Here is a 144,179-nt window from a genome sequence, read left to right on the forward strand (position 1 = left end):
TTATTTTTGTTTCATGTTTCATTTCGCGTTGTTAACATCAATGCGTATAAGAGAGGAGTGCTACTGGTGAGACGTTCCTTAAAGATATTTTATATTTTTCTTACTTATAATGCCTAATTTTATTTCTCCTGAGTATCGAAAATCAGCTTTTGTTGAGATCATATTGTTTACCGAAACATATCCAGATCTCTTTCCCTCCCTACTAACACATCTCCTATCCCGTGACGCACGTGGAGATATAACGGTACCCGCGGTCTCTAGAAACAATGAGTATCGGACTAACATTGCTTCCTTTTCCTCAGTAGCACAGCCTTAGATCGTAGCCGGGCAACTGCGGCCGATCCACTTCAGCTCAGCTCAGCTCACAATGCTAAATCTTTGTATTACATTTCTTTTGTGAAATTCTACCAATCCGTTTCAACAGATGCAGCCGATTCTTAAAGTACCATTGCATGGCTAGTGCTACGATCCTATTGACACTAAGTATCCTTCCTGGTCGAAGCTCTAACATAAACCACCAGCTCAAGGAGAATATAATAGACAATATGAGTATTACCAAAAACATCATATTAACAAGATATCCAGATTTCACATTTTCCGAACAAATCATTGGCAACATCCTTTTTTGCGAGCATGGCGCCCTCAGGCGAGTCCGCATCGAATCTCGTACATAGAAGTAGGGGACATGATATGTTAAATGTGATGCCGTGCGATGGCGTTGCTGAACTGAAGATTGATTTCGCTCCAGGCAGACAGGGTCTGTTATTAGTGTAGAAATTTTTGAAAGCCTGAGAACCGTGGGTCGCGTATAGATTTTGAATAAACCGCGTTGCTTTCTCAATTTCCTCTGTGTCTGTGTGTTTAGGAACATTGTTGAATCAATTTTATTTCTCTCCTCTTCTCCTCTTCCTCCGAACGCTATCAGGAAATTAAAGCGGATAAAATGGCGGAAGCATTGAAGCTGAATGTGGTTGACAGAAATATTCAAGACATAATTTTTATCGCGACAACATATATGTTTCCATGTCCTAATCATATCTAAACTAAATTATCTAGACTTCGTCCCGGTATATTCATGATATGAACCTCAACAGTCGAGATATTCGATAATCAAGCAGAGGTATACTATTCCAAGCAATTTTCAGTAGTTCTCCAGTCGAAAAAAAAAAAACAACTCGAGCGCAAAACTCATTAAATCATTCTGAAAATTTCGCCTTCCACACATCACACAGTTTATGTTAAACGATTTCGAAGAATTTGTTGCAACGTCTGGGATTCCACAAGGATGTCGTATTGGCCCTTTGATTTTCTTACTGTACTTCAATGATGTAAATCTTTGTCTGGATGGACCACGAGTTTCTTTCGCTGATTTAAGTTCATTTGAGATCTACCCTACCATTCGCAGCTCAGAAAATGCGGAATTCCTTCAACGGCAATTGGAATTCGTTCAAATTGGGACGCAAAACAATTCAAGCTAAATTTTTACTTAGTATTAGAAATTATTATTAGGACTACAATGTGTCTGTTGATTTTACAATAATAAATAAATAAATATGCCACTAAGCTTTTCAACATAAACCGCTAGGCAGATAAACACCCCGATTCAGTATTTCGTTCCAATCAGAATTTTTCGATCGAATACGGAATTTTGCATTCTGTATCAGGATCAAGTTCGAGTTTTCTATACAAAAGCATTACTCGATCGAATTGCAGAATGCCAATATTTATATTCGATCGAAATATACCGATTTGATCGGAGTACAGAATAGGGGTGATAATGTTCAGTGCACTCTATCGCCCCGATTCTGTATTTCGATCGAATCGGATTATTCCGATAGAATCTGAAAATTTGCATTCTGTATTTCGATCGAGTGATTCATTTTATGGAAAACTCGAATTCAATCGAGATACAGAATGCAAAATTTCGCGTTCGATCGAAAAAAAAATCCGATTCGAACGAACTTTAGAATCAGGGCGAAAAAGTTTCTGACTTATAGTTGGTACAATGTTTTAATTGACTAAACTAATTCGCATTTCAAAAGAAATCAAATTGAACAATATTCATAAAAAGAATGAAAATTCGATTATACATTTTATACCTAAATTGTACATAATTGAAATTTTTTGGGATTCACTGAAAAACATGAACAAAGCTGACACAAATAGTTTGCCTATTAGATTCACCTTTAATTATCATTGAACTTACTGTAACAAAAATATAATTAGTTGCTTTCTTCAAGTATACGAAAATTCAGATGAACGCAGGAACAACTCAGAAGAACTTTAGTAGTACCGGCAAATTTTGTTTTTTTTTTCTGTAGAGCGAACTACACTTTATCTAAGTTCAAACATTATTTACGAGTTCAAAAAATGGTGCGGATTTAAGTAGAGATTATTACTGATTAGATCAGTTTATTTGTAGTGTAGAGTTTAGAGTGATATCATCTACTAGCGAACTGTTTGCCCATATCTGGTATTCTCAAATGAAAAATAACTTTCAAAACTTTTCAATCATTGGAAAATGATGTTTCATAGATGAAAATACTTTTTTATGAAACATCTTTAATTTTGGATTCGAAATATCTCTCTTTCACTTGTGTATACTCGTGTCATACTCGACAGCGATGCAACATAATGCTGCCTGTTATTCAGGCGCATTCTACGATGAAGTGATTCAATGAGAAACAAGAATACTGAGAAAAACACGCGAAATATCGATAGAATGACATAAGCCGTTTGTTTACATGCACTACGTTGATGTTAACTCCGTTGACTAGTGTTTTGTCAAATATCGCAGGATAAAGCTGCATTTTGTCGCTTAGAGTTCGCTTTAAGTACTACGTTTTTTTTAGTTCAGCATCCACAAACATTTTTTTTTTGTTTCATTATCGTGCCATAAACTATGAGCAATGTCATCGAGTCACAATCAAGTAACGAAAATGGTGAGCATTTGTTATCCACAACGATGCTGGACATCCTTGATGACGATTCTCTGTTGGAAGTATTTGCGTACCTAAATTTCGACGAATTGCTACTGGCTTCACGAGTATGCTTCAAGTTCCTGCAGCTCACAAGACAACGTTTGCGCAAAATACGTCATTTTCAACTGGACTACCGTGCCCTCATTACGAGAAACAATGATCAATTAATTCGTCTAAGGGACATATTCACTAACATAGGAACAAATTTAATTGCTTTTAAATTTTCAGGAGGGTTCATCATGAACGAAACTCTTAAATGTAGTATTATTGAAAACATTACTTTGAGCTGCTCCAATTTACAGCATTTAACGCTAAACTACATAGAACTGAGTTCTAAAAACTTGACCGCCTTGAAACCATTGCTAGTTCAATTGAAAGGTCTAGATTTAGGGCGGTGTACGCTGCGAGACGAATCCTTCGGGCAATTTATTTGTGCTGCTTCTGAACTACGATCGCTTGCCATACCGGGGAATGCAGAACTGGACGGAAGATTCTTCGATATGTGGCACAGTTGTTCGTTGCTAGAATTGCTGGACATTAGCTATTGCTACTCGTTGAATGTTGGCTCTATTGAGCCGTTTTTAAGGCGTGCTGTGAAACTGCGAGGTATTGACGTAACAGCCTGTCAGTGGTTGCAAAAGGACAAGCAAATTTTCAATTCATGTAATCGAAATATAGAACTGTGCGTTGAGTTACCGGAATTAAGTTACTACAACAATGCCTAAATTTGTATGCCAAAATCAATTTGTGTATTTAAGCCTTTATTTGGTGTTAGAATATTGTGAATATTTATTTTATATTAAATTTACAGACAAATACAATTTTGATATGCTTAATGTCTACTTAGTATTTTTTTAAGTATTCTAAATAATCCAATATTTAATTTAGACCATACGAAGCCGCAGAGAAGTGTTATATTTGTAAATTTTACTTTAATCCAATATTCCATAATTTTGCAACAATAAAACAATTTCAACCATGAAGTTCTGTTTTTTTTTGTTGTGCCATCATTGCTTTATTGATCCTTCCACACAATGACCTTGATTTTTTTTTCATTCGGTTTAAAGGATTGTGAGATCGTTTTGCATGATTTTTCAACATACCTAGCGTAGCTGAATGGCATAGCAGTTGCATGGATTGTAGAATGTCTGTAATTTGACGTTATGTGCTGGAAGACCTTAAATAGCACCACGGAATGTCTTTTTATTCTACCATACAACGGAAAGACGTAGAGGCGCATTTTAAAACGAAGAAAAATGCCTCCAGGACGAAGAAAAAGAATACCCTGCGCAGCCATGACGCTCCAAAACAAACAACTCTCTCAATAAAAACAACAAGCTACAACTATAGAAAAATTTCAAAAATCGTGAACAAAAGCAGCAAAATCGTTTGCAAATGAGTCTACAGAGAGACCCTAATGGATGGAGTAAACTCAAAAGTTCGTAGTTACTTTATGCAGCCTAATTCAGTAACTATAATTAGTTTTAAGATGATTTATAATGCACCAAAAATTATTTTTGAATTGAACTAACAGCAAATTTATTTTATTTCAAATTTAATCTGTCCAGATTTTGTCGCGTTGTTGAGTTTTGTCTCAGAGATAATGGGATTACTTGGAACCGGTGTAAATGATTTCTTGTACAATTTTTCGCAAGGCATACCGTAGTGAACAGATTTTTGACAATATTGACAAGCAGCCAATTGTTTGTTGTAGGTATCCGGCGATTCAACTGTCCGTTTATAGAAAATCACTTTGTTCAAACGCATGTTTAACTGGCTACGGTCAGGATACCGGGAAAAATTCTTCCGTTTCCAACATTTCTGTACTAAAACATATCTTTTAATAAATTCTTCAAGAGTGGCTGAGGGAAGATCATGCACAACCTCTTCTATAACATTATATTCTACAGTTTCCTAGTCAAGTTGTACTTGACGTTCTTATGATTCACGCAGTGCACATTGTTGTTGTTAGCGAATGCAATTGCTGTGCTCTCCACCAGAGCTTGCCAATTGAAGCAACGAATATTAACCAAATTGTTTCATACTCTGTGCTATTCACACACAATCGTATGCTGAGTAAAAATTCACAGCGCAACCCAAGCAAGGAGAGCTGCTTCGTTTGTACATTAGTTTTTGAATATGTGCGCCAGCTGATCACTATGCTTCATGAGTTTAGCATTTGATGAATTCTGCATTATTCGTTTAGTTTAATTGAACAGAATAACATCCTTTATTTCGATATGCATGCAACAAGAAATTGGACTCCAGCTAGGACTAGTTGACCAAACTTGACTGCTACTCCGTTACGAGAGCCACTGAAAGGGCACATAACATCTTCAGTTGTTTAAAACTGGCAGTGTTGGGTTGGCAAACTGTGCTAGTAGTAGGGAACGTTTCGATTTGACTAATGAAAAAAATTACTTTGTTCCTTCTTAACAAAGCAAACTAAAATTTGAGTTTCCAGAGCTGTACAGCAAAGTAAGGCGATTCGGATTTCGGATGTATAGTAATCGATCATCGTTCTTCTTAACTCTTTTATTGCACAATAAAACTCATAGATCCAGGCTAGGAAACGTTTAAACGGCCCTAGTGATGAAGGACGATATTCCTGTGCTATTCCTAAACATTCCATAGCTCTCCTTATCCATTGTTGCTTTATGCTGCAATTATGTTTCGCATCGGTATGATCTTAGTGATGCCATTTTCTCAACAATCATAACTACTAATGTTTGAAAAAAAAACATCATGCCGTTCTACTGCTATATCCGCTTAACTGTGAATGGTTAGTAAGTTACAAAAATGAAATGGGAGATTCGGCATCATACATCGTTAAGAAAATGCCTTTGGAGAATTAAGAAGATTTCAATTTTCTGAAAAAAATGTTTGTGTACCCACAGTTTCTCCAAGTAAAAGAGAATAAGCAAAATTGTAAAAATATTCTCCCTCCTAAAAGACAACACAGCTTCACCCGAGATTCCAGTTGAAAACGCACGCACCAAAATTTCAGTCATGCTAGGCAGACGTCATACGCGATGGTTTCGTTTTACAGCTGATCTCTCGCAACAGTAAACTACAGAAGACAGCATTTATACGGCATCCATGGGTAAATCGTTATTTCGAATGCTATTGGGAACGTTATATGAAAAAAAAACTACACATTTCACTAGACCATAGATTTCAGCAATGCTACCTTTGCAACGTACATTCGACCGGGTTTCAAACAGCTTATCTACTAGACATTTTCTGATAAAAACTAGTAATAGATTCTTAATCGGAAAGTACTACACGCACTATATTTCAGAATGAAGAATCGAGAAAAAAACAAAATCTTACCAACTAATTGAATCTCTTACTGATCTAGTTGTTTGACAATGGAACAAGTTAATATGATATTAATAAAATTGAAAGGTACTTAAGTATCTCTAACTCCCTTTCTGAATAAAAAGCAATTAGATCAGACCTTTGACCTTGAAAACCTCCCGCATCAAACTTTTAAGATAGCGTATTTCGCGACCAATGTCAGCAGATTTGCCCTTCAATTCTTCATTCTTGTCTCTTAGTTTGCGTTCCTCGATAAGAACCTCTTCGATTTCGGCTTTTTTCTTCTGGCGATAGCGCGTGGCAGCATTCTTGTTCTGTTCCTTTTTGCGCGATTTTTTGTCTTCAACTCCGCGACCGTACGGTCGGGTGCGCTTCTTGGTGACACCACCACCGGAAACTTTCAAGCTTTTTTTGCCACTAGATGGACTCCATTCGTCATCTTGATCCCGTGAGTAAGCGGAACCACAGTAGGACGAACTCGAGTCACTCATCGGGCACGAGCTGGATACAGATCCGTCCTCGGAGAACGAACAAGAGTCATCGTCATCGTTACAATCAGGAAGATCTTTAGAACGGGATCGAACAATCTCGTCCACTAGTTCCAAATTGCGTGCGATGTTCTCTACCTCATCTACCGGTTGAAAGCCGAAACTGTCAGCTATCTGATACTCTTCGGTTCCCTGCTGCTGTTGTGGTTGATTGATAGTTTGGGCCGAATTAACCAGCAAACCATTCATCGGAGCCCCATATCCGTAGTACTCGTTGGTCTCATGCTGCTGTTGCGATTGTATTTGTTCTACTGATACCGGCAAAAGCAGTTCCCGTTGCGACTCGGACTGACCAACGAAATGGGCCTCCTGAGGTGGTGTTTGTGGCGGTGTTAGATGGGTCAACTCGACGTTTTCATACACGTAATCGAATTCCATGAGAAGTTCCTCGGTATTTTGCACTTTCTCCGGTTTTTGCTGATGGGAGAACGGCCCGATGACCGGTGCCGAAGAATCATAGCTGTTAGCAACCAAAAGCGGCAGTTTTAACTTCTCATCGAGCCATTGATCTGAAATAAGATAGAAGGATAATTAAAACTAGCTTTTACTTTTTTATAATTTCGATTATAGAGGTTCTAACATGGTGGTCGTTCGCCTCTCGGACCAGAGAACAATGATTGGATTCGAATCCCGGTATGCTGCGTGAAAGGCGATTGTCTTACCAATCACGCTACACCCGTCCACTGAGCTATTACTTTGATCATGTTATGAATTGACTTCAAGTTCCAAATGTTCTACCAACTGAGCAAATAAACAGCATGCCCTAACAAACCATCCCGAATGATCAATTTGAGATGTGTTTCATCACATCCAGACTAGATCAATTGACAGAAAGTATCCATTAATTAAAAAATGTTTTTAAGATCGAGATCTATCTCCAATTAATGTGCATTCAATTCGAAATAGTCGTTCTCAAAAAACCATCCAGAACCTCATGTGAAACAGTCCAGGTAAATCAATTGTAGCTAGGAATGCACATGCGCGAAGCTTACCACCGAGATATCAGTTGCATAGAATCAATTTGGTCGAATGAATCAACATAAAAAAATCCTGGGAGCAGGATTAAACTCGCTTAATGTCGCTGTTCTATAGATACGACACAAATAAACATGTTGAATCAAATTCAAAATATAAGGCTTCTGATTTTGAAATATCTAGGGTAAGGGCTCCCTACTTCATCTCATTTGTAAGGACGTTACCTTAAAAACCTGATTTAGCCACTAAAATCATCACGATTTTTTCATATTTCTGTTTCATTCGCCTTGCTCTACATTGGGAATTGATTCACATTCCTTGGAAATTAAAGTAATATTCAAAAAATCAGCTAGAAACACTTCTGATATGTTCACTACTCTGCTCCTAATTTCATCTCAAAGGATTTGTATTCATCCTATCGTTGGTCCTTTATTCATCCCATATATCATCCCATAAATTAGCAATGGCGACAGCAATCAAAACCAAAATATTGCACTCTCAGGTTCAACATTTCAGAATTTTTCTTAAAAAGGCCTTATGCCAACTATGAGACAACACACGATATTTTAAGAAACAGTTTGAAATCATTTCGACGCTTAAAATTTTGTGAATAGTTTTCGCCACCTTTCGTTTTAAATTTAAAATTTTACTGTGCAGTTAACTTTGAAAAAATAAAAAAAAAAAAAAATTGTTACTATTTATGCATTAGCCCTTCTAAAACCAAAATGCAGAACCAGAGATGCCATTTATACAAATTTATTTGTATTGTATAGATTTTTGCGTTCGCATACTGATTTGAATTAGAGTACAGATTTCAACAGATTTTCTAAATTTAATACAGATTTGTAAAGGCTCATGAAAAGTTAGACTTTTCTCTCTTAGTATCTATTAGTATTTGATTGCAGTACTTTTTTAAAAGTTAATTAATCAACGGACAAATCACATGTTAAAATGAAAATCTTTTGTGCAAATATTTGATGATGAACATTAATAAACATTTATATTAAAATTTTAAACCAATTTGAACTGATTTATTTCATTAGTGAAAACAGATAAAGCAAATACATATTTTCTATGAAAATATCTGACATCTCTGTGCACCGCCGATGAAACGCATAAACTTAACTGCTACTGTATTTGCCACAATGATAACCATTGTGGCAAATACAGTAGCAGTTAAGTTTATGCGTTTCATCATTAGTATTTAACACTCTCTTTCTGGTATTATTCGAAGCCGAAACAGTTTTTTTGAAATATAAATATTAATAATATAATTAAACTAATGTCACGGATACCAAAAAAACACTTGTTGATGATAATTTGAAGAAGAGAGAAAACATTTTTTTTGTTACATTATTAGAAAACTTGGCAACTTTGCGTAACCAAATGAGATGAAAACAAAGCGCAATCAAGTAAACTAAGCAAACAAATTTCATCTCATATTTTTGAAGACTTTTATTGCTTGTCGGGTAATTTGAGATATTTTTAATCGTTAATTAAACAACTGGAAAGTGAACATTATAAATCGTGAAATAATCCAACATTCAATAGTAGTGTAATTGCGAGAAATAGTGATCATGTTTTGAGACGAATCGATTAGTAGTTATTCAGAAACATGACAAACTGTAAATCTTGAGACGAAAATGTGTCCTAAATTGAAAAGTGAGTTTGTTTGAATGAAAAAAAAAATGATCACCGAATGATTTAAAACCATTTTCTTCCAATGAGAAAGTGTGACAATAGCTTGAATAATCATTTCAAAACATTCCACAGTTTGGTTCAGCTACGTTGTAAGATATTATTCATGTTCAAAGTAATGAGATGAAGGGATGAGATGGAAATAGAAGCTCAGATGAAACAGGGAGCCGTTACCCTACGCGCAATATATTTCTTTACCAAGTCTAAGTTCGATGCTCTGCTGTATTTTCTAAAGCAAGTGCAAGGAAGTTCCTGATCGCGCAAGCGATTTGCGAATGTGGTGAGGGTTTCTTTCATCGCTTCCGGAGCAAACAACAGTGCGACTTACAAGTACAAGTGTCTTAAAAAGCGTATCTTGTCATTATTAATAAGAAAAAACAAAGAATCGACTTTACTTTGGCCTGGCACTACACTCGAAACGTGCTAAACGTGAACTCATCAAATTTATCGGAACCTCGTTCAGTGAAATTCTGGACCAAAATGAAACCGGAACTTCGCAAACATTCCAAAACAATTGAAACAGAGCTGTAGTTAAAAGAAATTTGGGTAAAACAACAAAACATCGGTTACACAAAATTGGATGGGCTGAGTGAAAGGAAAGGTGCAAACTTTCGGAATGGAGGACTAAATTAAATAAAACAAATTTTGTAAATCCTTATTAGTTTTCCATTCCCTGGAAATTACAAGAAAATGCGATAATCGGTTCAATTTTTATGAGTGAATATGTGAGTGTCATTTTCATCAAATACAACTTTTAAATTGGGACTTGCAAAATTTCGTGTTTCGTATTTTCAATCCCAGGCATCGAAATAACATACGACAAACATCTAGGTACAATTCACGTGATGACGGCCAACAACTTACAGTATTAATAATGACCAAAGGCTCTTTCATTACTGTAGTAAGTGAAAGACTAGGAAAGTTTCCCTTACGTCTCATAAGATCTGTCTATAGATACAAAGTAACAAGCAATACAATTTATTAATTTAGCATCATCGACATCAACTCATAACAAACTTGTAGGTAGTAAATTTATCATTCGAAAATTATAATTAACGAAAATGTTTTTGTTTTTAGAACAGTTAATCCAAGACATAACGTTAAAAACATACATCTCTTGATGCTGAAAATATGTATAGAGCTTGGAAAATGTGCCCCAGAAAGAATGAACGCAGTCGAAATCTGCAGCCATTTCACAATAATTGAGAATTTGTCATTTCTTTGCTCTCATCACTTGTGTAGCCGTTTATTTGTATCCATCAGTTGGTTTTAAAAATGCGTAGACTTTCAACAGAACATCATCAAAATATTGTGCTCAAATGGTGCACAGACACCGGACTGTCAGTGAGAAAGATAACGAATAGGAATAAATAAAAAAGCCGTGCGAAGATCGATCAAAAAGTTCGGTGAAGATAACAGCTTTAACCTATAACCCTCGTTTGTAAAAACGTTCGAGTAGAAGAAGGAGGATTCAGTGCGAGATGTGGCCAAACAAGTTGGTGCTTCGAAGTCAAATGTTCTTCTTGCTAAAGAGCGATTTTATCTTCGTATCTGAAAGAAGCAGTCCCTCTGCCGAAGCGCAGTCCAAACCAAAAAGCTTCGATCAGAAACAGAGTTCGAAAGGTGTACGATGCAATGCTTGCTGGAAATTCAAACAGTATGATCATGTACGATAGAACAAACGTGAAATTCGATTACCGAAGCCACAATTTTATACGGTACGGTATTTAAATCGAAAATTCTGGTAAGAAAACTAGGATCTGGCAAGCTATTTGTGACTGCAGTGAACTATCGCAACCCTTCATCACAACTATTCCGATGAGTTCACAAAAACGACTTTTACCCATGATTCAAAGCCACAATGATTCTACTGTCTACCGGCTAGATCTTGCGTCACGCCATTATGCTAAATCAACGGTAGAATTCCAAAATACATGAACCCACCAAATTGCCCGCAAATTTGACCAATGGAAGAATTTTGGGCTGAGGAAACATGCCTCGGCGGTCGAAACCATCCAACAATTCAAAAAATAAAGGAAAAAAGTTCTGCAACTTGTCACCAAGAAGTCTGTGCTTAATCTAATGAAGAACATTCGCAAGAAAGTGCGCCAACTAGCCTACAATCGCTAGATATCAAATGTTGAGAATATTAGTCTGTTATGCTAATCTAATATTAACAGTATATCCAAAAAAATTGTGTTGTTTCTATTATAGAGGTTTTAACCTTTTAGGTCATTCACCTCTTCGAGCCAGAAAAAAAACCCTCTGTTCCTATTCGCGGGGTTGGTAATCGAACCTAGGTGGGCTGCGTGAAAAACATCGACTTTATATCCAACACTTTTGTATTAATCAGTGTATCGATAAGTAGATAGAAACATTCAAACAGTTATTACTCTGAAATGGCTTAATTTTTTGAAGCGAGTTTTTTGGTGACATGTTAGTTTACATGTCAATAACAGCTGCGCAATCGATTGGTTTCGGTACGGTTTATCGTTTCAATGATGAGTCGAATTGATCCGGAAACGCGAAAGAAAATTTTGCTCACTTGGTGCTCAGAAAGTGGTGTCACGTACAACGAAATTGCAAAACGGGTGAAAGTGCACCACACCAGTGTCAAAAATATTATCGAGAAGTTCGGTAAGACCCTTTCCATGAAGGATTTGGCCCGATCCGGTAGGACTTAAAAGTGGTTGAGTACATCAGGAAAAAACCATCGGCGTCGACGCGGGATTTGGCCAAGCAGTTCAACACCAGCATCGGGATGATTCAACGGATCAAAGTTCGGAACTCCCTGAAAACGTACAAGAAACAAAAGATGCCGAAATAGTCCCTGGTACAGCAAGTTCAGGCCAAAACAAGAGTGCGAAAACTGTATAACCGGATTCTACAGAATAAAGACGAATGCATCCTGATCGACGACGAAATCTACGCCAAGGAAGACTCTCGAGTGCTGCCCGGACCGCAATATTATACAAAATCGGTGTACCAGGACCTGGACGACGCTGACACCACGGTGGCGATGGAAAAGTTTGGGCAGAAGATATTGGTCTGACAAGCAATTTGTACCTGTGGTTTGCGGTCGTCGATTTTCTTCACGAAGGGCACAATTAACGCCAAGGTGTACGAGGAAGAATGTTTGAAGAAGAGAATGCTACCACTGTACAGAAAGCATAAGGCTCCTCCTCTGTTCTGGCCGGATTTGGCTTCAGCCCTCTACGCCAACTCCATTCTACAGTGGTTGTCAAAAAATAATGTACAATTCGTGAAAAAGGACATCAGTCCACCGAACTGCCCGGATCTTCGGCCAATTGAAAGCTATTGGGCAATTGTCAAGCGGCACTTTCGGAAGGAAGGTACAGTGTCTCAAAACATGCAGGAGTTAGAAAAAACTGGACAGCTGCCACCAGGAAAGTCACATAAGTAACTGTGCAGAATTTAATGAAGAATGTCAAATCCAAAGTGCGAGCGTTTCACAGAAACTAGGATTTTCTTCAATATAATCAGTGAAATGCATAAAAATGTAATTTTTCTACAATAACTGATGTCAAAATATGTTTTTTTATTCGCTTTTTTATTCAATAATCAATGTTGCTAACTACTTTTCGATACACTCCTTATTTCCACTAAAATTAGGTATGTCCATACGTTCTTGGAGACTCTCCAATTTTCAGACATAACGAAACTCGAGGTAATTTTGGACGGATAAAGAAAAGGCGGTCGTTTCCATCGTTTTTTTTATGTAATTGGATGCGGTACTCATGGAAAACTGTTTGATATTCAGTTTAGAACTTAAAAGCCAACTCTTTTAAATTGCATCCTAGCCTGTTTTTTAATATTAAATCAAATTGAAAGGTAATCTCTGAATTTCAAAAACCGGGCGGCAAGATTCTCTTTCCATGGTTCGATTTGGCTAAAATTTTGCATTGAAACTTCGTTTGTGGCAGCTTTTGGGTTAGTGAAATTCGATGGTCATCAATTTTTCATTTCCAACTTGAAAAAAAAACCAAGAAAAAACTTTGTTTTATACTTTGAAATGGAAAATGGAGTCCTAGAATTAATGTTTTCAATATTTCACATTTCGAGATGACACAAAATCTTAACGTTTTATGCATTTTTAAAACATCTGGCATTTAAAAATTTGGTCGATTTCTGAAATTTCATGTATCTTAGCTGATTTTTTTATATTGGAAAATTTTGACCGCCGTGTAATTCTTCCTATAATCCGGTTTGGCTTAAATTTAGCATAGGCATTTTTTGAGGTACTGCAGCTCTGTGGCACTACCGATTAATTCGATGGTCATCTTGACCAAAAAAACTACAAAAAAACGGACAAGATTATAACAACCTCTGACGTCATAATCGATTATCATATCGACCAACCCAAAGCAGCATCATTTATATATTCTTAAGAGGGACAGGTTCCACCGATTTAAAATGGGTGAACAGATATCAAGCCATTGTGTAATCAACATATTTAAATTGAAACGATAACAAAAAAAATACAACTCATTTGGTTATCGAAACTTTCACTGCAGTTTCCTGTATAACAGCATCTGTGTTGAAAATTTATTCAACCCTCCATTCGAATGGTCGTCGTTTGTGTTTACCTAAATCGATAAACTCGGGATTACACATTTCCGCTCTTTACGTGTAGGGTTAAACTTTTCCGCCGTTGACGCGATTGGGCTCGTGAGTAGTTTCGGCCCTCCTGCAAAGCACCTGCTCTTCTGCTGATTAGCAAACCGTCGGTTCGTATCTTCATTGACACCAATCTTATGGCTATCGGAAGGTTATCCGTATCGAAAATTCAGACACGATGATGATGGAAGACTTCCTCTGAGTGGTGATAGTTTTCACGTAACTACACTAGAACTTTCCTCACAACGGCCGGTTCATGACTAAATCCCACTGTGCTGGACAATGATCTTGGGTTATTATCACTGAGAGCATTTTATTGCACAGTGATAAGCCATGTATGATCTTGAACCTTTTTCAAACATGACCAGACCAAAAAACCTTCAAGTTTGCCAAGAATGCCTCGGTTCGGCGCAGTGTGCTCTTTCCATGCATATCGCCTTATCAAAGTGATTTGCGCAGATAATGCTGCGGTTCATTTTTCATTAAGTTATTGGAATCAGTCTTGAAGCCTCTGTAATATGCAATGATCTTTGCTCTGACCCTTGGAACAAAAAAACAGTCAACAGTTGATAGTACCGGAGTTGACCGCCTTCTGTCTTCGCGCAGAGGAGCAGCAACTTTCGCTGTATAAACAAGCTTGCAAGTGACTATTGATCGGTTTACCTTGAGCTGGCATCGTGTGTATCTGTCCTGTCGTGGACGCTACACGATGTTTCCTTGTATGTGCTGATAGGCGTTGGTAATTTTAGGTTCATTATACAAGGTAAACGATGCTTCGCATATAGGAAGAGTTTTGATCGAATCCGTCGAAAGCGAATGTAGTTTTTTTCTTCTGTTTTGCTATAACAGCCAAACGATCAACGTTCATTTCCATTAATTCGTTTCATTTACGTCTTACAGCACTAATGTTGGCCTTCTGAAACCAGTTTCCGAAAAAGATAGGTTCCGTCGAACACGAGACCAGTTCATGCTTAACTAGGTTGTTGAAGCCATTCAACTTCGAAAATTAGTTCATGATTTAGACTTCGACAACTCGCTTAGTATTATCAATGAATTGTTTTAGTTCATGTATAACCGAGCATAAACTCTACCGCGGTATAATTGGAACAAATTAATATCAGAAATGTAATCAAATAAAATCGACACAAATTCTTACTTCCTTATGCGGGAGTGTATTCAAATTTATAATAGTCAAATCCATACATTTGACAGCAATTGGGGTCAAAAATGGGTTGAGTTTTGCTTTGAAGCGAAAACGCCATAAGATAATTAAGCTATCGAATCTATCTACTCTCCATATCACGTCAAAGCGTTTACCTGTTGATTGAATGTAAGGGTTTAACATGTAAATTGGCACACTGAATGTCAAGTTTTGTAGAACGGCCAGCAAAATGATCTTGAGCTTTAAAAATTCAATTAGGCGACGGTGTTTCGCAAGTTTTCATTTTCAATCGCACTCGTTCATAGATAAATTTCAAGTTTTATTTGATGTTTACTTTCCTACCCAAAACGACGTTCACAGATGAATACGTTCGATTGGCGTTATGTGATTATATCTAGTGATTTGGAGTTTACCGAATGTCAAGCGAATTCGTATAACACAAATGATGACAAATATTTTAAAACGATTCAGCCGACAATGGACATATTTTCCTTTTTGATTATAACGGTACTATTGGCAATCTTTTCCTCTAATTCTTTGCCTAATAATAACACAAGGGCTGAAAAGTCCCAGGCCTAACACATAGATGGCGCTAGTTTCATTGCAGTCACCTTTTTCAGTTAATACTAACCTTTAAAAGACAGCTGTTAAAATTTTATGATATTCTATTCATTAGTTTGTGAGTTATTGTGCTAAGAGTGACGCTACTTTTGTTAACGATTTCATGTTTTAATTTTACACAGCTTATTGATGGGAAAAATACCGTAAAAGCGAAGTAATGGCTTGAAAAGTGTCATGGTGACTCCGCTCCATCAGAAACAACAATAAAACGTTGATTTGCTGACTTCAAACGTAGTCGTAGAGACACCGACATCCAAACGAGGAAACATTAAAAATATTAAAATATTCAGTATTTATGTATTGACCATTGTCTCGTAGTATCTTAAAGCATGTTCTAAAATTGACCAGACAACGTAGCGTCAGACATCGACATACTTTGAATATAAACGATAGACATTAGTAAGTTTTTACATTGTATTATTTGTTCAACGCTCTATGTTTTTTTGTCAATGTAACACAATAAAATTTCCAGTTTTCCTTGAAAAAGGCCTACATCACAGGCCGAAACGTCGGACAGTAAACAACATTCGTTTTATTATAAGACTGAGACAGCCCTTTTTACAGTTTTCCACGATTATCACCCCAGTCGAAATCGAGTATAACATTTAAAATATCCACCAAATCGTTTTAAAAGATCGTGAAGTTGCGTGAGTTAGCTTGCTAGGCTTATATTGGATGAGCATTTGACTATGAGAAAGCTCTGTTCAATGTGGGTGCTGCGTTTGCTTACTGTTGACCAAAAACGAGAACGTGTTGATGATTCTGAGCAGTGTTTGGCCATGTTTTAATGTAACACGATTTATTAACGGATTTTTTGCGTCGATATGTGACAATAGATGAAACATGGTTTCATCACTCCACTCCGGAGTCAAAACGATTGTCATCTGAGTGAATAGCAACTGGTGAACCTCGTTCAAAGCTCCCAAAAGCACAACAATCGGCTGGAAAGGTTATGGCCTCTGTATTCCGGGATGTACAAAGCAAAGTCTTGGCATTACATTCCTTCTGTGGAATTTGGCCTTTCTGTTTCAACAGACTTCGCAGCCGATTCATAGCGTACAGAATTATTGCATGGCTGGTAGTACGATCCTACTGACACTAAGAATCCTTCCAGGTCGGGGCTCGAACATACGACAACTGTCTTGTACCAGCGCCCTATACATTTAACCTGCAACCTGGGATAAGTATTTTGGGATGTGCGTGATGTAAAATTTATCGACTATCTTGAGAATGGAAATGCCATTAACAGTGAATATTATATAGTGTTTGAAGGGTGGAATTGCAAAGAAACGACAGCATATGGCAAAGAAACAAATTTTGTTTCCTCAAGACGACGCACCGTGCCACAAGTCAATCAAAACCATGGCAAAACTACACGAGTTGAATTTAGAATTGCTCCCACATCCACCCTATTTGCCAGATTTGGCTCTCAGTGACTACTGGCTGTTCGCAGACCTGAAAAAAAATGCTCGCCGGTAAGAAATCTCGCACGTATGAAGAGGTTATCGCTGAAACTAAGGCCTATGTAGAGGCAAAAGATTATTATATCGTTTAAGGCAAAATATAAATCGTAATTTGGTATTGGTATTGAAATTGAAATGGCGCTGGAATGATTGCGTTTTTCTTGATGGAGATTACGTTGATGAATAAAGTTAATTTTGCACCAAAAAAAATCGTGTTCTCTTTGTTAGGCCATGTGTTATGACCATCATTTTTCGATTAATGCCGAAAACCATTATAGAAAAATATAGGATTATCTCGAATGAGGAACCAAACTCGCGCCTGTTAGAAGACTAGAAGTTTCATTTAGGGAAAACTATCTTGAATATCTATCAATTGAAAAGAGATACTTATTTAACTCTCCAGCAAATCAAATCATCCTGTGATGGTGATGTAATACTTAATAATTACATATTTAACTACTGATTATATCATACTTATCACACTGTATTAGAAATATATGTGAACAATTACCGATGCGTGGAAAATGCGCATTGTGCTGCCTGAGTAGGCTGACTCTGTTCTGAACAAGTTTGCAGCTGATGGGTAATCTGTTAGTTATTGAAGGCTTGTGAATATCGGATTGTGTGTGATCCTACTAAAAGAATTCAAGCATTATTGGAAAAAAATCAATCTATTTGAGAAGGAAGGAACAACCAAAAATGTGAAGGTATGTTGTTGTTCAAAAACAAAACAAAAATTCAATATACCTTCAAAAATTAGACTGTCTTGGTGAAAAATAAATTAGAAATTGTTGGAATTATATTGAAAAAGATTTCTTGTTTTAAAGCCTTTTAGCGTAAAACTTCAAATCTTCACAAAATGCTTGAACTTTATTGCAAACACTCTTAAAATTATCGTCTCTTTTTTGAAACGAAGTAGCAAAATATAAATTTGGCTCCTTATCCGCCTCTCTTAAAATGTAGTATCCAATCACCCCTATGGTGGTGATGGTGTTTATTACAAAAGAATGTTGTATAGGGTGATTTTTTAAGAGCTTGAGAACTTTTTTAAACAATAAAACGCATAAAATTTGCAAAATCTCATCGGTTCTTTATTTTAAACGTTAGATTGGTACATGACATTTACTTTTTGAAGATAATTTCATTTAAATGTTGACCGCGGCTGCGTCTTAGGTGGTCCATTCGGAAAGTCCAATTTTGGGCAACTTTTTCGAGCATTTCGGCCGGAATAGCCCGAATTTCTTCGGAAATGTTGTCTTCCAAAGCTGGAATAGTTACTGGCTTAGTTCTGTAGACTGTAGACTTGACGTAGCCCCACAAAAAATGGTCTAAAGGCGTCAAATCGCATGATCTTGGTGGCCAACTTACCGGTCCATTTCTTGAGATGAATTGTTCTCCGAAGTTTTCCCTCAAAATGGCCATAGAATCGCGAGCTGTGTGGCATGTAGCGCCATCTTGTTGAAACCACATGTCAACCAAGTTCAGTTCTTCCATTTTTGGCAACAAAAAGTTTGTTAGCATCGAACGATAGCGATCGCCATTCACTGTAACGTTGCGTCCAACAGCATCTTTGAAAAAATACGGTCCAATGATTCCACCAGCGTACAAACCACACCAAACAGTGCATTTTTCGGGATGCATGGGCAGTTCTTGAACGGCTTCTGGTTGCTCTTCACTCCAAATGCGGCAATTTTGCTTATTTACGTAGCCATTCAACCAGAAATGAGCCTCATCGCTGAACAAAATTTGTCGATAAAAAAGCGGATTTTCCGAATGGACCACCTAAGACGCAGCCGCGGTCAACATTTAAATGAAATTATCTTCAAAAAGTAAATGTCATGTACCAATCTAACGTTTAAAATAAAGAACCGATGAGATTTTGCAAATTTTATGCGTTTTATTGTTTAAAAAAGTTCTCAAGCTCTTAAAAAATCACCCTGTATATACGTATTTAGTAAAACCGAACACAAGACAATCCAAACAAGCACTCAATCACAATCAAAATATTTCCAAACCCTTAGGTACGTATCTTCAACAGCAACGAACAATGAAGCTGATTTTCTGCCACTTATTGTCCCTATATTCAGTTCTCCCTTTTTTATATTCGGCAGAAGTTCAAAAGCTCATCTACGGAAGCTTACAAGAGCAGATCACAACCGAAAGCTCCAGTGTAACAGCACACTATATTGGCTACATAACATGAAACCAATGGGTACTTGCTTGCGATTTAAGTACACACGGGTGAAATTCAACTGCATGGAACTACATTGATCATGCAAAGTTAAAATTGAGTAACCTTCCGACAGGTACTGAATCTCATCTGAAGATAGTGTGTTTTCAAAGGTACATTTAGAAAATTGCTGCCAATAGATGCATTTACAGAACGAATTATCCGGACTATCCGGAATACATTTCACGAATCTTCAGGTCACGATCATGAGTTTGCCAGATTTACTGATTAAAAACTAAAATGGAAAATGAAAAAAATGTATTGTTTTTTATTCTCTTTAAATAAGAATTGTCAAAATTCTGAAAATAACACACTACGTGGCATAATGCTAAATCTAACGAAACCCAACCGTATTAGTTTGACTAATTATAGCCGTACCTCGTTGGCCGCGAAATGTTGGTTAAAATTGTTGACAGGACTTCTAAATCGATTACCATTACCTCTGGTTTGCCACAAGGTAGTCTCTTTGGACCACTTCTGTTTTTAGTTTACATCAATTACGTTGATCTTCCTGTAAGTCTTTAGAGCTCTCGCACGCAGACGATATCAAACTGTTCTTCAAAATTTGAAGCCAAAACGATGCAGGGTTTTATTAGCAGCGACTTGATATAAACTAGTGCCTGGTCAGTATGTATCACATAACGTTTAAAAACATCCATTGCTTGAAAGCATTATGTATTACCATTGTTTGTTTTTTACTCGAGTTCTCGGCAGTTCGAAGCTCACCTAACAATCCAAAGGAGATGAACACATTGAAGCTGTCGTCCACCCTAAAGCAACGCAATATTCTGTGCAGTGTCTTAAAAGCAATGTGTGTTTTCTATTCAATTTTTAGAAATATCAATTGCTCTAGTCCTTTCGGAGAACTTGATAATCACACGCAGAAGTCTCCGAAGTAAGGGCGCAACCAGAGAGAGCGTGCTTCGCGTTTAATGAAATGTGACAAGATTTTTTGTCATTTTTTTTCAATTGATCAAAGGAAGAAATAGGGGACGGGTATAGCGTGATGGGTAAGTCGATGCCTTTCACGCCGCCCGCCTGGGTTCGATTCCCAACCCCGCACATAGGGTCAGAAAGTTTTTCTGTCCCGAAGAGGCGAATGACATTAATGTTAAAGCCTCTATAATTGCAAAAAAAAAAAAAAAAAGGAAGAAATTATTTCTAGTCTGTGTGACTTCGCTTCTTCAGTTTGTAAGTGTTAGGTATATCATGCTAGCTTGAGAGCGGTAAATTTATATTCAATTATGACTTTTTATATGTAAATTGGATGCCAATAATCTCTCAGTGGAAGGAGGTTTTATGCCTACTGGAGAGACAGAGCTCCAGCTGGCTTTTCCGTGTGCGAAATAAATTATCAAAAATAAACTTATTACACAAAAAAAGTTTCTAGTTAAGAAGAATGTTATTGTATTGAATTCACGATGTTGTTTGTATTACTGTCTAACAGAACTTGAAAATGTTCAACTTAATACCAATGCAGAACTATTAGAATACGTCGAACTAAAATAAAAACTTCATTTAAAGTTGAAACTATACATGAACGCTCCTGTTGTTTAGAGCATAAAAAGGCGCATAGATGCAATAAAGAAATTAAAGTGGAAAATCAATCGATATTTCGATTTCGATCAATTACTAACTTATTTTAAATCCAATTACTTCACATTCCACTTGCTAGGACAATTCTTCACATCAATCAAAAATATAGAGTAACTACTTCGATTCGAACGCATCATTACGCATGAGAGGTTGTGCATTATCAGCAGACGAGGGACATCACTTGAAATATAGGGCGACCCTTGCCCATGCGATTAGCCTTGTATGAAAGTTGTGTACTGTGCCAGTTCCGCTCCTCCTAAACATATCGCTTAGTTTGCATCCGTGTAACAGTTTCGAACTAATCTCAGCACGTCCTTTCACGGAATAATCATTGGCCCAGATTTCGATGGCGATCGGTAATGTCAGTCTGATGCAACAAAACTTAATTGAAGATTATTTACTAATAAATTAGTATTCGAAAAATTTCAAAAAATTTATACTAAAATTGAGGAGTGAACACAAAGTTTGCTTTTTGATGTTCAGTAATTATGTTCTCGGGTTTAACTCGCAAAGCATTATTTTCACTGAACGGTCTGTAAAATTTATCCAATTCACAGTCAACTGTCAAAAATTTTCCCGATTCCGAAAAATTCAAAAATATGTTACTTTCTTTTTACTGACATTGTCAGTAAACTTTAAAATGCCATTACCATTTCTCAATTCAGTAAAAACTAAGCCAAGCCAATTTTCCGTGAATCGATTCTTAATAATGAAGAACTTCAGTAAACATTACTGACTACAACTAGTAGGAATTATGTCTGTCAAATCGATTTAATTTTCCGACGTGAAAATTGAAAGTTTTGTCTTTCTGCGAGGAAACTGTTCGTAAACGGTTCAAATCGTTTCAATTCCTGTAATTTCCAGATGGCAAGTATATGTTTTAGTATTTGTATTTTTAATGCAACATCGAGTTTATACCTCTGCTCCTAAATAAAATGGCTTACCGAAAAATGGAAACACTTTACAGTTCACGACGTTCACATATTTACCGCCTATTTATAAATTTTACCGAACGTCAATAATGAATGAAGAACATGTCAGTATAATTATGACATGAAGATTTCATAGCAGTCTACCGATCGTTCAACAAACGAAGCGTTTACTGCACTAAGTAGTGAATGTTCGCCTGTTTGAAAGTCAGTAAAAAAATGTTTTTTAATTTCAGTAAAATTGTACCAACATCCATAAAAATGATTTGGTAGTTTCGTTATCGTTCGCAACTTAATTTTGTTCGTGAAATCTAGAATTATAATCTTAATTTCATTATATATCAAAATATACATCTTAAATCGATACAATTTTCAATTAACTCGTCCATGCGACCCGACCGCAGAAGTATATACTAACGAATCGATTTCTATATTGGAGTTCTATCAAAAAGCAATTTGTGCAGCAGAAAAAGTTTATGTAAGAAAACTAGAAAACTAATTTGAATTCTACATTTGACTACAAAAATTGGACTGATTCTGTTACTAGTTACCACACAACCCTTTTTTGTAAGATTTCGATTAGATCCACAAAGTTTTTTGTGACAAACTCTACAAGTTCAGAAAGTTTAGTTTAGTTTCTAATTCGATAAATTTCCTGCATGAACAATCAAACAAACTGCTTCCCATATAAATATAACCAAGGATGTGATCAATTCAGCTGGTTTTTTTCTATTTTCATAATATACTCAAAACATCACAAAACCGGTACCAACTGACTGTTGGAGCTATAATGTAGAACACCCATTGGAACAGATAACGATGGTCATGCAACTCACAGCGATCTGCTCCGCAATCGCCCTCTCTTATCTTCATTTTTGTGTGGAACTGTGGTCGTGTATGAGTTTACCAACAAAGACGAATAGAGGTAATGAATCAGGTAAAGTCAATATTTTTCTGGTTCCTTCGGTTTCTAGTTTCTCCACGAATTATTGAATATGTAAAAACAAAAAGCTAAACCGATTCTTGATTTTTCCGTTGTCATATTTTCGGTTGATGAATCAAAATTAGGTGTTTAAGTGAACATGTATATAATACTACACACAGGTGAACACATTTTTCATTGGAAAAAGATTAAAAGGAATTGTCAGATAAGAGATTAGAGATTGGCAATGAATGGGTTTCAACGCTTATTCTTCTATTTGATTCGATTGATTGGACGCTTAAAAATCGAAAAATCTAATTAAACCCAAGCAGATGCAACATCACTAATTAATATGATTATATAAGAACAACAGACTTAAAACTGTTGATAGAAATGTTTATAACACGACTATTTGTCTAAGCTAAACAGATTGAATAATACTTCATTCCGATTCCATGTCATTGATAAGATTATATTGTTGATCTAAGAGCACTGATTCAAAATACGGCATTAATATAATAACGGTTCGATAGATAAATTCATCATAGTTGTTAACTGCCTGGAAAACCAAGTACACTACTCGAGTCTTTGTTTTGCAAACAAGATGTTGCAGAAGCGAGGCGGATAATTTATTCAAAAAAGTTGTAAATTTACAAAGTAATAAAAATACCTTGAACGATTGAGCCCTGGTCGATTTGCGCAATCAACGGCAAAAAAATAACCTTGTATTTGATCTGACCGACTTAATTCACTGCAAACAAACGATTTCAAGTTCTGATGGGATTCAAGATTATCCGAAGTAAGATTAGTTTATAGGAAAAATATAAGGTAGATTTTGAAACCCGTTGGTCTCTATTTTCGGGACCGGTGGATCATATTATAACGAGCTGTATCAAATAATTACTATTTCCGAATTTACTAAAGTAAACTAGGAATCACACCACCAGACATGCATTAGCACAAATCGGTTTTGACCTTTTCTTTGAATTTAGTCAGGTGCGTACACGGAACGACCGAAATCAGCATTTTCGCGAAAAATTTAGTTGATTTGCTGATTTTAGTTAGTTATTTTTTGAGACAACTAAAAAAATCTTACTTTTGCTGATTTAGATTTTTTATTCTCATTCCCTTAATAATAATAAAATATTTGTTGAAATGACTATTTTTTTTAGTTGAATTCACAAATTAAACGTACTGTCATTTCTTAGCTAAGGCACACTTCATATCCAGTCAACTAATTTTTTAGTTGAATTAAAGAAATATAATGTTGTTTTCAACCAATATGAATGGTTGAATTGGCTTCTGCAATCTGCAGCTATATGGCGCCCTGTCACCGAAACGGTAACACCTTAATGACTACTAGCCACTAGATGGCACACTACTGCCGAAAAAAATTCAGACGCGGTTGTCTTTTCTATATTGGCAGGTATAAATACGATGTTGTGTTGGAGAAAAAGACATAAACGAAACGTAAACATCTTTTTGAATTTTTTTCTTCTAAATCACTGTTTCTTCATTCTCACTGAAAACTTTGAGCACTCGGCAAACAAAAACCGAATACAAATAGTACACCGGACGGCGCTACTCGGAAGGTTTGAAGATACAAAAAAACTTCATCACAATTAGAGTGAAACATTCGAAATTCACATCACTGCTCCGCGTAAAAACATTATTACGCACAATCGCTTCAAGTGCGCACAAATTCTGAATAAATACACTTTCCACTAACAGTTTACGTCATTTTTACATATCGGTTTAGAAAATTATATAGGGATATATCGTAACACATGCGAAAAACATCTAAACAATTTGCGAGCAGTTTCAACAAGACTGTCCCTTTTAGCTTTTTAATGGATTGTTTTGCTTTGACACTGCTGTCCTTCAGTAATGACGGTGATAGATAAATAGAATCAAAGTTTCTGATTTTAATAACGAAATTAGTTGTCAATGAGAATTTCGTGTTGGATTGAAATATTGCTGGTTTGTGTCCAGAATATTCGCCAACTAAACACATTCTCTAAAAATAAGAGTTTTTTTCAGCACAGTAAATTCTAAATTTTAACTAATTTTATAGTTATTTTGGAAATTTTGTTGTTAAAATCAACTAAATCAAAAACAGTAATACGAATTAGGCGCAGAGCTAATTTCGGGCGTTCCGTGTAGCATCAACTGCGGAAAGAGGAAAATCTTATAACTCATGAATTTGTTTATAATCGAGCCTTGGTTGTGATGATCCATTGTAGCATACCCAATGTGAAACGAAAGCTTTGTAAAACGCTACTAATTGTTTGCCGTAAACGGTGTGTGAATGATTATCTCAAATCGTTTTGAGTTATGCAAGCATAAGCGTTGTACATAACGAATGATGTAATCTGATGCTTGATGACTAATTAATATTTTCTATCGAAGATTTTCTACGCACTTCGTTTTCTTCTATTATTTTTTTACATGATGGCTGAATTGACATTCAACAGTATGCGCTGGTAAGAATCTTCAAATTGAATCGAAATGAATTTAACTTAAATTGACACATAAAAGTATGCGGGTCCAACGTTTGGTAGGAGATTTTCTAACATTCTCATGCTTAATAACGCAGTTCCAACGTAGGTGGGAACCACTTAAGCAAACAACTTCTTCATAAAGTTTAATGTTGTAGAAGTAACTACAATGGAAAATCGGGTACTTTTAGAAAAAAAAAATCAGAAATTTTTCTCTTTTCATTTAAAAGTGCGTTTCACGCAAGAAACATGTAAATTTTGAATTATTCTACAAAGTTGTTCTTTCGAAGATTGTTGCGAAGTTTGTAGCGTTCTCAAACACTTCCGTGAGCGGCATAACATCGACCGGCATGAATTAAGAATCGGAAAATGTCAAGAACGATTACGGCAAACCCGGAGCTGTCGGATAATGATATCCCCGAGAAATTCAATGTCAGCAAAGACATCATATTAACAAGATATCCAACATCCACGTTTCCCGAACAAATCATTGGCAACATCTTTTTTTGAGAGCATGGCGCCCTCAGGCGAGTCCGCATCGAATTTCGTACATAGAAGTAGGGGAAAGAAATGTCAAATTCGATTCGTGCGCGCCAAAATAGCAGCACTGCGCACCCATACAATTGTAGAACTGAAAATTGATTTCGCTTCAAGTTGACATGATCTTTTGTCAGTCAACTAGATATGGGCAATCCGCTCGCGAACGGATCAAAGGAACCAATTATTCTCGAAAAATGAATGACCTGGAGTTTTTTGCCTTTCTCATATAGAAAGGCTATACAATCGCTGTGAAAACCGACTTTACAACCTAGGCCCAGAGAGCTGAGTGTTATATACCATTCGACTCAGTTCGTCGAGATCACAAAATGTCTGTGTGTGTATGTGACAAATAATGTTACTCAATTTTCTCAGAGATGGCTGAACCGATTTTCACAAACTTAGATTCATTTGAAAAATCTTATGGCCTCATACAATTTTCTTGAATTTCATTTGAATCCGACTTCCGGTTTCGGAATTACAAGGAAATATGTTCAAACTCCTTATAAAAAGCGCACTCCATTTTCTCGGAAAGTTCTTAACCGATTTTCGCAAACTAAAAAGCAAATAAAAGTTTTTAAAATTTTTTGAAAAATCCCGGAAAAGTTAATCCAAATCCGACTTCCGGTTCCGGTATTGCAGTGCGATTAGTGAAAATTTTCTATCTCGAGTATTTTTTCACAAGCGATAGCAAAACGAGGTTGGTAGATCTTATTTGTTAGAGAATATATAAAACTACTTTGGGACCACTAGTCTTCGGTTTCCGCTTCCGAAAGCACCGATAATAGTGAAGAAAATTTGCAAAAACGGAACTCACTTTGATTTTTCAGCAACGGTTAAGAAGATTTTCACGAATCATGTTTCAAATTGAAGCTCTCATTGTCTCTCAATATACTGTGAAATTTCTTCCTGATCCGACTTCCGGTTCCGAAGTTATAGGGCGATGAATGTCAAAACATTCAAATCGTCATTCAAAATGATTAAAAAAAAATTGTTGACAGAATCTTTTAGTGATATTTTTGAAAATATAAGTAATATAAGAAAGGCATCATTACACCACTAGAAGAATAAAAAAGGATTTATTACATAATGATAGTTCTCGTTTCTTTTCAATAGAAATGGAAGTAATAGATTTCTTAATAATAATAATAATAGGATAGGATGTATACCAATTAGTTGCGTATTTCGGAACGGTGGCAGGAATGCGAAATCTGGTATACATTTGCGATCTTTGAAAATGTATAACAATGAGAATGATTATTGGTAGAAAAATAGTCACTATTATTGAAATTTTTTGCTACAAAAGATCAATTAACAGTTTCAGAAAAAACGAAAGACTGATACAACAGAATTTGTTCTTTCGGTAGAACTTTTAAGTTCTGAGTGGTTCATTGGAAGGAACGAATTTGCCCATTTCTACAGTCAACGCACTTCCGTTAGGACTCGTCTGCAAGTGGGATTTCGCTCTTTTCGAGCTAATACATAACCAAACCGGAAACTGAAACAGCGTCCAATGATCAAAAGACGTACCCGGAAGATGTACGAAGTGTGGCTACAAAATAACTGAACAGCTGTTATAACTGTTACTTATCCATCACCAACTACAATAGAAATTTGTTTACCTCCAATTAACTCCCCTTGGCAATTTATACCTTGCACAAACGAATCTTCCATGGCTTGAACACTTTCAAATAAATTTGAAAAAAATCACAGGAGGAAAGACCGGGTGCGAGGCGTGGATTGTCCAACACAATAATGCCATATTTTTTGTAAAACCTCTTCACGAAGTGAGAAGTTTCAGTACCTTTTTGGTGCAATCTTTCCGAATATTGAAAGAATCATGCAAAATTTGACGGACACATTTCTCGTCACCTCCTGTCATCTCGACAAATATTCGAATGCATACGCTACGTTGTGGAACGTCTGGGACCAGGATCATATTCGGTCATTTCACGTCCTCTTAGAACCGTTTGAGTGACTCATAAGCTTGTGAGCGAAATTAGCATTCATTCCTGTACGCTTCTATCAACATTTCATAAGCTTCGGTAAAGGATTTTTCAAGTTTAACTTTATATTCATCCTTCTTAATATTCAACATTTTTCCAGCGCGTCACTAGTGCGTAAACTGATTGATACGATTACCACAGTCAAACTAAGTGACTTGCTGATTTGTTCAGTGATCTCAGAGTGAGGGAAGTGTTACGTGACAAAATCAGATTCTAACTAATCGTTTTGTGAGTGCAACACATTGGCAACAGGATAAGTTGGTCATTTAGGGGTTATCCTATTTTGTGCATTGGGCACATAACCGATTTCTATACTTTATGTTTCGTCTTCGACTCGTCAGTACTAGTGATGGGCGAGCGCTCACGAGCCGTTCATTTGAACCGACTCGTAGCAATGAGCGAACGAACCACGGCTCTTCAAAATTGAACCGCGGCTCTCAAGCAGAGTTGCCATTTTAAAATCTGCGTTTCAACTTCGAAAATCTGTGTGCCTGTGTACGCCCAAATTGGATAGCGTTGTTGGTTAAACGATGTTGTTTTCTAATGAAGCAGTCAAAAATACATAGGAACATTTATCCAGAAGTGAATTTTCAAAGAATTCTGTCGTAATAGGAGAAGAAAAAATAGATTTTTTTTCCAAATAGAATTTCAACTAATTTATTTCAATATCCCGCTTCCTCGCACACGGATACCTCTAGTTGTGAAACACAATTTTAGATCGCCCATACCGCTCATGCATTTCCGTGGTTCTTACACTCACTCTCTCGAACCGCTTCTCCACATTTGCGACCCTTACACGAGTCATTAAAAATGTCATTACTAAAAAATAATATCATTTTAATGAACGTGTAATGGTGCAGTAATGACGAGATTTCTATCAAATTTGAAATACATCATTACTTAGTCATCAATTAAAAATGACAAAAATAATGCTCGTGTAAGGGCCGCTATTGACGTTTATTGATAAGGAGCCTATGAGCCGTTCAATTGAACCGGCTCTTACGAAAGAGCGTTCGGTTCAGAGCCGCTCTTTGAAATGAGCCGTATTGCCCATCACTAGTCAGTACATAACAGTTTATGTTGAACTGTTATGTAACCTAGGAACTCAACATAAACCGCTAGGCAGACATAAAGTTTCTGCTATTTACAGAACACTTTTTTTATTTGCACCGAAGTGTAACGTCTTTACTGTCGTGCCGAACGTAAACGAGTTTCGACTTAAACTGGCCGATTCAGGTGATGGTCATGTCTGCCTAGCGGTTTATGTTGAGCTGCTAGGTTACATAACAGTTCAACATAAACTGTTATGTACTGACGAGTCGAAGACGAAATATAAAGTATAGAAATCGGTTATGTGCCCAATGCACAAAATAGGATAACCCCTTAATGACCATCAACTGAATCGGCCAGTTTAAGTCGAAACTCGTTTACGTTCGGCACGACAGTAAAGACGTTGCACTTCGGTGCAAATAAAAAAAGTGTTCTGTAAATAGCAGAAACTTTATGTCTGCCTAGCGGTTTATGTTGAGCTGCTAGGTTACATAACAGTTCAACATAAACTGTTATGTACTGACGAGTCGAAGACGAAACATAAAATATAGGATAAGTTGGGTTACTTAATAGCCACACCTCGTTTCCTCGTGAAGATTAATTATGGGTAGCCTCCCGAACAAAAGTTCTAAAAAGCCATTGATCGAGTTGAAATACCTAGCAAGTTGAAATTCGGTTTTGCCAAACAATTCACCAGAAAAAAAATGTGATCTGGCAAGGTATTCACAGCTGCGACCGAAAATTCCAGATTTGTGTGACAAACAAGCGTGTGAAGATTTGGAAAGCGGTAAAGACGCAACATGAACTGCTTTCAGTTCTGCCAAATTTTTAAGTATAAGGTAACTGTAAAACGAAAATTGAAGTGGAGTGAAATGTTTTTTTTTTGTTTATATTAAATGACACAAGCTTGATACTACATTCCACAGGAACAAGTCAAATAAAAGCTAAATAAAAAAATCATATACGCACGTGTCTAAGAAATCCGACATTCATACATCGTGCAATACAATAAATAGGATCATCTTGAAGTTATCAGCTAAGGCAACACAATGTAACAAACGTAAATAGAAGTAAAGTAGAAAACCCGCGAGCAACAACAAAGTTTCCAGAAAAAAAACGAATAGTAGGAACATGGGCTAACCGTAGAAACATGACGTAAATACAGCCAACTCCATTCCTTCACTCCACTGTTCAAGATTTACATATTCACACATATTTACATCTGTTTGCCAGCCAGTCCTAGTTCCAGTCATGTTCATATGATTTGTCTGACATGCAATACACTTGTTTTTGTGACGCTAGGTGGATGGAGGGATGCTGCGCTATGATCGGTCCTCAAAGATAAATCAATTACAACCGCAGCCACTCTGAACATGACGGCTTCGACAAATCAGTGTCATTTGTTTCAATGATTTTGAGCCAATAATAAATTCGAGAACAAACACATGGGAGTAATTAACCCTGCCCAGCGTCTTGTTTACTTTCCAGCGGGGGGATATTTCAATGAACCCTATTCCTCGTTTTATAATCCTTGAACTCTTATCAACTATTGATCGATTATAAGCTCGAGATGAGATTGAATTCAGCCGTTCATAATACAGTTCCTTGGTGAATATGCTGCCATGAACTAAATGGATTGATTCGTTTTAGTGATAGCAGCTGACTTTTAATTTTTAAATACACTCTGAAATCAATGTATTCTAACATTTTTTTCTTCAGAAAAAATAATTACTATGAAAAAGTGCCAAGGTTTTTTTTCATTTGGAGGTTAGTTTCATTTTTGTGCTTAAGGGGTTATATATCTTCCGGCTCGAGCAAAGAAGCCCAATCTTTTGAATACTCTAGGAAGTGTAAAAGAATTTTATTTCAATTAATAAAGTTTCTGAGACATCGTGCTCACCGCAAATGACTGCAAAAAAGCGTTTTGCGGTAGGATCTGTACATTCTACCATCTTCCACATATACCAAAAAAATTGGACTTTTTTTCTCGTGCCGGAATGGAAGATGAAAGACTTTTTTTAGGCTAAAGCTCCAACTGTCAGAAATCATATTAAAGAACAGAATCGTACAAAATTCCTGATGCCATGAGTTGAAGACCATCGCATAGGTTAATCATTTTTAGCCATTAGATCTGTCGTTTTCTCGAATTCTTATAGTCATGAGATCTAAACTATAGCTTAGATATAAACTTCGAACGAACGGTACTATCAACAGCACATTTTTCTTTTTCAACTTACATGAAGCCAAACTTGTAACCCAAGCATAAATACGATAATGGCACTAGCCATGTCTTCGTTCTGTAAACTAATAACCGGTTGAGAAATTTATCGCACCAGAAGGTCAAATTCCTCTTTGGAATGTGGTACCATTATAATACTTTTAGTCTTCCATATTCTTATATTCGTGTTAATAAATAACTGTGTCAGAAGGTATTGTCTAGGGTATAGGGTTGATAAGTTCCGGATCTTGAAAAGTCAATTCCTTGTTATAGGACAGGGTTGTTCAAAGCTATAAAAACATTGCTCACATGAATGAATTGTCGTAACAAAGAAATCAAAAACACATATAGCCTCGTTAAATTTTCTGCAGTAACAATCCATAAGGAGTGAGTCGAAAACTCAGGAATCAGAAATAATTGGCTCAAGTGGCGCGTTCCCCTAGTTATTTGAAGATTAGTGCCTTGCCAAGGCATTTCGTCATTTTCCTGGCATAAAGAAGTATAGGGTATAGGGAGGGATAAATGGAACATGGAAGGGAAATGTGAAGGTGAAAAAATAGCACCAAACAAAAAGAAATAAATCGTTCTCAGGGTTGTTACGGTCGCGCGAATTTCGCGGTTTTCGCGAATTTCGCGATTTTCGCGGATTTAGCGCGGTTTCTGCTAAGATTTTGATGCCATGGCGCGGATTTCGTGCGAATTTCAAAAAACATCATTCCACATTTGTGAATCATTTGTTCGAATAAAAAAAGTTCTTTGCAAATTTTCGAAGCTTGTGAGTTTTATGAAACCCTAAAAAATTAAAGATGGGCGAACGTTTCAGCTGACCGAATTGGTGAATTTTCACCTTGATAAAACCAAAATTTACTAGAAGATGGTTCTAGAAAATGTTCAGTGGACAAAATTTAGATTTTATGCTCTTCGATCTCGAGTAATACAAATTGCTATTTCAACTTACCAGAAATTACAAATTTTTTTCGATATATGTGATTGCGTTTTCCCGTTCTAATGCAGAAATCGAAAGATTTTCGCACTCAAGGATATTGATGTCTGATGGAAGATATCGTCTCAGTGAAAACACATTCAATAATGCAGAGAACGTAATAAATGAAATGCTATTCTTCAATAATATGGTCACAAATGTTGAGTATGATAAAAATCGCATTCTTAAAGCAAAATTTGCCCGACAGGCTTACGAAGAGAAAAAAAGAAGAAGTTCTGGGATTCCATCCGCGGTGATAAGAAATTGTTCTAACAGTTTGTTGGTTCCACTATCCAACATTTTCAATTGTTCTTTGCGTTCTAGAATTTTTACTACATATCTGAGACTCAGCATGGATACATGCCAAAGCCTTCAACTTCCCCAAATTTAGTAACCTACACTTCCTTGATCATACGTTCTTTACAAGCACGACTACAAGTATATTCTACATACACCGATTTCGCTGTTTCGTTAGACAAAATCAATCATCACAAACGATCTCCAAGTTAAGTAGACTGGGATTAAACGGATTATTTTTGGATTGGCTTCGATCATATCTAACTGGTCATGGAATGAAATTGAAAATAGGAGCTTGTACAACCTCACATTTGCTGTTATTTCTGGAGTTCCTCAAGGAAGTCACCTTGGACAGTTATTAATTTTATTGTATCTCAACGATCTAAACTTTTCGATCAAGTGTATGAAACTATCGTTTACCGATGCCTTTCATGTTTCATATTTCAAAATAGTTTTAAATGCTACTAAATGCTCCGTCATCTCTTTTAGTAACAAAAAGTCTGTATTCAAGTCCGACTATAATATTTCACAAACTGTTCTCGAACGCGCATCGTTTGTTAAGGACCTGGGTGTTCTTCTGGAATCAAGTTAAATTTTAAAGAGCACATAGAGCTTACTATGTTCTGAACCTCGTTATTCGCGTTACTAAAAAAAAATCTCTGATGTACATTGCTTGTAAGCTCCGTATTGCGCTTTAGTTCACTCAAGTGGAATATGCTGCGGTTATCTGGTCACCTTATTACTAAAACCAACGTATTGAAGCGATTCAACGCAAATTTGTCCGATTAGCTCTCCGACGTCTTCCATGGAGATATCATTTAAACTTACCGAGTTACCATGACCGCTGCAAACTGATTGGTCTCGATTTATTATTTGTCCATCGAGATGTTTGTAAGGCTAGTTTTGTTTCAGACCTACTTCAGTCGCAGATCGATTGCTCCGAGTGATTGCAATTGTTACAATTTATCATTCGAGGTCGTAATCTTCGATTCTATTTTTTTCTTCGGATTCCCTATGTTGGAACTAATTATGGATATAACGAGCACATTGCTAGCATTCTTTCGACTTTCATTTATCAAGTAATTTTATCAAGAAACCGTTTCTTATATTACTGTCACATAAGATTTAGTTGCTATAGAAGGACTAGATTTAAGGAAATGTATCATTTGGATGATTTTAATATATTAATGCAAAAGATGAGGAGGTTTTATGCCTGCTGGAGAACAAGTTTGACAGATACTAATTCCAGTGGGCTTTTCCCTGATCCAAATAAAAGAGCAAAAGATGAGGAGGAACAGAAAGACATTCAGAGTAAAATCTGACAACAGGAGAAGGCTCTATTATAATTGAAACTGAAAAAAAAAGATGTAGACCTTAAAATTCTTCTTACCAAGAAGGAAATGCTGGCCGAGCAAGATGTTGAAGCAAAAAAAAATGTCTTCGCTGAAATCTGTTTTCAATATCACAATTGTAAGCATTTTTATTTTTTATTAATTAACTAAGAACATCGAAAAAGCTGTAGAATAAAAATGCAATCATTTTCATGGGATTCTCGAAGTGACGTGTTGTATGCGGACTTATTTATTGCGTTCATATGACAAACTTATGTAGATTTTTAAATTATATTTAAGTGAATTTTCATGTTCTGCGGAAATTATCATCTGCATAAGAATAGTTGTCTATCGCTTCACTCTAATATCGCGCGCTTCAGTTTTCAATTTCGCGCGGATTTGGCGCGTTTTAGTTTTTGACCTCGCGCGGATTTCGCGCGTTTTGATTTTGAATTTTTTCGTAACAACCCTTCTGCATCCACGAAAGGATGTTGAACGATCTGCAGGTGCCAGAATGCACATTTAATGAATCCTCCAGTCCCCCGAAAGGATTGAGATTTTACAAAAGCGCACCATTCTTCATTTCTGGAAGAATGGTGAACTCCTCCGACTATTGCTCCTTAATATTGGGTGAGAAACGATGGAATATCCTTCAATTTTAGCTCACCTTTTACTCAACCATGTATGGAGAACCAAAAACCCGAACACGTAGTTGCGTTAATGTGGGACAGTTACATATCAGATGCTTTGAAGTACGCAATCGCACTTACACAAATCACAAAAATAATACTCAGCACATTAAATAGTAGCCATGAGATGGTTGAGTTTGCAGTGTCCAGTCAGAGCTCTGATCAGAATCCTGCAATGATGCTTGGGAAAATACAGTAGATAAATAAACATTTTCAGATTTTTTAAATCTGGTAAAAATACTGTTGCCTGAGCGCAAGTTTGCATGCAGTGCCAGTAGCTGGCATGTTTGGAGGCAGTCCTAGAACGAATCCTGTGCTTTATCCAACTAGCTGACAGTGATCAAGCTGGTTCTTTCCAAAGCGGTATGTAAAAAGAACGCGGAACGTTATTAAATTTACATTAAATTTGCTGCAGTAACAATCCATAAAGAGTGAGTCGAAAATTACTGCTATGCTTTAAAATTTGCGTAGCTCTTTTTTCATTCAGACCCGAAATGGTCCAAATTTTGCCTAGTTTATCTTTCGTTTGTTTTGCTAACATCCACCCAGGTGTGCGAATAGTAGTGAGATACCGATCAAGATAGAAAAAAAATCTGTTTGAAAGTCCTCCAAATGCTACTGGAGCTGACAACAGTAAACCACCTGTCGAACCGAGAATACCACGTAAAAAACTTTGCAAACGCTGGATGATCATTTCATGAACAATTCAAACATTTCGACACATGATGTTCAACAAAAGAGTCCATAGAGCCAAGTAACGATTCAGATTCAAAAACGTGCAAAGTAGAGGACTTTCCAAATCGGGACGAGTTCTGGTACCAACATTTATAAATTTATTGACGACAGTCATCTGCGTTCAGATTGTAGTGTATTACATCATGATTATCAGTCTTTTTATTCGATTTGAAACTAAAATTCTGGAAAGGAGTTTTCGTGCTTTCTCAAACACCGAAACCTCACCTTTTTATGATACTTTCGGTGGTTTCCAATTTTTTACCCGTTTTTGAGAAAGCATGATAAAACTGCTTTCTAAAGCTCTAAAATCTCTCTCTTTTAATAACACTGATGATAGCGTAATACACAAGACTCAGAACGTAGATTACTATCGTCATTCGAAAACATAAAACTTAGTTTGAAGGATGATTTGATATGACGAATGCAGCCCACTCAAGAGATATAACTGCAGAAAATTTGTTAAACATGGGGAAAAGTCTTCAATGGAAACATTCTGCAAATGATGTTTCACAGTCAAAATATATCGCATCAATTTGTAAGAGGCTTCTTGACAGTATTTTACTTTTAACACATTTCTAGTAAAACGTGAGTAATATTATTTTATTTCAATTTCAGCAAGAATTACAATTATCCAATTACCTGGACCCGCAAAACCTTGGGAAATCATAAACTTGATGTTTCGTCTTCGATTTGTTAAAGCATAACAGCTTATGTTGAATTGTTGAGCCATCTAGCACAAAAAATTGGCTAACCCCTAAATGACCACTACACGAATCGGCCAGTATATGCCGAAACACGTTTTCGTTCAGCACGTCAGCCAAGCCTACAGAACTTTCTTTGCTTGGTGGTTTATGTTGAACTGCTGGGAGACAAAACAGTTGAACGAGTCGAAACATGAAGTATATAAAAAACGGTTATGTGCCAAATGTGCACAAAATTTGACTAACCCATAAATGTGGAAAATTGAATCTTATTTCAATTCGTATGGACAACTCAATGGATGTAACCAGCGTTCGAAGGATCACATTTTACTGATGGAAAAAGTTAAGGACTATTAGCTTGAAACCTCCGCAATCAAAATTGCAATGTTAGCGCATTTCAACTCATCAACCCCATTCGGCTCAGTGCAAGCAGTACTTCCATGTATGGGAAGCGTAAGCTCGGCACGTGTTGCCCGCGAATTTTTTTGCGCTATCGTTGTCGTTGTCAGTGAAACTGAAGTCGATCAAACTAACCGAAGTAATCAGATATAAAAAAGGTGTAGTGTTCAGTAATAATAAAATCAAGTTCGCAACATGCTGGGCTGAAAGATACTAACCGTAAACATTCATTGTGCTGGCCGGATTGATCGTGACTTTCCTGGCCACGTACTGCTACTGAGCTGGGAGTATTTTCTGTGGCGCTGTTTTCTGCTGCGTAGTGCTGGTTACTTGTTTTGTTAAATTATTTATTAACCTGATCTCACCGACACGGCCAGAAAGCTTAACACAAGCTCGCTAGTGTATTGGGACGGCTTTTTTTATATCGTAGTTGCTAGGGTCGCTCAGAGCGTCGCAGTTTTTCCTGTGCCGGAATTCTTGCGTCTGCTTTCGATATCGAAGACCAGGGAAATAATTACGCCTACGGTAATATGATTACAACTAGAAATTCAAAATATGGCTAACTGACTGTCGGTTCTGTTGATTCACGATATTGGTATAAATTGGTTCTGACATTCACTGACACGCCTTCACAAGAGTTCTATTGCGATACGTAAGAAAATATAGTTCAGAAAAAATATAGCAATTTTTAAAGTATGAAGATTGATAGAGAGAGTATTGAAATGTTCGAACAATTTGCGCTATTTCGAGTCAATCTTTTTTTTTTTTATCTTGTACTGAACAACAAAACTTCAGATATAACACAGCAATTTCAGATCACAGATAAAATTTTAATTTGCTTCAGATTCCTGATACCAAAAACGAAATTCGATATATTGCTTAATCTCTCTCTTTTTCTTTCGGGTACTCCTTCGATTCGTTGAAAAAAAGCTTCGCAAGTCGCGTTTTATCCAACGATGCTCTTACTCCGTAATTATGTTTTCCAGCTGCGATGATATTCTCCCGAAGAAAATACTCCTCAGCTATCAGGCAGCAGTTTTTGGCCGTCTCTTAACCAGCTTTTGTGAATTGAAGACAATCTCGCGATTCCAGGTGTAACGATAGGCAAATGCGACGCTCATGCTCACGGGTAGCATTCACTCCAGCAATGAATCGAATTTCACATCAAGAGTCCTATACTTGAGACCTTGACAAGGTCCAAAAACATCACTTTTTTCAGTTTGCCTTCAGCTATTCTACTCTGCTATGCGCAAATCGCTGGCTTAGCACTGTTGTAAAATCAAGTAGAAAAAAAATGCGACACCGAGACTTCGCAGATAGATCCGAACTAGACACGTTTGCCACGACACTAAGTATCAGACTGATGGAGCCTTTCGCGTTACTTGTGTTTGAGGCTCATTGCAACCGATGATGGAAGCGTTCACACTAAGACATGCTCTGACGCCCAGTAGTCGACCGTCAGTAATTCATGACATATCAGCTCTGACCAGTCTGACTAGCAGCAACACACACCAGAATGATTAGCTAAATTGGTTACAAATACTGACCCACTACCGATGACTTACCGTACAGTAGTGGGTCCAAACAGAACGAACCTCACGAGCCGGTTTGCCACTTGAGTCAAAATTATAAAAGTATCGTGCGTAAAACTTGAAGAGTGGGCGCATGGTTTTTGGGATCACGGGTTATACAGGGAAATTTCCATTAGTACGGGGCACATAGTCCACTAGAAAAGACTAAAAAAATAGATCTATGAGACCCGTATAGATAAAAGCGATTTAAAAAAAATTTCAATCGTTTTTTTTTGTGCGGAAGGTGCGAAAAGAAATATCAATATATCAATGTGCTTGAGGGCAGAACGGATTAGAATACGGCTCTGGACAATGCCAGTAAATTTGATAACGAAAACAGAACACCGAATTCAGTCCGATTTGCATGTACTGGAATACACCGAAAAAAGTATTATTTTCTTCAGTAAAACGTATGTGTAATCAAGAGAATCTGGGTCAGTGGTTTCAACATGCTGGAAGTCATACATTCGAACCCAAACCTGAAATTATTCTCATCATTTATGCAGTTGTCTAGTATGCCTAGAACCGATAGTCTGAGATTCTGTTGCGACCATAGTGTGATGTATAAAAACGATCACCTCTCTCACGCAGCCCACCTGCGTTCGATTCCCAATACCGTATATAATAGAGTCAGGAAAACACAAGCTTTAATTCCTTTTTAATGTAAAGAATGTGAACATCTAGAGAAAAGATATAGAATTACAGAAAACACCAACTTGTGATCGGAGCCCCGGAGATCCCTAGTGTTGTTATACACTATTCGACTTAGCTCGATGAAATCGGAAAATTGCCAAATTTTCTCGGAGGAAACTACACCAATTTCAACAAACTTATACTCGTTTGAAATCTACTATTGCGTTATTCGAAGATCAAATGGCTGTCACTTCCGATTCCTGAGTTATAATGGCATGAGCGACGATACCGACAGCAGTGCAGTAAAACTTCATTCAATTCAATTGAAACTGAATGTGGAACATTTAGACGATCTCTCCACTGCAGTAAACTTCACTCTCTGACACACACAATGTTTGATGACGGCCCGAACGAGCAGCATTCAGTTCATCACTCGTTTTTCTTCAATCGAGGCTCAGTTTAACCACCGTCAGTTGATCTCTTGAAGTAACAAAATATCTCTTTCAATAGTGTGAGAGCGGCCTTCAAATGAGGTTCATGTAAACATTCGAATTGGTTCGAGATAATAGATGAAAGACTAATCAGATTGCTTAAATATCAATCACAGAATACACATAAATTAATTGTTTCCTTCTTAAGTTTTCATTTTTAACACTTTACGCCATTTATAATTCTATTCGTTCGAAATTGCTTACTACCAAGAGCGAAGACAATGAAGCAGCTAGACTACTTGGCACTTGAAACTGAGCAAGCAAAACTTCAAATGACTAGGTACGATTATTCAACTGACGATGCATTCTGGGAGCTTCACTTGAAAATGGCAGCAAAAGTCAAATGAATTAGAAGGGATATGCTGACGGTCAGTGGCCATAAATTTCATTTTCATCTTATATTATTCGATTGAAAATGAAATTTTAACGCACTGACCGACAGACGCACTTTTTTCTGCGCTCAATTTTCTCGCAGATAGTTGATCCGATAGTGATGAGATAGTAACCGACCAACCGACAGATCTTAAGGTTAATCTTCCGGTTCCAGAATTACACCAGAACCGGTTCCAAAATTAAACCAGAATAGAATACGAAAAAAAATTTACACTGGGGTCTTTTTTAACGCGAGGGATACGTACTGCACAAAAAATAACCACGCACAAAAACTCAACTTAAATCTTATCTCGACAAAGTAGATTCGTAAAAATCGATTTTGGGACATAGAAATTTTGAGATTTCCGAAATTGAGAAAAATGCTAAATGCCTTAGAAATGCATGAAACTTCTAACTCTGATGTTATCTCGAAAAATATTTTTATATTTAAATCGAAAATTGTCAGACTTAAAAAAAAATCAGGGGTAAAACCACACGGATAAAAATCTATTGCCGGAACCATGATTAAAAATCATGAAATCATGAATCATGTCTATCATGAATAATAAGTCATGATTTCATGATCAAAACGGTTGATATCATGAACAATAACACATCTTTCATGAAAATTTTCCTTTCAATAATTTTGCTCATGAAATTTCATGAGAAGTTACGGTTCATGATTTCATGATAAAAAAAACATGGTACCGGTAACAGATTTTGACCTGTGCAGATATCGACGTATAACTTTGAAAATTCATATAAAAAATCCGCATAAAAAAACTGCGTAGCTTTGTAAACACGCGTAAAAAACGCATGAAAAACCACGTGAGAAAAGACCTCAGTTTATTAAATGAATCGTGATCATGTGATAATTAGCAAATTTTTCTAAATTGGGTGATAAATATCTATAGTTTGCAGGTCACGATAGCCAAATAAATCCATAACAGTCATACCGGTATCCGGCCTTCGGTAATTGTTATTAAACATTTTTAATTCGAAGGCACTCCGATTACTCAAAGATGGGTACACTAATTTTCATTTTCGAGCTTTCTAATAAATCAGGTGTCCCACAAGGTAGTAACTTGAACCCCTGTTATTCGCATTATTCTGCAACGATGTTGCGTTGCTTTTGTGAGCTGGATGTAAATTAGTCTACGCAGATGATTTAAAATTGTATCTCACTGTTCGTAGTGTAGATGATTGCCGGCGACTACAATGTCTGCTTACATTGTTCACCGATTGGTGCAGGAAAAACAAACTAATCATAAGTGTAGCCAAGTGCCAAGTCATCACATTTCATAGGATTTCATCTCCAGTCATATTTGACTATAACATTGATGGTACAGTTATCTCTAGAGTGGATCAAGTGTGTGATCTTGGTGTACAGTTGGATGCTAAACTGACGTTCGATGTTCATCGTTCACAAATCGTTTCGAAAGCAACACGTCAATTGGGTTCCATCGCTAAGATTGCAAAGGACTTTAAAGATCCGTATTGCCCTAAGGCTTTGTATTGCTCACTCGTCCGCCCAATTCCCGAAAACGCATCGGTAATCTGGAGTCCGTATCAAGTATCGTGAAGCCTTAGAATTGAATGAGTGTAGAAACGATTTGTTCGTATGGCATTACGAAATTTACCGTGGAGAGATCCAGTAAACTTGCCACCATATTCAGACAGATGCCAATTGTTAGGAATCGATTCGTTACAGCGAAGTAGAAAAACTCAACAGGCGTTGAGAGATTTATGCTCCTGAACTTCTTTATGACCTTGATTTTCGAATACCGGATAGATCACTGCGTAACACAAACCTGCTTCAGAACAGATTCCATAGGACTGTATTAGGATACAACGAGCCAATTACTGCATGCAGTAGAAGAGTTGTTTCAGTTTGGAGAGCCTTCCCGTCGCTTCGTTGGAAAAATCAAGCGATCTGCAATAATCTGACTATAGATAATTTAATTTGTAATAAGTTGTTTGTACTAGCTTTTAAGTTGTTGTGTAGTTAACATGTAATTTTTTGTGATTGTTTTTAAAAGATAGTGATTTTTATGTCTATCAGAGAATGACATACATTTTTCAACTCAGATGGGCTTTTTCCCACTTTGTTTAATAAATAAATAAATAACCCAAATGAAAGGTCCTACGGTTCCATAGTTGATTATTAAATATTAACCGACTTCGGTTACACTGGTCTCCGGATTCCGCTTCCGTAAGTACCGAAAACAATTGTAAAAACTCCAAAATGTAGCTCATTTCGCAAACGACAAACCCGGTTTTCATAAACTCATATTCAAATCAAAGAACTTAAGATCCTAAACAAAGCTGAATTTCACCGAAAGTGTCATTTCATCGAAAGTCGAAACGAGACGAATGAATGTCACCCGCGAGACGGTTGTGAGACGCCAATCTTACCCGTGACATAATATTGATATGAATTTACCTACCCCGGAAAAGTGTTTACATATCATTTGTCGAAATTCACTTTGAAAAAATACCGACAAGCTATGGTCGTTATTGAAAAAGAATACTTTTACGTCTGTCATTTACTCGATGGTTCGAGTTCAAATCGAATATTTCACTAATCAAGAAAAAAACGGATAGGAACTGTAAATTTTGTGCATAAATTTCATTTGTGAAGAAGATTACATTTCTAGTCTTTTACAGGTTACATAAAATTCCGACTTCTTATACCCGTCTTAATCACCATCTCCGTGACAACTATGGAATATGTCTACGTCTGATGAGTCATTGTCTTTCCGTGAAGTAGGTGAAGAATCGACATTTCCTCTTTTCCTGATTTATTATCTTTCTTTGTTAACAATAGATATGAAAGCGATCAGCAATGGTGGCTGTAATGATGTTGGGATATTCAGTTGGAATGGTATTAAATTTAAAACACAGTTTTCCAAGGAAGTTTTGTATTACGGTGCAAAACAAAAAAAAAATATTTTGCAAATAGCAGAAACTTTACACAGCTTGGCGGTATATTTAGAATTGCCAAGTGGTATAACAGTTCACCATAAACTGTTAAGCAACGACGAGTCGAAGACGAAACGTGAAAAAAATTATTATCATCAACAATCAGATCATCAATCAATCATTTATCAAACAACCAGCAGAATACATGATCCGCAGCAGTGTGTAATTCGCCAAGACCACCGTCACAATGCAATGCTAGCTGGATAGAAACCGTCAAATTTTATCAAATTCAGCGAGACGACTATTTTTAATAGTGCACTGGTTTCCCCACGAATGGGAATTTATAATTCCGCAGACATTTTCTTAAACATCTTTTTTCGCAGAATTTAACCAAACGCTGGCTTTTACCGGGGGTTTGAAGGTACGCTAGGAACCCACAAATTAACCTCAAAGGCCGACATTAAATTTTCGCATCTAGAAAACTCCGTAGTTCCACATAGTTTCCTCTTAAGTCGGAGGTTAAGATTTGTCCGGAAAATCGACTATATTTAGGATCTGTTATTCTCGTCGAACCCCGGTCGTTACAGTCATCAAAAATTTTGTACACCTCCAATCGTTGGTTCCACTTCGCAACAAAAGCATTTTACCTTGTTTATTCATTTAGTGGACCGATTAAAATGATAGTTAAGGTTTTTTATGTTTACAGAAAAAACGACTTCATTTCGGAATAACGATAACACTTTGAGCACAACGTAACGTAACAACACAACGTCGACGTAGATATTTCTCAGACTTTAAAAAACAAACACACTTCCTTCTACATGTTAGTCGTATTTTACAGGAATCTATCCGATTACCTTGCCTTAGATAGTGTTACGTTTTTAGACAAACTATTTCTTATAATATCGGAAAACCCTAATGAAATTAGAGCCACAGATTACGATGCGATAGAATAGTCTGGAACAATTTGTCTCAATTTGATTAACACGTAGAAACAGAGTATTATTTCTGAACTACGGCTTGGAAAATAAAATTTTCGGGAAAACGTAAATCCTTGCTGTCTGTTTGAATAATTTTGGGTTTTTGTGTAAGGATCAGTGCGGAAAAATTTCATTTTCAATCAAACATTATTAGAACAAAATGAAATTTATGGCCAATGACTGTCAGCATGAACATCAATTAGATAACCGAAATTCTGTCCGGTCAGAGTTATAGATAGAGGGTTGCTGTTCTCATTTGAGTTTTCGTTTAAAATCAGCAGGTTTAAATCGATAATTTTCGAATGTTTGAAATAAAATTAGATGTACTTCAAAGTATGAAAACTGAACACTGAGTGAGCAATCAATCAATTTATATTAATATTGCAGCCATCATTCTGGAACCAATTCGAAGGTTTACATGAACCTCATTTGAAGGCCGCTCTCTTTCAATTGAAAAAGACATTTTGTTATTTCAAGAGATCAGCTGACGGTGGTTCAATTGAGCTTCGATTGAAAGAGAAACGAATGACGAACTGAATGTTGTCCGTTCGGTACGTCAGCGAAGGTTGTGTGTTAGAGTGTAAAGATCACTGCAGTATCATCAGTGTGCCGTATTCGATTTTAATTGAATTGAATGCAGTTTTACTGATCTGGTTAGGGTAGTAAAAGTTAAACTCAATTTTTACTATCCATCAGCCAACGAGAAATAGGTTGAGAGGGAATGTTGATGAATAAAATTGCGTAAAAGAATTACCAGAAGCTGGACTCGATCCCACGTTCAAGAAGGCAATCTGATTAACTAGTGCGAAACACGTGCATGACACTTCGTACGCGCCGGCTGACGTTCAAACTGTGTTACTAACATACCTGTTGCTGTCCTCATACCACAAATCTTGCTCTGACTATTTCAAAACATCCGTCTGATTTGCCCACTTTCACTGTTTTCCGTTAAAGCAGAATGGTATGAGCGTTCTTTTTTTTTGTCTAATACCACTGGTACAGTTTTGCAGATCTTCATAATAGACTGCAACTGACGTGTTTTTCATGGCGTACTGAAACGAGTTTGCATTCCTCATGCAATGATTGTAATATTGATAAATTTTAAAAGAAACTTTGATGGATCACAACCAATTAAACATTAAATTCAATAGTCAAACTATTATATTTAGTAAAAAAATTAGAGAAGGTAATGTCAGAGACTTAACTGCGAAATTGATATAGGGTTGCCATCGAGTTAAATAAAAATTTTGTGTCTTAATACTACTCAAGTACTCGCAACTGATGTTTTTTTTCTAAATGGCAACAGACAGGTTAAATACCTTCAATTTCATTTGTTGCTAACAAGAACCCAATATATAGTCATAGGTTGGTCAGTCATGAACTGATATAAATTACACGTCTGCCAAAGAAATTTGATAACCACATTGAACCGGTTTTTTTCAATACTGGCCCACTTCCGTTACCAGGTTTATTATCAGAGCTGTCTAATAAGTGATAACATATAATGTGAGATCCAAACAGTTTTTTTGTACAATTAATCAATTGGTGAAATAGATTGAAGTCCACCATAGAGGTTAATAATCTTTTGCCGGAAAAAGTCAATCCTGACTCGATGTTTTATTTTTTTTCTTTACAATGATTGTGTCCATCTAGAGCTCTATGAAAAATCACAACTCGATTTTAAAAATTATGATCTGATATAGAATGCATTTTATCAGATACCACGTTCTTCCCAAGAATTTTGGACATGATCATTTATGTCCTCAATTGCGCGCTTCGGTCGGTGATTCCGAACGTAATGAAGCAGTTGGCATACGTCAATGTCTCGAAATATCGCAGTACAAGTCATGCTTTTATCATGTATGCCGAATGTAAGTGAATTCGCTTCAAAACAGAAATTCAAGATGCCCTACAGAATATTGCACCCAGACTTCATGGCCAATGACTGTCAGCATGAACATCAACTCGATAACCGAAATTCTGTCCGGTCAGAATTACAGATAGAGGGTTGCGGTTCTCATTTCAGTTTTCGGTTAAAATCAGCAGGTTTGAAATAAAATGAGATGTGCTCCAAAGTATTAAAAATGAAAACTGAATGAGCAATCTATCAATTTATGTTTATTCCGTAGTTAATATTGCAGCCATCATGAATGGTTTACCTTTTATCTATTTTCTTGAACCAATTCGAATGTTTACATGAACCTCATTTGAAGGCCGCTCTCTTTCAATTGAAAAAGACATTTTGTTATTTCAAGAGATCAACTGACGGTGGTTCAACTGAGCTTCGATTGAAAGAGAAACGAATGACGAACTGAATGTTTCCTGTTCGGTACGTCAGTGAAAGTTGTGTGTTAGAGTGTGAAGTTTACTGCAGTATCATCAGTGTGCCGTATTCGATTTTAATTGAATTGAATGCAGTTTTACTGATCTGGTTAGGGTAGTAAAAGTTGAACTCAGTTTTTACTATCAATCAGTTAACGAGAAACAGGGTGAGAGGGAATATAGATAAATAAAATTGCGTAAAAGAATTATCAGAAGCTGGACTCGAACCCACATTTCAGAAGGCAACCTGATTAGCTAGTGCGAAACACATGCATGACACTTCGTACGCTTCGGTTGAAGTTCAAACTGTATTACGACCTGTTGCTGACCTCATATCACAAATCTTGCCGACTATTTCAAAACATCCGTCTGATTTGCCCACTTTCACTGTTTTCCGTTAAAGGAAAATAATATGAGCGTTTTTTTATTTTTGTCTAATACCACTGGTACAGTTTTGCAGATCTTCATAATAGACTGCAACTGACGTGTTTTTCATGGCGTACTGAAACGAGTTTGCATGATTGTAATATTGATAAATTTTAAAAGAAACTTTGATGGATCACAACCAATTAAACATTAAATTCAATAGTCAAACTATTATATTTAGTAAAAAAAATTAGAGAAGGTAATGTCAGAGACAAAGCAGCGAAAATGATATAGGGCTGCAATAGAGTTATATAAAAATTCGGTGTGTTATTACTACTCAAGTACTCACAACTGATGTTTTTTTTCTAAATTGCAACAGACAGGGTGGAAATCTTCAATTTCATTTGTTGCTAACACGAATCCAATATATAGTCATAGGTTGGTCAGTCATGAACTGATATAATTCACACGTTTGCCAACGAAATTTGATAACCACATTGAACCGGTTTTTTGAAGACGGGCGCACTTTTGTTACCAGGTTTATTATCAGAGCTGTCTGATAGGTGATAACATATAATGTGAGATCTAAACAGTTTTTTTCTTGCACAAATAATCAATTGGTGTAATAGATTGAAGTCCACCATAGAGGGTAATAATCTTTTGCCGGACAAAGTCAATCCTGACTCGATGTTTTATTTTTTTTTTCTTTACAATAATTGTGTCCATCTAGAGCTCTATGAAAAATAACTCGATTTGAAAAATTATGATCTAATATAGAATACATTTTATCATACCCCACGTTCTTCCCAAGAATTTTGGACATGATCATTTATGTCCTTAATTGCGCGCTTCGGTCGGTGATTCTGAACGTAATAAACCAGGGCTGACATTATGCATCTCGCATCGAGTTACTCGAAACGATTATTTTTGAAGTCGATTCGACTGAACTGTGGCATTACGTATCGCCTTCGACCACGTGATCGAGATCCTAAAAATGTGGTACTAGATTTCGACTGACGCTGCTCGAATTGTCATAACAAACATAGGTAAACAAACCCATATACATTGCCATCATGGAAAAGAATGAAACTGTGAATTATTGTTTAGGTATTTTCGATTACATTTATTCGCTTCAAGTACTGAAAAGAAGAAAAATGTTTGTAATACTGCGGTTGTAAGTTGCCACAAAATTAAGATGAACACATTTCTGAAATTTAAATCAAGAAGCAGATTCGTTTCCACTCCATTTGAAAAAGTAAATTTCAGAATTTTTTCAAGCGTGTTCTTGTACACAATTTATAGATGAACTTTTGAAATTATAATTAAAAAAATTCTGTGTTTTTCATGTATTGTTGCAAGTCTAATACAATTTACGTCATCCATATGGGTTCTGCAGCTTTAATTGTTTTATTTTGTCATATTTATTAGGAGATATTGCTTTAGCTTTAAGATACCAGGAGCAACCCATTCTTTGTAGTATTCATAATCTATTTAGGTACTATTGAAGAGTCAAATACACGCTAATAGCACGAGATTGTGATGCTTTTGACATATTCCATATACTTTGAAGGTGTTTGGACAAATTTTTCAATTTACTAGAATTAGATATATGGGTAAAAACATTATTCACTCATTGTTATCAAGCGAATAAGCTTTTTCCCACAATGCGTTTGAGCGACGTTTTCTATTCACATCTATCTATATTTTCTTTCGAAATATCGCAGTACATGTCATTCTGTTATCATGTATGCCGAATATAAGTGAATTCGGTTCAAAACAGAAATTCAAGATGACTTTGATTTTTGCTTCAGATCTTAATAACGCAATTTTTTGTATGAGTATATAAGACAGATTAACTGATTATTTAATAGTGTTATAAGTTTTAAATTTACTCCGAAGCATTTTGTGATTGTAATCAGCCAAATCACTGTCAAAAGTAGATCCAACCAAGCTTCATGTTCACATATATCAATAAACTAAACTGCTTCTATTTCCTGCATGACATGTTTCCCTCTTACCTCGATTGAAAAGCCCAAGAGTGTCACGCGATGGAGGCGTGATTATTCATTAGCGCGATACGTACGGTGAGCACCGTATCACTTATTCAGCCGGTAGTGATCGAACTCGTTTTTTTATAGACTTGTCAGAACACTACACTGAAGAAAGAATCAAAAATTTGATTCATATGACTGCTCACCTCCGCTATGTTTTTTTTATATTTTTTCGACGGTCAATAATAGGCTGTTTTGAGTTCAAAGCTAGCTACCTGAGCAGCTATAGAACAATTATCATTTTATGTTTATGAAGGCAAGAGAGGCGCGACTGAGGGTTTACTCATTAACTTTGGGTTCATAAAGATCTGATGTTGTTTGACATATTTCGGTCAGGCAGAATATCATATATTATACTGATTATTTGTCATGAAACAGTGTAGCAAATAACTGAGCTATGAAACATATTTTTCATCAGCGTAGGACCGAATATTTTCACAACAAAATATAGTAGTATTGAAAGGTCTACGCTAGATGGCATTCTGTTGTGAATGTCTTCTAATCGAAACAATTATTCAACACGGTAGAACCGGTTCAATGGGAATATCCGACGGATTTCCACAGACCTTGGCTAGAACTTGCAACCCAGAAAAAGGAATAAAATTCCCGCTTGGCAGAGAAGAAAACAAACCTTCCAAAGACAGCGCACTGCAAGCCAGTTATCAGTATGTGACCAAAGCATATTGATTATAAATTGACCGCTCGTTCTGCTTGTAGTTGTGACCCGCCCTCGTTTCGCGCGCGCGCTTGGCTAACACATCACTGCGGTGCCCGAGACGCCGATGATGGAAAACCATGTGCCGGGTTCAAATTGATAAATTGATTGGTAATCGTCTCCCTCCGTTAGACTTGTTCTCTGTCTGGCCTTGCAAAAAGTAACTATCAACGAGTAAAAGCATTCAGCGACACCCTTTTCATCAACCCTGCTGGTGCGTTGCAAGACCAGGATAACGCTGAAACTAACATCCAATGAACCGTTCAATATCACAAGTTTTGAATGATCGACCGACAGGATGATGTCCAATTATAACCATCAATAAGAACCGTGCTTGTGGTTTGTCAAGGCAAGATGCGGATTATCCTGTGACGAAAATCCAGATCGGTTATAAAACGCTTTGAATTTGTAAAATATCTAAATGTAGAAAAAAGGTAAATTTATTATTAGGAAAACTACTTTAACTTTTCAAAGTATTTTTTTATATATTTTATAGAATTCTTATAAATTTTAAAATAAGTGTTCGCCTTCTGAACAATATTCAAAGAAGCAATCGCTTCGTTCAGAAAATGTTTGAAAAATAAAGTATTTGATAAGGGCCGCTCAATTTCCGCTGGAAGCCAAATATAGACTCAAACAAAATGTCGACAGCTTGTGTGAGAAGCGAAATCTGAATTGTTGAAGGCCATTGAACTTTTATCATGCACTTTAATCGCGAGTCGACTGTTCCCAGTACAAGGGAATGGTCTTAACATGCAAGATGTCATATGTTCGAGTCCAGACTATTTTTAGGATCGTAGCCAGGGTTGCGAACGATATTGGAGAATGACACGAAACAGCAGACAGTCAAACCGCACAAATGGCAGCAGTCGCCGACTGTACTTCGCCGTGACTGTAACGAGAGAAAATGTCATAAGTCTCATGACATTTATTGTCGTGAATTCTCTCATCGGTAACTGTTCTATTGTTTACAGTCTGAGAATGGTTAGCCACAATAAATAGTAGCTGTTTCCAAATTCAATCACTTTTGAGAGACAGTTGCCAACAAGGCTAAACTTTGAAATTCGTGTCACTTCGATTCTCATGAGGTGTAGGGGGACATGCACATGAAAGTCTTGTTCCTTAATGCGGACGGTTTTCTTTCTGTATCCTTTTCGTGGTTTGTTTCTTTACACTCCCGTTGGAAGGAAGCGGTTTTGTGAGAAATACAGAGTAAAGAGAAAATATTCCAGATTTTCCAGCTCCGTGGTGATACGGCATGCAGTAAATGCTCAAATTCGAAAGTAGCATAACTACATGTTCGAACTTGTTTTTTTATTCATACCAAACCGCGCTATAAGTAACAGGAGCGCAGTCTCTGCGGTAAGATTTCTTGTATTTGCGTCATTCGTGTATGAAATTGAAGTAAATAGTTATAACTTTTTTTTTTAATTATCTGCATGAACAAGCTTTGTGATTGAATTTCTACCATGTCAATTTTTATCTCAATTTTCAAAGCAGATATAAATATCTTGGTAATATATTTACGCATGAGAATTACTTAACGCTGCTCAAAACCGAACCAGTAATGGAAACACTGTCGCTCGCACTTAATTTATCGCCACAGAGCGGTAACAGCGGATATGACAATCCATTTATGAAAATGTCATGACATTTTTAGCTCATGGCATTCTCGAAAACCGTGATTGAAAATCAATACAGCAGCTACCTATCCGGCATGAAAGTACACTACCACAAAACGAACGCTGTGGCTTTGACTACTGTGAAAGAGTGCGACAAAATTAAGGATCAAGAGTAAACCAAGTTAACTTGTGTTGGTAATTTGTGTATTACGTACATTTTATTTGGTACGTATGTCATAGATCTATGTACTCATATACAGTGGAGTCTCGCCCTTATGTGCACCTCGTGCACTGCAAAAGCGATCAAATTGAAGGAATTAATTGCATTCTCATCCACATTAAATTATATTTTTAGGATTTCTATTTAATCGATCAAAGCAGTTCGGATGGTACCGAATATAAAATAATATGCGATTTTGTCTACAGAACAATACGTGGCACTCTGAACTCGAGCCCAAAATCTAGCCTTGTGCACCAAAATCCAAAATTAAAAATTGTCGATTGAGTTTAAAACAATCTTTTTAGCAACAGTTTGTTCTCAAACGAACGTTAAGCCAGACTTTTTGGATGAAATATCAGTTTTGGTAAATTTGTCGCCAACATTTGAAGAAAATTGCTTACATTTTATGAATGTAGACTTTGATTCCCTAATGAAAAAGTTAGTAACACTGCTTCAATGCATTTGTATTAGATTGCGCTACACAAGATAAACAAAACTATATATTTTCTGTTAAAAAAGCAGTTTTCCGGAAAAATAAATAGTTTTACGACAACATTCCATATCCATTGCCTTTCGCGTGTTAAATTAAAGGTTCCTATTTTGCGGGCTTACTTATAAAGGGTGATTTTTTAAGAGCTTGAGAACTTTTTTAAACAATAAAACGCATAAAATTTGCAAAATCTCATCGGTTCTTTATTTTAAACGTTAGATTGGTACATGACATTTACTTTTTGAAGATAATTTCATTTAAATGTTGACCGCGGCTGCGTCTTAGGTGGTCCATTCGGAAAATCCGCTTTTTTATCGACAAATTTTGTTCAGCGATGAGGCTCATTTCTGGTTGAATGGCTACGTAAATAAGCAAAATTGCCGCATTTGGAGTGAAGAGCAACCAGAAGCCGTTCAAGAACTGCCCATGCATCCCGAAAAATGCACTGTTTGGTGTGGTTTGTACGCTGGTGGAATCATTGGACCGTATTTTTTCAAAGATGCTGTTGGACGCAACGTTACAGTGAATGGCGATCGCTATCGTTCGATGCTAACAAACTTTTTGTTGCCAAAAATGGAAGAACTGAACTTGGTTGACATGTGGTTTCAACAAGATGGCGCTACATGCCACACAGCTCGCGATTCTATGGCCATTTTGAGGGAAAACTTCGGAGAACAATTCATCTCAAGAAATGGACCGGTAAGTTGGCCACCAAGATCATGCGATTTGACGCCTTTAGACTATTTTTTGTGGGACTACGTCAAGTCTAAAGTCTACAGAAATAAGCCAGTAACTATTCCAGCTTTGGAAGACAACATTTCCGAAGAAATTCGGGCTATTCCGGCCGAAATGCTCGAAAAAGTTGCCCAAAATTGGACTTTCCGAATGGACCACCTAAGACGCAGCCGCGGTCAACATTTAAATGAAATTATCTTCAAAAAGTAAATGTCATGTACCAATCTAACGTTTAAAATAAAGAACCGATGAGATTTTGCAAATTTTATGCGTTTTATTGTTTAAAAAAGTTCTCAAGCTCTTAAAAAATCACCCTTTAGAAGATACTCAAATAGTTATATCGCGATAATTTCTGCAAGAGGAAATCCACATAGCAATGTGTTTGTTGTGTTAGTGGAAATAAGCTGAAACTGAAATATTTTTTCTCGAGCAGTTTTAAGGAAAACGGAAGAGTTTCAGACGAAGATTTTCGCTTCTCTTGAATTGCAATTTTAAGCAGAATGAACTGATTGGTTTATTTTTCAACCATATGGAAGATTTGTTGATTAAAATCAGGAAAAGAAGCGCCGGAATTTGTTTTTACGCACACATTGTTGACATTACTCATACGCTTGCAAAGAGTCTTGCTCATTAACTGTTCTCAATATTGCTGTCGTGTGTCATGACTCTCAGCCAAGCTCTCGTGTCATTGCGGGTTGGTTACTGTTGAATGTAGCAGCTGCGTGTATCGTTGGCAGTGACTGTCTTAAGCATGGCGACAGTTTAAAAAAAATGGCCATACAATAGTCCTCCTGTACGCTTATGAGTCGTTTGCGAAGACTTCAGAAATAGAAGATCAAGTTCCGCATAAGAATATAAAACACTGACTTACTTTGCGTCCTGATCGCTCAATAGATGACAAAATAAAGAAACTCTGCCTCGTCGGTGTTGAACAGTCGTTCGCACCGCACGCGTATAGCTCTTGGCTCCTGGAATTTTTTTCTGGCTACCTAGAGTTTCATTGATTCAAGGCTTCAGTCTTTTTCAAGACTACCTGAATCACTAACTAAGTGACTAAGTGATACAAAGAGTGATATTAGAGTGACTAAGTGATACAAAGAGTGATATTAGAGTGACTAAGAAATTAATCAGCCTTTTTTAAGGCTAGCTAGGAGTCTAATCGAAGACTAATTTAGCCTAGTTAATTTAATTTAAAATTTCATTTATTTCAAAAATGCCTGCGTCCAACCGGAAAGGCAACAAGCCTAAGGCTAAAAATAATTCAATACGGAATAAATCACAATCCGTTATTCAACATTTTTCTAATAACATTCACGATCTTATAGAATCTGAATGTAAAAATAAAAGACAACGGACGGATTTCCCTTCCGTTGATTCTATGCCGTCTAACAATATTTACGAGATTCTTCCTGAATCCGATTGTAGCGACATAGAAGAAAATTCTTCAAAAATTCCCAAAATGGACGCTTGTCGTTCTGGGAAGAAACATCAATCTATGCCACCAGTGACGGTGATGATTTCCGACTTCAAAGCATTCCGTACTGAGCTTTCTACTTTTCTCCCGGAAGTAAAAGTCTCATTTCAAATCGGACGAAGAGGAGAATGTCGAGTCTTGGTGGATGGATTGGAAGATTACGAACGTCTTATTCGATATTTGTCCGAGAAACTTCATAAATTTTATTCATATGATATAAAATCAGACAGACCCTTCAAGGCTGTCTTGAAAGGATTATCAAATGATCAAAGTATTGATGAAATTAAAAATGAACTAAAAGAATTGCTTGGTTTTGCCCCTTCCCAAGTAATACTTATGAAAAAAAGAGCGAATGGTACTTCTAAACCACGCTCTGGAATTTCCCATGAACTTTACCTAATACACTTCAATCGAAGTGATGTAAACAATTTGAAAACTTTAGAAAAAGTACGTTTCATTTCCCACATTAAAATTCATTGGGAACATTATAAACGGCATAATCATATTGCAAACTTAACGCAATGTCGTCGTTGCCAAGGCTTCGGTCATGGAACCAAAAATTGTCATATGGATATACGGTGTTTGAATTGTGGTAAATCGCATTCGAAAGACGATTGTCCAACGAATGAAACCACTGATAAATTTTCATGTTCAAATTGCAATGGAAATCATAAATCCAATTATTTGAAATGTCCTGTCAGGGAAAAAATTTTAAACGCTCGTTCGCTTCGACAACAAGTCAAATCAACGACCTTAAATTTACAGAACATACCTGAAAATCAGAAAACCGTTACAAATGCCACGCCTAATTCGGCACTGATTTCTTCGAAACAAAAAACAGGTACGCCTGTCAATTCGTCTTCTAACGAAAACAATTTATTGACAGGTAGATCGACCTCGTCATCATCTTCTTCTAATGTCAGTTATGCTGGTATATTAGGTAGAAATCTATCACCTATTTCTTCTAATGTAAATAATCAAAACACAGGACCGCCTTGCAGTTCTTCTTCTAACGAAAACAATTTATTAATAGGTAGACCGGCCAAATCATCTTCTTCTAATGGCAGTCTACCTACAAATATTCCTTCAATGCCATTCGCTTCTTTAAATGAAGTCGATTTAGGCGATATAACTGAAAATAAAATGATCTACCTACAAGATCAACTTTTTCAAATGATCATCCAAATGAATTCAACTTCATCACTTTTTGAAGCATTTCAAATCGGATGGAAATTTGCAAATAATATTATAATGAATTTAAAATTTAACAGTGATGTTAAATAATTATTTGAATATTTTAAATTGGAATGCTCGATCTTTGAAATCGAGTGAAGATGAATTTTATAATTTTCTCAAAGTTCACAAAATTCATATTGCCATTGTGACAGAAACTTTTCTTAAACCAAATGTAAAATTGAAAAGTAATCCACATTATGTGGTTCATCGATTTGACAGGTTTACTGGAATGGGTGGTGGAGTTGCCATTTTTGTCCAACGGCAAATCAAACATCGAATTTTACCTTCTTTCAATACTAAAGTTATTGAAAGCTTGGGAATCGAAGTTGAAACCATTCATGGAATTTATTTCATCGCTGGAGCATATTTGCCATTCCAATGCACCGGCGAACAATTAAATTTCTTTAAAGGCGATTTGCAAAAACTTACAAGATATCGATCGAAATTTTTCGTAATAGGGGACTTAAATGCTAAGCATGTCCAGTGGAATTGTAGGCAAAATAACAGTAATGGTAAAATACTTCATAATCAACTCTCAGCTGGTTACTTCACAGTTCTTCATCCCAGTAATCCGACTTGTTTCTCTTCCGTGAAAAACCCGTCTACAATTGATCTGGTTCTAACAGATCAAAGTCACATTTGTAGTGAACCGATTACTCATGCTGACTTTGACTCAGATCATCTTCCAGTAACATTCAGACTTTCCAACGAAGCTATAATTAATCCAATTAGTTCTATTTTCAACTATCATAGAGCTAATTGGTTGGATTACAGATCTCACATTGAAAATCATGTGGATCATGAAACTATTTTAGAAAATTCTGCGGACATCGACACAGCAATTGACAATTTGAATCATTATATTATCGAAGCTAGAAATCTTTCAGTTCCCAAAGCTCAAACTAAATTAAATTCTCCTATCATCGATGACAATCTTCAACTGCTCATTCGGTTGAAGAATGTTCGTCGACGACAATATCAACGTTCTCGTGATCCTGCTATGAAAAACATAGTTAAGGATTTACAAAAAGAAATTAAACATAGATTTACTCTTTTGCGAAATGAAAATTTCGCTAAAGAAGTTGAACAAATTAAACCATATTCTAAACATTTCTGGAAACTTTCTAAGGTTCTTAAGAAACCTCAGAAACCAATTCCTGCTCTCAAGGAAGGAAATCAAATACTTCTTACAAATGGTGAAAAAGCTCAAAAACTTGCTCAGCAGTTCGAGAGTGTTCACAATTTTAATTTAAACGTTGTGAGTCCCATTGAAAATGAAGTCTCACTGAAATATGATCATATTTCAACCCAAGTGTTATCACACGATGACATTATTGAGACGAATTTTGATGAAATTAAATCAATTATTAGGAAACTCAAAAACATGAAGGCTCCTGGTAATGATGGAATTTTTAATATTCTTATTAAAAATCTTCCCGATGTTGCCTTGAGACTCCTGGTTAAAATTTTCAACAAGTGTTTTTCATTAGCTTACTTCCCAAAAAGATGGAAAAACGCTAAAGTAATTCCTATCCTAAAACCTGATAAAAACCCAGCAGAAACATCAAGTTATCGCCCAATTAGCTTACTTTCTTCTATCAGTAAACTTTTTGAAAAAATTATCTTGTTGAGAATGATGACTCATATAAATGAGAATTCAATTTTTTTACCAGGGCAGTTTGGATTTCGTCATGAACATTCAACTACTCATCAGCTTGTCAGAGTAACGAACATGCTAAAATCAAATAAATCTTCTGGGTTATCCACTGGAGTTGCTCTTCTAGACATAGAAAAAGCATTCGACAGTGTTTGGCACAAAGGTTTAATAGCAAAAATGTCCGATTTCCAGTTTCCTATTTATTTGATCAAAATGATTCAGAATTATCTAACTGATCGTACTCTTCAGGTTAGCTATCAGAACTGTAAATCTGAATTGCTACCCGTACGAGCCGGTGTTCCGCAGGGTTCGAGCGTAGCTCCAATCTTGTATAATATTTTCACTTCTGATCTTCCAAATCTACCCGTTGGTTGTCAGAAATCGCTATTCTGTGACGACACAAGTCTGTTAGCCACAGGTAGAAATCTAAGAGTGATCTGCAGTCGCCTACAAAGAAGTTTAAATATTTTCAGTGATTATCTGTCAAAATGGAAAATTAAACCAAATGCAGCAAAAACGCAATTAATTATCTTTCCTCACAAGCCAAGAGCTTCTTTTCTTAAACCAAACAATATTCACATTCTCAAATTGAATGGCTTGGAATTGACATGGTCTGATCAAGCTAAATACTTAGGTTTAACGTATGACAAAAAACTCACTTTCAAGGATCACATTGAAGGAATCCAGGCAAAGTGTAATAAATATATTAAATGTTTATATCCTCTTATAAACAGAAATTCTAAGCTCTGTCTAAAAAACAAACTGTTAATTTATAAACAAATTTTCAGACCAGCCATGCTTTATGCGGTACCAATTTGGTCAAGTTGTTGTTCCACCAGGAAGAAAACGCTTCAAAGGATTCAGAATAAAATTCTGAAAATGATTTTGAAGCGTCCTCCCTGGTTTAGCACAAATGAGTTACACAGACTCACAAATATAGAACCATTAGATGTAATGTCACATAATATTATAAGCAAATTCCGACAAAAATCGATGCAATCTTCAATTGAATCGATTCGCTCTCTGTATTAGTTAGTAAGTTAGTATATAAGTTCCTTTTCCCCATTACACAATACAAGTAGGTTTAGAATTTTCCCTACACAAAAATCTCAGAATTGCGGAAGCAAATAATGTCTTCATGGTAATAACCAAATCATATATATATATATATATATATATATATATATAACAGGGCTGAAAAGTCACCACTTGTGGCTGAACACCCAATTTAAATCTTATTAATTTAATTTTAACTCATATTCCAATGAATAGTTATTTAAAAAAAAAAAAAAAAAAAAAAAAAAAAAAAAAGAGAAACTCTGCCATATAAGTTTATGAACGATTCTTGAGTTTTTATTTTTATTTTCAGCCCCGCTTCTAATGATAGTGATATACTGAATTCGTTCGCGTTTTTAATCGTAAATTTGATATGGCGATTCGTCGGCAATGCTATCATTGAAAATGTTCCGGTAGTATCATTTGACTTAAATTATATTGTAAGGAATTTAAATTTAAATTAAATTGTAAGGAAACACGATTGATTATTTGTTTGGTGTTTTCATGGCGAACTAGGGTCAGTCGAGCAAGGAGTTTATTATGCGAAAAAATACGCATTATTTTGTCTGAGTGGATCCGAAAATGATACATTGTAGTGAATTCTATCCGGTCCAGATGAAACGGCTAGTTTATTTGATATGTGAACAAAAACTAAGGTTTTCAATATGCACAGAATATTGCGTATTCTTATGGGTTTAAATTGAACAGCTAGGTGACAATGACAGCGCAATTCGAACTCAAAAATAATTTTTGAGATCGGTTTTTTGGCTTCCCAGAAAAGAACAGAGTATCATCCATTTCGAACAATGTCATTTCATTACAGTTCGTGTTCACACTTCATCCGACACAGTCAGAAATCGCTTACAGTTGAAACCACAGAATCAAAGACAAGACAGTGTAGTAAACAATAATATATTCAAAATGAGCAAAATGAGCAATCTTCAAAAGCCTGAAACTTGGTCTTCACGACCAAATTCAATTTGTAATAATTTCAAGCTCAGCAAAGTTAGAACAGCAGCAAACGAAACACACATCTTACTGAAAGAATAGATGCATCTAGACGTAAAAAAATTTTGAAAAATACAGTTCGACAAGGCTAGTAATTCAGTGTATATTAGGTTTAGAAGTGAATGAGATGCATCTGCATTCACTTCGGTTAACAACGAGGTGTACAGTGGCGAGTAAGATAACGTGGAATACAAAATCCCTGTGTACGTGGTGGACGGTGCAATAGAAGTGCGTGTAAATGACCTTCCTGCGCAGGTTGGTGAACATTACGTTCGAGAAAATATGTCGCAGTACGGAGAAATTCTTTCCATCGAAAGGAAAGTGTGGCGAAATTTTTCCCCAGTATCCGAAATGGCGTGTGAGTGTTACGTATGCGACAGCAAAACGGCAATTTCATATTACGTGATTTTTGGTAGGGCGGGAGACATCCTTGTAAATCGCTGGTAACTTACGAAGATCAGCTGATTACATGGTGGGAATTCGAATTTTCAGGCTTTATAATCTTTCAGTGTAGAAAACATTAATTCGCTGGAATGATCAATGATACAATAGGTCTATGATATGAAAAGTATGAAATATATCTACGTCTTACTACATTGATATTTCTAGCAAAGCTGCGCAAGCAAAGTGCGAATAAAGACGATTGATTCAATACTAAAGCAATTTTCGTGAAGGGATTTCTTTTTGCTTGATTTCGTTTTCAGCTTTTTACAATTAGGCGGTTTTACCAGCTCGCAAAACAGCAATATACTGAATTTTAAAGCTGATTATTTCATTTCGAATTCACATATTTTAGTGAAAGAAACTAATAAAATGCTGTACGGAATTAATTTCTGGCTTTCTGACGGGCCGAATTTTGGAATTCTCTGCGATATTAAACATTCATACATGCGATGCATTTTACTCGAACGCAAAGCAGTCAAATGCGGGTTTTATTTGCACTCATTTGGTGAAAAGTTTGCACTGAAAAAAGTACATAAAGCTAATCAAATTATTCTAGGTTTGCACCAAACTGATGATTTTTACCTCCGATTCGCCGAGAAGTAGTGTCTTCACAGTTATGTAGATAACAGAGATATTCACGATCAAAAACTTATCATTCTCTCAAAGGGTAAATTTTCAAAAGGCGCCCCATAGTAAAGTAAGTCGTATTCACGACAAAAGAATTTAAACTAACAAAAGTATAGGGGGTAAAGTCTCAGAAATAACTGGAGGACGTGAATTTGAATAAAATTGACATACTTCTTTCACACTTCCGAATATAGATCATCGTTTGTATTCATTGGTTGTGTGAATTTTGCAACTTTTACCTCTTCGCTTCCGTATTTCGACTGCCAGAAAGACTGGATCGAATGAGAAATCGAATGCCCGATGTTGCAAAAGACTGGCCATTTGTTTCGAGTGGAACCCCAACTTCTCCATCCAAGATTTCTCAAGCTAGCTGGGTATGCCGTCTACAACAAGCATGACTGTAGACTTCGAAGATTATCAACGGCTCAACGGGTACTGGAAAAGAGGTTTACAAATACTTTGAGCTCTCGAAGTTCGCTAAGAAATGTTATATTCCAATGGCTTGAAGAGCGACATTCAAATCACGAGCGAAATCATCTGCCGAAAAAGAATATGTTTTGATTCTTATCCTCAAGCAGTGAAGTACTCTGTTATGTTCCGGCCGGATTTGTCATCCCGGCATTATGTGCCCCAGAAAATCTTTAGACACTGTCAAATGCAAACTTAAAAAACGATAGACTGTTTTCAGCGAGTTGCGGCTTGAGGCAAACATACAAGATGCGATTCTTCTGGCGAGGAAAGTTTCCAAAGAGGCAACACGAAACGTGATGGAAAGAATCAAACGAAATGCTCGCATATTTGCATTTCCTAAAAAGAAAGCATGAGTGAATATTTTTTCTATGCACTGTACGAATTATACTTGGAATAGTGTTTAACCTATTTGCACTAACACTCATTTGACCAATTTCTGATCATAACATAGCATCATAACTTTTGAGTTTTTGAGTGCTCGCTTTTATTGTCTTTCTTACGAATCTCACAAGCACGGCCGGCCTCTATTGGAAGTAAGCTAATTTCACGTCTGCTTAACGGTTAATATTGGAACGTTAGGTAGTGCACTTAGCAGAAAAAATCGGTACTCATGCAGTATCAAATACCCGTGAATAACTATTCTCAATCGCCGATCACCAATGAGAGATTGTCATCACGTATAGTGCTTGATTTGGACATTTGCTTTTGAATTGTGAAACAATAGAGCAAGAGAAGCACAACTGGTGAAAATTGTGCTGGTGCACCGCGAAAATCCGAGCTACTCGCTTCAATTTGGCGAAATTGTTGAATGTGACCAAGGGGGTCACTTAATGTGAAGACAATTTTCTAATGCTATATCGGAGATTTTTTAAAGAAACCGTTGAACTTAAATAATTAGTGCATTTCTTATTTTCATTAAATACTTTTTAACGATCTTTGAAAAAATGACTTTACGTCATTCTAATCTCGATACTTGAGACTCTGCACTGGACTAAAATAAACAACAAAAATGAGATACATTTTTTTGGATCGCTTAAAAAACAAGTTCCTCCCTTATTTTGGGGTCTAACTAAAAAGTAATCTTAATGCTTTTAGTTCAACATGAGTTTCTATATACGTCGATGATTCTGAATAAATTTGAGCAGAAACAAACAAGTAGCTCAATTTTTTATGATACACTAGATAACCCTCATAACATAATAAAAGTACTTGGAGTACTTTGATCGACAGTCAGGAAGACTGCATTGTAAAGAAATCGAAAACCAGAAGCCTAAAAACGACGAGAATAGTTACCAGTGATATCAAGCGGAATCTAAACCATTCCGTCCGAGATGTCACTAGCAAGCTGGGAGTGTCGTTTATGAGTTATGAAAATAACCAACATTTGTATCTCAATGTACAAAGCGCATCTACAGCAGCTGCAAATGAACCCAAGACGGCGATCAACAATGAAAACAAGGAAACGGAAACCGCTCACAACTCCAACGATGTAGCAATAGATGATACGAGCAACGGACAAAATGACCTCCAATCTTCGCTAGAAGGAAATGGAAGCTCCTCTCCCCCTAGAAGAAGGGTGACAACGAGATCCAACAATAAAAAATAATTTTATGTAACAAAAACATGGGTAAATCGGCCACGGAAAGCTATACGCAAATTGGCCTGAATAAAAATTGTTAAAAAGAAAAAAAAAACATTTGTATTATCACGAATAAGACAGAGTATCTTGTGTATAAAATAACGTCCACTCTCAAAATTCGCCTACCGAAAAATTTTTGATTTTGTGATGCGGTTTCCAGACTCATCCGTTTGTGCATTCTACGGAAGAGCTCAGTTCAGCCAAAACGAACTGACTGAAAATGTAACTCGTTGTACTGATTATGCTAAACAAACGACAACTGTTCATTGTTTATGCTCGAGACCGAAAGTGAAACAATCAGTGATTGGCATTGGTTGATATTGAAATTAGTATCAATTATAAATTCAGTTAAAAGTGGATCTGCAGCAAGACCGGAATCATAGCAAAGTCTTGACATTGCATTCCTACTGACACTAAGAATCCTTCCAGGTCGCGACTCAAAAATACAACTGGCTTGTAAGACCAGCAAATCAAACCGCCAGCCCGGAATCATATTAGGAAACAAATAAAACCTTATTTAATCTACCTAGTGGTGTAATGATGCCTTGCTCATATTACTTATATTTTCAAAAACACCACTAGAAGAATCTGTCAAGATTTTCTTTTTCAAACTTGAATAAAATCATAAACTTTCTTGGAGTATAAACTACCATAACCTTTTCAATTTGTAAACAGTTATGACAAGTAAATGTAGATTTAAATGTGGCAACCCTGCACGCTATACAAAATTCAACAAAGCACGCGGTATGCTAGACGGTGGTGTTTTCTTCTTGCGTACCAGCACGTACCGATGCGTATCGGGTTTGCATCATTTTGTATTGAAGGTTTTGATACTCATTGCTATAATTTCGGAACCGGAAGTCGGATCTGGATGAAATTGCACAGTATCTTTCAAGACACTGGGAGCTTTAGTTTGAATCATGATTTGTGAAAATCGGTTTATCCGTTGCTGAAAATCCGTTTTTGAAACTTTTCTTCACTTTCTTCACTTCGCAGTAGGGCGCCAAATCTTAAGATAACTTAATGAAAGCAGTTTGTTACAACCTCGCGTGAAGCATAGTCCTGCTTACTGGGATTATAGGTATTATTTCGAAACTCGATGCCCTGCAGTACCAAATGATTGATGTTAAAACTGACTTTAGTATCTTTGTTGAAGACCATTGAAGACTGTTTGATATAATGGACGTTTTGATTAATTTAAAGTAAATCTAGTTTTATTATGAGATAAGAAGTGGAATTGATAAGGGCTGGGGTCAAATAGGAGATTGATAGTATCCCATTATCTTTCTCCGGACAGAACCAGCCTAGAGCCCGTGTGGAATCCGGCGGCAAAAAAAATGTAACCAAGAGTAGATCCACTGGGTTCCTGCTTCCATGTCGTAAAAGGCCACAATTGCAGGAGTATCTTTTTCCTTTCAGTTATCAGATATTTTCAATGTTTCACTTCTGATTACTCTATTTTACTAAATTATCTCTTCATTCAACCTATCAATTTCTGTCTAGCTTCGGAGAAAGGTTTTATTTGGTTATTTTTCTTCCATGTTATTGATTGTCTTTAAGGATTATAAATTGAATGATAAAAATTAACTAATGCGCAAATCCGTTGTTATTACAAAGTTAATAACAGACATAACATATATCGGTATATTGAATACATAGTAAAAAAAAACACTTGATATTAATATTTCAAACAATAAATTAATATTTTTCTCGGTACCCGGCGGCCCAGATCAACCAATATAACCAATTAATAATTTTAATAAATAATTTAAATAAAAAAGTGGAAATAATAAAAAAATTAAGACGCGCGTTAAATCTGTTGACCTTTATTTGGTGATTTAAAATGATTTTATAACAACTGTTTTGAATATGTCAATGCAATGAATCAACTATTTTGTCTAAATCCTATTCACTCGTTTATTTTGTATCACATAATTTCATTTATAAAGAGCTGTGAAATTTCAAAAAAGAACTGTGAATCGAGACTTCCCGGGACTTTAATATAGGATATTGTTGAAACGTTCACTCGGGAAGTTAATGAATTTAGTGGAGCATCTAGCAACCTTAACATACTGAGTCGCGCGCGAATAATACCAATACTGAAATTTTTACTAACAAATATCCTTCTCCCGTGACACTTGTGGAGTGCGCAGTAGTATATACGGCCTCTAGTAACAACAAGTGTTGGACTAACATCCCTTCCCATTCCTTAGACGATCTACGTTCGGGCCTGGCCGGCGCCGGTACTGATCAATGATTTCTGGGATTACCAGAAGATGTACATTGAAGGATGATTTACCAGTCCCAGGTTGGATCATCTAGAAATTCCCTGTACAATTTCCGCTAATTCCGATCAGTAACGGAGTAGCAACCAGGGGTGGTCGCTCAAGCTCAAACTCAAGATAAGAAGTGGAATTGAAATATAGACATCAATATTTAGGTATGTTTCAAGAATCCGTTAAAAATTTCATGTCGAAAGTTATGTGTTCGAAATTCATTTTCAAGGCGCAATAATAATTTTATTTTCCACGTGATCGAAAGCACTGAACAATCAATGAATTCAGCACGAAATGAACATTTGAAAGCACTAAACAGGCCATCGTTACATTGCACAGAAACAAAGACATCATGTTAACAAGATATCCAGCATCTCGAACAAATCATTGACAACATTCTTTTTTGTGAGCATGGCTCCTTCAGGTGAGTAGTAGCACTGCGCACCCGTACAATTGACATGATATGTTGAATTTGATGCCGTGCGATGGCGTTGCTGATCTGAAGATTGATTTCGCTCCAAGCTGACAGGGTCTGAGAGAAATCACATATACCCAAAATATCAGAAAATGTCCAAAAACGTACACCTCTTGACACGAACACGATTGACACCAAACTGAATTGACTCAATGTTATCCAGCTAACTGACGTCGGTCTGTCGCATGAAAGAGCATTTAAAAAGTAAATCCATGGATCGACATAAATACTGGTGTAGAAGATATTTCAGTTGTTCGGAAAAAAACCGTGTCCGGACTAGCCCCGGGCTCCCCTAAGAATAGTGCGTTTTTCAATAAAAATAATATGAATGCGAATATTATCTCCTTAAACCTAAAGTACAAAAAAGCATCAGGTGATATAGAATCTCAAAAATTCACTGTTCATTATATTTTCTGAGACATGATCGTTACTTAGGCGGTTTAGGACCACTCTGCTCTATAAATTCAACTATGCAACCCGATTTTCTAAGACTCTACATTTACATCTTCAGTACTTACCTTTCTCGAGTTTTTCGAATGATGGTAAAGTGATTATTGTAGGCAAATCGGATGTTATAATTGGTTTACTTTCTACGATGACATCTATGAGTGCATTATTGAAAAGGCCTTCTAAAATAGTGAAATGAAAGTCATAAGCAAAACTATGATAAACACTCGTTCAAATAAATTTACCATTGCAGAAATCGTAGTCTTCGGAAATGAGCTCATCAACATACAAGGGCTGGGAGGACGGAGATGTTGGCTCCATTTTGCCCTCCCAGTACAAGTCCAGTAATTGCAAGGAATCCATCGCTACTGCAGGATGGTATCGGTTTTGAAGACTCAAAAATCAACGATGATGAATTTTGCTCAAATAATGAAGATGAAGATATAAATGTTTTTTCTTTAGGTTTTAAACTTTGGTCTGCCGCTTGGGACGCCATTTTTCTGGTATAGGATGCCATTCTGGCCCTGAAAATGAAAAAAAATAATAGTAGGATGGAGATTTAATGCGTTACTCGACATATTAAACTATTCAATAGTATAACAGTTTTGGCAGATGCATGAATCTGTTGGTGTTCTCTGCCATTTGCATATTTTATTCATTTCTTGTGCAGTATTGTTTGTTACGGGAAAACGTTTAAACATTGATTTCAATGTTTTTTGAAATCTTGAAATCTTTTTGACGTAAAATTGAGAAAATATTTATGAAAAAATACGATTTGTTGAATGAAGCGATAATTAAATTAAATAGAGCATCCAGACGTAAAACGTAGAAAAATCTAATAACTCTAAGTAGAAGAAATTCCTACAATTGTTGCCTTTAACGACATGGAAGCAGGAACCCAGTGGATCTATTCTTGATTGTTTTTTTCCCACCGCATTCAACACAGTCTCTAGGCTGGTCCTATCCGTAAAAAGATTTTAAGATTATGACAGTATGCTTCGGATCGTTGCTTTGCTGGAATACGAACTCCTCTGCAAGATCCGTCTGGATCAACGAAACCTCGATTTTCCCGTAGAATGTTCATGTCAACTTTATTTATACGGGCTTTTCCACTACCTTTGATATAATTAATTTCTCACGGCATCGGTTGCTAAATTGAGCAGACTTTGATTCGACTGGAACATCCTTCATTGGCTACAATTATGTATCAGAAATCATCGTTCAGTATTCAAAATTGGCGATCACGTCGCATCATCCGGAAATTCGCAGAGAAGCCATCTCGGGTTATTAATATTGTTACTGTACTTCAACGATGTTATCTTTGCTTTGGATGGTCATCATCAATCGTTTGCTGATGATGTCAAGATCTACTACATCATCCGTAGCTTAGAATACGCGATTTGTCTCCAGTGGCAATCGCTTCGCAAAGTAGTGTAAAGTAAACCATAAGTGCTCGACCATGACGTTGTAGCAGTCACGTTTGTCATGATTCAAATAAGTCAGCCGCCGCTTGAAATAATTCCCTTCCGTGTAAAAAGTTAAGCATCTCTAATCAGATGAAGAATGAACACCGGCGGCTAATCTACATTTCTTTGCGCATACAAACTTTTTCTCTTCTTTATATAACCGATCGGTCTCACTATATTGCAAAACCAATACGAATGGTTAGGTTTCAGCCTCCGAAGAGTCCTCTTTCGCGTAGTCTTATCAATGTTCGCCAGATAACGATTTGAACGCAAAAAGGGTATTGGCGCGAGATGGTTGAATGCATAAGATTCGAGAGGGAATGAGCTAACGAATCTTAAAACTATTGTCCAAGAAGTTCGGTTTTCGAAAATACGAATCTTACTTCGGTAAAATTACGTACTTCCGGTTAGCTAAGACTGAAATTCGGCATTCTGAGGGTTTTAGGGAAAAGATCTAATCCATTTCCATCTAGACCGTGGAAGAGGCTAGAGTGCGTGTTTTTACTTTTGTTCCGCGGTGCGTGTTAGAAGGTATTAAATTCAAACATGAGATGTCTTTAAAACTTGGTAATAGTTCTGTTCTTAGGTGTTGCGTTAATATTAGCAGTAGAAAGTGCGGGAAAAGATCGTGTGCGTTGGAAGGAAATTATAACAAAGGTAATTTACAATGGTGCTATTCAATCACGATACAATAAGCTCACGGCGTCGTGTAGCCGTGCGACGGCTTTTTATTCCCTACTTTAGACGCTCTTCGGCTCGCCGCACCGTTCTTCATCCAGCGACGCGCTCTAGACCCCACGCTCTGGCTTGGAAATTCTGGCAATCTCCGTCAAAATCGCCAGAAGGGCGAAGTTCGTCATTTTCCGCCCATCAGAGCCACACGTCACAACCAACCGGTGTGCACGTTTTTTGTTGCTGACAGCAGTCCGGCGTTCCGACACTGTCAGCAGTTACCCACGAAGGACGTCCAGCCGTAAACCCGCTCCGGCGTCGGCATACTGAAACGCCGTCAGCGCAGAATCATTCGTATCGACGCCAGCATCGTCATCATTCGGCGGAGCGTCGCAATACAGGCAGGTAGCTGCGAAGAAAGCTGTAAGTACGCTATAAATTAAATCCATGCGCATGGTTAAAAGGGGGTAGCCTAGACACCCACCTAAAAGTGAGCTTTAAATCTAGTATTATGGCACCTTAACGAAGCAAGCTAGATATCCACCCGCACACAGTTAGGTATCAATTAGTATAGGCAACACCGAGATGGAAACCTAGGTTAGGATTACGAATTGCTAAAGTGACTTAATAAATATAAATATGTTTCTGTTCTTTCGATAAATGATGTGTATATTATTCAGGTAGATAGCTGCTATAGTTAAACAGATGTTACTGGTTTGAGGAGGTATCTCATGTTTCGCGTCGTAATAATTGTGTAGTTTTTGTGGTTTACTCCGAGTTGGACTACTTGGGAATCTTAGTCCCACCACTCGCGTTTCGGATACGGTTTAGGGTTCTGGGTGGACGATTTCCTCCAGTGATGATACGCGCGAGTTGGTGTTCTTAGGTTATCTGGATAGACAAACGAATTTCTTGGGTTTTGTTGCGGTATAGTTGATTGTTGAACTGAGTACCTTTCGGATCGGTTGTGTTTGCCAGATCGTTCCCCTAAACTCTTTTATAACGACCCGCCCTGAGGCTGGGTTTCTGGTCGGGCAACCCTAGGCACGACAAGTGGTCCTCGAAAGAGGTGGCGCTTAAACCATTTGTTCGGATAGGTGGAGTGATTAGACAGACTGATATTGGTAGCATCGTCGTGCACGTTACAACGTCCACGAAGGGCAATTCCTTTTCTATTGCGGTAAGAATCCATTATAACCAAATCTAAGTCATTTCGTGGAATTTTATCATTCTGTTTCAACAGACTTCACAGCCGATTCTTTGTGTGCAGAACTGTTTCATGGCTGATTGGGGCTCAAACATACAACTGGCTCGCTAGAATTTCTTTTATTTTATCCGGAATAACAAATGTTTTTTTTAGTAGACGGGTTAGTCGATGCCTTTCACGCAGCCCACCTATGTTCGATCCCCAGCCTCGCACATAGGGTCAGATAGCTTTTCTGGTCCGAAGAGACGAATAACCTTAAGGTTAAAACTCTAAATTTGATACAAAAAAAAATGTTTCTTTCATAACTAGTCTGGGAAAAGAAGCGGATTCTTCAGAACTGATTAGCAAAATCTTCTGATTTGCAGATCTTGTTAATTGATGACCAAACTAGTTTTAGTAATATCGGTATCGGTTTCCGGTTCTGGAAGTATCAGAAACAGTGATTAAAAACTCCAAAACGGAACATTAAATTGATTTCCACAATCTCAGATTCAAATGAAAGATGATCATGATCGCAGAGAGTGCTATGAAATTATATTTGTATCGTGTCGAATAGTGTCCGAAATTACAAACAGCAAATACCTTGAAAGCTCTGAAACCGTGCTAATAAACTGTCTCAATTGATTACCAAACTGGCTTTGTCTATACCGGTCCCCGATTTTCTTTTTCGGAAGTACCGGAAATAGTAGTCGAAAACTTTAGAACGGAGCCCTCTTCATTCTCTCAGAAATTGCTGAATCTTTTTTCACAAAGTGAAAGGTCTTATGGTCACTTGTGTTGCAATAGAATTTTATTGTTTTTATTCAAGAGTCAACTGAAAACATTTTGCACGGTAGGTGAAATTTGAACCATTAGTCTTATGTCATTATCTGACATTGATCTATACTTAAATTCTGTCGTATTTTATTTTTTAGATTCATTTCATGGGCTCAATGCAGCTATTTTCTAGAACGTAGGTTGTGTTCTTTAATGCTCCTACATAATTTTTCATGCAAAATAATATATTATCTAGAAGAAATGGGGTGTTTTTTAAACTGGTTTCTGGTAGATTATCGTCAATATGCTTTTACTTTTTCTTTAGATAGTGAAATTGGTTATGTGCCCTAGCACAAAATAAGGTTAAACACCAAATGACCATCTGAATCGGCCAGTATAAGCCGAAAATTGGTTTTCGTCCGGCACGTCAAGAAAGAGTTAGCACTTCGGTGCTTATTACAAGTGTGTTTCAAATAGCAAGAACTTTTCGTTAACTTAGCGGTTCTAGTTAAACTGTTTAACATTGCACTTCAGTTTGAACTGCTCTGCACTGACGAGTCTAATGGCGTTTTCGTTTTTAATTTACACTACACCGGTGCACTGCCCATACTTGCATATCAGTCCCATATGAAAAATCGGCATGTAGAGAAAAAGACGATTAAAATTTTATTTTCAAATTTTTTGATTTATTGTGCTACCTAATGCTAAATCATGGTATTATCATATGAAATATCGGTAATACACCTTTTCTATTCCAATATTGCAACAAATGAAATTATTGAAATTTGCACTGAATGGGACTGATATGCGGGTACTTTGCATATGGGACAGACATGAGATATTTTTTTCACATTTTACTGAAGAAACCCTCAACTTTTATTGAAATTTCTGAGAGTATATTGAGGATGGATTGCATTCCTCAAGATAACTCAATATTAGCGAAATTCGATTTGGGACTGATATGCGAGTATGGGCAGTGCAGTCCTACACCAATGTGATATAAGCAGACCGCATGGCATGCTTGCGTTGGTAACCAATCATTTGTAAACAGTTCGGTGTGACGACATACATTAAAAATAAACATGCTTTGATTCACTGCCAACTAGTCCAAACGATGTGACAAAAGCAAGCACGGTTTTTAGTTTTACTTGGCTTGCTGAAGCAAAGTTAATTTCACTAACACAAAAGAGTTGTGTTTGTCCCACCTGTTTCTACCACATTGGTCCTACACTGAGGCATGAATAAACGAACAAAAATGACGAAAACATAAACAGTAACCATTGACTACAATAAACGATTCCATTGCACAGAGCTACACCAAACTTTCAATGAGTGCTATAATCATAAATCAAATAAACATAGATTTCCGACTGTACGGTGACACTAACAGCACCTCTCGTGAGAAACGGGTGTACTTTTTTCCATTAGCTACTGTGGTTTTGTTAAATGCGCAGGCAACTTTATGCATGCATTTTAGGAGCATTTACGCACCCATTCTCCACCAGACGGTGCTTTTGCTGTCACGGGTTGCTCAACTACATTAGTATTGCACTGGGAAATCTATGTTTATTTGATTTATGCTATAGTGTAGCACTGGTGTAGTGCAATTGGCAAAAACGAACGGTTTAGGTGCAGCTCTCGTTACACCGGTGTAGTGCAATTCGAAAACAAAAACGACATAAGAATAAACGTAAAGATAGTGATGCTTTTACAATTTTCCTATGGCATGGTACTTTTCATAAACAATAAGTATCCAGACCGAAAAAAGCTAGGTTGCACTCGACTTTGCGGGAGTACAAACTCGGTGGGAAAAATAAGCTGAAAAAGAAACAAAGTTTACGGTGCGCATAAAATTGTATATTCATTTATTTATGCTGGTGTTGATACTGCTTACCTTGGCCGATTAGTGTGTTAAACTTGTTACAGTAACGTGTCTTGTCTGAAGCTTTTTACCTCATTATTTAAAGAACCGGTCCTGATTGATTTAAAAGAAAATCGTTTAGGAATAACTCCCAAAAGAAACATGATAGACTCAACAGAATGTGATCAATCTTTGGAAACCGATGAATCAAATTGAATTAACTGATTAACGACGGCATTTTTCTTAATTTATCCTACAAATTCCAAGCATTTGTCGTACAAGCCATATTTGATGACGTTAACTTCTTTCTCGCTGTAGCTATATTGAGACACAAATTACGTCATTTTTACGGGAATGTTTAATTTTGTTTTCTTCCCAAACAAAGTGGATCATTGCATTATTTTCATTTCACCTTACTCTACACCGCTTCGCTTAACTGCGCCCGAAAGGGCTTAACAATTGATAATCGGATTTGAAAATCATCCCCGCCTAAGCACAGCAGCCCATTCAAGATTGCGTATAGCATGAATGACATGGCGTCGTAGAGGTTGATGCTCAGGTGAGAAATTTATCCTATCATTATCCGACCCGTACATTAATAGAAATCGTACTTACATCACGCAAATTCTCTAACTTTTTTCGGTTGTACTGGGCACCGTGGTGCGCTGCTAGCTGCTTGCAACTAGTAATCCATCTTCACCTTTTAATTAGCACAAATAAAATTTTCGACACACTTCTTTGAGACAACATTAGGAAATGGAATGAATGACTCACGCGAAGCTCAAAGCCAGCGATGCCAGATAGTGGTAGTGTCATTTCCGTAGATTAAAATTTTCTCGGAAGCTCTCACGGTGAAAAGCTTTTTTTTTGCTCGTCAGACAAAACTAGTTTCCGTAGTTCTCCGTTGATAAATTTAAATTTCCGTAGATTTCCGTAGAGAAAATCCAATTTCCGTAAATTTTGTCTACGGATCTGTAGATCCGTAGAAAATGTTCGAATCCGTAGATCTGACATCGCTGCTGAAAGCGATGACAGTTAGTTCCCACTTCGTCCTGTAGCGATTGAAAACAACTTCGAGTGTAGTTAAAAAAACGCTTTAGTAGTGGTAATAATTTGACATTGTTCCGTTAAAAATTGACATTACTTGAGAACAGTAATCTATATTCACGATATTCACGCTCGTCAGAACTGCCTCACTGGCCAAAATATTACTTCCGTTCAGAACGAGTAATTTAATGCAAATTCTCGGTTGATTTGTCAAACGTCTGTATGAGCAAGTGACAGTTACTCTTTGTCTACTTTCTCTTTCGATTATTGTGACACGAATATAAGTTTTTGCAGATTTTACAATTCTGTTTGGAAGTCTATAACGCTTTCAGGTATCATTATATACGAAAAGTTGACTGGTAAACGTGGAAACCGTTTAGTAATTACACAGATAACAGATATACAGGCTCGAACAAAATTTTTCAAAATCCTGTGTAAATTTCAAATTTGCTATACGTTGGAAACACTACCACAGACTAACAGACAGGACACTCAAATTAGATTCTTCAAGCATTTCAACGGTCATTTCGAATATTCCTTTATTTGGGACAGTACTCACATGTGTCATGATGGCGCCACGTTATCCTATCAAAAACATCCTGTCTGTCATCTAGACTGTGTATATTTTTTCATTTAACAACAAAGTTGCCATTCATGCAGAATTACCTGTAATGTATTGATTTGTATACGTCCATGCGAATTTCATGCAAAATACAGATTTAATACATATTGCCAAAACTATATACATAATTGTGACTACTGCTCATCCTCCAACGCAATACAAAATCGAACCCGTTTTGTTACAATATTTACTTGCTTCTGGTCTGCCACCACTTAATTTCGGGTGAAAACTACCAACACAATAAAAAATAGTCTAGATGAACAACGTTGAGTCAAATAAATGGTTACCTTCCAACATCGCGAAAAAGTTAAATACATTATAAACGTAATCCAATAATTTATTGTGACGATTCATTTTCAAATATTTTGATGAAATCAGGCATCCCTGCAAGCAGCTGATCGGTGTTGACAAACGAGGGGAAACCAACTAGTAAAATTTTTTTACATAACACAAGGGGTGTACAGATAGTAAATAGTTCGCGCAGTACAATATAGGTGGAACTAGTGCATCACGAAAAATTATTTTTATAAGAATTTCGACAGCTTACAAGTGAAAATTCGTTTAAAGTTACCGTCACGATTTTGCACGCGTGAATTTTCATTGTATACAAGCTCAAACGCAAGAGCTCACAAGCAATTGCTGGGCTGCTCGAAGCGTTTCTGTAGGCGAATCCAGTGGCGGCTCGTGACATAATCAGGGATGTCAGGTGCACAGATTAATCTGTGTTCCACAGTTTTTGAATTTTCATTTTTAAAATGACACAGATTTTCACAGATATCTGAAAATGATCAACAGATTCTTGAATAAATCACAGATTTTTGTAATCGAGCAAAGTTTAGCACCAAAAAGTACAAAGCGGTTGAGGTAAAAGGTACAGAGCGTGTTGGTAGTGAGACCTTTTTTTTTGCTCACCAAATTGATTTTGAACTGCTATTGGGATTTTCACAGACAGGTTTTGGGTTTAATCACAGATTTGAAAAAATGACCTGGCATCCCTGGATATAATTGACTAGTTGTGCACTGCTTATGTGGTATGATAGCAGATGTAACAGTTCATTGTAAGTGAAGAAGTGAAAACTAAAGATTGAGACTACTGAAACTAAAGATGAAGACTACTTTCGGATGGGTTTTTTATTAAACAAACAAATTCCAAAGCTGAGGTGAGTAATCCTTTCTCTCTTCTTCTTTTTCTGTTCAGTAACTCATGTGCACGGAAGAGACACTAACACAGCGACAATAGATACTTGAAGTTTTATGTCTGACGTATATGAGATGCGTGTAAATACACGCAATTTCGGTGCGATTCAACCTTGGATCTCGTTGTCACCCTTTTTCTAGGGGGAGATGAGTTTCCATTTCCATCCAACCAGGATCGGGGGTCACTTTGTCCGCGACTTATCTCATCATCCATTGCTTATTTCCGTTTTCTTTTCCTTTTTCTTGTTGATCGTAGTTTTGGGCTCGTTGAGAGTTGATGTAGATGCGCCTTGTTGTACATTGATTGCAGTTGCTGGTTGGTTGGAGGGTAAGTTGTTAACTGCAGCTGGTGTACTTTGTTCTATAGAGGATACTGATGGTTTCGTTGAAGGGGATGCTTCATTGTTGTTGGTGGCTGTCACAGGTGTACTGGGGTTGCTTGGGGTTGGTGTGAAGGAAGCACCGTTGTCCTTTGGTGTGGTTGTCTCCTTGTCCAGTTTACCACATGGCTTACCGTAGTGAACAGCTTTTTGGCAATATTAACATGTGGCCATCTGAGTGTCATAGGTAACAAGTGATTTGCACGGAATTCTTGTATCCTGACCGAAAGTTACATACGAATTTATACCCAAGTAATCACGACGCATTATAATTTTACATTAGTTCAGCTTTAAAAATTCGCGTAAAATTTGATTAAATGCAACGGAATTACATATGTTTTTACAATGCTATTATAAAGCTGAAAATGGCGATGATTAGACTCTTATAGGATTATTACTTATAAAAGTTTCGTTGTTCCAAAATATAGCATTGAATGTCGATATATAGCACGACGGAAGGTTGTTGTAAAATAATGCTCAGTTACGTTTTGAATGCAAATTTAATGCACATTGCTTTAAAGTATGTAGGATTAGTGTAATTATACATTACCAATGTAAAAAAAAGCGTTGTAAATGTGCAGTGATATAATGCATATGGTTACTTGGGTAAGCCTCTTCAAGCGCATGCGTAACAAACGTACGCCATTTAGAATACCGGAGAAAAAATTTTTCCACTTTTCTTTTTCGATAGAGAGAATCCGACGACACGACCTGCCACTCGCCTATTGAAACTGTATCGCAAATCTAACTACCCCTCAGTAACTCAAAATGTCAAAATGAGTTTGCATAATTTTTCTGTGAATCTGGTAACACAGTTCGAAAAACTGTTGATTTTGAATAACATAACCATGGTTACTAGTTATTGAAGATAAAGTATGTAAACAAATTTAACTCCAAATCGTGTACATACTGTGTTTTTTATTGCGGAAATTAAAACAAAAAGATAACTGCCATCGGTTCTGGTTCGAATTGACTTGTGTCAAGCAAATATAGTAACATGTTTATTACTGATTCAACGAAACTTTTCTCCATTAAACTTAACTTTGAAGAGAAACGGTGGCTTATAAGTGAAAATTCTTGCACCGGTGACGAATGATAGGATTCGTTGGGGGGACTTTATAAATTACGGGTGAATAGATTGTCATGCCTAGCATGCATTTTAACCGAGAACTACTGGTCCTGTATTTTAGCAGTTTAATTTATTATTACAATTGCACCTCACAATTAAACCTAGCGCTTTTGTAAATAAAATACTTTCATCGACTCTTACAATTGTAATCATTTCATGTCTATCGCAGCAAAAAAATGTAGAATAAACCCAAATTGCATGTAATCTTTTGTTCCAATGTTGATGTTGGTTGGTTCTACCGATGTTAATAAACGTGATCAGTTTTCCTGTATCTGGCTTTGAAAATACACCATCCTGATATTTATGCAACCATTCCTAAAATTACAAAACTTGGATTCGGAATACACGCTATAAAATGAATTTATTAAGGTAATTTTTTACTTTTTTCTGTTTAAATGTAAAGTCTGTTATTGATGACATAAAAGAAGAAAATATATATTGTATGACACTATAAACTTTGTGATACACCTTTTCTGCGTCATATTATTTTTTTAAGAACTTCCATATTGTTTAGTATTTTGAAAGATTTCCGGTTTTAGTTATAGGTATCGATAAGTGCAACTAAACAGAGATCCTTTTGTATCACGGATTCTGATACTGATTGATGGTGTCTTTTTTGAAAACTACAAGAAATAGTATTAGCTATATGAAAATAGATACAAGAAGGAAACTGTTAATTTCTTATTCATAAAAAAAAAACCGTGAAGCAAACTCCAAAATTTGAGTACTCTCATGCTCTTTGCTAGTACTGATGATGACAGTGATGTTTGGTTATGTCGTTCATAGCGAATAGTTACTCTTTCTCACAGAATTTACATAAAGTCCTCCACTAAATAAAATTTTAATTGAATTTTCGCAGCTTTCTCCAACTGCTTATTTATTTACGTTAGGGCTCCTTGGCAACTAGTTTATAACATATGAAGCAGTGTTGTTCGAGAATATTATTTTTATCATTAGCAAGGGGTTACTCAATTTGTGGTAACTGATGGTAAATCGTTCAAGAACACTTTTCATGCCGATTTTTCTTCGGAGTGGCTGGTCGTGTCGTCGGAGAATCTCTCCGTACTGGGACATAGCTTTGTGAATATAAGAATCGGTGACGCTTGAGGGAAGATCATGCACACGCACTTCTATGTATAGGACTATCTTCCATATATACTGGAATGTTGTACTTAATGTTCTCGTGCTCCACATAATGGACATTATTATTGTCTTTTGCGAATTAAATTGCATCCAACTATTTATAAAACTGGATGTAAACAACATTATTTGTCTTATTGCATTGAAGTAAATGCACACGTTTAATGTCAAGATGCATTCCCGAATAAAAAATATTGTAAAAAAAACGATTTGCTGTTACAAAACCTGCCACAACTATGCTTTGACAATTGAAAAATATTTTAATGTATTGTTATACACTATTCAATTAATTGTGAAAATGCTTTTTACAATAGAATGTACAGGTTGTTAAGTATCGTAACAATTCAAATCATAAAGTTTCTCGTATCGAAAGTCGAATTTTTCACTGCCTGAAGTCAACAACAATTGTATTCTTTCGTGTCGGCGGTAGCTTTTGTTCGTTTGGTTCGCTCATTTCGAGGTTGTTCTATTGTTCACTACACAATACTGTACTTGGTTTCTTCCGTCCCGAACGTAAGCGGTTTGGATGAAATGTGAAAGCGAACTGATTCGACCGGTTGTGCAGTGCACGAGGTGCACATAAGGACGAGACGCCACTGGGCGAATTGCCACCCATTTTGACAAACAATCGCTAAATCTCTTACACACATTGAAATCTCTGTTCCTAAAGCCGAGGGAGATGACACTAAAAAACTGCAATTCGTTTCGATTTGGCTTTTTTACGCTGCATACGATCATACATGCTTTCCTTCTCTTTGTTACACATACCCACTTGTACGCGGCGGGCAGATTTTCCCCCAGACGTCTGGCTATTTATTTATTTATTTATTTATTTATTTATTATTGTAATATCCATCGGATACGAAATCTACATGGATATGGGTGGAGAAAAACCCATTTGAGTTGAACATAAAATATGTCATTCTCAAACGGGCGCAAAAACCACCATCTTTTAAAAAACAACACATAATAATTATCACAATACATCTAAAACTAATAGTCACATAACATTATTAAAAACAAAATACACATAAATTTAATTAAAAACAAAAATTAAAGACTAGAAAAAATATCAAAACACAGAAGATCGTTTGACTTTACTAGCGAAGCGGCTGGATGATTCGCCAAACTCAAAAAGATCTTCTACAGCAGTGAATGATCGAATGGCAGCGGTTATCGGTTCATTACATCCAAAACTAGTTCTATGAAATCTTTGCTGAAGTAGAGTGCCATTCCGCAGGGTTCTGTTCGGTGCTCGAAAATTAATTTCGGATCGCAATTCCGGTGCATCGATTTCTCCGTTGATCAGTTTTGCAATAACTACTGCCTGTTGTATTTTACGGCGACGTAACAGCGATTCGATTCCGATTAGTTGACATCTATCCGGATATGGTGGAAGATTCGAGGGATCTCTCCACGGTAAATTCCGTAATGCTAAACGAACAAACCGCTTTTGAACTCGTTCAATTCGCATGCACCACGAGAGCTGATACGGTAACCAAACTGATGAAGCGTTCTCAAGAATAGGTCTAACGAGTGAGCAATATAATGCCTTCAAGCAATGAGGATCTTTAAAGTCCTTAGCGATTTTTGAAATGAATCCCAATTGACGTGAAGCTTTTGAAATGATCAGTGATCGATGTGAATCAAAAGTCAGTTTTTCATCCAACAATACTCCTAAATCGCTCACCTGGTTAACTCTAGTCAGAACAGAGCCACCAATACTGTAATTAAATTTCACAGGATTCAAAGTACGGTGGAATGTAATCACCTGACATTTTGCCACGTTAATAATTAGCTTGTTTCTGTGACACCAATCTACGAACAATTCTAGTAGATATTGTAACCGCTGGCAATCCTCTACGGTACGAACTACGAGGTACAATTTTAAATCGTCTGCATAAATCAATTTGCAGCCATTTGGCTAAGCAAATGAGACATCGTTGAAAAACAGTACGAAGAGTAATGGTCCCAAATTACTACCTTGAGGAACTCCTGAATTGTTCGTAAATTGAAATGATGTGCAGTTATCCAACTTCACTCGTAATACTTTACCAGTCAGATATGATCTTAACCAGGACACGAGCTGCGCAGAGAATCCGAGACGATATAATTTACAAAGAAGTATTTCGTGGTCGATTTTGTCAAATGCTGCTTTTAGATCAGTGTAGACAACATCCATGTCTGCCAGCCATTTTTGTCGGAATTCTGCCAGAATTTTGGCAAAAGTCTGGCAACAATACAACAACCGTTTCCGGCAGAGAATTTCGCCTAGCGGTTATTAACGGTTCTTTTCTGTCAGATTCTTGCCATACAAGATTGGTAGAACCGTTTTGAATCGGTCCTACATTTTAAGCGTCTTAGTTTTATTTTTTCAATAAAAGATACATATGAAAGGCAATAAGTTATTGCCCTTCATATATACTAATCATGGAAAATGTTATTGCCAATAACATTGCTTTCTCACTACCAAACATGCCCATATTTCAATCTCATTTACCTCGTCTAAAGATTCGTTTTTTGTACGTACATGCGAATTGACGAATATCAAATGAAGTCGAATAAATAAAAGAAAAAAAGAAAGAGGAGAGAAATAAACAAACACGTACGGCGAGATAATGACGGAATTTCGCCTGGACAATTTTGACAGCAACCGGAATGCAGCCAGCCTTCTGACGGTTGCCAGAATTCCTCACAAGCGGGTAGTAACGGTTAAATATGGATCGATTGTCTTTTCTTGGGTTTTTGCTGGTTAAAAACATAACCATGGAGATATGATGTATCGTAATAAGCAATGAAACCTGAAAGTTGCAATTGTCAGATGAAGAAAAATATAATTTCAAAGACTGAAGTTTTTTTATTTTTCAAGGAACAATGGTATTAAATTTATATAAAATGATGATATTTTTTAAATCATTAGTTTTCAGCCAATGGCGCTTTCTACACAATTTTGAGTTAAACACCAATTTGTGCAAAAGATTAGGCACGAATATGCGTGTATCTAAAATCACGGCCCTAGACGTCGTTTGACTGTCAAAACGCAATGCAGCCAACCTATGACAACTTCCTTCTTTTTCGGTCTTTTCGACATACAACGTGTAGATCAATAGAAAGGTCCTTTGTTTTTCTTAAACAATTTATCATAATTATTTAAAGAAAAGGTAAATTAATCGAAATTTAACTATTGCAGATGCCTGCTGTGGCAAAGGATGCTTCGGCACCAAAGGTGTCGGATGAGAAGAAGGTCAAAGTGGCCAAAAAGGAGAAGAAACTACCTGCGGTGCCTGAATCCAAACTGAAAGCCAGCAGAGCGAAGGCAATTGCTCAACCAGGACGTTTACGTCGCACCCGTAAACTGCAGGCCGTCAAGTTGGTTCGACGTCGTCAGAATCTGCTTCGTGCGGCTAAATACGCCAAGAAATATCTGAAACTAGAAAAGGAAGTGGTGGAAAAGGCTCGCGAGGCTAAGAAAGCCGGCAACATTTACATTCCGGCTGAGCCGAAGGTTGCTTTCGTCGTTCGTATCCGAGGGTGAGTGAAGATTTTTTTTTGTTTTTGATAAGGTTAGAAGCAACTTTATTAGTTTATATTTAAAAAAACGAGATTTTATAAAAAAATATCAAAGTGCAAAAGTATGTTTTTTTCCTATCGTGATTTGATAATTCTATTCTCATTTCTAGTATCAACAAGGTGGCTCCGAAGGTCCGTAAAGTGCTGCAACTGTTCCGTTTGCGACAGATAAACAATGCCACATTCGTGAAGCTGAACAAAGCTACCAAGAATATGCTGCGCATTGCCGAACCTTATATTACCTATGGATACCCCACTCTGAAGTCGGTCCGTAATTTAATCTACAAGCGTGGATTCGTGAAGGTTTGTAGTTTTGTTTATTGTGCATGAAGAGTAAGGGGGAAGATTCTTTTTTCATAAGTACTCACTGTCGTTTTCGCTTGAGAAAACTGAAAATGACCCAGGGTATCAAACAAACACTTTTTACGAAACTGTGTTTATTTCGCATTTAGCAACGGGGATTTGAGCAAACCTGATACAAAATCCAGGCTCGAAACTGACTTGATTTTCAGTTCAACAACGTTGAAACTGGGTTCGAAACTAGCTTCAAACAAATGGTTTGACAGCAGTTAGGGTGAAAACTGGGTTAGGCTTGGTATCAAGCGAAAACGACATAAGCAAGTGACAACATTCCATTCTTTAAATTTGTGTTTGAACGCTATGATAAGTTTAGGCCGCGATTTTTTCTAATATCTACAATCAAAAGATTGCACTGTAGTAGATTAATTATTTTGGTTTTTGGAATAGATTTTATGAACTACGATTATGGTTGTTCGCCACAAACATTGGTTTAACAGACCAGGTTTTGATCATAAAGCCTATAAAAGTGCAAATATGGTGTTAGTAATAATACAAATTCATTTATGTAACAGTTTAGCTTGATGTTAGATTTTGTTACTCAACGTAGCTGATTTTATAATATAAAAAAACGAGTGCAGATTTCCATCATTCGACAGAAAAATATGTATGAAATTAACAACTTTCTTGGGTACGGTTTTATTTCAACAAATTTTAAGACAAGTATTGTGGTTTTGAACTTATGCATTAAATATTAAAACATTCAATGAATTAATAAATATTCCTTTTTTTGTTCTATTTGCAGCACCGACACAGCCGCATTCCAATCACCGACAACTTCGTGATTGAACGCAAGCTGCGTGCTGGCTATAAACTGCAGTGCGTGGAAGATTTGGTGTACCAGATCTACACTGCCGGTACTCTGTTCCGCAAGGTCAACAACTTCCTGTGGCCGTTCAAGCTAAACACCCCAACCGGTGGTTGGCGCAAGAAGAATAACCACTACGTCGAGGGTGGAGATTTTGGCAACCGTGAAGATAAGATCAATGAACTTATCAGTCGTATGGTTTAAGTTAGACGTTCGAAGTAATTGAGAGAGCGTGTTAATAAAACAATATTAAAAAACTGAAAAATTTGTAAGATTTGCTTAATTGAGTTGCTCATCTTATGTTTGTTGATCCGAATGTGCTCCTATTCGATAGCCTGTTAGAACGGTAATTTGTGTGTTGATGTTTAGGAGGTAGTCGGTGTAGTAGTTTGGTTTATTACCTTCATTGTGGATTTGAATACATGGTATTTCGAAAACTATTGCGTTTGATAGAATTTTTCAATTAACACAGAGCGTGGTATTGTTTGGGATATCGGAAATTGATCAGCATATTTTAGCAGCTTTCTCACCCATAAATCGCTCGAAAATCAAGTTTCTCAAGCTTTTGGAATCAAAGATTATCAAGCTGAAAATATCAAACTTGCTTGCCTTTCTCGTACTCAGACGACGATTTTGATGTTGTTAAACACACGAGCGTCGCCCGGCACTGTCGGACCTAGAAAAAATGACGGGCCGCAGCAGACCGACGATTTTTTTTACAGATTACTATAGTTTCAACTAGAGACGCTTAACTATCGATCAGTACCCAACCGTTAACGTGAGATGGTGAGTTGGGATAGAAATCAATGAAAAAGTTTTCCTCAGACATAGGACATAAACTTTCTAATCTTGTTCTGGAACTGTTCTTCAAATTTTACTAAGGTTGAACTTAAATACGGTATTCAGAAATGTGATCTAGAACCTCTATATCATATATTGCATCCAGGCTTATCCTCATTAGATTCGCATTTTTTTAAAGAAATTAGTTCACAGTACACTAAGGTCTCCTTTTACGCGGGGGATACGAAGCACATAAAACAAACGCCCTTATTCTGAATAACGACGTATTGATTTTTCGATCGAATCATAGCTACCTTTGATTTTGATAGCGTTATGAGGAATACAAATGAAATACGAGGGAAAAAACGATACGACGTTAATCAGAATAAGGGCGAAAACCCCGCAAAAAAAACCGCGTAACTTCGGAAATCCGCGTAAAAACACGCGTAACTTCGGAAATTCGCGTGAAAAAGATCGCGTAACTTTGGAAATCCGCGTATAAGCAAACCTCCAAACTAAAGAAAAATAATTTTGATGCCAAATATCTTAGAAATGCATGAAAAGTCCAGATCTGGTGTAGTCCCAGAAAAAAAATTTTTTGTGAAAATCGACTTTGGGACATAGAAAAATTTTGAGACTTCCAAAATTGAAAAATTTTTTTGATTCCGAGAAAACACCGCGTAACTATAGACATCAGCGTAAAAAAAGTGTAACTTCGGAAACTCGCGTAAAAAGAAACCGCATTGAAAAAAATCGCGTAAAAAGAGACCCCAGTGTATGCTAGTTTAAGTTGCAATTTTTTTTTTTGATAAATGACCTTCATCTTTTTTTATAATCAATAATTTGTGCAGCTCTGTTTACACTGTTATAAGTCGGTAATAAATAATTTCTCTATAAAAGACCCATAGTGTTCTATACCACTAGACTCAGCTCGACGAGATCGAAAATGTCTATGTGCGTGCACGTTTCAAAGCATTTATTACCGCTCAATTTTCTCAGAACCGATTTCTACAAGCTTAGGCTCGTTTTAAAACTACTGTTGGGTCGTTTATCAAATTTAAAGATTAAATCGCGGCATTTTTTGGTTCCGGAGATATAATGGTATAAGTGACGTTTTTAACCGCTCAATTGTCTCGGAGATGGCTGGTTAAAATTGACGATCATACTTCCGGAGAGTTCCTCGCATCATCCGGAATACCACACGGAAGTCATCTAGGACCGTTAATATTTTTACTGTACTTCAATGATGTCAATTTTGCCTTGCAAGGTCCTCGCTTATCGTTTGCTGATGGTGTCAAGATCTATCACATCATCCGCCACTTAGAAGACGCAGTCTTTCTCCAGCGGCAATTGTTAATCTTCGCAGATTGGTGTAAAGTTAACCGTATGATTGTAAATCCAGACAAGTGCTCGGCCATTACGTTTACGAGGAGAAAAATGCCATTGCATGTCGAATACTTTCTGGATGGATCCTTGATTGGAAGATCGACTAGCGTTAAGGATCTTGGCGTCCATCTCAATGAACAACTTAAATTCAAGCATCACATCAGTTACATTGCAGCTAAAGCTTCCCGTAGCTTAGGATTCTTAATAAGAATAACTAACCACTTTACAGACATACACTGTCTAAAATCGCTTTACTGCTCGCTTGTTCGTTCAACTCTCGAATATTGCTCGGCAGTCTGGAACCCATGCTACCTGAACGGTGCTCATAGAATTGAGGGAATACAGCGCAGATTTGTTCGCTTCGCTCTTCGCCGATTGCCGTGGACCGATCCTCATCAACTACCTAGTTATGAAAGTCGCGGGTTCTTAATCGGTCTCTAAACATTGCAAGTGCGACGAGAATTATCACGCGCTTTGATAATAGCAGATATATTCAAAGGTAGGATCGACTGTCCCGTTCTGCTCAACGAAATTAATATTAATGTGCGACCCAGAGCTCTCCGCAACAGTGCTTTTCTTCGACTTCCTATACGACGTACCAACTATGGCGCAAACGGTTCTATTATTGGTTTACAGAGATCGTTCAACCGTGTTTCATCTGGGTATGATTTTAATGTGTCACGAAGCAGAACATGTACAAATTTTCTGAATATTATTAGGATTTATCATTAGGACCAAATTGTGTCTGTTGATTGTAAAAAATAAATAAGAGCCTTCAGTCACAACCAAATTTACATCTGATCTGAAACTAGTTTGAAATCCACTCCCATCCACAGCCCGGAGGACGCGCCTTGTAGCTCATCATTCAAATCCTAGGAAGAATAATACAGTTAAATTGACACTCCGCTACGTCTCCATTACTGTGCTAATAGTGACGCAGATTTCGTCAATTTCAGATCAATGGATCAAAATGGATGTGTTTTACACTGCTTCTTGGTGTGAAAAATGCCGTTCAAGCGAGGCAATAGCTTGAAAAGTGTTATGGGGACTCCGTTCCATCAGAAACAACAGTAAAACGTTGGTTTGCTGACTCCAAACGTGATCACACCGATGATGAAGAACGCAGTGAACGTCCAAATTAGGCGGAAAAATTAGAAAACATAAAAAAATTTACAAAATCGTTTTTAATGATCGAGAAGTGAAGTCACATGACATCGTAAAGATATCTAAAGAACGTTCCGCGTTTGCTCACTGTTGACCAAAAACAAAAACGAATTGATGACTCTAAGCGGTGTTTGGCTATGTTTAAACGTAACAAACCGAAATTTTTGCGTCGGTATGTGACAATGGACGAAACATGGATTCATCATTTCAATACGGAATCAAAACGATCGTCATCAGAGTGGACAGCACCTGGTAAACCTCGTCCAAGGCTCCCAAAGCACATTAATCGGCTAGAAAGGTTACGGCCTCGGTGTTTTGGGATGTGCGTGAGGTAATATTTATCGGCTATCTTGGGAAAGGAAATACCATTAACAGAGAATATTATAATAGCGTTATTGAAGCGTTTGATGGCTGAAATTGCAAAGAAACGACCGCATATGGCAAAGAAAAAAAATGGTTTCATCAAGACAACGCACCGTGTCACAAGTGAATCAAAAAAATGGCAAAACTAATGCTTGTCGGTAAGGATGAAGTGTGATCACGAACTGAATGGCTACGGCCCTTTTTATTGGTTTCACTACACCAGAGGTTCCCAAACTATTTTGAGTCATGGACCCCTTTACTAAAATTAACCTGGGCCTCAGACCTCCATCAACAAATTCCTTTGAAAATTCAATTTCTTACTTTTTGATATTGATGTAAAATACTTACCAATTTTTGCGGATGGTCAAATAAACTTTTTTAGCGTAAATAATTCAAATAACAACTTATATCAAACAATAGGGGGTCGTTTCTTAGACCTCATCGACCCCCATAGTCAGTTTTCGTTTACGTTGACCCCCGCAAAAAAGATATCGACCCCAAGGGGTCTTTATCGACCACTTTGGGAACCCCTGCACTACACGGTGAAAATCAAGTGAAGTGATTGTGACTCTTATTATCGGTATCAGTTCACGGTGAAAATCGAGTGAAATGAATGTAGGTCTTTATCACAAGTCGCTTCAGAGAAGAAAGTAATTACTTAGTTGAGCTTGTTGTCATTATGGACATCAAATTACCAAAATTAGTGATTACTTCACTGAGTGTGATACTGGTAATAGGTGAAATCAAGTGAAGTGATATGCGAGTGAAGTGAAAGTGAGAACGGTAATAAGGGCTTTAAATCATGTATCAGGAATAGTCGTTTAGCAGTGAAAATCGGCGATCATATTTTCAATGAATGTTTTGCTTGGTACGGAGCTTCGCAGGGTAGTCATCTTAGACACTTCGATGTTTTTACTATACTTCAATGACGTCAACTTTTCTCTGAAGGGTTGAAAATTTTCTTCATTCGTTTTTGTAAATATGTGTATTTTGAAATCCGAGAATCAAGAACTTTAACCAAAGGAAAACAAATAAAAAAAAAAACAATCCGTTAAGATCCATTTGGTTTACAGTTTACGGTAGTTGTTTGACAGTTTAGCAGGTACCGAACGATCGTTGATCAATTTATTTACCGAACGTTCAGCTGTTGAAAATTCGGTAAAAAATTACCGAGTTCTGCGAAATTTTCTAAGTGTGTGAAAACAAGAAAATTTATTTATAAACATAATCAAGACAACAAAATATGTATTATGTAACATGGTTTTATCAAGGATGTGATATAAGTTCAAACAAAAAAAGACACCGTTGTCATGGTGATATCTACAGCTCTTGTTACATAGAGTAGAGGACATTTCCTTTCGCAAAAACGAGATTGCTGCTTAAGTTGAACATGTTTACTCACACATTTTTCCATACGCATGCATTTGAGACAATAATTTTCTAGGTAAAACTGTTTAGGAGCGCAAAAACCCAATTTAACTTAAGCCATTTGCAGAGATTTTTGGTTTGGTTGCCAATACCATAGACAAAACGGTTTTTTTATTCATACAATCACCAATACTTGTACAAAAATTATCCTCCTTTCAATCTCTCAGCCCACTTACACACACACAAATACATACAGGCTCAAATCTTGTCGCTGCTATGTTCATACATTTGTTTTGTAGTAATAAAAACAAACACGGTTTACAAATGAATGTATAAATTACTTAAACGCTAGGTGTGGATGAATACTACTACATTCTAGTCTTTAACGGTAAGCTATGTCAGTAATGCGCTAAAAAATATCTGTTTTGTTTGAATAGAGAAAATGTGGATGGTCAAAATTATATGAACTTCAACTATTCTCCAATGTACTGTTTCAGACGTGTACGTTGCGGTGAAAAATATCGTATTATCTCCAACTGCGACACTCACGTGCAACTTTCTACGGAATAGTCCGAACTGAGCTCGCACGTCACCTTGAATTGCGATCCTTTTGGGGTAAAGGTAAGAAACTACTGAGGATTTACTCAAAATCTGAGTCATCATCGAATATTTCATCGCTCTCTTCGGATTCACTATCCATCTTCTTCTTAGGTTTCTGAAAATAAAGCACATTAGAACGTTTTTAATTTAAACCCCAAAAAAAGAGGTCAAATCCTAATTTACCTTCTTCGGTTTTTCATCCTCACTGCTGCCGGCTCCGGCCTTCTTACGGCCACGCTTAGCAGCTGGTGCCTTGACCGTTGCATCTGTCTTTGGACCTAGTTTTCGTTTGGCGGCCGGCTTCTTGGGCTTCACCGGTGAATCATTGTCACTGTCCAGAGCAATCACATCGTTGCCTCCGGATTCCTCAATATCACTGTCATCATCAAGCATGCCGGGTGCCGTTCGAGCCCCACCCGATACTACTTCCGGGTTGTTATCGAACAGCTCATCGTCCGACTTGTCGAAGTTATCATCCTCCTCTTCGTCGTTGAAGGAATAGTTTATTTTCTGGTGAAAATTATGCAGTTTGATAAAATACATGCCGTAAAAGAGAGCGCAATATTTGCATCCATACCTTTGAAGCAGCTCGCCTCTCTGTTTTTTCGCGTGTCGGGACCACTACTGCCACTCCAAAGTCATCACTAACATCGGACAAACCTTCTTCGTCGCTACTAGATGTCTTCTTCTTCTGCACAAATAAAAACAACATTGAGTACGCATTAGATTCAATAACATTTGGTTATACGTACCCTTCCTTTTCCAGCGCCCTTTGCACCAAAGTTCAGCTTCGGTTGCTTCATGCCATCCTTTTCCTTTTTCTCCTTCTTCTCTTTCTTAACTTTAGGCTCTTTCGGTTCTTTTGGCTCTTTCTTCACCTTCGGTTTTTTACCTTCAACCAAAGCATCAAATTCATCATCGCCGCCACCGCCCTCACCCGGTTCCTTCTTTTCTTTCTTGACCCTTGGATTTGCAACAGCTGTGGACTTTTCGTACTTTTTAATCAACTCCTCGGTCACCTTGAAAACAACCTCTTCGCCCATGGCGCTAGGTTTGGTATCATCGATGGCTACCTTCTTTCCTAGGGTTTTAATACCACGACCGGCAGTCTTCGCTGCACCCGCCTTCAACTTTTTCTCCGTGCTGATAGCATCCAAGCGTTCTTTCTCTTCGGTTTCATCTAACTTCTTCAAGAGCGCATCCAAATCATCCTGCCACAACATCTCCATGGTCTTGTTCTTGAGAGATGCTAACTCAGCCAACTTGTTATCGCGCTGTTTCAACAGTTCATTCTTCCTTTCTTCCGTTAACATCCACATGGACATTCCAAGCAGATAGTCGAATTTCTTAACATCGGTTAGCTTCTGGAATGCCTTTTCCGGGTCTACAGGCTTCTTAGGTTTGCCGGGTTTGACGTCTTCGCCATCACCCTCTTCCTCCTCTGGCTCATCAGCTTCTTCCTCCTCCATAGCAATGGCTCGCTTCCATTCCTTTACCGGATCCGGCCGGTAACCTTTCTTGATCAGTTCATCGATCAGAACCTTCCGCTTTTTGTTTTCAACAACTAGTGATCGGTCACATTTCTCCACAATGAAACGAGCCTGATCTGTCAGGCGGTCGGCTTCAGCTTGCAACATACCTTCGAGGTACGCCTTGCGCTTACCGTAGTACTCCAGCCGAATCTTGTAGTACTCGTGGAAGATATCGTTGGCATGTTCGTAACGTTTCAGATAATTTTTATCGTCGAAAGCGTGCATACACGTAGTCGAGGTTGAGCTGACTAGCTTGAATACCCGATGGAAGCCACCTTCCTCCGAATAGAGCCGATCGTATTCACCCGGCAAGAACGAAACCACGAACCGAACCGTCGTGTCCGTGTTATACTCTTTGTAATCGGAGATCACGGCTTTCTGCTTTTCCGATCCGTGCAGCAACGGTTCCAGTGTGTTCTCCTTGTATGCCTGGGTCCAAACACCGATAGGCAACTCGGAGATTTCGATCTTCTGATTCTCCAGCAGGGACAGGTTGCCCACGGTTAAGTATTTCTGATGGCCAACGTTTTCGATTGAACCGCGGAAGTTCTTGTACCATGGATGCATAATTTTCGGTTCTTCTCCGTTGAGCATGCGGCGCAGATTGGTGATGATTTCCCGTGGGTTATGATTTGGAATTTTGGTTGACCAACCAGTACCGATACCTTCGAAGACACGGGGACAAAATAAACATTAGAATCATATCAGATTGTTCATTCATTTCATCGATTTATCATGGTCATTTGGCGTACAGATTAAAATGCATATTTTTTCAGAACTTTAACAACAAATCACATAACGTTTAAAAAAATTAGAAATTGTTTTAAACTTAGTTTAGAGTGTTTTAAATTTACCGCCTGATTTTTTTAATGGAAATACAACATGATTGTGAGAAATATACTCATGTTACTTTATTCATAGTACTTGTCTTCGAAAGCAAAGTCATTTTTCCACATTTTCATAACAAATGAAGTGCTGCTCAGCAAGTGCTGAGTGAGACATCGATGAAAACAAATAATAGTCGAAAGGGGCAAGTTGGGGAAAAATGGTGGGTTGAACAAGTCACCAGCTGAGCTCAGAAATGATCACTAAATTTCTGTTTGAACTGTTAGTAGAATATTCTCACTAATAGTACTGTTGTTGTACCGTTGAATTCCACTATGTCACGTCATTACACTCTCACAAAGTCACTATACACTGAAGAAGGATGTAAATAACATTCCGAAATACGTATCTGTATTATAACGTTTGATACACTTTCGGAAAAATAGAGACTGTGAAAATAGTGACTTTGTGAGAGTGTAATGACGTGACATAGTGGAATTCAACGGTACAACAACAGTACTATTAGTCAGAAATGATGTTCTTGACAGCTTTCACTGTGTGTGCGGGAGCGTTATCGTGATACAATTTGTTTTCTCATGACTAGTGAAGTATTCTGGTAGTTTTTCGAGCAATGTTTGGTTCAATTTCATCGTTTGCTGTCGAGTGATTAGTATTTGAAGTATCCCATGGTTTGAGAAGCTCGTAGCCCAAGACTCCTTTTTGATCTCACAATGTTTTGTGATGTTTTTTGTAACCTGATGTTACAATGTTTTTTGTAACCTGATGTTACTGCAAAAAATGACACGTTTTCAGTATGACAAACTATTTATTTTGATGATATCGGTTGATATCTGAAAATTTAATTTCAAATTACAGATATCATTAAACAAAATTATTCTGTTAAGCGTCTAGAGATCAGTATGATCGTAGTTCTAGTAATGCAGTTATCCCTGTTTAGTTTGCTTCATTCGGTTTGACATTGATTTTGACGTAGGACTACGTCTTTGTTTTCTATATAGGGGCACGAATTAAAATTTTTGAAACCCTACCAACAGTGGTTAGGTTCAGGCTCGACCACGACTTTGGTCGTATGCTGACAGGGAAGGGGGGGGGGGGGGCTTACCTTCTCTTTACAGAGAGCGAGCCTACCCGAGCGTCTGTTCCCCACGTTGTGGCGGCTCGAAACAGCGTCTGTTCTCCATGTTAGGAGCGGCTGATTACCGTCCTTGTGTCAGTGTGGGACTTTAAATAGTGCTGACACGATGGCCCTCCGGCGAGACAGGAGGTTGGTGCAGGCCTAACAAGCCGCCCGGAAAAAGGAAGTTACGAACAATAAAGAAAGAAATACGACTCGGAATAATCGGCAAAGACCTACGCGACAAATTAAGGAACGGTTGGAAGCTTGGCACATGGAACTGCAAATCGCTTGGCTTCCCAGGATACGACCGAATGCTGCATGATGAGCTTCTAATCCGCGGCTTCGATGTCGTAGCACTGCAGGAACTTTGTTGGACGGGACAGAAGGTGTGGAAAAGTGGGCAACCAGCGGATACCTTCTACCAGAACTATGGCACAACCAACGTTCTAGGAACGGGATTTGTAGTGTTGGGCAAGATGCGCCAGCGCGTGATTGGGTGGCAGACAATCAGTGATAGAATGTGCGTATTGAAGATCAAGGGCCGTTTCTTCAATTACACCATTATCAACGTGCACTGCCCACATAAAACGAAACCCGATGACGAGAACGAAGCATTTTACGCACAGCTGAAACGAATCTACGACATCTGTCCACGGAGGGATGTAAAACTCGTCATCGGCGACATGAATGCTTAGGTAGGCCGGGAGGCAATGTACAGACCCATGATCGGGCTGGAGAGCCTGTACGCGGTAACAAACGACAACGGTCAACGATGCGTAAACTTTGCAGCCTCCCGAGGAATGGTAGTTCGGAGCACCTTCTTCCCCCGCAAAGATATCCACAAAGCCATCTGAAGATCACCTGATAAACATACGGAAAATCAAATCGACCACGTTCTCATCGACGGGCGATTCTTCTCCGGGGTCATCAATGTCCGCACTTACCGCAGTGCCAATATTGATTCTGACCACTACCGCGGTTTGTATGCGCTCAAAACTATCGGCGGTGCACAATACTCGTCGCACAGGAACGCCGGGACTCAATCTCGAGCAGCTACGTAGTGTTCGTACTACACAGGAATACGCGCAACAACTGGAGCAAGTGCTACCAACGGAAGAGCAGCTTGGCGCGGCGATTCTTGAAGACGGCTGGAGGAATATAAGATCCGCCGTGAGTAGCACTGCCGGCGAATGTCAGCAGTTGGTCGAAGAGAAGAATGCAGCAAGGGCGAGGATGCTGCAACACCGCACTAGAGCGAACGAGGAACGATACAGTCAGGCACGGACCAGACAGAACACGGTTTTCTGGAGGAAAAAGCGCCACCAGGAAGACCAAGATCGCGAAGCGATGGAACTGCTGTACTGCGCAAATGATACACGGAAATTCTATGAGAAGTTGAACCGCTCACGTAGAAGCTTCACGCCACAGGCCGAAATGTGCAGATACCAGAGGTAACCTTCTCACGAACGAACGTGAGGTGATCGACAGGTGGAAGCAGTACTATGACGAGCATCTGAATGGCGAAGCACAGGATACAGAGAACGACACTGGAATCAATCTGGGTGCACGCTCAGCCGACGACAGATTCCCAGCACCTTATCTGACGGGGATAAGTGAGGGGATTGGCAAGCTGAGGAACAACAAAGCCGTTACCAGGCGAGCTGCTCAAACATGGAGGAGAGGCACTGGCTAGAGCGCTGCACTGGATGATTTCTAAGATTTGGGAGGAGGAGATTCTATCGCAGGAATGGATGGATAGAGTGGTATGTCCCGTCTGCAAAAAGGGCGATAAGCTAGATTGTTGCAATTACCGCGCAATCACATTGCTCAACGCCGCCTACAAGGTACTCACTCTCCCAAATCCTTTGCCGTCGTCTATCACCAATAGCTAAGGAATTCGTAGGGCCGTACCAAGCGGGATTTACTGGAGCCCGCGCCACTGCGGATCACATATTCGCGATAAGACAAGTACTCCAGAAGTGTCGTGAATACAACGTATCTTCGAATCACCTATTTATTGACTTCAAAGTGGCATACGACACAATCGATCGAGAACAGCTATGGCAGATCATGCACGAATACGGTTTCCCGGATAAACTGACGCGATTGGTCAAAGCAACGATGGATAGAGTGATGTGCTACGTCCGAGTATCTGGGACGCTCTCGAGTCCCTACGAATCTCGGAGAGGGCTACGTCAAGGTGATGGAATTTCTTGTATTTTGTTCAATATTACCCTGGAAGGTGTGATTCGAAGAGCGAAGATCGACACGAGTGGCACGATCTTCCGAAAGTCCGTACAACTTTTTGGCTTCTCTGACGATATTGATATTGTAACACGTAACCTTGAGAAGATGACGGAAACCTACATCGGACTGAAAGCTGAAGCTAGGCGTATCGGACTGGCCATAAATGCGTCGAAAACAAAATACATGAGAGGAAGAGGCTCTAGAGAAGAAACACTACGGCTCCCACCACGAATATAGATAGACGGTGACGATATCGAGGTGGTAAACGAGTTTGTGTATTTGGGCTCACTGGTGACCCCCGACAATGACACCAGCAGAGAAATACAGAGACGTATTTTGGCAGGGAATCGTGCGTACTTCGGACTCAGAAAAACCCTTCGATCGAGAAAAATACGCCACCGCACGAAATTGAACATCTACAAAACGCTCATTAGACCGGTTATTCTTTATGGCCACGAGACCTGGACTATGTTGGCAGAGGACCAACGCGCCCTCAGTGTTTTCTAAAGAAAGGTACTGAGGACCATCTATGGCGGAGTGCAGATGGGTGGCGGAACGTGGAGACGGTGTATGAATCACGAATTGCAAAAGCTGCTAGGAGAACCACCCATCGTACGGACAGCTAAAATCGGACGTCTACGATGGGCTGGGCATGTCATAAGAATGTCGGACGACAGCTCAGTGAAAATGGTTCTTGAATCTAATCCGACTGGTACAAGAAGAAGAGGAGCGCAGCGAGCAAGGTGGATCGATCAAGTGGAGGGTGATTTCAGAAGCATCCGTGCCTTGAGTGGCTGGCGACGAGCAGCCATGGACCGAGTTATAGTGGAGACGTATTCTTGATACAGCAAAAGGACACCCCAGGCCTATAGCTGTTAGATAAGGTAAGGTATTTTCAATGTCATTTCATAACCAGTTAGATATGATCGAAGCCAATTCAAAAATGATCCGTTAAATCCCAGTCTACTTAACTTGGAGATCGTTACGTGATGATTCATTTTGTCGAACGCAGCAGAGAAATTGGTGTATATAGAATCTAGTCGTGCTTGTAAAGGACGTATGACGAAGGAAGTGCAGGTTACTATATTCGAACGTAAAGAACAAATGAAAATGTTTAATAGTGTAACCAACACATTATTAGAACAATTTCTTGTCACCGTCGGGTCCAACACTAAATTAACGTTTTAACTTTTTCTTCTTCGTTTCTTCTGTTGTCCAACTTCGCTTCGTAAGCCAGTCGTACAAATTTTGCTTTAAGAATGCGATGTTTATCACACACAAAATTTGTTACCATATTATTGAAGAATAGCATTCCATTTATTACGTTCTTTGCATTATAGAATGTGTTTTCACTGAGACGATATCTTCTATCAGACATAAATATCTTTGAGTGCGATAATCTTTCCAACAACTCCAGCATTAAAGTCTGTGCAGAAACTGCGCCAAATCTCCGAAAATCGCGAAATCCGCGCGACCATAACAGCCCTGTGATTTACATTGCTGCAAAACAGGAATCTTTAGCCCGAGATAGACATACCTGCTTTACAATAATTCGCGTAATATACAAAAAGCACGACAAAACTGCCTCTTCGGTGAATAATTCGTTAACCGGATTAGTAACGATCGTTTCAAAATCCAACATTTTATTCTGGAATACTAATATTCTGAATTGACCAAGACTAGGATTGCAAAAATCGTTTGACTGATATCATTTCGATTGCACTTTGAAGATAATGTCTTTCCGTCAAGTTTTTCTAGTTCATCTAAAGCGTAAACAAAAATCGATTTCACCTACCAAATTTAGCCCTCTGTACTACATATAATTAAAAAGATTAAAATAAAATTTAAATCGTTTGAAAAGTTTCTTTTTCGTAGGTTATAGCGTGATGGATGAGTCGATGCCTTTCACACATCCAACCTGGGTTCGGTCCCCAGCCCCACGCATGGAGTCAGAAAATCTTTCCGGCTCGAAAAGGCGGATGCCGCTTCCAACAGAAAAATTCAATATTAAATTTCATATTTAACAACAAAACAAAAGATCAATACAAAGAATAAGTCGCAACAAAACGAAAAAAGTAAACATTTATTTAACATAAATGAATAAAAGAAAAAGTAAATCACAAAATTATTAGTTATTTTGTGCAATTTTCATTATATTGAAATCATTATTCTGGTTCAATGTTCTTCGTTTTTCACTGGAAGAGCGCGACTCATTCGTCAATTTATGTTAATTTATAGGAATTTTCGAAAATTATTACTTATTCTCGGCAAATATAATTATTCGATGAGCTGAAATATTGCAAACATGGGAAAAAGCTTAGCTCAACAACGAACCGTTACATTAAGTTCCGGCAATATTTGATCATATTGCAAATTAACAATAAATTAATTATTAAATAGAGAAAATCGATCATAAACTATCCCAAACTTTGAGTACCCTGTTCTATATCGTCAGTTCAAACAATCCTTATTGGCTGTTACTGGTTTTCCTCAACATTTCGATTTTTCAAATGAGACTGATATGTGAGTATGGCAGTAAATTCATATGTGAAATTTATGTTTCGAAACAAAAAAGAAAATAAGACCAACAAAATACTGCACACGCTTACCTTCGGCTCCATTAACCAGCACCATCGGAATGATCGGCAGATACCAGACCGGTTCGATCTTCTGGTTGTCTTCGAACTGATACTCCAGCAGCGGATCATCCAACGGATGGAAGATCAGCCGCGTCAACGGTGACATCATGGTGAAAATGTAACGAGGGCTGGCGCTGTCCTTACCACCGGACAAACGGGTACCGAACTGACCACCCGGATACAGCAGATTGATGTTGTTGCTGCCGACGTAGTTCTGCGCCAGATTGACGATAGTCGAACACAGCGATGTCTCACCGTGATGGTAGGCGGACATTTCCGCGACCGATCCGGCCAGCTGAGCGACCTTGACTTCGCGTTTGTCGTTACGTTTGAACACGGTGAACAGGACTTTGCGCTGACCGGGCTTCAGGCCATCCAACATGCACGGAATCGAACGGACGTTGTCAGAATTCGAGAAAAGTACCAACTCGAGATTGACGAACTCTTTGTAACTGATGGCGCGGGTTGTCTTGGTATACAGATACCGCTCCGGAAGGCCAACCTGTTTGCGATGGCGGTTCTCCTCCATGTGATTCGTGAGCCATTCCTTACGCTGATCGATGCATTTCTTGGAGAATGCCATAGTAATCGCATCATCATCGGTGCTGCTGTCATACTTGAACAGGATTCGGTGACGTTCCATGTTCTGGAAGTACTCCTTTGCCTCCTTGGAGGTGGAAGTACCCAAACCCTTATAGTATTTGATATTGTAGGTGTGCGAGTTCGCCGTTTCCGATTTCCACTCTTCAAATTCTGGCAACGAGAAGAAGGAAAGCTCTTCGCCGTTCTTCTTGGATGCCTTCACAATCGGTGTGATAAACTCTTCGAGAAACGGTAGACGCAGCAATTCCGGCCAGTTCGTGTGGATAAAATTGATTAGCAGACCTTTAATGTGAGAACCGTCCTGATCCTGATCAGTCATAATCATAACTTTACCGTAGCGCAAGGTTTTCAAATCGTCTATCGTAATGTATTTCTTTTTGTACTGTAAACCGACGATCTTAATCAGATTGTTAATTTCAGCGTTCTCCAAAATCTGCTTGTGAGTAGCTTCACGTACGTTCAAGAGCTTACCGCGTAGAGGAAAAACTCCGTAGGTATCACGTCCTACTACACCCAAACCGGACACAGCCAATGTCTTGGCGGAGTCTCCCTCCGTTAGGATCAGCGTACAGTTCAATGAATTTCTAGAACCAGCATCATTAGCGTCTTCCAATTTTGGAACACCCTTGATCTTGGATTTCTTCGAACCGGACGCTTTGTTGAGTTCGGTTTGAGCTTTGAACTTTGCCCATTGCAAAACCGACTCAACGATTCCACTTTTGGAAACGGTGGTGATAAATTTTTCCGAAAGGGTGCACTTCGAACCGAAACTCTTCGCCTGTAGAGTCATGTTTTCCTTTGTTTGCGAATCAAAAGTTGGATTGACGATCAGACAATTGATGAAAACCCACATGTGGTTCTTAACTTGGAATGGTTTAATGTTAATGCCACCCTTGTTTTTCTTCTTCAGCACTTCGATCAGCTGCTTTACAATCATATCCGTAATGTAATCCACGTGTCTACCACCCTTGGTAGTGGCAATCGAATTGACAAAGGAAACCTGCTGAAAGCCTCGATCGGACAGAGTTACGGCCACTTCCCAGCGTTCGTTTGCATTCTCATAGGAAACTTTTACCGATCCTCCAATCTCATCCTGTTGATCCTTGAGATACAGGTCGATGTAGTCCTTGAATGTCTTCACGGGAAGTTTCTTTCCATTCAGGAAAACACTAACGCCTCGTGTTGAAGCAGCCACATCAAACGCACGCCGCGACATCAACCCGACGATATCGTCATCTAGTTTTTCCATCTTGAACTTTTTCAAATCCGGTGAGAACGTAATCTTAGTGTAATCTTCTCCGGTATAGTCTTCCCGTATTTTCGGCTCAGCAGCTTTCCCCATGTTGTCACCCCAAATTTGCTTGAAGCATTTCTTGTACTGCTTGTTGGCCGTTTCAACAGTGAACTTAGTACTGAAGATATTACACAATTTAGCTCCGAAGCCGTTCCTACCACCGGTCACTTTTTCCTCTTCATCATTGTAATTGGAGGAAGTCAACAAGTGACCGAAAATCATAGTGGGAACGTACATTTTCTCTTCCTTGTGCATTACCACCGGAATACCTTGCCCGTTGTTCCAGATCGAAATGGTGTTCGTCTCCTGATTGATATCAATTTTTATTGCCGACATTTTAGCATCACGTTGTTTATTGTCCGCCGCATTTACCAAGATTTCGTCGAAAATTTTGTACAACCCGGGTACATATGTGATTTCCCGTTGGACCATTTTATTTGCCTCCGTATCGTACACCCACATGGTGTCCTTGAGGTGCTCGACAGAACCGATGTACGTGTCGGGACGCAGTAGAATATGCTCCAGTTGGGATTTTTTCTGATAGATTTTTTCGATTGATTTACCCCCGATTTTCGGGCTTCCGGTTGCACCGGATCCATTCTGCTGAGCAGCAAGCGCTGCCTGTAATACGAAACAGAAAAAAAACAAAATTCGATCAGCAAAATACATCAACATAATTCTTAACAGTAATATTTTTCAATCAACCTAGCAACACTGCCATACATGATTCGGGGTCGTCGCAAACAAAGCAACATAAGCCCGCTCTGCAAAAGAAGTTTGAATCAGCAGAGAAAGAGGGCAAAAAACTACCCATTAGACACAGCAACCCGCTTACGGGGTGGCACAAGTAGAACGATGAAGCGGGTATAACAAAAATGGCGGCATTTGAAAAATTCCGCTGCATTCGAAATTTGTTTCATATATTTCAAATGTTTCCGAAACGATGCAGCTAAAACTGTTCATTAACTTTTGCACATTGGAGAATGTAAGGTGCTTGAATAAAAATAAAACAACCACTCAACAAATATGTCACTGTGCATGCACCGTAAACAAACTACATCGGTCAGGAGCGCTAGCGTTGAAAAAGCTTTTTCGCTGCAACATGTTCATTCATTTCCAATGTCTGGACCCTTTCATAAGTCCACTACAGGTAGGGACTCTCAGGGGTAAATATTGTTGGAGGTGCGAGCAATGTGAGGCAAGATGAAAATTTTCCCCCGCCGTACCGGCAACTACCGGCTCGTTGTCTTTTCACCCTGTCTAACTTCTCATAAACCCCTCACCGACGGAAATTCTTTACACATGAACCGTAAACTTACCCGGATATCGGTCATGTTGCTGCTTAGAAAACGTCGCAGGTGTTGCACTACGGTTTGCCAAATCCCTTTTCAAACAGAAAACAGCAGATTACGCCTCGTCCGAGACACGAAAACTTGCACTCTATTAATTTGCTATTTGAGGCTTAGAATTTTCACCATAAGGGGGGTAGACGGTAAGCACTTGTACACCAGAAAACGACACGGAACCGCAGTAGATAATCACAATTCACTTTCCGGAACGAAACGTATGCGGTGATTGACTGAATAACAAGCAAAATCGAAGAGAGACGTTCCGACTTCGATCAAAAGACCGCCATTAACAAGAAGCAAGAGTAAAATACTGTTCGCCGTTGACCGTCTGCAAGCGAAATGAAAAAACGACACAAGCGAGCGGCTAACGTATTCAAAAACGGCTCAATTTATTCAAATGCGTAAATGAACCTATGCAGCAAATTCAATCGTTGTGTAGGGTACACGAATAGAATAAAATAGTACATACAAAGGAAAAATATCGTGTTTTTGAACAACTTCCAATGAGCCACATGTCTACATTCACTTTGTAGTAGAGATGAGCAAAACTCTATGGTCTTTTCATAGATTTGGTTTGTTTGTGCAAAGAGTAAATAAGAACTTAGTTTTGTTAGATTGAGCGAACAAATAAATAAAATAGAGATCCACTGGATTCATCATCAATTGAATAAACATGACATGTGCATAATTTTCGAATTATTGGTATGCATTCCAAAGTATTAGAAATGAAGATTGGAGTAAAAAGTAATCAATTTAAGTAAACTCTGTGTTTGACCTTGTTTACCCTTCAATTATTATCTTGAGCCAACTGAATATCAACTAGAAGTTCATTTTATGGGCAGTCTCTCAGTCAATTGGAAGAAACGCTTGTTGTTTCAAGGGAGAAACTGACGTCGGTTCAACAGATTTTCAATTAAGTCGACCGTCCCACGACAAAAGGGCCTAACTGCAAATGACAGTTTCTCTTTGTTTACTTTTTCTTTCACGATTTACCGAACAGACTTTATATTTGACGCTTCACTCTTCTTAAAACTTCCAATGTAAAACTACAAGCTTTCGATTTATATTGGAAACATTAGAGAATTTGCAATAATGGCTTCGCAAAAATCTAAAGAGAAAGTAAACAAAGAGAGGCTCTCATTTGCAGTTAGGCCCTTTTGTCGTGGAACTATCGAAGTGTGTCAGTGTGTCAGTGAACGGTGTTTGTATTGAGTAAACCTAACCTATCTAAATTACTGTTTCTAGTTAATACATGCTGTAACAGGAGGAGCCAGTTTCATTTACATTGTTCTATTTTACTTATGGCTTATGTAGCCCGAAAAAAGGTAGAAGGAACAACGTGTATGGGAGTGGTTTATCGGTAAGATCAATTGTGATCGGACAGATAGCACCGATAGTGTGTTACGCAAGATTCATTTAGTCGTTTATGCAGAACGGCGGTGGGAGCGTTGCTTTCTCGCTGTGTACAGCAAGTGTTGCAATGCGGAAAGCTAGCAGGGGAACTTGATGTGAACCATCTGGTTTTGCAATGGACTTTGTAGATGTGATGATCATTGAAGTGTTTTGCGGTCTGTTAAGAATTTGGGATCGTTGTTGATTTTGCTGTTAAGATTGTATGAGTTCTTGTTAAGGATACTTTTGGCGCATGTTGCTTTGGTTGTTCACGTGAGAAGGTTTCCTTAGAGATCGTGTGAATGTTAGGAATGTGGTAAAGTGTTTCATTAGGATTCTGCGACTTGGGTGATCTTGGTTTGGATGAGTTCAAATTAATTAAGTCAATAATTATTATGCTACACGAGGTATGTTGCTTCTTTGTATACAATTTTGTTGCAGTATCTAGTACCACCACCAGCAGCAGCAGCTCATCAAGGACCACTGCCACCATTACAAGAGAATCCAGAAAAGGTAGAAAAAACAGAAATGATGTTTTCCTATCGACAAGAATAATTACAACTTTTCACGCATGCTGGGCAGTAGAATGAAGTATTTGATTTTGAAGAATAAAAAAATTAAAAACACTGAATTTAATGTGCGAATTTAAAATAAATCACCGGTTTTGTCAAACACAAAGTTCTATTCAGTTTGTTCTCTCTCGATAGTCGAAACTCTGTAGCCACGTCTCTGGATAATTCTGCTATCAACATCATGGTTTCTGCTGAATATCGGCAACGTTATAATTCCACATTAATGAAAACTTATGCCAGACAAAGCAGTTGATTCTCGTGAATCGATCCTTCTGTCGTTGTGTGCGTGAAAGGTATCGACTAACCCATTACGCTATACCCCGCGTTTACATATGTTTTTTCTAAACTAGTATTTTTGTCGTGGCTCACTCAAGGGGCAAATGACTCTAAACTCTAGACAATCTCATACTAATAAACTCATTTCATTCCAAAATAATCTTCTCTAATCTCATTTAATCCCAACTAGTCTAGATAAGTTTGGGTAATTTTAAGGTAATCCAACCTGGTTTTGCCTAATCTTGTTTGAAGTGTATCTGTCATTCGAGCTCGCAAACAGAGATGCCATTTATACAGATTTATCTGTATTATACAGATTTTTACATGCTCATACAAAACAGACATCCAAACTAGTACAAACTCCTCGCAAAAAAGTGTATGACAAGTAGACAAAGAGATGACCTGCATCAGACCCTGTCAGCTTGGAGCGAAATCTATCTTCAGTTCAGCAACGCCATCGTACGGTATCACATTCAACATATCATATCAATTGTATAGGTGCGCAGTGCTGCTAATTTGGCGCGCACGAATTTGATATTTTCTTCCTCTACTTCTATGTACGAGATACGATGAGGGCACCATGCTCACAAAAAAGGATGTTGCCAATGATTTGTTCGGGAAATGTGAGAGTAGGATATCTTGTTAATATGATGTCTTTGCGTGCGTTGAGCAGTTGCAAAAAGAAAGAAAAAAACAGAAAAGAAACAAATACTACGTTGACAGCTTCTTATGTCAAAATAATGCTTTTCCAGATATCGGCTAAACTTTTCTAATCCAGCGAGGGATCTCTACCTTTTTACTCTCGGTAAAACTTGTTTGAGTTCAGACAAAGTTTAGAGTGATTTGCCCCTTGAGCTCACTTTTGTTTTCAAATGTTTACCGAAACTTAAACTCGGAAATATTCGAATGCCTATAAACAGAGTAACGACAGCTGTTCGTTTAGAAAGACAGCTTTGTTACAAACGACCTGTCAAACACATTGTATACCTAATGAAACTGCAAAAAATTCTGATTAAATGTTTTAAATTGTTGCCAGCAATACGGTTGAGATGTCTACACTTTGGAAAACATGATCAGAAATTTATGATAAAATTTTCAGTTGTATGAAATAATTACAAACAACTCAAAATTACAGTGTTTCTAAAATGTTAAAGCGAAAAACGAGATGACGATTGTTTTTTCTCTCTCGTGCTCGGACCACGGTTTTGATGCAGTTCTAGCTAGTTCATTTGTTCTAGCCTTTGCAGCAGACTTTTAATATCAGTATATTAATTATTAAGAACGTTTTGATATTTTCTTGCATTTATCTATTGTAATTGTAATTTTGTCATGAATGCGATTTACTTTACTATGGGGCGCCTTTTCAAAATTAGCTATATGGAAGAATGGGCAGAACTTAATCGTGAATATCTGGACTTGTATTAATAGCAGCAACATAAACCTTTCACTATTCCATTAAAAATATGATCAGGAATTCAGGGTAATATTTTGAACACTATGAACAACTCAAAAATTAAGTTTTCTCAATATTTGAAAATAACGCGGAAAACTACTTTCGCTTGGGTTTTTCGCGCATCGCATCGCGATTTTGAGGTAGTCAGGCACATATCTTCAACTGAACGTTATAAAAGGGGAATCGTGGTCGAAAATCGATCATTTCTTCTTGTGCGTTGGAAGGTAGCAGACGTAGGGGCGAGAAAACGCATTCAAACAGCGCCATCGGAGAGCGCACCTTCTGCGTGGTTGAAAACCTCAAACGCTCAGGTCGTAGTTCTCATTTGCCTTCCGGTCGTCAAGGCGAGAAGAATTCGAGAGTATAAAGAAATCGTGTCAGTTTTATTCGTATTCACGACATCCAGTTATGTCTCTGACATTACACACCCGTACTTTTTTTACTCTTATAAATTTATGTTTTAGAATAAATGTGTCATGAATTCGTCGTACTCTAGTATAGATGCATCATTGCAATTCACATCTTCTATCAACATTGTTATTCACATCATTGCAATTCACATCAATCTATGAGAACGATTTTAGATATTCAGAAGTGTTACGTTTTGTCGTGAATACGACTCACTTTATTATGGGGCGCCTTTTCAAAATTTACCCTCTGAGAGAGTGATAAGTTTTTGATCGTGAATATCTCCTGTTGTATCCAATGAATCGACATAATTCTTGCTACATACCATCGGAAACATGATCACAATTTTATGATAAAACTTTCTGTTGTGTGACATAATCTCAAATAGTTCAAAATTAAACTTTTCTGAAATGTTTTGCATAAACGAGTATCAAAGAGGATAATTCATAAGGCGCGTTTGCCTTTCTCGTATTTTTAAAGCTCATAGCTCAGTGATCTGTAGAAGGATTTATATAATCTAACTACCAATAGAATCGAAAATTTTCAACATGAACGTGTATTGCAACAACATTGAAGTTTTTCATTAGTACACTATTGAAAAACCTGTTTGATTTAACCCATGACAGCACCAGCCAATCAGAACGCGAGATGTCTGCATCTATACGAGAGCATCCATATAAAAGTTGAGTGGTTCATTTTTCGTACCATTTGCTGAGCAACTGTTCCCGAAACAAGACACACGAGAGCAACATCGAGGACCTGTCGTCTCACTGTTTCCCGTTTTGCGAACAGGAAAGGAAGTTTAGCAAAGAGGCTGTCCGTACACCGCTGCCAGTAGCAGGTATAAAATGAAATGTGATGTGAGAAATAGCGTCTTGGACAAGGACTAGTGAAGTACATGAGATGGCCTTACTGGATATACTAGAACAAAAATTCGAACAATACTGCACGAAATTTGAACAGAGGTGCTCAATCTCTGAAATACAAATAATTCAAAATTTGTACGTAATAGGTTAGGGATAGTTATAAGTAGGTAGAGATTTTATAAATAATTAAAATAAATATTATGATTGAACATTAGTATGTAAAACAAGAGTAACTAAAACACCTAATATTAATAACGAATCGTATGAACAACAAAGACGAAAGGCCAAAGGGTCAAAACACTTGTACTGTAAAATATTGATGTAATACACAAAAATAAGATTAATAAACAGATATTTATGCAAAAAAAAAGAGAAATAGCGTCATTTAAGTTAAAGCAGCTACTCTGAACGTACGAGACACCGTTAGCACGATGGCACAAGATACACACGAGAACCATCTCAGATCTAAATGCAGTTGTTGTTGATTGTGACAATACAAGGCACTTTTTAGTGCCACAGATAATCATTAAGAGGTAATTAAACTTTAATATATTCCTACCAAAAGATTTATCAAGATGGAAATTAAAATAATTTGCACTTATACTAGTATGGGATCGTGTGAAAATATGCCATGCGAAACAGAGTTGCCATATATACAGATTAATCTGCATTTTATTTTTACATGTACAGATTAATCTGTATTATTATTATTATTATTATAATTATTATTATTATTATTATCATTATTATTATTACTATCATTATTATTATTAAAATGACTCTTGCATACCGAAGATCGTCGATACATTTCAGACCAGGCCGATTGCAATTGTCTCGTACTGAAATTTCGAGAAGAATCAGATATCTTCAAACTTCATAGCTTCAATAAAAATAAGCTACAAATTTGTCGTACCTAGTCTCCTATATTAGCAAATCGAAAAGGTATTGTTTCATGTTTGGAATATATAGTTGTAGAATAGTAGCTGTTTAATGTAACTAATCACTTCAAACTCTACACGGAACGACCGAAATCAGCATTTTCGCGAAAAATTTAGTTGATTTGCTGATTTTAGTTAGTTATTTTTTGAGACAACTAAAAAAATCTTACTTTTGCTGATTTAGATTTTTTATTCTCATTCCCTTAATAATAATAAAATATTTGTTGAAATGACTATTTTTTTTAGTTGAATTCACAAATTAAACGTACTGTCATTTCTTAGCTAAGGCACACTTCATATCCAGTCAACTAATTTTTTAGTTGAATTAAAGAAATATAATGTTGTTTTCAACCAATATGAATGGTTGAATTGGCTTCTGCAATCTGCAGCTATATGGCGCCCTGTCACCGAAACGGTAACACCTTAATGACTACTAGCCACTAGATGGCACACTACTGCCGAAAAAAAATCAGACGCGGTTGTCTTTTCTATATTGGCAGGTATAAATACGATGTTGTGTTGGAGAAAAAGACATAAACGAAACGTAAACATCTTTTTGAATTTTTTTTCTTCTAAATCACTGTTTCTTCATTCTCACTGAAAACTTTGAGCACTCGGAAAACAAAAACCGAATACAAATAGTACACCGGACGGCGCAGCTCGGAAGGTTTGAAGATACAAAAAACCTTCATCACAATTAGAGTGAAACATTCGAAATTCACATCACTGTTCCGCGTAAAAACATTATTACGCACAATCGCTTCAAGTGCGCACAAATTCTGAATAAATACACTTTCCACTAACAGTTTACGTCATTTTAACATATCGGTTTAGAAAATTATATAGGGATATATCGTAACACATGCGAAAAACATCTAAACAATTTGCGAGCAGTTTCAACAAGACTGTCCCTTTTAGCTTTTTAATGGATTGTTTTGCTTTGACACTGCTGTCCTTCAGTAATGACGGTGATAGATAAATAGAATCAAAGTTTCTGATTTTAATAACGAAATTAGTTGTCAATGAGAATTTCGTGTTGGATTGAAATATTGCTGGTTTGTGTCCAGAATATTCGCCAACTAAACACATTCTCTAAAAATAAGAGTTTTTTTCAGCACAGTAAATTCTACATTTTAACTAATTTTATAGTTATTTTGGAAATTTTGTTGTTAGAATCAACTAATTCAAAAACAGTAATACGAATTAGGCGCAGAGCTAATTTCGGTCGTTCCGTGTAGTAGTGAAAAAGGGGAAAGCTTGCACGATTCATACAATCAATCAACTAACTGATATTCGAAAAAGTGATGGGAGCGTGCCAGTTTGTCCGTATTCACGACATCCAGTTATGTCTCTGACATTACCCACCCGCCTTTTTTGATGTGGAACACATCTTTGTTTTCTATATAGGGGTGCAAATTAGAAATTCAAGGAAAATACACGTAGAAATGTGGTCAGCCAATTTTGCATCAATTATTAATATTATTTCACTATTTGATTAGAAATATTTCTAAGTTTCGATTTGAATGTAACAAGACACGTATTTTCAATTATGTGTGATTAAAATTTTGATCAATAGCTACCAGTGTAATACTTTGTCGGCTAAAAATCTCCGGCATACCCGATTTGCCTGCCATAGACGACGGCATTGAAGGAGTAAGCGACATATCAATGGGAAAGCATCGCTCTGATTGGTAAATCGATGAGAAACTGTTGGAATCGATGAGAAACTGTTGGAAGCACGCGAATCTATAAATATAAGCTAACGTTTCAGTCCTACGTGTAGCATGAGAGGTAGATTGTTGCTAGACAGCAAGACAAAAAGTGCCATAAAACGATTTGAAGCTTTAATTGGTTTGCTTTGATCTTGTGTCATGCGAGTTTGGATGAAATGCTTTGCTATGTTGTTCTGCAAGAATCTCAGGGTAAATTCAAATTTAAATATGATGAACTCGATTTATTATCGAAATCGCAGAATGGTAGTAATGGTAGAGAACTGAACGCTATAAAACTGCATGCATGCAAAATTTGACTACGAGCTTGGCGAAATGAAGCCTAAATATCAAAATCCGTTACGCTAGTATGCTCGTAGGTATAATTGCATATATTTGGGCTAATCATGTAATTTCGGTAATTTCGTCGGATACAAGACAAACACGAATCAAGGCAAACAGAGTCCGGGTTCGCGTGTTCGATATTGGTTCCTAATACACTGAGGTCTTTTGTTACGCGGGAGATACGCACCTCGTACCTTCGGGAATCCGCATATAAAATAGCGTTGCTTCGGAAATCCTCGTAAACAGACGCGTAATAAACTTGTTCTATATCAAAAGCTCGAACAATCCCATAGGGCTGATTCTTGTAGTTTTTTTTTGTATTCACGTCATTCAGGTATGTCTTTGACATTACCCACCACTTTTTATAGATCGTATGGGATTTTGTAATCATAACCTCAAAAAATAAGTTGGATAAGCATGTAATTTCTCCTTCGAAGTGGACTTTCCGAGACTAATCATTGTGCTTGTGGCGAAGGTTATCGCGATATTGATCATGTCGTTTTTACATGCGTGGAGTATCGTGATGTCAGATCTCAACTAATAAATTCCTTGCGAACTCAAGGTAGACTATCCAATGTCCCGCGACATTCTTGCTTACATGAAACTTCTTTATCATTTCATTAAGTCCATTGGAGTTCCAATTTAAATTTTATTTTATTTTAGACTCCTGTCTCTTCCATGAGTTCAACAAATAGCCAGCTATATTATGTTGAATAAAAGTGATGAACTGATACAAACAAACTTGAAATAGCTATAAAATCATGTACAAAAAAAATGTATTTTATCTAAAGTAATTTGTAATAGCAAATCGCTTGATAAAAACAGTGTGTAGATTAACTAATGAATACCAACATACTAATATCAAATACAAATTATAATACGGAATGTTCTGATGAATTTTCGTGGACACGTTTTGTACTACGTGGTACACTCTAAAGGTACAATGTCAGAGTGACAATCTACTTGAATGAACTTTTTAAATAACTAGCAACGCTGAAGGCTGAAAATCAATTCACCATGGATACTGTTTATTATGACGACAAAATGAATCACACTTGGAAACTAATAGAAAATATTTGTATTGATCACGATATTAATTTTAAATCTTTTTATTGTAGGATTCACAGGACACGACGGAACAAATACAAATCTTTATCTGTTTGATATAGGAAATTAAAAGTTCATCTGCGGTCAAAGAGAAATGCCTTTATTCATAGCTAGCTAAGTGACAAAATTGAATTATGAAAGTGTATACGCCAATCAAAACTTTCAAACAATTAAATCACGATCATTTATCAAACATACGGACGCAAGTGATCAGTGTGGAATCGTAAGATAACTCGCACGACCCCTTAAATCATCATCTAATCTCTAGATGGTCTTATCATTATCGTTATATTCACCAGTTTATGACGCTCCTAAATCGAATACAAATAACTTTTCTAAAGCCGTGATCAACAAATGATTCTCTAAAAATTTGTATGCAATAAGACCAAAACCAAAACTTTTTTGTGGGGGCATCCAGGGAAAATTTCGAAAATATCACCGTGACTCATCTGGACATTTTAAAGCTTATCATACTTATCAATTCGTAAACACGTTTGGTTATCAACTTTACCATACCAACAATCAATGGTAAAGTTGATACCAATCTAGATGATATCGTGAAATTGTGCACTAGCCTTAGAGAGAGATGTAAAAAAGCCCTGCATACAACTATTTAAAATGTACATTCATTCTAACTATCTGAATTGTTTCATTATGCGCCTATACAATGCAGACTTAACCATTTTCGAAATCCAGAAAAGAATTTATTTATATGAATAAAAATTCGGATTCGAGGAAACTTTGGTGGTATCTTTTTATTTAATATGGAACCATAAATAAGCAAATATAACCATAGCAACATTAATTGAAGTTGCCAGAAAGGAATATTTATGGTGACTTGGCCTTGTCGAGGGTTAGTAGAAGGATGGACTAGAATGTTTTGTGAACCAAACGTTGGCGATATGTTTGTATGGGACTTAGGCGTATTATTATTTGTATTTGCTAATATTATATTGGCCTGGGTTGGTGGTTCAATGCATAGGGCGCTGGTCTTACAAGCCAGTTGTCGTATGTTCGAGCCCCGACCTGGAAGGATTCTTAGTGTCTGTAGGATCTATAGTACTAGCCATGCAATGATTCTGTACACTAACACTACACTGTCTGTTGAAACAGAAATGCCAAATTCCACAAAAGGAATGTAATCCCGAATGAAAAATATTATAGAAAAACAATGCGTTTCATTGTTACAGAACCATTTGAAACATTACAATGACCATAGCAATTGTTGTAAAAATAACAGCAGGAATATTGTTCAATATATGGTTATAAACTATTAAATCAATTGTGAAAAGACTTTTTACAATAGAATGTATAGGTTGTTAAGTATCGTAACAATAGAACATCTTGAATTTTTCCGTACTTGTTTTTTCGCAATACAATAAAATTTACAGTTTTCAAACAGTAGAGAATAAAAAAATAATATAAATCCAGTCATTTGAATGTATGGTAATTGCATTGTCCTGAATTGTGAAAAGCATATTAATTTTACAATCGATTTAATGGTTGTTCCATTGTTTAACAGCTTTTAATTCAATTTTCAATTGATTATGAATCGTGATATAAAAAAACAAACAAGTTTAATTTTTCGACATATTATATTCAAGCAAATTCATTATCACGAAAAACGAGAGACACAGGACAATTGAAATGTGTGAAAGCGTGTTATTTTACATTAGCAAATTACTTCGTTGAATGTTTTGTTAAAAAATTTACATCGCCGATAAAATTGCGAGCTGCTGCATATTTTGCAGCTTTATTTAAATTTGCGATTTTTTCTGTGATGCCATTATTAACACGTGTTAGATGAGCCAATGTAGATATTTGTGCAAAGTTATTAGCTCCAACTCGTAAGGCGACAAGCTGGTGCATTTTTCTGTTGGAACAAAATTAAATAATATGTATTTGCATGTATTGAGTACATTGCATTTGAATTATCACATATACCATGAATGAATGCCAACTTTCGAGAAGAGATTCCAGGGCGAGCCGCAGTGTTTTTGAAGCGATTGGTAGCAATACCAGACACAGACAGGGTTTGTAATCTTTTTGCTCCATAAAAGAAAAGTGCCATATTCTGTCCGAACGCAACGTCCGTTTTGGAAGCTAGATTGATTTCTTCGATTTGTTGAACAGTTATATCAATTTCAGGATCAGTTGTGAATGTCTATAAATAAATAATGTGTGAAGATCAGGAAATAGTACACAAATTATATATACCAATTTAGCATGTGGGTCTGATTTAGCTGTTTTAGTTTCAGAATTGGCAAATACAACCAGATCTTTCATCTCAGCGATGTAATATTTCTGTTTTTTATATTTTTTGTTTAGAGCTTTGAATGTATCAATTTTTTATTATACTTATCCAGTAAATCATAGTATTTGATGCGATATGAGTCTTCATGTACCCTCTGACTGACAGAAACATTGAACTGACAGGAATTTTCGTCAGATACATGGGATTTATCGACTACTTCTGCAGACAATGCATTGTTCATTAGATCTCACCTCTTCAGCTGTTTTTTTGAGAATAATACTTGTCGGAGAAGTTGATATAGAGTCTATATCAAAATTAACTGGTAAAGGGTCGTGCTTTGAATTTTCACCTCTTTTTGATTGAGAGCATCCTTCTAAAGCATTGATATTTACACCAGCTTTAACCGGTTTGGTCAAACTCCTGAACTTTTTGGCTGAATTTGAATATCTAGTTAAACTAGATGGAAGCTGACTACTTTCGACAAAATCATCCGAAACATTATCAAATTTATTCGATTCAATTGCATGCAGCTCCGCTGATGTTGTGATTGCCAATCTATTCATAACATGGCCATGGATTTCAGTGTCATCCGCAGAATTTTCATTCGCATGAGAATTATTTATTGAATGTTTTCAGTCCTCCTTAAATGATTGCTTAAAATTTTCTTTTTTCTCAAATCTAGTGGATCAATAGAGTTCTCACTGTTAATATCTGCCAAACTTCTGGTCATAGTTACTGGCACGAAGGTGAGACCACTTGTGGAGAATAAATCTCTATTTACTTCGGTCATTACCATTTCATTAACGTAATTTTGATTACGGAGCTTGGCTTGTTTTCGAACGCTTTCTGGACCATCATCACATGCGCGTTGTTTTCCCTTTCTAACAACCCGTCTTACTCGAGCTAAAAATATATAAATTACGAACGGGTTGTTAATATAAAAAAGAATCATCTTACCAGTTTTGCGTTTCGGAGACATATTTTACTTTATCTCAAAATTAATCACCGGAAAATTCCACGCGTTACAACAGAAATTTTTATATTTTTTCATCTTCACTTCAATTTACACGATCAAATTAAAACACTTATTTATATTGTATTGTTGCCGAAAAACTATATTTCTTGCTAATTGAAATACAATAAAATGTATTGAAACCAATAGAATTGACTGTTTACCAATCGTTTCTCTTGTAAAATCAATGGTTAATTTTTATACGGGATGCCAGGACTTTTTTTTTATATTCGAAATGTATTAGGTTTGAAGTACTATGTATTTTGAATGCCATGGCAAAGAAAACTTATGTATATTGCCTATGCAATAAACGTATTTATGAAAAAATCATGTAATTACATTGAGTTCGTTGTTATTCCACAGAATTGCCGGTTAAACAAACCACTGATACCTGTCGAATATGAATTTTATTCATCGACAGCCTATTTGTGCCGCCATCGTTTGAAACCTACTACAGGAAGTAACAGTGTAGCTCCTTTTAAAAGGCTGCATGGGTGTCATGCACTGTTGCCGCTGTGCCCGTAGACGCGCTTCCTCAACGGGCGGCGTATCTGCGTTGACAGCTGTTTAGCTGTCAATTTTCAGATGTTTTTTCTCTTTTTAGTATATTTACGTCTCTTGTCTCACCCGCGCGTATTACCAAAACACTCCATAATCAACGTACAGTTTGATCAGTACAGTGGATTTTGAAGTTGCAAAATACGTGACGGAAGGTGAAAAAAATACTCTTCCCTAACTACCCGTGACAAACGGTGATAAAATCTATAGCAACCTGAGGCTGTCTACAGGCAGCAAACGAGTGGTAACCTTTCATTTTGTAACACCAGCGAATGAGCAGTATTATTTCGATTTGCTGTCACAACAAAGAGAAAAGCTGTTCGCAAAGGCCAGCAAGTAGCAGCCAGCGCATTAGAAGAGGGGGCTTTATTTTCATTTCTGCACCCCGTAAGGTGAGCGAAAAACAGCGAGGTATTTGATTCGAGATATTCGCTATTCTCACCAAAAGAATCTCGGTGTTTTTACGAAAAGAAGGGTGGTTTACTAGTACTTCGGTGAAATTCGATTGGTGTTATTGAAGTTGGCAGTTTTGGGTGTTGTTTTCACTGGGAAAAGTATGGAACGAAGCATCGGGTAGGTATATTTTTTCACATCCACACCAATTTTCATTTCCGCATATGTGTACCTTTATGTATTGTTATGCTGCAGCTCGATTTGGACTTAGATGCAAAATCCATTTCATGTTGCGTCTAGTTCGGAATGCGAAGTATATTCGTTTGTAAATGTTTTGGTTTTATTTTGTTTTGTTTGCTTTTTCTTTTCTCTATGAAGACGACAGGGACCTATGATGTCCCCGGGAATGTCAAGACGGCCTGGTGGAATGCCACCACGAGATAGCTATCAATCACATTCGTATCACCAGCAACAGCAGCAGCAGCTTCCAAGTCCACACCAACATCACCAGCAACAGCAGCAGCAGCAACCACAGCAACAACCACAGCAGCTACTACAGCAGCAGCAAACACCAAGTCAATTCCAGCATTCTCAGCATGATGAGCTGATACGATACATTAATGAGGCATGGAATAGCGTGAGTACTTTGATGGTTTTCTTTAGAATTGTTGCAGCACTCACTTTTGTCATTTTACATCCTTGAGCTTGGTCACGCTGAAATCCTCTATTTTGAGGGTTGTTTTTTTTACTGTGAATCTGGAAACATGGTGGGGCCTTTGATGGTAGTTAGTAGATGTGTTGTTCTTTCGGCTAATAGAAAGCCCGAAACAGTTAAATGGATACCATCATTGTGAAACGCTCTTTTATTAAAATGCCCAAGGCTTCTCCATCCTTAATTCAGACCCGGACCCAAAAGCTTTTCGGACCTCATGAATTTGTTTCGTTCTGGCCAAAATCGCAGCTCTCTGGTGCATATATTTTGGTCATTGTAAAACAGTTCACAGCTTGGTGATTGCTCAATGACATCCTCACCGTTTATTTTCCTCAGGCCGGATAAGAATATCTAGTTTCGAAATCATTATCATGTCATCTGTTCAATAAACTACTCATTACTTTTCCAACTCAAATGCTCATTCTCAATTATCCTACGATTTCAGATTACGCAAGATAAAAGCCAAACACCTCCAGTATTCTACAAAAGTGTACCTGAGCCGCGGCTGGTCGGCTTCACACCGTTCGATCTGGAAGCATGGTGGGGTCGACGGTTGGTACACAAACTCAACATTTCCACCCACGGTCATCAGTGAATCAGTGCGATGCATGCCACTCGTTTCCTGTTGTAAGTGCTTGTCAATAAACCGGAAGCATATTTAATTATCTAACAAAATTAAAACCGAATCAAACCATTTGGAAGCAAGCAGAAGAAGCAGGTCCGCATCTGGAACAGAAAATCCTTCGGCGTTGCAAAAAAATTCAAACCGATACAGTTTCATTTATTTCGTTACATGCTTATTTTTATGGTGTTTTGAGGGGTTTCGGGCGAAACGGCATAAATTATGTTGATGATTCAAGAGCTAATTATTTCTTAATCAAGAAATACTAGAAATCGATACAAAATCCTTGATTCGTGCAAGGATCCCTAAAATCAGATGATTGTAAAGAAAACAATGTCTTTTTATTACAAACTATAATGTAAAAGCAAACGACATAAGATTGTGAATACGGTAAAACAAATATAGATGTTTTTATTCGTGCTTTTTTTCTGTTTCGTTTCTCCCTACACATCTTTGTAACATAAAATTACGGATGAATTGAATATGTAATAAATAGAATGGATCAAACATAGTTCGTTTAGTCGATAAGGTCAATTGCAACTATGAAAGTAATGGAATAAAAGAAATATTCAATACAATTGTCACAGCAAGGAGTGGCGCGAAATAGCACCTTAACTGTAACCGGCAATTGAAGAAAAAAATGTAGTTTATCGTAAACTGTACAGGATGTGCAATCTAGACCGGACCTGAATAACTCCGAAAATTTTCAGCCATAGTCTGAAAAGTGTTTTTGCAATTTGAAATGTGCGAAACTAACATTGACAGCAAATGGAAAAGCTTGCGTAAACAAATGGAATGACATTTTCGCCCTTTATCGTTTTTTTTTTGTTAATAAGATTGAATTTTTTTTTAAATCTGAATTTTTAGGCAAAATTTTAGGATTTTGAAGTATTTATTTGTAGGCAAAATAAGCTCGATTTGACTACTTTTGTAGGATTTACCATTCTTTGGAAAAAACAGCTGATTTTAAACATTCAGCGGTCTTTACACGAGAATTATTAATGTCATTTTTAATGATTAGTAATGATAGTCCAAATTTCTAATGCGGACCTTACACGATCATTAAAAGTATCATTACTAAAAAATAATATCATTTTAATGAATGTGTGTGGTGCAGTAATAACGAGTTTTCTATGCAAATTTGAAATATCTTTACTTAGGCTGTGAACCATTTCGTGGTTAATTTTAACTTTTGGTTGAAGCAAAGACATCATATTAACAAGATATCCAGCTCTCACATTTCCCGAACACATAGTGAATCTTGCAAAGAAAATTCTAATATTAATTCTTCAGTTGAAATTATTTCCAGTGGAAAATAAACCCAAATAACTTTCCGTCCGTCAAATTTTGGGCCGCAGTTTTAATTAAATTTAACTACTCGGCACAAAATAACCACTCAAGTGTCAGATTTCAACCAAAAGTTAAAATTAACCGCGAAATGGTTCACAGCCTTAGTCATCATTAAAAATGACAAAAATAATTCTTGGTCGCTTATGGAGAATTTATCATGTCTGTCTTTACACGTTCATTAAAAGTGATATTACTTTTTAGTAATGACACTTAATGATCGTGTAAGGGCCGCTTTCCATCGTCGCACGACAAAATGGCCCAACTGTAAGCGACAGTTTCACTTTCACGAATTATTGGATTGATTTTAATATTACTGCATAAAATAATCGCACAATTTTAAATCCTATTTAAAAATGAGTAATTTAAACAACTTCATCTCTTCACTAAATCGTCCAATTTGTATGCGTGCAACGTATCATAGTGACTAATTCACAATTTTCAACTACAAAGATAACTTTGGCAAAAACGACACTTACTTCGTTTTGCTTCTGTTAGTTACGCCGTTTTGCGAAAGTCACAGTGTGTGAAAGCCAGTTTTACTCGAAAACATTAGTAAGTGTTGAGAGTGTACAACCGCCAGCCCTATATCGGGACTATCTGGTTTGTGTAGATCAACTGTTACTTGACAGATGTCATATGATGTGTTTTTCTATCAGAGAAAATAAACTTCACTTGTGAAACGTGTTTTTCGGATTCAGACGTGTTTTTCGGATTCAGACGTGTTTTTCTATTAATCTGCGGGCAGTTGTTTCTTTGCCGGTTCCTGCGTTCGTTCGCTTATTTCGTTTGTCGCGTGGCTCTTCAGGTTATGGGCCCAGAAATGGACGACAAGACCAGACTTATTGCATTTGATGGAACTGGATTTCACAACTGGAAGTTTCGTATGGAAACTATTCTCGACACGTACGATCTTTTGGATTGTCTCCAAAGGGAAGTGGAAGAGATCGAGGAATGCGTGAGGCCGTAGATGATACCCCGGCAATAAATGCGGAAAAAAAAGAATGATCGTCGAAAGAAGAGCACAGGAGAAAAAGTGCAAGTCACTCATCGTTCAAGCTGACGCTGACAATCAACTAGAACTAATTAAAGATTGTGCGACACCAAAGGCCATTTGGATGACGTTAAAAAATATATTCGAGTAACGGGGTGTTGCTGGACAGCTGCTGATTCGGAAGCAACTTCTTACGCTGAAATATTCGGAAAGAGGTGGCACTAAGTTGTCGGAGCATCTGTTGCGGTTCGACAGGTTGATCCGTGAACCGAAGGGAAGTGGAGCAAATGTGGAGGAATCAGATGCAGTGTGTCATCTATTGTTGACACTGCCGGCATCATTCGATTCGGTTGTCACGGCGATTGAAACTCTTCCCGGTGGTGTAACCATGGACTTTGTCAAAAAGCGGCTTATGGATGTTGACATTGAGCGTCAGAATTTGGATATGTTAGTGTACGAAAGTAAAAATGAAGGTGTAGCTATGGCTAGTAAGCACGGGAAGCGTAAATTAAAATGTTATAAATGCGGTAAAATCGGACATAAAAAGGCAGATTGCCGTTTAAATTCGGATCTATTTTCGGAAAAGAAAAACAAAGTGGAAAAGAAAACTGAAATAAAACAGAATGCGAACGTTGGTGTTGATGATAAGGCGGAAATTGCGTTTGTTGCATCGGATGAAGAGGAAAGCGTTAAGATAAGTTTGTACCTCGATTCCGGAGCTACTGATCATATGCTTGGTGATTCTAGCTATTTCGTGTCGATGAAACAATTGACACCACCCGTGGAAATCGTTGTAGCAAATGGTGAAAAGCTGAAGGCAGAATATAGTGGTGATATCCTGTATGTCGTCGTCGATGGGAAAGCAAAGAAATGCGAGGCAAAGAACGTTTTATATTTGCCAGGGCTAAGTTGCAATCTCTTCTCAGTGAAACGGCTCACCAGTTCAGGATTTCAAGTATGTTTTGCAAATGACAAAGCAAAAATCATGAAGGATGGTACCGTATTAGCGATTGCTTGGTTCAAAGGTAAGCTCTTTGAATTAGATGCCTACTGTAAGAGAAGTGAAATTGGATCGGCTTTGATAACTGGGAAAATATCACGAAATGCTATTCTTTGGCATCAACGGTATGGACACCTTGGGTGCGAAGGCCTTCGGAAGCTGATTCGGTACAACATGGTAGATGGACTGAAATTGTCAGATTTTGATGAAAGTACGGTTGTTTATGAGCCATGTGTCTCGGGTAAAATTACTAAGCTACCATTTACTTCAAGCGAAGGTAGACGTTCCTCTCGACCATTAGAGCTTATTCATAGAGACGTTTGTGGTCAGATAACGCCGCATTTTTCGATAATTTTCTTGATATCGTCTAAGGATCAAGTATTTGATTGTTTTCTTGACTATGAGGCCCTCGTGACGTCACGTTTTGGAACTAGAATTTCTAGATTGAGAACTGATAATGGTGGCGAGTATCTAAATGATGCAATGCGTTCGTTTTGCCGCAAGAAGGGCATTTCAATGGAGACTACAATGCCGTATACACCACAACAGAATGGCGTTTCAGAAAGAATGAATCGCACATTGATGGAACGAGCTCGAGCGTTGCTAGCCGAAAGCGGTTTTGGAAAAGAAATGTGGGGTGAGGCTGTGTACACTGCAGCATATTTGACAAATCGTTGTCCGACTTCAGCAGTTGGAGAAATCAAAACTCCATATGAGTTATGGACAGGACAAAAACCGGACGTGTCAAAACTACGAGTTTTTGGTAGCGTTGCTCATACACACATTCCTAAGGAACTGCGAACGAAGCTAGATTCAAAGAGCAAGAGGCAGTATATGGTGGGGTATACCGTGAATGGATATCGTTTGTGGAATGATGTGGAACAGAAAGTAGTTACAGCTAGAGACGTGATATTTGATGAGAGTTCTTTCTTCGGCGTTGGATCCACAGTAAAGCAGACTGGTAAAAATGTTTCTCAACAAATTGAACTTGACTTCAAGCCTGAAGTCCACGTGAATCAGCAAGAAAGAGTTGAGCCAATTCTAGATGAAGCTGATATGTTTTCGGATGATTCTGAAGCAGAAGGTGCTACAGGTCCGATGACAGCTGGTACGCGTAGAAGCGGTCGTTAACAAAAGGAACCCCATTGGTTTGATTGTTATGAAATATCATGTGGCTTAGCGTTATGTGCTGAAAATTTCGTCAATAACGTGCCGGATACTGTGAAAGAACTTAAGAAACGGAACGACTGGCCGCAGTGGAAAGCGGCAATAAATAGCGAAATTGATGCGTTAGCTAAGAACAAAACTTGGACACTCACAGTGTTGCCAGATGGACGGAAAGCAATTGATAGTCGTTGGGTTTTTAAACTCAAGCAAGGTGTTGGAGGGAATGGGCGCTATAAAGCCAGATTAGTGGCCAGAGGATTCTCGCAGCGTAAAGGTTTCGACTATAGTGAGACGTATGCACCAGTTGCTAGATTAACGACTCTTCGTGTTGTTTTGGCTGTGGCGAACTGTGAGAGAATGCACATTCATCAACTTGACGTTAAAACTGCATTTCTCAACGGAAGTTTAGATCAGGATATTTACATGCGATTACCAGCAGAACTTGACACGAACGGGCTTGTAGCGAAGCTTTAGCGTTCTCTTTATGGATTAAAACAGGCATCACGTGCATGTAATGCGAGATTTCACGAGTTCATTACGGGTTTAGATTTTCGTCGAAGTCATTCAGATAGCTGTCTCTACATTGCGATACGAAACAAAGAGTTGGTTTTCTTGGTCATTTACGTTGATGATATATTGATCGCGTGTCGTTCACTGGATGTCATAGTCGAACTGAAGAAAATTTTGATGCAAGAATTTGAAATGACAGATCTTCGTGAAATAAGAACGTTTCTCGGACTTTACGTGCAATATGATAGAGTAGGTGGAATTTTGAGTATCAGCCAGAAGTCGTATTTGGTGAGTCTATTGGAACGATTTAAAATGGAAGATTGTAAAGCAGTAAATACACCGATCGTGACCGGATTGAAACTGGAGAAAAATTTGGATGTCACCAAGAAATCCATATATGCCATACCGAGAATTGATTGGTTGTCTCATGTATATTACAACAACGTCACGCCCGGATATCTGTGCAGCCGTGAATTATTTCAGTGGTTTTCAAAGCTGTGCTACGCAGGAACATTGGAATCATCTAAAGCGAGTGCTGCGATATATAAAGGGTACGCTAGATCTGGAACTAGTTTTCACCGCAGCCAAAGGTTAAATCAACTCAAAGGGTATGTTGATGCAGATTGGGCGGGAGATGTGAACGATCGTAGGTCCACTTCCGGATTCGTATTTCATGTTTTTGGCGGTTTGGTTTCCTTGGCGACACGCAAGCAGACTACTGTAGCTCTTTCTTCGGCCGAAGCTGAATATATAGCACTTAGTGTTGGAGCGACTGAAGCGATTTGGCTAAGGATGTTGCTGAAAGATCTGCATAGAGAAGTCACCGAACCGACTATCATTGCGGAAGATAATCAGGCTTGCATTCGAGTAGCTGAGGACGACAAAACAACCAAACGATTGAAACATCTGGATATCCGTTGACATTCTGTGAGAAATGAAATCGAAAGGCGAGTCATCAAGCTTGTGTATGTGTCCACTGAAGAGCAAGTTGCAGACATCATGATAAAGGCGCTTCCGAGACCTCAGTATGAGAAGCTTCGGAACATGCTCGGGTTGTCGGCTTGATGGGGGATGTTGAGAGTGTACAACCGCCAGCCCTATATCGGGACTATCTGGTTTGTGTAGATCAACTATTACTTGACAGATGTCATATGATGTGTTTTTCTATTAGAGAAATAAACTTCACTTGCAAAACGTGTTTTTCGGATTCAGACGTGTTTTTCTTTTAATCTGCGGGCAGTTGTTTCTTTGCCGGTTCCTGCGTTCGTTCGCTTATTTCGTTTGTCGCGTGGCTCTTCAGTAAGAGCTAGTTTTGCATGTCAGGTGGTCAAAATGACAGTCGACTCGTTGTTTGTGTGTTTTGATAATTTTCGCTTTTGTTTGACGAAGGATTCATAACGGTTTCTACGATTGGAGACAAATCAGTATCTTTCCAAATTATTCAGCGCATTTTTCAAAAAACTCAATATCAACTCGATCCCATTAAATATCTCCAACTCTACAGCAAGTCTCACTTTTATAATATCACACTAGTTCTGCTTTTTCGTGGAAAACTATTTTGTCGTAAGTCCGCACATACACTTTTGTTTATGCTTTGGTACATTGGTCAAAACATTGTCAATTGACGAAAATAGCATTAATGATTATTTTTCATTGATTTCGACATACGTCAAATGTGTTGACAGATTTTTTAGTGAATCTATAGGGAATCGAAAAAACGGTGTTCGGGTAGTGCGTGTATTAGGACATTCCTAACAAAATGCTATAAAAATCTCGGTTTGTTTACTTTTGTTACTTAGATCGTAATGAACATTTTATACAGATTTGATGTTTACCTCTACTTTCTACTACATTGGAATTTTTGCAGAAACTTCTATCCTGGCTTCGTAATAGTCGAAAGCGAAAGTAAACAAAAAGAGGCTCTCATACGCAGTTAGGCCCTTTTGTCGTGGAGCTAATTGTTCAACAGTGGACTTATTAGCGGTCCTTCCACGTGACAATATTTTTTTGTTACGATTATAGAGGTTTTAAACTTAAGGTCGTTCATCTCTTCGGGCCAGAAAAACTTTCTGACCCTATGTGCGGGATTGGGAATCGAACACAGGTGCCAACGACTTATCCATCACGCTATACCCGTCCCCCTACGTGACAATCACCCCTATTCTGTACGTCGATCGATTCGAAATATTCCGATCGAATGTGCAATTTCCATTCTGCATTTCGTTCGAGTTGGTATGAACTCGAATATCATTCGTTCGAGTTGTTAAATTTTCGAACATTACTCGATCGACTTGCGTACGTATTACTTCTGTTCGGTTTAGAATCGTTATAATTTGTTTATACAAGTGTGACGGTTTCGTTTACTAAGAAATGAATAATATAAAAAGAAAAAGAACGTGTAAGTAGTGTTGACAGCTTTGATAGTTAGGGTTCGAAATTTCAAGTGTCCCGAACGAATCATACAAGACGAACGGAATAAAGAATGCAAAATTCGAAGTCGAACGAAAGTATAGAATCGTTCGTATCACAAATCCGTCGGATTGCAGAATCGGGGTGAATATTATTGTCAATACCGTCAATCCAATTGGTTTGGTAACTTATATCCTCATTTTTCAAAAAAAAAAAGCTAGCGTTGAAAGCTTTCAATATTGCAACTTTATATTAGAACATTGAGAATTAATTGTTCAATAAGTTCAATATGTTCGTCAGTTCGATGAAGTTTCCACTAAACGATCAAAGGTATTCAATTGTCAATTGTCCCGTGTAAGGGCCGCTATGTGACTTGGTAACTTGTGTCCACATTTTTTTTTGAAAAAATCTATCGTTCAGAGCTTCAAATATTGCAACTGAACATTGAAAATCTTGCTGTGTGGCTACGTCGAGTCGTTAGAGTACGGATAAAAATTCTTTCTTTCTTGGCTGCTCATCCGTTGAGCGATTCACTGGAAATCCTCTGTTTAACAGTTTCCTCTCTGGAGAGAAAGTATTGTAGAATTGATGAGCAGATTTGATTTTTTTGTAAATCTGAATAAGTTTCAAGCAGTTCGATTAATAATACAAGAAGTATTGACAATACTTTTGATCGTGTAGTGGAAACTTTCTGAGAGGAAACTGTTTAATATGTGCAATGAACTTTTCTCTCAATGTTTCAATATTCAGTTGCAATGTTTAAAGCTCCAAGCGCTAGATGTCAAATGGATTGACAATAATATTGTCAGCGGAATCCATCTAGTGGTATAATGATGCCTTTCTCAGTGTCTTTAATTTGAGAAATTGATAAACGTTCTATTCTAGATATCTGACAACTACTTCCGGTATTTCCGGAACTGGATCCTGGAACGGATATAGTCGAAGTAATGGCACAGACTAACAGACATGACAGTATGAGTAAATTCTTATAAAAATATTTTTTCGTGATGCACTAGTTCCACCTATATTGTACTGCGCGAACTAATTACTATCTGTACACCACTTGTTTTATGTAAAAGGTTTTTTACTAGTTGGTTTCCCCTCGTTTGTCAACACTGATCGGCTGCCTGCAGGGATGCCTGATGTCATCAAAATATTTGAAAATAAATCGTCACAATAAATTATTGGATTACGTTGATAATATATTTAACTTTTTCGCGATGTTGGAAGGTAACCGTTTATTTGACTTAACGTCGTTCTAGACTATTTTTTATTATGTTTGGTAGTTTTCACCGGAAATTAAGTGGCGGCAGACCAGAAGCAAGTAAATATTGAAACAAAACGGGTTCGATTTTGTATTGCGTTGGAGGATGAGAAGTAGGCACAATTTTGTATATAGTTTTGGCAGTATGTATTAAATCTGTATCCTGCATGAAATTCGCATGGACGTATACAAATCAATACATTACAGGTAATTCTGTATGAATGGCAACTCTGTTGGTAAATGAAAAAAATAAACACAGTCTAGATGACAGACAGGATGTTTTTGATAGGGTAACGTGGCGCCATCATGACACATGTGAGTACTGACCCAAATAAAGGAATATTCGAAATTACCGTTAAAATGATTGAAGAATCTAATTTGAGTGTCCTGTCTGTAAGTCTGTGGTAATGGTAGATTTTCAAGGACACCAACTAACAAGACCCTTAGTGTTGGACCAGTTGTGTTGAACTAACGATTTATTGCATTGTCATTTCAAACGATGGTTCGAAATTTTTAACACTTATAATTCTATAACACTAGAATAGAAAGTTCGTTCCCCGTACAGTTTAATCTCAGATTTTCTGTGGTTTAACCGACGACACGACCTGCCATTCGTCTATCAAAACTGTATAATAAATTTAACTACCCCCCAGTAACTCGTAATGTCAGAATGAGTTTACTTAAATTTTCTAAATAACTGGCATAGGCCAAAAACTATTGATTTCTAATAACGGTTACTATAGTCATGGTTATTATTTATTGGAGACATGATTGGGAATGTAAACAAATCTAATTTTTAAACCAAGCAAAGTTTTGGGGTGAATTCAATTGTATTGAGAAATGATACAGCAATAGTAAGTTACTCTCGATGATCGGCACTAATGCTAGCGCAAATATAGTATTATCTTTATTTCTGGTTCTTATCATCGAAACATTTTACCACTAAACTACATAACATTTGCACTATTCTGGAGGTAACTCGCACTTGTCCTATATTACTGTTTCTTTTGAAACATGTCCCCATTTTGCTATGGACGTTGCATCTATTCGGTAAAAAAAACTGCGAAAATTCGATGGGAGAACTTTTACAATTATAAGTAAATGCATGGCACATATTTTAACCACATATATTTAACACGAAGTTTATTTTTCATTACTTACATTGATTATAATCAATTCGCAATCACTACCAGACAGAATTCTCTAGGTTAATCATACGTAATCGAATCATCAGTGATTTTTTGGAATTGATGATTTATCAGAATTACATTCATGATCATGATCATATATGAATCATAATCGCTTCGGAATCAGATCAATACGGTTAAATTTACTGACGACATAAACACGTTTTTTTACTTTCACGAGAGATATTGAGCATTTTATAATTTACAAAATGCGCATTTTTCGTGAAATTGATTCGTTTTCGCGACTAAGTTTACTAACGACTAAGTTTTCGCGACTAAGTTACAGTTTCAGAATTTTGAAGCATTTATTGGTAGGTGCGAGAAATTCGAATTGTTTATTTTTGTAAGATTTGCCCTTCTTTGAAAAAACATCTGATTCGACAGATAAATCTGGAATATTGGCAACGCTGGCAAAGTGAAACTCATTTCTCGGTTGATTTTTCAATAGGGCTCTCTCTTTCGATTATTGTGATGTGATTAAAAAGATTTTCTTTAACATCACTATTTTGTTTGAAAGGCGAAAGTTTCGGGTATCATTTCATGCAAAGAGTTGAGTGATAAACGTGGAAGCCGCTTGGTAATAATAGAAGAGAAAGTAGACAAAGAGAAACTGTCACTTGCTTATACGCCCTTTTGATAAATTAATCGAGATTTGCAGTTAGGCCCTCAGCATAAATCAAATAAACATAGATTTCCCAGTGTAATAGTAATGTAGTTGAGAAACCCGTGACACCAAAAGCACCGTCTGGTGGAGAATGGGTGCGTAAATGCTCCTAAAATGCATGCAAAAAGTTGCCTGCGCATTTAACACAACCACAGTAGCCCACATTATCGAAATGACGGAATGAGCAATGAAATCTTACTCGACTGCATGATTTTTTAGTGCTCGATCGGTTCAGTGCTAGAATTTTCGCCTGAGTTGACTGCTCGATCAACTTGATTGACAGTGACATTTTAAATGTCATTGAATATTCGCTCATTTTATGAATGTGTTAGTGTGAAATTTATGCGACTTAAGCCATTTCACTACACTCCAGCTAGAGGAATGGATGATGCTGACTAAGGTAGGCCGTTTTGTTAATTTCCAGCGAATTTCAATAGTTTATGTTGGGATTCTAAGAAGAACTGGTTATTTACTAGTTCTGTATATCCGAAAAACATGAAGATTTTAACTTGTATATTCAGTTGTATAATGTTTTCGTTGATAAATAAACTGAAAATCAGCATGAAAACATGCAAAATCAGGAAAGAAGAAGAAGAAGACGAATTGACAATTCAGTCCGCATCTTCTCACTCAATTCCGAATGATTTCCGAATCAACCGGTTGTAGGCGAACCGGTTCATTCGGAATCGGTTGTTGCACTGGAGTTGGAATTGATTCGGAATCCATTATGATTTCCACATGAAATTCCGAATGAAAATTTCTCGCCGATTCGGAATTGATTCGGAATCCATTCGGAATTCATTCGGATCTGATAATGTGGGTGTTTTTAAACCCGGATCTAGGAACGGCAATGGAAAACGACGTATTCTTGCATTCATTATTTCGATAGGAATATTCCGAGAATGAAAACTCACTGAACTGCAAGAAGTATTTTTTCCATTCATATGTTTAAAAACTCAACGCTTACTCTAATGTATGAATAAATGCGAGAGAACTCATGGCAACGAGTTTATTTTACTCAAATCCATACTCAAATTTTGACTTATTGTTCCAGTTTATGAATTTGAGTAATCGCAACTCAAACCATGAGTTATGTTCAAAGAGCGTGCACACTCTCATTGAACAAAACTCAAAATTGAGTGACACATCACTCAAATTCATAAAAAGTGCACGTACTCTAAACTTGAGTTACCACCTATCTACTCATTTTTGCGTTAAGGGACGAAATTGTCAAAACTTGAGTAATTTTTACTCAAAATAAGAAAAAAATATTTTGTTCAAAATTTGAGTAAGTTCAACTCAAAATTTGAGTTCCTTGCTCTCAAAATAAAGAAATTTTTCTTCGTTAACTTTCATATACAATGTTATTCTTCTTGCATTTGAATGCGTAAAATAGTGATTCAAAACCATTTCCTTTTGAACGGTTTGGAGTACAAATTGAATTGTTTTGATATCCTTATGTTGCACTTTTCACTAAGCATAATTGAAACCACGAAACATCTACACTCAAATAAAAATTCACGTTCGATTCATTTTAAAAATCATGTAGAATGGTTTCAAATGTCAAATTGAATATTTTACGTGACGAAAATGAATGTTATACGAACATCCCCTAAAATGAATATAGTCATCACATAAGGTTTACGTGAATTGACCAAACGTCAAACAATCTACGTGAATTTCCAGTGTGAAAAACTCCATTTTGAAAATGGCGAGCAGCGGCTATCGAAGTGTAAGTAGTGTGAATATTTGCGTGAAAAGTTATTTAATTACAATTTTTTACTCCATCGACCGGACCATTCCAGTATGAAAGTTTCCATGTGTTCAACTGGACCGAGTGCCTGCGTGAGTCCGGAAGTTTACCCGCTCCTGCCGAATGCTTCAAACAGGCCGTCGGTATGAAACTAGAGACACTGGAACCATGTAATGCGACTTCAACTTGTGGGAGTTCTTGGATCTCTACTTCGGCTTCGGTTGGATGGCAGTGACAACATAAACGATTTCTGGAGGCTTGTCGATTTGAGATACCACGACGTTATTAGTTGCTTTTTAAGCCATTGGAATTATATGACAATTTTCTGAAATAAATTTTTTATATTTCATGGCATTTTTCATTTCAAAATCAGGAATCTTCCTTTCGACTTCAACCAATATGTAAAATAGTAATTTTCTGGTATCTAAATTTGATATGAACTGATAGATAAATGTGATATGAACAGTACATTACATTTTACCTATGAAACACGTAACTTTTACTGGATTATGCATTAAACAGCTTTTAAATACCAGTCCATTAAAACCTACGTGAAAAGTAGGGTGGAAAATATTCACATAACTTTTCACGTAACTATAATATGATTATTATTTTGAGTGTATGATTGACGTATATTCATGTGTTTAAACCCGGATCTAGAAACGGCAATGGAAAACGACGTATTCTTGCATTCATTATTTCGATAGGAATATTGCGAGAATGAAAACTCACTGAACTGCAAGAAGTATTTTTTCCATTCATATGTTTAAAAACTCAACGCTTACTCTAATGTATGAATAAATGCGAGAGAACTCATGGCAACGAGTTTATTTTACTCAAATCCATACTCAAATTTTGACATATTGTTCCAGTTTATGAATTTGAGTAATCGCAACTCAAACCATGAGTTATGTTCAAAGAGCGTGCAGGGCGCAAATGACGAAAAGAATGATTCGAAAAGAAGAATAAGAAGCCAGTTGTCAGGTCGAACGTTGCCAGATATACCGATTTATCGGTATTTGTACAAACATTTGACATCTATACCGCAATACAGATATGTACTCCCAGAATACAGATAATTCACGGATCGTACAGATAAATACCGATTTTCGTTTATAGCTTGGATAGACAGAAGAAAAGGTTGCTGCGAGACCTTTTTTTGTTTTTTTTTTGCTCACCAAAATGAGCTTTGGTGACATTTCCGTGAACTAATGTTGACGAGATTCTGATACCGATATGGTTCAGATAGATTCTTGTGCCGAATACAGATTTTTGGATAAATGACCTGGCAACGCTGGTCAGGTCTTGTCTGAGGGCATAATTCAAATAAACATAGATTTCTCACAGTACGGTGACACTAACAGCACCTCTAGTGACAAACGGGTGTACTTTTTTCCATTAGCTCCCACATTATCAGATCCGAATGAATTCCGAATGGATTCCGAATCAATTCCGAATCGGCGAGAAATTTTCATTCGGAATTTCATGTGGAAATCATAATGGATTCCGAATCAATTCCAACTCCAGTGCAACAACCGATTCCGAATGAACCGGTTCGCCTACAACCGGTTGATTCGGAAATCATTCGGAATTGAGTGAGAAGATGCGGACTGAATTGTCAATTCGTCTTCTTCTTCTTCTTTCCTGATTTTGCATGTTTTCATGCTGATTTTCAGTTTATTTATCAACGAAAACATTATACAACTGAATATACAAGTTAAAATCTTCATGTTTTTCGGATATACAGAACTAGTAAATAACCAGTTCTTCTTAGAATCCCAACATAAACTATTGAAATTCGCTGGAAATTAACAAAACGGCCTACCTTAGTCAGCATCATCCATTCCTCTAGCTGGAGTGTAGTGAAATGGCTTAAGTCGCATAAATTTCACACTAACACATTCATAAAATGAGCGAATATTCAATGACATTTAAAATGTCACTGTCAATCAAGTTGATCGAGCAGTCAACTCAGGCGAAAATTCTAGCACTGAACCGATCGAGCACTAAAAAATCATGCAGTCGAGTAAGATTTCATTGCTCATTCCGTCATTTCGATAATGTGGGCGATCGAGCACTAAAAAATCATGCAGTCGAGTAAGATTTCATTGCTCATTCCGTCATTTCGATAATGTGGGCATGAATATACGTCAATCATACACTCAAAATAATAATCATATTATAGTTACGTGAAAAGTTATGTGAATATTTTCCACCCTACTTTTCACGTAGGTTTTAATGGACTGGTATTTAAAAGCTGTTTAATGCATAATCCAGTAAAAGTTACGTGTTTCATAGGTAAAATGTAATGTACTGTTCATATCACATTTATCTATCAGTTCATATCAAATTTAGATACCAGAAAATTACTATTTTACATATTGGTTGAAGTCGAAAGGAAGATTCCTGATTTTGAAATGAAAAATGCCATGAATTATAAAAAATTTATTTCAGAAAATTGTCATATAATTCCAATGGCTTAAAAAGCAACTAATAACGTCGTGGTATCTCAAATCGACAAGCCTCCAGAAATCGTTTATGTTGTCACTGCCATCCAACCGAAGCCGAAGTAGAGATCCAAGAACTCCCACAAGTTGAAGTCGCATTACATGGTTCCAGTGTCTCTAGTTTCATACCGACGGCCTGTTTGAAGCATTCGGCAGGAGCGGGTAAACTTCCGGACTCACGCAGGCACTCGGTCCAGTTGAACACATGGAAACTTTCATACTGGAATGGTCCGGTCGATGGAGTAAAAAGTTGTAATTAAATAACTTTTCTCGCAAATATTTACACTACTTACACTTCGAGGGCCACTGCTCGCCATTTTCAAAATGGAGTTTTTCACACTGGAAATTCACGTAGATTGTTTGACGTTTGGTCAATTCACGTAAACCTTATGTGATGACTATATTCATTTTAGGGGATGTTCGTATAACATTCATTTTCGTCACGTAAAATATTCAATTTGACATTTGAAACCATTCTACATGATTTTTAAAATGAATCGAACGTGAATTTTTATTTGAGTGTAGATGTTTCGTGGTTTCAATTATGCTTAGTGAAAAGTGCAACATAAGGATATCAAAACAATTCAATTTGTACTCCAAACCGTTCAAAAGGAAATGGTTTTGAATCACTATTTACGCATTCAAATGCAAGAAGAATAACATTGTATATGAGAATTAACGAAGAAAAATTTCTTTATTTTGAGAGCAAGGAACTCACATTTTGAGTTGAACTTACTCAAATTTTGAAAAAAATATTTTTTTCTTATTTTGAGTAAAAATTACTCAAGTTTTGACAATTTCGTCCCTTAACGCAAAAATGAGTAGATAGGCGGTAACTCAAGTTTAGAGTACGTGCACTTTTTATGAATTTGAGTGATGTGTCACTCAATTTTGAGTTTTGTTCAATGAGAGTGTAGATCTGACAAAATCTGGGAAAATTTGTAAAATCTGACAGTTGAGTGTCTGGCGGGCGAAGCGGAAAAAATCTGGCAACCTGGCTGGTCGCAATTCAAAATATTCTGAATTTAAACAAAAATTGGTCTCTGGACGAGTGCAGTAGAGGCGTGCAAAACAGCTCATTTTGGTGAACAGCTCCGAACCGATCAGCTCACCAAAGTGAATCGATTCGATGTATCAGCTCATCAGCTCTTTTATTTTGAACTTAAGGTTCATTTTGTGCGCCGTGTTTCTTATGCACCGTTTTTTTTTCAAATGCATGATCGAAATTGAATCATTGATTTGCAATGATGCAATGAATGCCATGCGAAATAATTTATCTTTAATTGATGTCGACTAAATTGAATCTCTTAAAGAGCCGAAGATCCGATCAGCTCGTAGCGTGTTCCTGCGTCATAATGCAGTGAACTGGGTAGCAAATGAGTGAGCTGGTGAGCTGCGGTTCCTTTGAAAAGAGCTGTGAGCTGTCAGCTCACTTCAATGATTCGATTCACTGGAACAGCTCAGGAGCGAATTGCCCATCTCTAGAGTGCAGTGATTATTCGGCAATATTCAATATTTGGTATCACAGCTAGAGTTTGTGTTAATTTTGTTTGTGTTAATATTTTAAATTGTTTGAAGGTAATTTAAATGTTTTACATTCAAACTTTAAACAGATTATTCATGTTTACACCGTAGTGATGCCGTCTAATCCCATACAATCAAAAATAGAAAGGATGGCGGAAAAAAACCGTCAGTCTACAAAACGAACACTAAAGCGGGCTAATGAGCAACGGAATCCTGAGGCGATAACCTCAAAAAAAGTATGCCCAGAGCGGTATTTGCGAGAGGTTGAGGCTGCGGCCGCCCAGTATACTGCATCTTTAAAATCGGCGGACGAATCTTTGGCGGATAATTTGTATGCGAAGGAGATTTTCATGAACAAATCAAACGTACGAGAAGTCGCACGAGAAATGGTCGTGTCGTCGGTAAAAGACAAAAATACCAATGCGATGGAGAGGATTATCATAAAATCTCAGAATAATATTTATCGACGCTTCGCAAATGAACCGAAGTACCGTATTCGAGAAACGTATGAGAAAGTGAGGTTTGTAAGCCCGTACTACGAGTATCGCTTCTATCTTGCATTGCACAAGCCGTTGAAAAGCGAAGAGGAGTATCAGGATTACTTGAATAAGCTGAAAGAATCGGGAATGAAAGAATGCTGGGTCGACATGAGGCAACGTAATATATTGCTTAAACTGGAGGCCAGTGTGGTAAAGCTGGTAAGTCGTAGTATGTTATTGTCCAAATCGAATGTAATAGAGTTTTTCTATATTTATAGCTTAAGAGAAGATTTGAATTCAAATGGAGCGGAAAACTAGAAAAAATAACAACGTATTTAATGGACGCATACCGAAGTCATTGCCAAAAGCAAGAGGCACAATTACAGGCAATCGAAGAACAAAAAAATCTGCTAAGAACTGCATTATTGAAACATTCAAATGCTAGGAAAAGATGTACTGATAAACAAATTCAGACTATTTTAGATGCCGAGGACGATTTAGAAAGATTCATTTCATGGAGATGGGTTTTGTTTGATGACGATGAATTAAACAAAAAATTTCACCTCGGTGCCTACAGAACAGTAGTTCCAGAAGATATTATTGATATTTCACCCATCGAAGATCGATTGATGTGCCAAAATGATTCTTGTGATTCGGAAATAGTGCAAATTCAAGCAGAAATGGCAATGACGCAACCCTCGGAAGTAATACCACCGCGAGGTGCTATTTTATCCAGTAAAGAAGAATTGATTGCTGTTTTGCAAGCTGACTCACAGTCACTTGGATCAGTTTCAGTTCCGTATCTCCCATCACCAACATTACCAGAAGGTGGATCACAAAATCAGGCAAGTCCTCCTAATGTTGCTCTCGAACATCAAGAAGCTAGTGTGATGAATCGCTTATCACCGGCCAAATCGCCTGCAGAATGTAACATGAATGCATCGCACAGCAGTCAGCAAAGAATGTTGTATACTCTCGAATATGTGTGTGAATTTACGAATATAGAGGAAGTCGTTTTGAGTGCGATGAGAGAGAATAAGAAAATTTCGCTAGAGAAGAAAATGAAACAGATGGCCAAGTATGTCAAAAAATACTACGAAGTTCATAAACAAATGTTTGCCGAAAATAAATTGCCACCGGGACTGCGCACTCTAACAAGGGAGGAGCGCAACGCCAAAAAAAAAATAGTGACGAATGAACAACAGAATCTTCCATCATCAAATAATTTAATAAATGTTGAAAATACAATTGCTGTAAATGATGTAGTACAGCATGCGACAACTATCGCCGGTCATTCAAACATCGTTCATGTTGACACACCAAACATTCCACGATGTTCTTTAAGATCTAGAACTATTAACTACGATTCAGAGAATGAAGATGATTCTTTTGAATCGCCAGCCTACGAAGAACACGTTGGACTGGCTTCACAAAGTTTGACGGAACATTTCTTACCTGGTGTCTGTTCGACACAGTATGAACCCGTTGTTTTGCATCCACAACATGCACCATTAACCTGCCCTAACAGATCAAGCACGAATTCACTTGATGTCGCGTCAACAGTTTTCCAGCAAAGTTTAAGGTTGCAACAATCACGCGATCAACGTCAATCAGTTGACAGTATGTCCAGTGTTGATTCATCTGTGACAAGTGTGACCGTAGTTCCTAATACGAAACCAACAAATTCCAGACAGTCCGCCAGTCAAATCAAAACTGAGAAAAATCATTCTGGTTACGAAAACGAAGTGGAATGCGTAGACATTCCTAATGAGATCCTGAGCATCGACGATTCTCTGGATGCGGGATCGAGTCAGACTGATGGCAATATGTTGATCGATCGGCTGACAGAACATGACAGTTTACTATCAGGAGTACCTCTGATGCTGCAGGACAAAGCTGATGCCCTGTTTCAAGAAAATATGCTCTCGCAGAGTAGTTCCGGCAGTGGCGGCAAAACGGCAATACTTTCACAGGAGCATTTGGCAGATCGATTGGGGTTTACAAAGTAGATATCATCGCTCCAACGAAAACAACTCAATTGATTTCAACACTTTATAGTGTCCCTAGTTTACCACCATACATTCAACCTAGTCCAGTGCTGTTTTTCCGTAGAGGCAGAGCCTCCTTTGGAAGGCAATCTTTTCGGCAGGTCACACGAATCACAGCTGTGCGTCGGTCGCGTTTGCTAGTGTATCAAAAAATTGTTGCCGTGAGTTTTTTCCGCAATCCCGCTGTGTATCAACGATTGCACCATTTGGAAGCAACACTGGACTACAATCAGCATCGACTTATTGTTAACGATCATGAGGTGCGTAAGCTGGTTAATCTAACAAACGGTGAACAAGGCTGGCGTGCTTTGACCGGGGTGTTGAATCGAGTTGGGCGGTTTCAATTCGATTGGTTCCAACCACCTAATCGGATGCAGTTCTATCGAATGAATATTTCGGAAAAGATACTATACCTGTTTTTCAGTACCATGCCAGTTTGTCCTGCATGTCCAGCTTTGGTAGCCACGTTTCAAAATGTCATAAATTATTATCAGGGCGACGTTGTGCGTTTAGAGGAATTTAATTATTCGTTCCACTCTTCAGTAGCTACATCGGTCACTGTTGATAATATTGATTTGAGTGAAGGTTTGAGTGATCATATAAAAAGAAGAATACGAGCAATGAAAGAGATGTACTAATTGTTTGGTCAATGACAATTTATATGTTAAATGTTTCAATAAATTACATGTATTGTTAACTTAAATGAAGCATAAGTATTATTGGTGGATTATATTCCCGAAAACTGAACTCCCTACTATACTGTTTCCCAGAATAGGAGCCTTGTTCGCGACAAAATTTGGACACTCGCAAACACGTACACGGAAATACTTCATCAACGGCTGAAATATTTCGCACACCGATGAACGTATGCCCGTTCATTGAGTGAAATCAATTTTTAATAGCGGCCCTTTCACGAGACAATATTATTGTCAATATAAGGAGTATTGACAATACTTTTGATCGTGTAATGGAAACTTCATTGGATTGACGAAAATATTGTCAAAAAAATCAAAAGCAGCCCTTACACGAGACAATATTATTGTCAATACGAGGAGTATTGACAATACTTTTGATCGTGTAATGGATACTTCATTGAATTGACGAAAATATTGTCAAAAAAAAATCAAAACTGCTCATCAATCCAACAATACTTTCTCTCCAGAGAGAAACTGTTAAATATGTGCAATAATGTCTTCTCTCTATATTTTAATATTCATTTGCAATATTTGAATCTCCAAACGCTTGATTTGTTCGAAAAATGCGAACTCAAGTTACCAAGTCAATTGGATTGACGGTATTGACAATACTTTGGATTGACAATAATATTGTCACGTGTAAGGGCCGCTAAAACTGCTCATCAATCCAACAATACTTTCTCTCCAGAGAGAAACTGTTAAGTATATGCAATAATCTCTTCTCTCTATATTTTAATATTCATTTGCAATATTTAAAGCGCCAAACGCTTCAATTTTTCGAAAAACTCGGACTCAAGTTATCAAGCCAATTGGATTGATGGTATTGACAATACTTTGGATTGACAATAATATTGTCTCGTGTAAGGGCCGCTTTACACGAGCATTATTTTTGTCATTTTTAATGATGACTAAGTAATGATGTATTTCAAATTTGATAGAAATCTCGTCATTACTGCCAGTGTTGGTGATTGCCGAAAATTTGACAGAAGCTGTATCGCTATCTATATTGTATTAGGTTTTGCACGAACATGACATTACCTCACAAAAATGAACAGAATGAACTTTTTTTGACAGTCGACGTGTACTTGTTTACAGTTTAAAAGTTCATCAGAAGCTCATCGTTCGAAAGTTAAAATTACAAGTCGCCTCACACTCAACAGATTCATACATAAATCGCTCCTTGATGCTGGAAACACATACAGGGCAATCTTTTTAGTTATTTTCACTGTGGAATACGTTTTTAACAGGCACTTTTTCGTCATTTTTTCAATTTTTTACTTGCAGTCGCAAAACAAAACAAGTACACGGCAACTGTCAAAGATGAACTTGATTCATCGGCAGTTCATTTGTGTCGTCATCGTGCAAAACCTAATTAGGTTTTTTACCGTCACTGCTAACCTCAAACGGATGAACACATTTTGACAGTTCAGCAGTACTGTTTGTAAACAGAAGTTTCTTTTGTTTGTTTATTGACAAATTGGATCAGACCATTCACGGTCCGTATCGCCTAAATAAAGTTTTAAAACATTTGTTCACGATTTAATACGGTTCGTTTTTAATATTTATTAAATAAAAGTGACTAGTTGCAAAGTGTAAAGATGATTGTTTTAGATGTGCTCTTCGATTTTTGTTTAAGCTTGTTTGTAAACAGTACCGCTGAACTGTCAAGGATGAATACTTGTTCATTTGTGTCGTCACGATAAAAAACCTAATACAACATTTTCAATCCGGTAGAAGATTCTACAAGAACTCGAGTCTCTCAATGCATGAACCGTGAGAGAATTTTGCTACATTTCTTCGCTCCACTTCATACTCTGAGTATTTCACGCCCTTAAAAAGTACTAGTGTTTAATGTCAGAGACATAACTGGATGTCGTGAATACGAATAAAACTGACGCTCTTTCTTTATACTTCCGAATATCAATTAGTTGATCGATTGTGTGAATTGTGCAAGCTTTCCTTTTTTTCACTACTAGAATTGGAAACGATACACCTAAACTAAAGTACAGATTAGTTACATTAAACATTCGGACACACAATTAAATATTACGAAATAACCAGTATAGTTCTTTATGATCAAATAATGGTGGTTCTGAAAGGAACCTTTCATTAATGGCTTCTGAGTCGGTGCTATGCATTTCATATAGCAAATCAGCAGAAAGTTCTACTACAAACTACAAGTGGTTGAAAAATGGTCCGTATACAGTATAGTGAGGAAAATTTCGCATAATTTTTTGGGTATACAATTATTGTTCTAAATAGCAACGCACAGAATTTTGATGTAAATTATTTCATTTCGGATTTAAATATTTCAGTGAAAAAAGTTATCAAAATGCCATACGAGATAAATTTCTGGCATTCCGAAGGGTCAAATTGTGTAATTCTCAGATATTAAACACTGTTGCGAATTTTGCACTGCGAAAATTGCACAAAACTAATCAAGTTATCGGATCTGATATGTGCCTGACTACCTCCAAACCGTCGTCCGGGTGCGAAAAAGGCAAGCAAACGTGATGAATTTTCCTCATTATTTCCAAAAGTTTAAGAAAACTTTGTTTTTCAGTTATTTATGGTTATCTCACGCTTTTGAAAATTTAATCACAAATTCCTGATCATATTTTCGATAGCTTGTAGAACAAATTATGTTGTTGGGTTAAGTACATCAAGAGATATTCGCGATAGACTTCTGCCCATTCTTGTACAGGGTAAATTTTGAAAAGGCGCCCCATAGTAAAGTAAGTCGTATTCACGACAAAAAAATTTACAGTCTGATAATGATCGTTCCTGTGTGGAATTTCCCAAGAGAGAATCGAAGGTGACAATTATCGCAGAAAATCGAATCGATGATTCAACTTGATGATTCTCATACTAGGTTGCAATATTTCAAAACCCTTTCCGCATTAGGCCGATCCGACCGATCCGAGCTCTCCGGTGTGCAGCTGTGTGCATGTGCAGCTCAGCAATAGCCGAAGAAGAGAAAAAGTAAACGCCGGAGAGCTCGGATCGGTCGGATCGACATAATGCGGATAGCCGTTAAGCGACCGTTTGTTGCTTCAGAGAGGATCCCCACAGCAGCGTGCTAACCTTCGATTTTCAGAAATGTCATCGAGAGAAATTCGCTCTCGCACTGGTCGATTCTATGTTAAATGAGCCATGCCAGGTTTTCGTTGTTGCGATGATTTTCGTTTCTCTTTGATGGCACTGATTCAATCGTTGAAGAGTTAAAAGCCATCCTTGAATACTGCACCATTACACGTTCAATAAAGTGATATTATTTTTTAGTAACGACATTTTTAATGCTCGTGTAAGGGCCACTAATGATACTACAAGCTTTTACATCATCGATCTGTCGAATGAAGAGCAAGTGCGAAAAGCAGTTGTGTGCGTTCGCAATGAAAATCCGGATATGTCGCTTCGCTATAAGCTTCGTTTTCCTTCCATAACATTTCAAAAACGATTTTTCGTACTGTGACTAAAAAAATAAAACTGTCTCCAGCTTAAGTGCATACTTTCAAGCACCGGCAAGGTATGAAGTCGTTCAAGGTGAAAACTGTACCGAACAGTAATGATAAACAGAATGTGACGCCTAAAACCCGGCCTCGCTAGTTGTATCGCAAATATTTTACATGGTTTTCCTGCGTAATGAAGTATGGTGAATCTTATGTGCTGGAAGACTTTGAGTAGCTTCCGGGAATGTTTTTGTATTGCCATGCAACGGAGCGGCTTAGTAACGCATTTCAGGACGAGGAAAAAGGCCAAGTTGCCGAAAACATATTTGGTTTGGTAGGCAATGTGCAGCTGTGGTCGAGTAAACCAAATTTTAACCACTAGCAGAACGGTAAACAAGGAAATATACTGTGAAGAATGCCATACCTAGACAGCCATGACGCTCTCTCTGTTTTGGAATTGTATAAAGCGAATAGAGAATAGTTTTATCGTGAGAGGCTAATTCGGCCACCTAACTGGCCGGAGTTGCGACCTATCGAGCAGTATTGGGCTCTAGTGAAGAGATAACACTCTCAATATAAACAACAGCTACAACTATAGAAAAATTTCGAAAATTTTGGACAAAAGTAGCTAAATCGGTTGCAGATAAGTCTGCACAGACCCTAATGGCTGGAGTAAACTCAAACGTTCGTAGTTTCTTCATGCAACCTGTACAAGTAGCTTTAATTAGTTTTCAGATGACTAATAAGGCACAATTAAACGAATAAAAAATGCACCTTGGATTGAACTAACAGCAATTTTTTTGTATTCCAAATCTAACCTGTCCAGATTTTGTCGCGAACAAGCCTTAGCATCCAAAAATGTAAATCTTCCCAGGCAATTATAAGAAGAAAAAACAAAATATTATGCAGCTTCCTACATCTTTTTGATGCGCGTGTTGCCAAATCTCACTACTGCTCATTCCTAAGGTAAATGCACTTAACTAGGGTAAATGCACTTTGCTACGGGTAGACCGGGTCAAAGAAACGGTTACTGGTTTGTATGTAAGAGGCTACCGTTTCCGACTGGTGGTCGTCAAATGGTGAGATAACTAAGTCCTCACAAGTTCCTATCTCATGCCTCCCCGAGCGTCTATGATGACATTTGGTTAATAGAACGGCGTCGACTGGGTGCTATCGCCTTCTGCGTTAGTAGCAGAATGAGAGGGTGCGAAATGGCTTGTAGGTTGAAGCCCATCCTAAAGTGCAATGTTTATCATAGTATATTATAACATATAATTCTGTCGTTTATTACATCATGTATTATTAGTATTATTTTTATTATTAGAAGAGCGTAACTTACACTGCGACATTAACTGTTATATTATATCATAGCATATTTGTTACATACAGAGAGGATAATCAAGTATGCCGTGATTGAAAGAATATCGAAGCTGACAGCGAGGAAAGAAAAATTATTCATTCTGTTACATGTTCTCGTTAAAACAAGACGCAATTATACGATTAAGCATTTTGCCATCTTTTATTCGTATGTAACAATTTGGCGACGAGGAGCTGGAAAATTCTTCAAGACTTCAAGACAATTTCAAAAAAAAAGATTTTAAGCATGCTTCGCGGATCTGATGAAACTATGGGTGATTGTGAGGATTTTTCTAATCAAGCAATAATGAACAAGCTACTACTATTGCTGGACCGATTGACGTCTACACAAGCTATTCCGGAACCTCACGTACCAAGAAACACTCCCGAGCAGATCATCGAGTCCCTTTCTGTGACAATCAAGGAGTTTCATCATAATCCAGCCGAAGGTATGACGTTCGACCGATGGTTTTCGAAGTATGAAGATTTATTCAGCGCAGACGGGAGAGAATTGGACGACGCAGCAAAAATTCGTTTACTGATGCGAAGTCTCAGCGTTCCAGTTCATGAAAAGTTTTTAAACTATCTCCTGCCCCGACACCCACGAGATTTTACATTTGAAGAAGTTGTGAAGAAACTGAAAAGCGTTTTTGGACTTCATAAATCTCAATTCAGTCAACGATATGATTGTCTCAGGATTGTGAAAAACGAAGTAGATGACTATGTAACTTACGCTGGTATAGTCAATCGCCAGTGTGAGGACTTCGAATTGAACAACTTGGCAATTGACCAGTTCAAGGCTCTAATTTTCATTTGCGGACTTCAAGCTTCCAAAGATGCAGACGTTAGAACAAGATTACTGTCCAAGCTGGAAACAGACGCAGCAGCAATGGTAAATCTTGAGACTTTAGTCACCGAATGCCAGCGATTATCGAATCTCAAACACGATACCGCTCTGGTGGAAAAGAAGCAGTCATCTCTATCGGTTCAAGCAGTTCGGCAACCAAAGCAGCAGAAACTCGCTAGTTCTCATCATTCAAGTGAGAAGACTCCTCGAACACCGTGTTGGCAATGCGGTGCCATGCATTTCGTCAAGGTATGTCCGTTCTCAAGTCTCTTATGCAAACAATGCAACAAGACCGGACACAAAGAAGGTTATTGTAGCTGTTTCACTAAAGCAACAAAGTCCGAAGCAATACCCGAATCTTCAGCAAAAGGAAATCAACAAAAAAAGCATAAAGGTAAAAGTCGTTATCAATCAAACCACATCCTTTCCGTCAACGAGGTTAAGGCATCCAACCGGAAGTTTGTCACTGTATTCATTAATGGCAAAACCGCTCATCTACAACTTGATTGTGGTTCAGATATCACTATTGTCTCTGTTCATTCGTGGAAGAAGCTCGGTTCACCAACAATCACCAAAACTTCTCATCGGGCAAACACAGCTTCGGGTACTGCTCTACCTCTAAAAGGAGAATTCAAATGCCTAATGACCATCAATGATGAATCTAGATCTGGTACGTGCTACGTGACTTCAGTGAAAGATTTGAATCTGCTTGGTCTCGATTTCATAGAAGCATTTGATCTCTGGAACAAGCCGTTTGCCTCCATCTGCAATCAGGTATTACAATCAAAAATTCAACCTGAGTGTGGACATCGTTTTGCCAACCGATTCCCGGAAGTATTTGAAGACACATTAGGACATTGTACGCAAACGAGAGTACAATTATTTCTGAAACCAAACTCCATGCCGGTATTTCGTCCGAAGAGGCCAGTACCATTCCACGCCATCCAGAAAGTCAACGAAGAACTAGATCGTCTACAGAAGCTCAACATCATCACTCCAGTTGATTTTTCTGAATGGGCAGCGCCTATCGTTGTTGTGAAAAAACCAGGTGGAAAAGTTCGAATTTGTGCAGACTATTCGACCGGTCTGAATGCTGTTTTAGAACCACACCATTACCCTCTTCCAACACCCGATGACATCTTCAGCAAATTAGCGGGTAGTAAGGTTTTCAGTGTCATTGATTTGTCCGACGCTTACTTACAAGTTGAAGTTGATGATGAATCGAAAAAGCTTCTGACAATTAACACTCATCGTGGATTGTACCGTTTCAATCGATTGGCTCCTGGAGTAAAATCTGCACCTGGCGTATTCCAGCAGCTAATGAGTAGTTTGATTGCAGACATCAATGGAGTTGAATCTTTCCTGGACGATTTCATTATACACACTACGACCGATGCTGAACACGAGCGAACGCTGAATGCTTTGTTTAGTCGACTTCAACAGTTTGGATTCCGTCTACGGTTGGAAAAGTGTAATTTTGGCCAATCCAGTATCAAGTTCATTGGTCATATAATTGATGCAAAGGGTATTCGACCAGATCCAACAAAAATCAGTGCTATTGTGCAGATGCCCTGTCCCACCGATGTTAGTCAGATTAGATCGTTTTTGGGAGCTGTCAACTTTTACGGTAAATTTGTCAGAGAAATGCACAAATTACGAAGACCCCTGAACAATTTACTAAAAAAAGACAATCCGTTTGTTTGGAGTCAACAGTGTCAAGAAGCTTTCATCAACATCAAGAAAGTACTTCAATCGGATCTCCTACTTACTCATTATAACCCTGCTCTAAACATTGTCGTTGCTGGTGATGCCTCAAAGACAGGAATTGGTGCCGTTATCATGCATCAGTTTCCTGATGGTCAAATGAAAGCCGTTGCTCATGCATCAAGAACACTTACGCAAGCGGAACAAAATTACAGTCAAATCGAAAAAGAAGCGCTAGCTCTGGTATTTGCCGTAACCAAATTTCGTCGGATGCTACTGGGTCGTCAATTCAAGCTTCAAACCGATCATCAACCGCTTCTGAAAGTGTTTGGATCGAAAAAGGGAATTCCACTTCACACAGCGAATCGTCTCCAGAGATGGGCACTAACATTACTTGGATTTGATTTCAAAGTGGAATACATTCCTACTGACCAATTCGGACATGCAGACGTTCTCTCCCGATTAATCAATAATCATGCAAAACCAGATGAAGAATGTGTTATTGCGTCAATATGCATCGAAGAAGATATGAACACCACTTTGGGTGACACGTTTCAGAATCTTCCAGTCACGTTCGAAATGGTTCATTCAGCCACAAATAAAGACAAAATTTGGAACAGGTGATTCAATACATCCAGAGAGGTTGGCCGTCTGTGAAACAAATTACTGAACCGAACCTCAAGATATTCTGTTCACGACAAGAATCTCTCACAATCGTCAAGGGTTGTATCATGTTCCATGATCGAATTATAATTCCAGCTGTGTTTCGTACTCGGATTCTGAAACAAATACACCGTGGTCATCCTGGAATAGAGCGCATGAAATCAGTTGCTCGTGGTATTGTTTACTGGCCTGGGATTGACGAAGAAATCCAGAACTTTGTTCGACGTTGCTCTATATGTGCCAGTTCAGCTAAATCACCGCCACAGGTTCAGCCTCAGCCCTGGCCGAAAGCAGATGGTCCATGGAAACGAATTCATTTGGACTATGCAGGTCCTATTGAGGGAATGTATTACCTGGTCATTATTGATTCTTTCAGCAAATGGCCAGAAATTTTTCAAACGCGCTCGATGACGACGTTTTCTACAATTGGATTTTTAAATGAAACATTCGCAAGGTATGGAATTCCCGACACAATCGTCTCGGATAATGGAACTCAGTTCTGTAGCAGTCAATTTAAACAGTTCTGTGAGCTTTCCGGTATAATACACATTCGCACCGCACCCTATCATCCACAATCAAACGGACAGGCGGAGCGTTTTGTGGATACTCTCAAGCGTTCACTGAAGAAAATTGCGAAAGGGGAGAATATACCATCATCTGATGCTCTACAAACGTTTCTTCAAGTATATCGATCAACACCATGTATCAGTCTGGAAGGGAAATCTCCGGCAGAAATCATGTTAGGTCGACCAATGAAGACTACACTCGATTTGTTGCGATGTACAACGTTTCAACAAGTTAGTCCATCATCAGTCGCATATCCTCAACGATCATCATCCTTCACAGTTGGTGCGCTTGTGTATGCTAAGGTGTACACAAATGCAAGTAATTGGAACTGGAATCCTGGAAAAATCATTGAAGTTATAGGAAAAGTGAATTTTAATGTTCTCTTGGATCAAGCCTCATGTCGTCGGAAACTCATTCGTACTCATGCAAATCAATTACGACTTAGATTCAATGGTGAACAACAATTTACAAATCATGTTCATTTATCTCTAGAAGAATTAATTCACGATTTTGGATTGCCCATTCCTACTCAAACAAGCTGTATTCAAGAACCAGTCGAAAATTCCAGATCAAATCAAGGAAATTCATCTAACAGCCTAAATGATACCATGAGAGCAACTACACCACCTTATTCGACTTCGACGCCGATAAATTTTCAACAAGCTAATCCTACTGTCAGGCCTACCAGATCCTCCAAACCTCCCAGACGTTTAGAAGACTACATTCGATACTGAATTAAAGGGGGAGATGTTACATACAGAGAGGATAATCAAGTATGCCGTGATTGAAAGAATATCGAAGCTGACAGCGAGGAATGAAAAATTATTCATTCTGTTACATGTTCTCGTTAAAACAAGACGCAATTATACGATTAAGCATTTTGCCATCTTTTATTCGTATGTAACAATATTGTTTCATATATTATCGTCTTACACTATTTTATGTTATTATGGTATTATACTGCATTGCATTATAGCATATTATATTGTATTATATTATATTATATTTTATGATATTATATTATATTATAGGGTTTATTATGAGTTGTACTACGTACCTCTGCGCAAAATATAAATTTGTTTTCCTTATAAGTTATCATTTATAAAGGAATCTTTTAACTAACTATCAAGGTCGTCACAAGGTGAGCTTGGTCCTCACTGGTTCCTGTTTCATGCCTACACGTGTGTCTGTGGTGACAATTGGTCGAGGGAACGCGTTGATGGTAGAATGAGAGGATGAGAAATGACATATAGATTCAAGTAATATAATATCATAGCATATCGCAACATATCATTTTATTCATTATATTATTTATTATATATTTCATTGTACTATATTAGATTTGTTTTTTATTATTATTTTCATTATTATATTTATTGTTATTATTATTAATTTGTCATCAATAATAATAACATATATTATTTTTATAGATGTGGATATAATTATTGTTATTAGAAGAGAAATATTCTACTTCCTGCAGTATTGCGAAGATAGAAGAGCATAACTGACACTCTACACTAAATGTTATTTTATATATTGTTTTATGATATATTATATTTTATGACATTGTATTATATTATATTAAATTAAAATATATTATATTATATTGTATTATTTTGTAATCTATTATATCTTTTCAAGTTATATTAATTTCATTACACTATGTTTCATTGTATTTTTCAATATAAAACATTTTCACGAGGGCGTAAAGGGTAGGGAGCATCAGGGCATCGGACGAATTGATGACTGGACGAGGGATTGTGGATAGCCAGCCCAAGTCACTTGAAAGAAACTTGTTTCCTTCTGAAGGTTTGAAATGAGTCTGACGCGCCCTTCTCAAACAAACCATCAGGCGGGTTCAAGCATGTATAGCGATATGCTTCATCCATGCACTGGATATTATGGTTGGAAGAGCATCTTTTATTCCCGCGGAATACGAGTAAGTAACTCTACTTACATATTCGCCCAACCCTTTTTGTTAGCTTTTCGGTAACAGCTATAGTAAGAAGGTGAATGAATGAGTCATATCGGGGCTACTGTAAGTCTACCCGCATCCACTGGCAAGTCCTTGAACTGATGGTGGCTTCACTTCACATCACATCACATCACATCACAAGAGGCTACCGTTTCCGACTGGTCATTGGAAGACACGGATAGCGTCACGAGGTTGCCTTGACCTCGCAATGAAATCAATTTTTTGATTGAAAAATGCGATTTCGCAACTGGGATTTCGATTTAACTAAGACATAAGGAGTGTATTGAAAATAAGCTATCCACAAAATTTTCTTTCAAATTATGATAGAAAACGATTGTACGAGCTTAAACTTGAACATAATGAAAACCGGATGAAACTTAAGTTATTCCTTCACGAATTTTCGAAGATTTGATCGAACACTCCTCATCATGTTCCGGACAAGTGTTGCATCGCATTTATTGAACTCCTGCATGTTCCCAGCTACCTTACCAGTCTTCTTGAAGACCCTCTTCACGATTGTCCAGTAACGTTCGATGGGTCGAAGCTGAGGGCTGAGTTTGCCATACCAGTACCTTTCGACCGAATTTCTCCACTTGAATCGACCTGTCCGCATCGCGCACATCCTCCCCAACGACAACAGTAAAGTATTGTGGACCTGGAAGGGTTTTTGAGTCCTCCTATACATAAGTCTCATCGTTCATCAAAACGCATGCATCCGGACGTTGCAAAAGACGCGAATACAATTTCCGGGCCCTTGTTGTTGCTCGCTTCTTCTGTTCTACACTTTGTTTCGAGATTCTCTGCTTCTTGTAGGTATTCAGGTGATTTCGCCTCTTGATACGATGGATCATTTCGACATTCGTTTCTGCTTTTTTGGCTAAATCACGTATTGACATTGATTTGTTCTTCATGATTAGAGATACCACTTTCTGGTCCAGTTTCGGTTTGGAAGAACCGGGTTTTCTGCCTTTTCCTGGTAGCTCTTCCAAAGAATAGTGTTCCTCAAACTTATTAATGATGGTTTAATACTGGTATGATAAATTCCAAACCGCTTCGCCCATTTTCCATAGTAATACCCTTCTCACTTAGCCATGTGTCCAGAACCTTAATTTTCACTTCTTTTTCA

The 144,179-nt window shown here is 37.5% G+C and overlaps 7 protein-coding genes and 1 long non-coding RNA gene across 9 annotated transcripts; 6 read left to right on the forward strand and 2 right to left on the reverse strand.

Annotated features, from left to right (window-relative positions):
* The first annotated feature begins 2,902 nt into the window (after positions 1–2,902).
* Positions 2,903–3,706, forward strand: LOC131429141 (F-box/LRR-repeat protein 15-like). The gene has a single exon (XM_058593189.1). The coding sequence runs from the start codon at positions 2,903–2,905 to the stop codon at positions 3,704–3,706; it is 804 nt and encodes a 267-aa protein (XP_058449172.1).
* Positions 3,707–5,500: 1,794 nt separating this feature from the next.
* On the reverse strand, positions 5,501–71,561 carry LOC131427940 (activating transcription factor of chaperone). 2 transcript variants are annotated; one of them, XM_058591534.1, is made up of 4 exons: positions 71,405–71,561; positions 65,073–65,351; positions 64,899–65,009; positions 5,501–7,359 (listed from the first exon to the last, which is right to left on the reverse strand). In XM_058591534.1, exons 2-4 carry the CDS (start codon positions 65,188–65,190, stop codon positions 6,431–6,433), a joined length of 1,158 nt encoding a protein of 385 aa, XP_058447517.1. In that variant the 5' UTR covers positions 65,191–65,351; positions 71,405–71,561; the 3' UTR covers positions 5,501–6,430. The 2 variants fall into 2 exon arrangements, with proteins under 2 accessions (XP_058447517.1, XP_058447518.1); XM_058591535.1 differs by lacking the exons at positions 64,899–65,009; positions 65,073–65,351; positions 71,405–71,561 and adding an exon at positions 36,746–37,885.
* LOC131427943 (uncharacterized) lies at positions 66,300–68,057 on the forward strand. Its single transcript, XR_009229326.1, has 3 exons — positions 66,300–66,824; positions 66,880–66,950; positions 67,007–68,057. It is a non-coding gene; the product is annotated as an uncharacterized LOC131427943 (long non-coding RNA).
* Positions 71,562–79,341: 7,780 nt separating the features above from the next.
* Positions 79,342–81,304, forward strand: LOC131427941 (large ribosomal subunit protein uL30). Its single transcript, XM_058591536.1, has 4 exons — positions 79,342–79,418; positions 79,495–79,835; positions 79,985–80,177; positions 80,977–81,304. Exons 2-4 carry the CDS (start codon positions 79,495–79,497, stop codon positions 81,241–81,243), a joined length of 801 nt encoding a protein of 266 aa, XP_058447519.1. The 5' UTR covers positions 79,342–79,418; the 3' UTR covers positions 81,244–81,304.
* A 4,733-nt stretch (positions 81,305–86,037) lies between these two features.
* On the reverse strand, positions 86,038–98,662 carry LOC131427933 (DNA topoisomerase 2). Its single transcript, XM_058591526.1, has 6 exons — positions 98,298–98,662; positions 95,052–97,599; positions 87,453–88,897; positions 87,278–87,391; positions 86,884–87,210; positions 86,038–86,815 (listed from the first exon to the last, which is right to left on the reverse strand). Exons 1-6 carry the CDS (start codon positions 98,310–98,312, stop codon positions 86,741–86,743), a joined length of 4,524 nt encoding a protein of 1,507 aa, XP_058447509.1. The 5' UTR covers positions 98,313–98,662; the 3' UTR covers positions 86,038–86,740.
* A 12,619-nt stretch (positions 98,663–111,281) lies between these two features.
* Positions 111,282–113,472, forward strand: LOC131427942 (general transcriptional corepressor trfA). Its single transcript, XM_058591537.1, has 3 exons — positions 111,282–111,790; positions 111,989–112,247; positions 112,768–113,472. Exons 1-3 carry the CDS (start codon positions 111,774–111,776, stop codon positions 112,915–112,917), a joined length of 426 nt encoding a protein of 141 aa, XP_058447520.1. The 5' UTR covers positions 111,282–111,773; the 3' UTR covers positions 112,918–113,472.
* Positions 113,473–128,795: 15,323 nt separating this feature from the next.
* On the forward strand, positions 128,796–132,451 carry LOC131427936 (uncharacterized). The gene is made up of 3 exons (XM_058591530.1): positions 128,796–129,324; positions 129,382–129,968; positions 130,028–132,451. The coding sequence occupies exons 2-3, from the start codon at positions 129,384–129,386 to the stop codon at positions 131,756–131,758; spliced, it is 2,316 nt and encodes a 771-aa protein (XP_058447513.1). The 5' UTR covers positions 128,796–129,324; positions 129,382–129,383; the 3' UTR covers positions 131,759–132,451.
* A 5,153-nt stretch (positions 132,452–137,604) lies between these two features.
* LOC131429143 (uncharacterized protein K02A2.6-like) lies at positions 137,605–140,472 on the forward strand. The gene has a single exon (XM_058593190.1). It carries the CDS (start codon positions 137,605–137,607, stop codon positions 140,470–140,472), a length of 2,868 nt encoding a protein of 955 aa, XP_058449173.1.
* Positions 140,473–144,179: the final 3,707 nt, after the last annotated feature.

This window comes from Malaya genurostris, chromosome 2 (assembly GCF_030247185.1).
Source record: "Malaya genurostris strain Urasoe2022 chromosome 2, Malgen_1.1, whole genome shotgun sequence".
NCBI classification, from domain to species: Eukaryota; Metazoa; Arthropoda; class Insecta; order Diptera; family Culicidae; genus Malaya; species Malaya genurostris.

Bases quoted from the DNA above. Each gene is read 5' to 3' on its own strand.
- LOC131429143 (XM_058593190.1), top strand. From the start codon at position 137,605: ATGAACAAGCTACTACTATTGCTGGACCGATTGACGTCTACACAAGCT.
- LOC131427933 (XM_058591526.1), bottom strand. The intron at 87,392-87,452 runs GTACGTATAACC...TTATTTGTGCAG, and splicing joins AGGGCGCTGGAAAAGGAAGG to AAGAAGAAGACATCTAGTAG. The intron at 87,211-87,277 runs GTATGGATGCAA...AATTTTCACCAG, and splicing joins AGAGGCGAGCTGCTTCAAAG to AAAATAAACTATTCCTTCAA.
- LOC131427936 (XM_058591530.1), top strand. From the start codon at position 129,384: ATGCCGTCTAATCCCATACAATCAAAAATAGAAAGGATGGCGGAAAAA. The intron at 129,969-130,027 runs GTAAGTCGTAGT...CTATATTTATAG, and splicing joins AGGCCAGTGTGGTAAAGCTG to CTTAAGAGAAGATTTGAATT.
- LOC131429141 (XM_058593189.1), top strand. From the start codon at position 2,903: ATGAGCAATGTCATCGAGTCACAATCAAGTAACGAAAATGGTGAGCAT.
- LOC131427940 (XM_058591534.1), bottom strand. From the start codon at position 65,190: ATGGATTCCTTGCAATTACTGGACTTGTACTGGGAGGGCAAAATGGAG. The intron at 65,010-65,072 runs GTAAATTTATTT...TCACTATTTTAG, and splicing joins AGACTACGATTTCTGCAATG to AAGGCCTTTTCAATAATGCA. The intron at 7,360-64,898 runs GTAAGTACTGAA...ATCTTATTTCAG, and splicing joins ATTCGAAAAACTCGAGAAAG to ATCAATGGCTCGATGAGAAG.
- LOC131427941 (XM_058591536.1), top strand. From the start codon at position 79,495: ATGCCTGCTGTGGCAAAGGATGCTTCGGCACCAAAGGTGTCGGATGAG. The intron at 79,836-79,984 runs GTGAGTGAAGAT...TCTCATTTCTAG, and splicing joins TTCGTCGTTCGTATCCGAGG to TATCAACAAGGTGGCTCCGA. The intron at 80,178-80,976 runs GTTTGTAGTTTT...TTCTATTTGCAG, and splicing joins ACAAGCGTGGATTCGTGAAG to CACCGACACAGCCGCATTCC.
- LOC131427942 (XM_058591537.1), top strand. The intron at 112,248-112,767 runs GTGAGTACTTTG...CTACGATTTCAG, and splicing joins TTAATGAGGCATGGAATAGC to ATTACGCAAGATAAAAGCCA.